At 39.0% G+C, this 124,797-nt stretch overlaps 2 protein-coding genes across 4 annotated transcripts; one reads left to right on the top strand and one right to left on the bottom strand.

Annotated features, from left to right (window-relative positions):
* The first annotated feature begins 51,114 nt into the window (after nt 1–51,114).
* On the top strand, nt 51,115–96,897 carry EEPD1 (endonuclease/exonuclease/phosphatase family domain containing 1). Its single transcript, XM_007435819.4, has 8 exons — nt 51,115–51,571; nt 52,588–53,608; nt 76,400–76,451; nt 84,787–84,897; nt 85,617–85,751; nt 86,133–86,265; nt 95,097–95,291; nt 96,412–96,897. Exons 2-8 carry the CDS (start codon nt 52,758–52,760, stop codon nt 96,609–96,611), a joined length of 1,677 nt encoding a protein of 558 aa, XP_007435881.1. The 5' UTR covers nt 51,115–51,571; nt 52,588–52,757; the 3' UTR covers nt 96,612–96,897.
* Nucleotides 96,898–97,260: 363 nt separating this feature from the next.
* MATCAP2 (microtubule associated tyrosine carboxypeptidase 2) lies at nt 97,261–114,360 on the bottom strand. Of its 3 annotated transcripts, none has more exons than XM_088149978.1 (7): nt 113,799–114,360; nt 109,541–110,217; nt 107,601–107,744; nt 106,994–107,126; nt 105,042–105,347; nt 104,093–104,190; nt 97,261–101,764 (listed from the first exon to the last, which is right to left on the bottom strand). In XM_088149978.1, the coding sequence occupies exons 1-7, from the start codon at nt 113,821–113,823 to the stop codon at nt 101,756–101,758; spliced, it is 1,392 nt and encodes a 463-aa protein (XP_088006104.1). In that variant the 5' UTR covers nt 113,824–114,360; the 3' UTR covers nt 97,261–101,755. The 3 variants fall into 3 exon arrangements, with proteins under 3 accessions (XP_088006104.1, XP_088006103.1, XP_088006106.1); XM_088149977.1 differs by having other exon boundaries at nt 97,261–102,712; XM_088149980.1 differs by lacking the exon at nt 97,261–101,764 and adding an exon at nt 102,719–103,383.
* Nucleotides 114,361–124,797: the final 10,437 nt, after the last annotated feature.

Consider the following 124,797-nt stretch of genomic DNA (forward strand, 5'->3'; position numbering starts at 1 on the left):
AACTGTGTATGTGCGTGGGTTTTTTAAGCTAATATAGTTCCCCAGTCTTTTTAAATACTACTGATCCCAAAATAAGTGGACTTCAGTTTTGAAGTGTTTTGTGATAATAAATCTAGCAAACCGAAATAGGAATTGATTCCTCGTATCACACCAGTTTTTAATCCTTTAGAAGAAATGGACAGTAAAAAAGTAGTGATAAATGAATGGAAAAAGAGCAGATTAAGAATCAAATTATGTCCAGCTTTTTCAGCTTCTAAAGATAAGTTCTGGATAGATTTCAAAATTAGTTTCAGAAAAAAGAAAATTGTCCTGAAAAATTGAGAGTCTAATATTGATGCATATGCTAGGGGCAAAAGTGAACATCTTATGTATTTTTAAAGAAAATACTTTTAGACACAATGAACTATTATACCAAACATCTACAGATAAACTATAGCCACTGTATTTTTGGCACTTCTACAAATCTTCTCCCATTGCCCCTTTGGGAGGGCAATTTATTCTAAAAGATATTGAAATGAGTTATAAATGAAAGAGTATCCATTTTAATTATTATCCCTTTTTCCCCCAAAACTTGAAGTTGACAGAAGATTGCCTCATTCTATTTTGGTTGCAACCATTTTCCTATTTTTAAATTAAGAATTATGTTTCCATGGTTCACATCCCATATAGCGCAGGAGTATAACTGTCAACTTGAGGGCTGGACCTGGATTGGTATGGAATGCTGAGGACTATACTCCAAATGCAGGCAGGGCCAAAGCCTCTTTTAGGAAGGGGGGCTTTAGACATTTTAAGAGTGAAATGGGCACCTTAAGCATCATCAAAGCTTAAGACATCCATTTTGAACCTAAAACAACAGCAACAAAAACCAAAAAGGGGCCAATTCTGAAAGGTTGCTGGCAGGCAGAAAAGGAATACTTGTGAATTATGTGTAGCCCCTGGACATATTTTCTGCAACCCTTTCACATAACCTTTACAAAGTGATTTTAAGCATCTGCCCCTCTACTTTTGGGTTGTGGTTCATGAAGAGATACATTTTCAACACTGAATAATCTTAAGAACTGTCTTCTAACAGCTCCTAGCAATTGTACATTGTCAGTCACCATAGTCACTACAATGTCATGTGCCGCATACTTCAGTAGCAAAAAAGTAGTTATGGTAATTCTTCTTCTCCCACTAAATAAGTGCCTTGTCCTCTTAGCTGCAGGTCTGGCAGAGATCAGGGACCCTTTTGTGAAGTTACAAGTTCATTTCCTAGGTACAGCATGCAGCCTCTCTTGTGCACCATGAAATTATAAGATTGTCACCCTTTGAACAGAGGGTGGCAGCATTCTATGTAGCTTTGCAATTGCCTTATCTTGAAAATAAGTCCGTTATCTTTTCAAAACTTATTTTCTGCTAAGGAAAAACCACCTCTTCTTTTAAAGGCTTATACGAATATCCGAGCTGTGCTTGCTTAGCTGTGTTCTAGATTTTCCAAAACAATAAATGGAACATTTTTATAATTTAGTTTCATTTAAATTCTCTTCCTTAGCACTGCTTGGGAAATAAATCTGTTAGTAAAGAATTCGTGGCTCCTTGAAGAACAATAGACCATTTCAAAAAAGCAGCACTGTAGTCTTTAAATGTACTTAGAATTTGGCTGCCCATATTAGTTATTCATGGACCTGCAGGCTAACTTTCAGCCAAAGGCTGCTGAAGTGATCTTGCTTTTAAAAAAAAAACACTCCTATTTCAAGCTATCATACAGTGAAATTTACCAAGGGTCCATTAGTATGGTCTTGGGAAAAATATTTGAGGAAAGAGGATGCTGGGAAAGTGGCATCATTTTAGGAAGGCCCCTGAAATTATATTAGCTCCATCCCTTTTGACATTTTGGAAGTCCCCTAAGACCTGTTTATGTCACCAGGCCTGGGGCTCCCAGGGAACCGGAGACATGCTTAGCTGGTTCCATTGCTGAGGTGGCTATTCCTATTCTGTCTTTGCCTAGGGTTTCTATATTTTGTTTTTATATCATTTATCTTCTATTATTGATTCTTACATTTTTATACTGATTGTTTTATATGTGTGTTGTTTTATTGGGTTGTTGTACACTGCCCAGAGTCGCTTTTTGTGAGATGGGCAGCCATAAAAATTTGATAAATAAATACATGCCCCCTTGGGATTCCCCAGATATGCCATGCACTCACTCCCTGGTTGGTTATCTCCCACTCCCACTATTTGCCACCAGAAACAGTTTCATACTGAGGTATATGTGTTAATGAGACTGCTACTTTACAATAGTGCTTTGTCCATATTTAATCATTTATAACAGTGTGGTGACCAATCAAATTGTACAAGCAAATTCACAGACAACATGTACGACAGATTAGGTAGGAGACCCACATCTGCAGGAGAAATATGTAGTGATAATTACTGACACCTGAAGTGGAAAAAGGAAGCACTGAATAATGAACACGGCATTTGATTCATTTAGGGCAGTGTTGTCCAAACTTGGCCACTTTAAGATGAGTGGACTTCAACTCCCAGAATTCCCCAGCCACCCATGCTGGCTGGGGAATTCTGGGAGTTGAAGTCCACTCATCTTAAAGTGGCCAAGTTTGGACAACACTGATTTAGGGAATAAAGGTGGCACAGGCAGTCAGGCTATCCAATACTGTCAACAACAATAACTAGTATAACTTTAAGAGAAAGTATATGAATTAATGAATAACAGGGTTCCTGGAAAAGGACTTGGAAACTGGAATAAAGACTTGGTAATTATGATTGGCTGGAAGAAGGAGACTAATTGGAGAAGTTTTTTAAAAAATCAAAAGATAAACAAGTCATGAAAGAAGTCGCTCTGCCAAAGAAGCAGCACTGAACATGATACAGCAAAGCGTAAGATTCAGCATCCTTTGGCAAACCAGGGTATTCAGAGCACCATTCCCTGTGATTAGAAAATAACCCTGTCAACCGCTTACTAAAAAAAAATGAAATTATATATCAATCAATCAATCAATCTCCCTGTTTATTCACTTCTTATATGAAGAAGTGAAGGCAAAATAACAATTTTATTATACTCTCCCTTTTTTACACGTTTTCAATGCCAAATTGCTCATGAAACTTTCAACAGTTCCCAATTTGATTCAGGAGTGAGCCAAAGCAGATGCAAGTCCCACCCTGATAGGAACGTTCTCCAGCTGATTCAGCCACATTTTTTAGAGCTACAGTGAGCCACCAAGAACTGTCTTCAATTCAGTTAACACACTGACCAACAAAAGAACTGCTAAAAATGGGCAAGATAGAGATTACTTTCATCTGAAGGCAATATTAAGAAACTAGAGACTGTGAAAACATAATTATGCAAGAATGTGTACACAGATTCTTAAGGAATGCTGCTGATAGAAATAGCTTGAAAAAACTCCTTGCAGTGTGTAAATCAGTCCTATTTCAGGAAGGATAAAGAAGCTGGAAATAGCTCCCTTCCCATTTAATTTTAGAAACATCCATGGTCTTACGGATAAACCTGTCCACTACTTTTCCTGTTGACAGCTATTAAGAATGTTAAGATGTAAGTCCAAGGCAATGTGTAGCTGTTTGCCCTAATTATTTCAGCCTTTGCGAATTGTTAGAATTTCAAAAATTTCTTCTACAGATAGGTTAGGAAAACAGTCTAATTCTATTTACATAAACTTTGCACAAGACAATCTTTTGTTTAAAGACATCCTCTCTTTGAAGGGCTGTCCAGTCTAAATCTGTTATAGAGAACTGATATAAAGAAGACTTGAAATTGACCATAAAGCCCCAGGCACAAGATTCATCAAGAATACTAGTAACTTCTTTCCCATTCTGGCTAGATGCGCTTCTATTTAAATTGGAATATCCTGTTCTCCATATATAGTGACTCTGCCCATTTTGTATTTTCTACCTTTCCATTAGCTGTGTATTTCTGCCAGTCTTCACGGGTATATCTATGTGGAATGTGTTACAGTGGCCAATATAGAAGGTCACCTGGTAACACAGCCCTTTTCCTATCCTCAGAAAGAAGAATAGAGATACCTCATTGGTCCAAGCCAATAATAAGCACTCCTGGCTACACTTACTAGTTGAACATTCAGGAACACCCCTAGATTTCACACTTCTTCCTCCAATGGGAACCCATAGTGAACCCATTGGGAATCAGCAGAGCCATTACTCTTGAAGTATCAAGGCTATGTACCACCAACCCTTTCATCTTTACTGATAAAAAAGCACTCCTGCTGCTTGATAGAAGCCTCTAAATAAATCCTAGTATACAACCCTAAAATTACTACTGTTCGCATGAGGAGGTTCTAGACTAAAGCAATTTGTGAAAATGTCATTATAGGTTGCGGGGAGTGTCTGAAAATGTACTCTCCTATTGAAACAGCACAAACTTCTTGTCTAGATCTAAACAGCTGAATCTCTAGATCCTAGTGATAGCATTTTGGAGACAATCAACTCAGGACTCTGTTGATCCCTAGAATACTAGCATATCTTTGGGAAGTATGATGTGCAAAGGCCTTTTGATTGATTATTTGATTGATTGATTGATTGATTGATTGATTGATTGATTATGTGCCATCAAATTGGTGTCACCTCTTGGTGACCACATGCACAGATTTTCTCCATAACAATCTTTTTCTAAGCTGGTCCTTCAGGTCTTCCAACCGTATACCCATTGCCACTGTAACTGAGTCCATCCATCTTGCTGCTGGTCTTTCTTTTCTTCTCTTTCTTTCCACATTTCCCAGCATCAGAGCCTTTCTGAGAGAGCTAGGCTTTCACATAATGTGTCCAAAGTGTGATAATCTGAGCCTAGTCATTTGTGCCTTGAGTGAATTCTGGGTTGATATGTTCGATGATCCATTTGTTTGTTTTCCTGGCTGTCCATGATATTCTCAGAAGTCTTCTCTAGTACCAAAGTTCAAAAGTGTTAATACTCTTTCTATTCTGCCTCTTCAAAATCCAATTTTCACTTCCATAGAATGTCACAGAGAATACCATTGCTTGCACTATTCTGATATTTGTAAGCATACACACATCATGAGAACTCAATATCTTTTCCAAGGCTTTCATGGTTGCTCTACCAAATGCTAGTTTGCAGCATATTTCTTGACTGTTTGTTCTTTACTGTTAGTTGTTGATCATAAAAGGCAGAAGCTATCCATCACTTCAATATCTTCATTGTTAGTTCTAAGGCTGGTTCTTGTACCTGTTGTCATTAATTTAGTCTTCTTTATATTTAATTTTAGTCTCATTTTTTTCACTGTGCTCCTTGACTTTTATTGCTAGAGCTTGTAGATCCTTTGCAGTTTTAGCTATCAGAGTAGTATCATCAGCATTGGGCAGGAGAATATACAGCCTTGTCTCATTCCTTTGCCAACATGTTTCATCATGTGCCTTCCTGACCTGTATATAGGTTTTGCATGAAGACAGTGAGATGTTCTGAGATTTCCATATTTCTAAGCACATTCCACAGTTTGCTATGATCAACATAATTGAAGGCCTTTCTTTAATCAATAAAGCACATACTGACTATTTTTTGGTATTCTTTGGCTTTCTCAGTTATCCAGTATGCATCCAACTACAGTTTCCCCCTTAATATTTTCTGGCATTCCGGTCTCCAATCACAAGCAGTACATCTTGTTTGCATGTTCTGTCAATCTCAACTTGAACTTGATCATAAAACTCATCAACCTTCTCTTCTATATTAGTGGTTGGAGCATAAACTTGAATAAACGTCATATTAAAGGGTTGTCCTCAAAATATAATTTTATATTATTCAGTCATTGATTGCATTGTAGCCAAGTACTGTTCTTGCTATAGCCTTCCTAACTATGAAACAACACCATTTCTTTGTTTTTCATAGTTCTTCCGACTGAAAGAGTCCAGTCCCAGTCCATCTCAATTTACTGAGGCCTAAGATGTCAAAGTATAATCATTTCTAAAGACAAAGGCCTTAGGGGGACGCGGTGGCGCAGCGGCTTAATGACGCTGAAAGTTGCCGGCCAGAAATGGTCGACGCTTCAGTGGTTCGAGTCCAGCCTTCGCGTTAAACAGGGTGAGCTCCTGTTTCCTCCCCAGTTCCTGTCAACCCAACAGGTCGAAAACTCACGTGAGTAGATAAATGGGGACTCTCACTCCGGTAGGAGGAAAAATGCTGGCGGCGCCTTGCAAAAAGGAGTTGGGAGCAGTTGCCGGTAAGCGCGAAAAACCGCGCTTGCCCGAAAAGGGCGCGAAGCAACGGAAACCCTGCCTCCTGCGCTCGCCAGCTGGGCTCTGCTCTAGGAAGGAGGCTCTGGCAAACCACTTCCGAAAAACAATTGCCTTGAAAACTGCAAGGACTCGTCCAAGCAGTCACTGCAGGGTCAGCAATGACTGAGCGCAGACCAAAAAAAAAAAAAGACAAAGGCCTTAGAGCTCCCTAATTCCTTTAATCCGCCCCCTACTCCACAGTATGCTGACAGCTCTTTTAAAAGGTATTTTTGCTACACTCCCAAATTAATTTTCTAGTGGCTATGGTAGATTCTCTCCTTTGATTTGTTATTCAGTAGTGAACTACTGAATCAAACAATGCCTCTATTGATGCACGGTACATTGATTTAGCTCCACCTGGAGTCCACAGTGATCTTGTGCAGAACTAGCCTGAGAGTTTCAATATTAGAGAACCACTGGCATTAAATTGTGCTAAATGCTGTCTCCATGGGGAAGTTACAGAGAAAGTGTTATCACGATAACATTTTATAAAATGTTTCTCAACTAACCTTTCCAGGGATCCTCTTTGTTTTTGGTGGGGTTTTAGTTTTTTGGCATCTCATGTTACAAGCAAACCAGCCAGACAACACTGTTGTTTTGTAACCCCTTTTGGCAACTAAGAGGAAGCTTTTGTACAGCTTAAACTTTGTGCTCATTTAGCAATTTGTGGCCACTCGTCCAAAGCGGTCAGTGTAAAGATCCATAGCAGAACAGTCCCTTGAGTCTTTCTTTCAGTGTTTCACTCAGGCATTGGATGGCTACTTATGATGTCAGATGGCCTCAGTTGTATACTCTTTGTTGTGCAAGTCAATGAACCCCACAATTATGGCACCTTTTCTCTACATCTTGGCAGCTCTCTTAACAGCATTTCCTGCATTTTCAGTGATGCATTACCCTTTGTCCTGTAGATGTACCCACTAGAAAAACAAATTCAGCTATCTTGCAAAACTGTTTGTGAAATATCCAAAATGTACAATTTCTTATATTCAAGGAATAAGGATTATACATAATTTTACTGCAGGTGTCAATTATGATCGCAATTCCACCCTCATATTTGTATCAGTCCTAATTAGGAAGGATAACCACTATTTTTAGATTTACTTTTTTTCCCATTTCCTATTGTATTACAACAGGATGTAGTCTGATGTAGCAATTTAGCATCAACTACACTGAACTCAATAGTCTGGTCAGTATCTGAGTGAGAAAGCACTATATATAATTTTATTAAAAGTTTTAAAAACAAAGGTAAAAACTAATATAAACTAATGTAGAGTAAGGAAGAAAAAAGAAATCAAAGAGAGAGCTAAAAGTGCAAGAAAGAAAGAAAAAGAAAAATAGATTGAAAGAAAAAAGATACAAAGAAGTGGCTTCCGATCTTCTTTACAGCAGTTATAAGTACAATTATAAGTTTACCTCTTATTCTAAAGTTACATTATGACTCTCTTCTTTCTATTTAGATTATAGTCTCTCTATATAATCTATCCTTTCTAATCATCAAAACCATAAATCAGAAGTTTATTTTGCTCTGTTGTACACAAAAAGTCCATGACGGGTTTCCAGACAGCAATAAACGTAGATATTCTCTTTTCCCTAAATCTGTGCTTTTGACTTGCTGTCATGTGGTCCCCAGTCTGCAGTCAAAAGCCCTCTACAAACAATCAACCCAGACTTCTGACAAGAGCAATGCTGTATCAGGAGACCCACAGAGAAAGGATGGAATGCCAAAAGGAGAGAAAATGGGTGACGCCACTCACTTTTGGCTCTGGCCCACCCACTATTTGCTTAAGTCACCTTTAAATTCAGCTATCGATAGACACATAGAAATAAACCATATTCACACACCATTCAAAAGAGACAACAAAAAGCTAAGAAGGAAACAAAAAGACCAGAACACATCCACTCCAACAACCAACACCCAGATAAGCAGGGGTTAACACCAGGCAATAATCAAGCAGAAAAGAATGTCTTAATCAAGGAGCTACCAAGAAGAAAACCACACTCCCACCAACACTGGCAGAGCAAACTACTGTATATAAATAGGGAGCAAACCCCACACTCACTAGCACAGATGATGTTACCCAGTTGGGTAATGAAATGTCTGCAAGCAAACAACCAAGCTCAGAGAGCACCAAGGGCACCACAGTTCAACCCTGAGCTACAGATATTCTCTTCCATTGTCACCTTTAAATTAAACAAGGCTTAGGGCCTGAGTATCTCTGGGGCTACCTACTCCAAGTGGAAGCTACCCATCTGGTGAGATCAGGAGAGAAAGCATATTGAGGGTCTCTCTACCTTGAAAATCTGGATCTTCTGAAGGGCCTTTGGAGATGAGATAGAGGATTGAACTACCCTGTGTGGGTGTGTGGGCGAGTGGAAGCAGCCATGTGTTGGTGCCTTCTGTGCCTTGTTGCACTGTTTTCCACCTTACTGAAACATGACTGTATGATACTCAGAATCTCATTATTGGAGAGGCACAAACCCTGAATAGTAATAGTAGAAATGTAATAGTGCAGTAGTAGTAGTAATAGTAATAATAATAATACATCCCACCCCCCAAAGTTTACTCCAAAAGAATGTGATCTCCAAATGTGGTTTGTATTCATTTTTATTTATTCATTCGATTTATATTGCTACTCATCTCACCAAAACAACTTTGGGTGGCTAACATCAGATAAAAAACACAATAAAAATATACAATAAAATATTTTAATAAAACCTATAATAGCAGTTGGGGACAAACCCAATCAACAATAAAATAACAATATCTCATGAATTCCCACCTACCTACTGATCCCCCCTTTTTGTTGTTGTTGTTCATATCTATAAATAATGGGAGCAAAATCAAAAGAAAGATCAAGCATCTTGATCTAATTTTCACTATTTCATGAAATATCTAATAGCAATCAGAAGACATTGGTGAAACTAAGTCACAGAACCTGTTTAGTATTAGATTGAAGGTATCAGCTGTACATGTTGTATGTACTTCCATCCAGGCAGAGAAATACACCTGCCGGGATACATTCATTCCAATCTCAATTGCAGGGCTTCTGAGATTTAACTAGCATAAAATTTATCTCTGGCTAAAAAGCTAGAGCCTGTGTTTAGATCAGACCTCCTCAAATAACTGGCAGGAAATCTAACAGGGCCAGATTGTGTGCGTGTGCGTGTGTGCGTGTGTGCGTGTGTGAAATGCACAGACATGCATTTCATCTTCACTATTTTTAATTCTCCCAGATTGCTTGGGGACTGTGCCTGGTAATCAGGAAGAAATTATGAATTTTCCATATTTCCCTTGTGGTACCATGGCCTTAACAAAACTATGGCAGTACATATGAAAGGTCATTCCTAATAAAAGTCTCAGTGATGTTACTGTCCATGCACATTCATCTTTCTTTGATGACGATTTGCTTTGAAATTCTGCAAAACTTGTTAGACCAGGTATGAATGTTGGACAAAAAAAAAGTATGTGCATATATCACTGAGACTAACAAACAACTCATTTCTCTGAAATACCATGGTCTGTTTTCAGCTTATGCCTTGATCTTTCACCCAGCAAAGGAGACTAACACTCTTTCCAATTGTGGTAGTTGTATGGTAGTTGTTACGGCCCACACCTTCCCTAGACAAGGAGCCTTGCAAATTTAAAAACTTTAAATATTGCATATTTCACATTCCATTCCCTGGATATGTGCTAAGCATGAACTGATTCTCCTGCAGCCTAATAAATCAAGTGTCCTTGCTTCTTGAGCTGTAACCAGATCAGGGATTAATAGTTTAGAAGAGAAACTTAAGACTTGAAAACAGTCCAGATGATTCCTAAATACTCAAGTGGGATGTGATTTTGTTCAGCGTAGCCAACCATACTATAATTGTAGCACCATCATTCCAGTATTCTAGACCTAGGAATTTGAGATCACAATATAGTAGAAATGAACCTATAAAAGGTTTTCTGGGTCAAGGAGACACATCATCAAATTTCTGTTGAGTTACAATAACTTTCCTACTTTCTTACATAAATATATGAGAATTAGAAGCCTATTCATGTATGACAATAGATGCATGTTTCAGGTTCTTGCAGAATTGATATTGAAGTAATCAGCTGCAGTGACTTCTCCTGCTGAATTTAGTATGACCTTGCTTGTGATCAATGCTCACTAACCACTCTTTTTTCCAGAGGCAAGCTTTAATATTTGCATGACAATTGGCTATAGAAATGGATGGCCTGCTAGGTCCACCTGGTCCTCACCACTCAGTTTTTGGCCCTGGAGGGCCCCCCAAACCATACCATTTCCCCACCCACTTACATTTGGGAAGGATTTCAAAAGATGAAATGGATACCTTTAGCCCCTGCAGCTTCAAGCATAATTGTTCCCTCTTAAAACTCCCACCCCCTCCAAGACCAGCCCCTACAATGACACCATAATATCATCACTCATGCTTTCTGTAGTGCTCCAGGTAAGGTGCAGAGGTAAAACATGACCACTAAGCCAAGCTGGAAAAAAATTGCCTGCTCAGATTGTATGGAATTGGATGACTTCACAGTTCAGCAGGAAAGATGAATAAAAGCAAAGCATCCCTTCTCTACAAGGGCCAGAACGTTACAAAAAAATGAACCCTTTTTGAGAATATGGTACCTCTAACAGAGGAGGGAGGTAACAAGATAAAAGCTTGCCATTGTAGCAGGCAGAATGGAACCTCCCATAGGATAACACCTCTATACTGCTGAGACCCTCTTGAGCAAAGATGAATAAATTATTGTGCTAAATAAGTTATAGTGGAAGAAATAATAACTTACAATACCTTAAAGTGACATAATACATTGGGATCTCCCACTGCAAAGATCACCCTGCTTCTTGTTCTTTATGGGAACTGTAGAACTTTGGGGCTCTTACTTAATCATCCCAGAACTCTGTAGCAGGTAGAATTTCAGATCTTTTTTTTTTTTAATGTTAGCTAAAAACAGATCTACTCTCAGCAGGGGAAAAAACGATACTAGACACTGTGGAATTCTTCACTGCCAGTGCTTTACCAGTACTAGAAGGGTTGGATGTTCAACACTGGAGAGGAAAAAGGAGGCATTCCAGAGAGATATGAGGAATGCGCCTTCTGATTCTTAGGAACACCCCCAGGTAGAGCCAGATCTACACTGGCTCTGAAGCTTGTGGAGGGTAACTCATTCTCACAGAAACCAATGGGAAGAATTTCATTAGAATGACAAAAGGCATTTTACACTTGCTAACTGTGTTTCCACCTCTGGCTTTTGGACAAAAGGAGCAAGTGACATGAGATTTTCCTGCCAATGTGAGTGCTTGGAGGACCTGCTGCTTTTTCTCCATATCAACAGCCTAACATCCATTGGCTGAAATAACCTTCATAGTTGACCCTGAATGTTCTTTGAGTGCCCCAAATCTATGTTCTCTGTTAGCTGCTATATAAGGAAACTCAGCTTTAATTTCACACCCAAGGCAGTTCTTTCTCAGTCCCACAACCTTACCAAATGGTTTTGACTGAAAGTTATATCCCTGCTTTGACTCAATTGGACTCTGCCTCAAAAAGCATAAAACAATCACAGTTCTTGTTTGAGAAATCATGATCCTATTTCATGAGATCCAATAACCTGTCCAGGAAAGAGACAACAGCAGCTAGGCCTCCCCTTCATCTCTTAGTAGAAATTCCAGTCTCCTGAATTCACTGAAATCCACACTGTTTGATGCCTGAGCTATACAACCAGCCATACAATATTGATTTAGCATGTCTTGTCACATGAGATGTGTGTGAACACTCGTAAACACCTGCATTTTTGCCACTCAAGTTCCTTCCCTGTTTCTCTTTGTGATTTTCCTGCAAGCTTTGTGAAAGAAATATTCTGAAGTCATGTCATATAATCAAACTATTGTTGTATGAAAGAATTCTCATCCTTACAATACAGTGCTTATCCAGAAAGCTATGTGAGCTGTTTTTCCGTTTATTTACTCAAAACATTTTCAACTTGTTCTTCACAGTGGGTTACATATCAATAAAAAACAAGCCAGCGTCTGCCCTTGGGTTCACAGTCCAGAAGAGAAGACACTAATAGAAAGAGGGATGGGAAGGAAGAAAAAGGCTGAATGTTTGCCCCCAGTAAACATGAGGTGATGATACTGGGGAAGGTTGCTGGACGTTAGTTTCAGAAAAGTATGTTATTTCAAGATACCAGATATGATATGGTTCTGACTTATGCTTTATCTTAAGTGTTTAAATTGATGGGCCAAAGGATGCTGTCCTGGCAAATTTTGTGCCCAGTGATTTCTGCCTAGCTTATATGGAAGACAAAAGCACAATCTGGAGCAAAAGTTTAGAAAGAATATCAGAGAGAATTCTGAGAAAATGAATCAGCACGTTTTTAGAGAAAATAAACATTTAAGTCATGAGAAATATATGAGAAGCATACTAGGGAAAAATAAGAGATTTGGTGATGGCCACTAGCTTAGATGATTTTCAGTTTGTTCTTTTTAACTGTAAATCATTCTTCCACAATCTGGTGGCCTCCAAATGGGCTTGGGCCACAACTCCCTGTCAGTTGCAGATTGATGGTACAGAATTTAGTAGAAGTATTAAATGTGATGACTGAGTTGAAGCTCCATGTTCGGAGGCACTATGTCACTGGATAATAGTGGCAGAGAAGTAGAAACAGGGAAGAGCTCCTGGTTTTACACCCTGATTCTGAACTTTCCACAAACATCTGGGTGGTCATTTTGGGCAACTGCATGGTGGATGAGATAGATGATTGACCTGTACCAGCAGGTTCCTTCAATAAAAGTGTGGGGAGGTGGGGGAGAGAGAGGAGGCACTGTTCCTTGAACAGATGTTCTTGACATCCTTTACTGGCAGCATGGACAGCATTACAGCAGCATTCTAAGTATTGCCAGGCAGTTGGTTCCAGTCATGATTTTAGTTCTCCACAATGTTCTGCAATAGCAATACTTTGGGGTTGTTTTTCTGGAAATTATGAAGAGTACTGAGTTGCTAGGTGCCTGGAGTAGACATTACAGGTAGTCCTTCCTTACCAACTGTTTCATTTAGCGACTGTTCAAAGTTACAATGGTGTAAAAAACCAGCTTTATGACCAATCCTCACATCTATGACCATTGTGATCACCATTCACATGCTTCCCAGCCAGCTTGCGACATCAGAGTTCATGGAGAATGTGGAAGTAAAACTGTAAGTCATGGACACATGATGTTTCATTTAACGACCAAATGGGAAGTGATGTCATAAGCCCATCGTGGTAATGTGATTTTCTGCTTAGTGACCATGGTACTTAGTGACAGAGTTGCTGGTCCCAGTTGTGGTTGCTGAGTGAGGACTACCTGTAATTCACACTAGGGCATGGGCTGATCACTGCTTCTCCCAAGCAACAGCCTGGGATGTGCAGAATCTGTGTGTGCATGAGAGACAGAAACAGCTATTTAGATAGATGCTATAGTGCCAAATCCTTGCAGTACATTACCTCCTCCTGGCACACACTTCTGGTTTCATGTCTATGCCACAATTTCTTAGAAATGCAGCTTAAAATTTAGTGTGATGGGAAAAGGTACAGAAAATGGAATGTAAGACCTCAATTCCCACTCTGAGAAGAAAACAGAGATTTCAAAGATCAGAAGAGGAAGGATCCTATTAATTAATAAAAGTGCATACTGTTCAGTCCCCAAAAGATTACATACTGTGCAGTAACTAAAAGACTATGTACAACATATAATCAAATTACACTTAGAAGAAAAGAAAATTACATTACATTTAGAAGAAAAGAAAATGAATATAAAGGAACTAGAATTAAGAGAGGAGGAAATTACCAACTAGGCTGCAAATGAAGACAACAAAATATCTGTTTTAAATCGTCAATTAAATGTAAAACAATCCATTCTTATTTTGGGTCTTCCTTTTTTTAATGATTGCAGCAAACAGCTTGCAGTTCAGTTGGCTGGAAAATCACATGGGTGGGATTCCAAAGCCACCTGGCTTGTTTGCAGAAATCTCAGCTCCATAGCTGTACAAAACCCTAGATTTCTTTTTCCTCTTTGGAAAAACTACATATATCAGGTTGAAGTGTCTGCTTCATTTCAGAACCCGCGGGGGACTGCAGGAAATGATACCACAGTCATGTCAAGGATCAGTGTCAAAGAAGATTGTTCTATCAAGCTTCAGTGGGTCAAGTGAATGGTGAGAAAGAGGCTACTGCTTCTGCCTGAATTATATGAGAGCTTCCTTATGCAATTGAGTGGAGAGGGCACCAGTATGTTTACATTTCATTCCTCCATTGCCTTTGCAAGGCTGAAGACAAAGTCCATTTGTTGTATCTCATACCAGAGGACACAAAGACTTTTTGTGCTTATGGTCATTACCCATAAACTGCATAACAGTGTAGGTCAAATCCATATTTTCCCACAGTCTACCTCTGCTGTTGGTCTGATCTGACTAACTGGAACATACACAATTCAGGCAGGACTCAAATTCCTCTTCCACCCCCTACCCCCCACACACAACAATTCCTTCATCATTGCAGTGAAAAAACTCATTCCATCCTAAGCTTCCCAGAATGTTGTTTCTGGAAGCTTTGTGATACATGATATTTAAATTTTCCCAAGAACTCTCAAAACCCTTCCTTAGAATTTAGCTCCAGTGTTGTCCAACTGAATAAAATGAATGGTCTGAAACCTAACATGCCAAATTCCAAAGACAGAAATGCTATCATGCTAGTACAGTTACCTATAGAATAAATCCATAAATATCCAACAGTTAGATCTTTTATTGATCACAAGATTTCCTATGATCAAAGCCTTTCTCAACCTTCTGAATCATTGGGGGTAGTAGGACATGTAGTCCAACATATTGGGAGGCCATCAAGTCCCAGAAAGATGTCTTATGTTCTCTGGATAGCCAAAACCTACAAATTTTGACATCAATTAATAACATTCATAGCCTTCAATCATGCCGTACAATATGAATGCTACAGATAGCAGTTCTAGTTTCATATTGTCCCAGATTTAGGATCTAATATAAAAAAATATATTTTTCTGATATATCTAGAAGAACGTTTTATCACATGCTAATGGTGTACAATTTTTTTTAACCTGTGAATGGGAGTTGACTTTTGAGTGACATGCTGATGGTTGCATTCCAAAAAGGAGAAAGTTGGGACAAAAATTAAAATGGATCCTGAATTAAAATTCAATTGGATTAATGATACATTTATTCTCAAATATTTAATAATGAGGCCTACACAAACTGGGCACTCTCCACTTTGGTACTTTGCTGAAAGCACTGGAGACAATTGTATCTGCCACAGGGTCAAAGCAAAGTGTTGGATGTGACACAATGTAGTTTGCAAACTTTAAAAGCCAGAGATAATCTGTCTTAACTGGCAGGTTCACTTCAAGGCAAATAGTTTCTGTATATGCATAGGAAACCACTGAAGGGGCCAAAGCAAAGTGGCACGACAGCTGCAAGCTGGTAAGCATCAGTGCCAAGTCTTTGCAGATTTGATTCACTGGGGTTATTCAGTCAAATAATTTTGAATTGAATCAGCCACTGAACCTTTCCATGGCTCTATTAAAAATGTCTCTTTTGAACACACTGAAAATTACAATTCAGTGGCAACTTTTAGAACTTCCTGGTACTGCGTCCATGGCTTTTGGAGGCTATATGTGACCAGCAGATCTTAGGATGTGCTCCCCTGCATATGGAGGTCTAGTCTTGTCCCTTCTTTTCCTCCCTGTCCATCATTTCTTGCATGTTATGTTTTGGGAAAGATGGAGGACAATGGTTGGTGTTTCCAGGAAATCTAAGAGCTCTTCAAGATATAAAGGAACTCCTTAGCCTTTGGTCTAATATAGCAAGACAAACCTGACATTGAGGATGAAAACAAGTGTCCATCTACTTCAGCATCTTATTTTGACAGGCAATGCTTTCCAGGATCTCAGGGACAGACATTTTCTTGCACCTGATTTACCTGATCCTTTAAATTGGAGATGATCATAAATTCAAGCCAGAATAATCTGCATGCATCTGCTCTACAGGGTATATAGCTCCTTCCCCATCTATCAACTGATTTGTCATTGTAATTAAGACCAGCTAGTTTTGAAAGGGACAGCTTCAGATCACGTGTGCAAACAAATCAAAATGCACAAAAAAGCTGTGATATAATATCTAGAGTGATTGACTTCTATATTCTAATGTAGAACAATATTTGGGATTCACCATCCTTGCTGAAGTAATAATATCTTGGTTTTATTTTCATATACTTATCTGTTTCATTCTCTTTTCATAACAGGAAAACTGATCTAAATTGATTTTTGATTCATGGGCTAACATTCAACCAAGATGGATAAGCCTCAAGCATTCTTTTCTATTCACATTATTTTTCCTCTTAGAGGAAAGACCATTTTCTCAAATTCAACGCCATATAGTTCCATGAAAGGAAATAGTGAAACGTAGCCTTGATTAGCCTCTCCCCCACCACCCCACCTTGTCCCAGAGACATCTCTTTACCTTCTGTAGCAGATTGCCCTACTAATCCTGTGAATATAGCTCCTTCTGCTCCAGAAGTCTTAAAATATGGGAAAGTTAAGGATGATAATCAACAAGACAACAACTTAAAGCATGGATTGGCAACCAGGGGTGCTAACATTAGCCTTAAACTTCCTTCTTGTGGCTTTCCAAGCCACCCTTTGGTCACTGACAGCTAAAAACAAAACCACAAAACCACATCCTGACATTTTGAAGAGTGCAATCCACAAAAACTAACGTAAGCCCTAAAAAGGACATTTAAAAAACAAAGATTCTCAAATTTTTCCCCAAACCCCTTTCTCATCTACATGTGTGATGTAAAGCTACCACTTGTGGCCTCCAGCTTTCAAATATGTTGTGACATAAAGCCTCTCTACCAAGAGCTTTGGTAATACCATTGACAAGAGGAGGAACCGGCATTAACGTCTTAGGAAGAGCAGGTAGGTAATTTCTCAACAAACCTGGCACAAGTAGAGCAAACAGCCTTCCTGATGCTTCTACTTTGCATCTTTCTCATACCTTCTGAATCTGTGAACAACAATTACAGATCTGCAATCAGAACATCAAAATTTAGAAAATCTCAATTACACATCAAACACTAGAGTCTGTGGGATTCTACAGAATGATGAAATTGTAAGTTTATTTATTAATTCCCTGAATTAATACTTTATGTCCTATTCTGAAGTCATTGACAGGGATTTTGAATATGTACACAGAACATTTTGTTCAAAACCACACTTTCACAACAACCAAGAACCATTATTATTAAGTTAACTTAATATTCTGGAAAAGAACAAATTATGAAAGCATTGAATACTTTGGAAGTGCTGGAATTTAAAGTCATTCAAGCACCACTTTTCCAAAACCTCTTTCCAGATGTTCTCAGTAAAAGAAAAGAATTTGCCCTGAGTTAAGAAAGGCATGGATTGCTTACACATGGTATTATCCGTTCCAACAGCTTATGCTTCATGGAGGAAAAATGCTGCAGAAGAGCAATGTGAAGCATTAGGCCTTTTTTTCCTGATACTTGACACTTCTAAGCTTCTTCACAGTTCTGAACAAACTCTGTATACTACAAAACATACACCCTACAGGCCACTCTACTCCAAAGCCAGGGAAACAGGCAAGTTTTTAAAGAATTCTGGAGCACCATTAGTGTGGGAGCCACGTGGATCTCTAGGGGTGATGCTATTCCAAAGGGCAGACACCATGACTGAGACAGAGTAATCTGGCTTAGAGGAAGAAAACAAAAGGGAGTTCAATGTGCTGTTGTTTGCAATAGTTGCTTTCCCATCTCAAGCCAATATGGTTAATGTTTCCTCCCCCCCCCCACCCCCAAGTCTTACAGTCATCCCATCTACGTAAAAAACACTCATGAATTCTTACTTCTGTTTAGGTTTCTGTGCATTATTTATTAATTTTTCAAATCTGCCACTTTTAATAGCTGGCTTAATGGCTCTTTGCCAAATTGCTTTCTATTAATAATAGTATCCCAGTTCAGACAATATGGTCTATGGAGAATTTAACATGGGAAGAGCGGTGAGCAGCCCACCACCCCCATTCTGTGTTGTCAGCAGAGGAATTCACATATATCTGGGAACTGCTGGGGAAACCCTTCTACCTTGGCTGGAAAAACAATGAAAAGATACATTGCTGGGCAGCTGGGCAGCGTAGATAAGCCCTTAATCAAATTTATCTGAAAACCTTATCTGACTCTCTAACTGGCCTTCTTTTACCAGGCTAATAACCAAGCAAGAAAACAGTGATTAATTAAAAGTCTTAAGGATGCAAAATTATCAGACACATATATATTTACCAATCAATACTATAAACATTTTAAAGATGTTTTAACTTCATATTTGAAAATGCTATTTAACAATAATTTCTTAGGGAGTGATCTCTTGGGGATTTGGTAATTAGATCTGATAGATTTGGTAAATCTAAAACTGGGGATGAGCAACAGTCTTCAGAATATTACAGAATAATAGCATTATTAAATCTGAATTTTAAGGTGTTCATAGCAGTTCTTGTTCAAAACTGTATTAACAATGAATAATTACTCAACAATTGACCATTTGGACTTCATGCTGGATTAGCAGATGGTCGATTCAATCAAACAAGCACTTGATATTGTTAATTACTGTAATAGCAATGTTATCTAAAATTTCTCTTTCTAGATGCGTACAAAATAGAGATAGCCTGGAATGGTGTTATGATTTGAAAATACTTTGAGGGTGGGGTTCGTGTATTTGAGGTACTTTGTGAAATGGATATTTCAGTTTTGGAAGACCTCTGTGAAAGGTGCCAAATATTCTAGAGGATAGTCAGAAATCTAAAGCAGTTGCTTTGCAAAGAAGCACAAGGCAGGGATGGTCCAACTTGTCTCTCCTCTTTGCAAAATGGCAGCTGCAAAACTCTCTTGCCAAGAACATCCAAAATCACAAGCTGTTTATATTAACTGCACTGAACTTAAGCTTAATCTCTATGCAAATTTATTTTAACTTTGCACCCTATAAAAGCTATGCCTGAACTTCACAACTCATTTTATTTCATAAATAAAAGTAAGCCAGGTATATTCTGCTTAAGCAAGTTTACAGTGGGAATTTCATGAAGATCCAGGACTGCAAATGAAATCTTCCTCAAATCTGGAATATTAATAACAAAAGAGCTAGTATGATTAGTGCTCAGAAATTGTAACACACTTGTTCAAACAAAATAATAAAATGAGATCTAAGCAAATGAAGAAATTAAATGTATCACTTCTAGACTGTATAACCGCAATAAAAAATATGATCCTTCCTCACTTTCTTTACTTATTACAGTCTATTATCCCTTGAAATGATAAACTCAAATCCACATATTTCCCAAGCTTACATATAGCAGCATGTTACTAAATATAATGCACATATTCAAGAGAAATCCCACCTACTTTAACAAAGAAACTGCCACCCCTACAACATTACTCTTAAATTCTGCAAAATTTGGACAAACATTTTATGAGGTATCCCCCCCACTCCCACACACAAACTTTTCCCATTGTAGGATCATCCAACATTTAATTACCAGCAAAATATAATATTATGAAACTTAAAAGAAGGATCATTAAATAAAAATTGAAATAAAATCATTACACTATATACATTTTGATTTCATGTAAATCCGTATTAATCCATGAGGAACCTTCTCAGATCTTTTGTCTCTTCAGAACTATCTAAACAAGTGACCAAAAATCAATGTAAGGACTTACATTCTATTGGAAAATCTTCAGGATATCCTGAAATATTTTATTGAAACAGAAAGAACTTTCCTAGATCTAAAGGAAGCAGGTCCTTGTCTGAAGATTTTAAAAACTCTCCAAAGAGCTGGAGAACTCAGGAAATATCAGGAGTTCCAGGCTGATTGAACCTAGTTCATTAGAATTATTTTTCTGAGAACCTTTACAAAAAGGGTGTGGGAAAGCCTTAAAAATGGAGTTGGCTACTAAGAAAAGTCTCTCACTCAGATGTATCGCTATATGATACTGCACTTGATTTGTTTCTGTGCACAGCAATCTACCATTAATGATATATGGAGGATATTTTAGAGTGGCAGGTATAACCTAATTGTTAAATAAAGACACCCTTGACTATATGGATATAACCCTCCAATTTTCTTCACAGCTGTAGGGAAATAGTTCACTATTGAGCTCTTGGGGAAGGTTTTCAACTTCTCAACCTAGCATACATCCCTGGGATTCCCTGGTGATCTCAGGTCAAACAGTGACCAGGCTCTGCTCTGCCTTAAACAAGGTTGCCACATGATGCCATATGGCTGGTTCATAATTAAGTAAAATATAATCCAATGGTTATTCCTTTGATTAAACAAAGTGATCTATTGGGACCCTGGAAGTGTGCCTTCTCTGTAGCAGCAACTGCCCTCTGGAATGAGGTTCCCCCTGAGATTTGAACAATCTCCACCCTTCTGGTGCTTTGACGATCCCTCAAGACCTGGCTGTTTGCCCAGGACTTTGGTGAGGATGATTGAAGCCCCCTTTTCTTTGTTCTTGACTGGTTTTGTCATTTCTTTTTTTGGGGGGGAGGGTTCTTTCCTTGTTTTTAAATACTTTAACAATTTGTAAATGGCTCAGAATTGCTGGGAGTCAGGCAGCATATACATTTAATAAATAATAATAACAGTTATTATTATTACATATAAATATTGTGGCCATGTAAATTTATATTAGGAAAAATAAACTGGTTTACTGATAATCCAGCAGTGTTAGACTGAGAAAATTGGGAAGTTTAGACTATATGGAGATTTTTTTTTTTTAAGTGCTTCAGTGATCCATCTGGTTGAACTCTAGCCTCACCAGGACTACAAATCTTATCACACCAGCTCTATCAATGGAAGCTGTAATCTAATACCTCTGGAGAGTTTTGAGGGTATACCCTGATTCAAATCAAGTATGCAGAACAGGCACACATATTCCCAAGTCTTGATACTTAAAATATTTCATTACAAGAAAAAAGAAAAAGAAACTCAAGATGAGAGCCTTATGGAAATAAAACTCGTGTTTTGTGAGAATGCTAAGCCTCGGGCTTCTCTTCTCTTACCATATGACAGAGGAACCGGATACCCCAATCCTTGTCTATACTAGTTCAGCTTCTCTATCCTTGTCCTTGATAAGAAGCTATGCCACACTGAAACTTGAAATGAAAGTGAGGTTTTTAGATATTGGAACAGGGGAAGGCATATAAAAGTATCTTGAGTAGACATAGTAAGTGGAAAACATTGTAAATCACTTCCTCTCCCTAGCCCCCATCCTGGCACACCCACTCTCCCATTCTCTGTGTTTCCTGATACGTGATGAGAAAACATAAAACAAAACAAAGTCCTTGCGCGATTGATGAGAATGTATTTAGAGGAGGCTGATTAGATTTATGGTAAGTCCAACTTTGTGCTAATGCCATGCACCGTTACAAATAATTATGATGGATAGAAATGTAAGTGCATCCTGTTTACACACAGAGATAAAATGCTTTTGAACTCATATGCACATTTTATCTTTCTCTGTGGAGAAAGCAAAGGCTTTGCAGCACCAACAGGCAAATGGTTATTTATTTGTTGAAGCTTTAGGATTCTCCCAAATTCTGGGAAAAATGTGTCAGAATGCTGAATAAATCTACCATTTTATGTCCCAGGCACCATAGGATTATCCAGCGTTGCCTTCTCTTCCCAGCCTTGGAAAGCCTAAAAGGGCCACTTAGGGCCACAGATTCTCTATCCCTGTGCTCCATGGCTACAGACTTACACTGTACAATGCTATGGTGAAGAAGGGCAAAAGCATAAGAAGCTAGTTAAATACATTTTTAGGCTAACTTACATTACTCAGGTTGTTTTGATTCTTCAGTTCCAGGGAATATCTGTTACCCTTTTATAGTCAGGATCTTAAACCTACCTGGCATTTCTTAACATCATTGATGTGTGTGAAAAATATGCTTGAGACAATGCTACAAAGGCTTTAGAGATTTAGGATCTAGACGCTCTAGTTTCTTGATAGCCGAGAAATAAGTCTTCCTTTGGATTAAGATAGAAAGCTTCATGTGATTAGTTTTTAAACCTGCAAGAAGGCCATGTTCTCAATTGAGGTGCAGTAGTAGCATTCTCTGTATTTGTATCTATATCTATATCTTTCTATCAGCTATAAATATTTCAGAAGCAGAAGAACTATTTGCAGACTGCTAAGTATAATTTCCTCCATTGTTCTGAGCCAAGGAAGGGGTGATGGATATGCTTCAAAAGTTATAGAGTCCTAGGAATAAGTTTAGGGGGTAGATAAATTCAAATCCTTAGGTACGTGATCCAGTTCCCAAGCATCTGAATTTTTCATACTAAGCAACAACAACAAAAATCTGTCAAGGTTTCCTTGGGAGGGGTAGGGAAAGGGAGTAAGCAAATATTACTGAATCACACTATTGTGATAACAAAACTTGATTTCAGTGCTAAATCAATCCAATGCTAAAAATCCAAGATGGCGCAAAAGGATGAATTCATTTATTTCATTTCATACATGTCCTGAGCCAAAGTGACAATGTCATTCACCCTTGGCACCAAACAGAAGGGACCAACAGAAAGATCATTCCCCTGTCCTATATCAGAGGTGGAGCTCTGGAAATACTGGGTTTGAATCCCAGTTCCCCAAAGACCTACTTTTTAACTATTTTTCCTTTGCTGTAGGATAAGAATTGCTTGCATGAGGCCTAGACAGATGACTTTTGGAAAAGGGAATTAGCTTATGTGCTCTAGAGACCATAAAGCCAACAATAACTACAACCATAGATCCAATTGAGATCTGTTGATGCAGGATGGATTATAAATATTTTACTTATTTAATTACTTAATTGATTTGGCTCATTATATGATGGCATTGGTTCTTACCATGGCTATTATGCAGTCATTCCATTTAGTGTTTTACTATTGCAGAAGGCATGAAGCTTCACTGAGTGTTGCCTTAGAGAAATCTATTTCTTGAGCAGGATGAGCAGGATTGCAGGGCTGTATTGTGAACTGGATTGCATTTTCTGAACAATTCTATTCAGACAGTTGGAATATAACTTGCAATTACTGGTTCTGTAAACAGCCCATTTTTCTAACACTTGTCCTCAACATACTGTATTCTTCTGAGATGACACCACTTCTCTGTTGGCTGATAAACATTTCCATGGAACTCAAAATTAGGGTGGTGTGGAGTTCCAAAGTGGTGCTTCATTTTGATGAAGCTCCATGTGAAGGCTTCAGGGCTACTTTGGTGTCCCCTCTCCTCATTTCTATCAATGTCAGCCCTCCCAGGTAAACCAGACAGGAAATGCGACCAAATGAGCTACTTCTACTTTATTGATAGGCTACATTAACAGAATCTTTCAAGTCTGAAAGTATGAATCTCCTGCTGTCCCCATTTACCACCTGATCAGTTAGGGCGGGTCCTTTCTAAGTTTCTTTCTGTGCCTTTCACTCAGTTGGGGGCTCCTGCCCCTTTTATCAGATCGTTCCCTAGGCAGCATCTCTTTCCTCCACCCCCATCTTCCAAGGTCATTCTCACATAAAGCAAAATGGTTGCTTTGCTTTGCTTTGCCTCACTTTTGAAGCCTCTTCCAGTAGTTCCTATAACAAAAAGACCCTTCCAGCCAAATACTGGAAGCGCCAGAAGAGGCTTCTGTGCCTGTCCAATGCATATGTAGAAGTCTCTTCTGGCTATTGGAATGATTGGTCAATTCACCTTGCATTGGCCTATTTGAATTTTTTTATTCTCTCCAAGGTACATTCAGCTTCTGCTTCCTAAAGCCAGAACATAGCACAATCCTCTACAGAATTACAGCACGAGAGCTAAATTAGATTAACCACACAATCTGGGTGGCTTACGCAGGCCCCTCTTTCCACTATGTCCTTATCAAGACAGGGCCATAAGCATTCCTCCTTCATTTAAAAAAGTTTTCATTCACAACCTCCCCCCCACCATAAAATTGATTGATTGATTATGTGCCATCAAGACTCCTAGTGACCACATAGATAGATAAAATAGGCTTGTGGAAATAAAGGCAGTATCATGTTTCTAGTAGGAACAATTATATTTTCACTTACCAACAAATAAATACGTGGGAAAGATATAGGCTCAAAGTCATTTATGTGAAGCTTTAGGAGCGTGAAATGTCATTTATTCTCCTGGAGAGCCATGTAAATAAGGTGGTGGGTGATAGCTGTTTGTGTTTGCGTTAATATGCATTCTTGAGTTGGGCAGCCTTAGAAATCTACATTCTAAATGAATAGATATGTTTCATAAGACTCTGATGTACTGGGTAAGATTTTCCCAGCCTGTTACTTTCCAGATGAGATGACAGTGCTTATTAAGCACGGTTTGTTGTATAAACCAGTATTGCTGGAAATCACACATTGTGCTACACCATAAAGCCATAGTTAACAGGTCATAAGAGTAAACCAAGCAAAGATAGTTTTGGCTTAGCATGTTGTGTAAAAGCAGCTTACAATTTAGAATTCTCACCTAGCACAATAGCAGCCATCCTTATGGCCATGTTCTTGTACTTCTGTTAGATATAGAAAGGACTGAAGAATATTATCTATCCTCTTTTTTTGTTTAAGCCTCTTCAGTTTGCAGAGTGGGCAAAATGATATTAATTCTATGGATATCTCTAGCTGACCAATAATGTTGATTTCTTCTGAATGCTGTTTTCATTATCTCTTCTTTGACTCTGCTTGTACTGGTCTATGACTGTAATAAATTGAAATTGAAATTATCTCTTCTTTGTGTTGCCCAATGATCATAAATCAAGTTTTTTATCTATCTATATACTTTCTAACACATACCATACCTGGAGACAGGGCTAATTCAAAACATCCCTTGTATGGTTTATGCATTATAGGCATTTTTAATGTCATACATACATACATACATACATACATACATACATACATACATTTGTGGGACCTCCTCTAAATGCCATCTAGCCATTTTCAAAGGTGCCCAAAGGCATATTAGCTCCACAGTTCATATCAGCCTTCTCCAACCAGCATATCCTACAAACACGTAAACTTCCAGAAGTCTTAGTCAACTCCACATCTCTCTGTCTCTCTCTTTTTCTCTCCATGTGTGTGTGCGTGTATGTGTATATATAGTGGTCTGATATCTTTAGGAAATCTCTGCTAGGTGGAATCTTAGCAGGCTGAGTTAGTTGCATTATACTGACAGGACTTACATCTGCAGAAAGATTTGGTAACTTTATCAGTAGGATCCTCATCTATGCATACACAGGCAGCACATATGTTGACCCTTGTCCAACTGGAGATCCTTTGATAGCTGATTTTAATTTTAGCAGTTGGAGGTATAGTAATTCAAGAATTCCCAGCAGTGCTGGATTCATGGCCTGTGGAATGCACTGCCCTTAGAGATTGATGTATTGCCAGGCTTAATTGCAACAACATGTTTGTAAAAGCAGAATTAAAAAGTCTATTAGGGGGGGGGGGGAATTGCCAAGTTAAAAGAGGAAAATTACTCACCAAGGATCTAATTTTACCAGATTCTCTGTGTCAGCCTTATGAAACATTATCCCTGCTGGCCTGGTCTTTCCGTATTTTATTGCAGATATCTATGCAAAAGTAATTAATAAACAGAGAATATTCTTAGTTATTGTGACCCAATAAACACTTCTCGCTTATACTGTTTCCCATCTTGTTTTATTATTAGCCAATGTTAATAGCCATTTCCTCCATGCAATTCCTTTCCCCTGTCCCATAAATTCTAATCTATTTATATTTAACACAAAGGCGGGAGATGGAAAATATTTGGAGAAGCGCACATACCTTCACGCCACTATGGCTCCCCCTCTCACTTGTAGGAATTAGGTGGCATGTAGGCTGTCTATTTTTGGACCATCAAAAAAGAAAACAAAAGAAGACATAAATTTGACTAAGATATGCTTGAGAGAATTTATATGCATAGATGCAAATTTAAAATAATATTAATAAAAATGCAGCATACCTCACCAGATTGGGGAAAACCATTAAGTGAGCAGCCTGCCTGTGCCAATTGCTATCCACCTGCAAACTGATAAGCAACTTCAAGATCCCTCTTACTGATTGTTAGGATTCTTTATCTTTCAACCAGGATTGGTCGGCCCTTTAAGTAGCAAATTGTCCTCTGTAAAATAGGTTACACCAGGCCACTTTAAGTGTGCCACCAAGTCTTTAAACCCCATTGCTCACTGGTGCAAGAAAGGAGTTTCCGCACTGCATTTATGTGATCTAAATGTTGGAAGATCCACCTCTGTGTGCATTATCTCATTGCCCCTTCTCAACCGATTGATCACTAGAGGCAATAAATGTAGTCAAAAATAGCACAGAGATTCTCCTCTTTGAGGCTTTTACATTACCTAGCATGCTTCCAATTGGTTAGACCAGTGTTTTTCAACCTTGGTGACTGTAAGACATGTGGACTTCAACTCCCAGAATTCCCCATGCTGGCTGGGGAATTCTGGGAGTTGAAGTCCGCATGTCTTAAAATTGCCAAGGCTGAGAAACACTGGGTTAGACTGATATTCTCAGGGCTTTCATTACTTCCAGTTCCTGCCTCTTGAATCCACAACCCCCTGCTTTCATTCTTTTTCTTGAACTACAGCAAGATCAGGTGTCTAGGTTTGCTGTCTAAATGTAATTTCCTAATAAAATATTTTGCTTCTATTTAAAAGGTAAACACCGTCTCTAGAAATCCTTCTGGGACTGCTCTATTATTGTTATTTATCCCTGCATGCATAGTCTGCTGCATAAAGCTCTTCCTACTCTAAAATCCTGGGATGCAAAAGTTGCAACAAAGTTGCTTTACTGACCTTTTGATAGCTCAGCAGCCCAGAGGTTGATCTTCCAGCTGACAAAACTGAAAATAGGACATATGTGAGAAGACCAAAGATGTCATCTGATGAGTATAGGATGGACCATGTGACATACTTCAAATATAGTTTTTCATGCCACAGGGAGATGCAGCACCCTTATGTCTTAATTAATTAATTAAAAGACTTATATAGCTGTCCATCTTATGCACCAAAACCGTGGGTGGCTTACAAACAGCAACAAAAACAGAAAAATAATATAAAACTATCACAAAAACTCCCATGTCCCAATTTCTGTTTTTGTTTTTACTATTTACCATTTTTTCTTTTTTTTTCCTTTGTACTTTTTCTTCCTTCTTTTACATTTTTCTTGGTTTGTATTAGCTTTTTATCTTTATAGCTGTAAACTTTAATAAAATTATTATAAAACAAGAAAAACCAAAAACTCCTAGTGCCCCAAAAATGACACTCCTCCACATATCAACATTCACCTTCACTGGGCTCCAGCCTCACTCTACCCCAATGTTTGCAGGAAAAGCTAGCTCTTCCAGGCCTTCCAGAAGGCTGTTAGGGTAGGTACCTGCCAGATCTTGGCAAGAACAGATGTTCTAAAGGGCAGGGGTCACTATCGAGAAGGTGCGCTGCTTCAGTCCCGCTAGATGGCAACAAGTAAGGGAAGGGACCTCGAGCACACCTACACTGTCTGATCTGTTGCAATGGACAAATTGCAGGAGAGACAGTCCAATAGATAACCTGGCCCTGTGCCATTCAGGGCTTTAAAGGTAATAACCAGCACCTTGAATTATACCTGGAAGGAACTAGAAACTCACGCACCAGCAGGGTAACACTGGCAAACTGGGGGCACCCAAAGCTGTGTGAGCCACTGCATTCTGGACCAACTGTAATTTCTGAGTGGCCCCACGTAGACCACATTGCAGTTATCCAGCTGGGAAGTAACCACGGCATGAGTGACTGTGAGCAAGGCCTCCCAGTCTACGATGGTTACAACTGGTGCACAAGATAAATTTGTGTGAAGTCTCCTCTAGCCATGGCTGCAGGAGCTGTGAGTCCAGGCAACACCTTACACCAGGGTGTGCAGAGGAGGAATACAGCAGCCGCAAGCATTTGCAGGGCAGGTCCAAGAAGATCAAACTGATAAAAGTGGCACTGTGCTGTTGCAATGCAAGCTCTGTCGTTTTGTATCTGTGTTGTGACATTGCATACATCTACAAAAGGGGCCAAGCTGCACTGCAATAGCATGATAATGTTTTCATCATTTTGAGGACTACTTCTTATGGTAGCCAGGGATGCCCATGGGGGGAGGTCAAGAAAGGTAAGATGGTGCTTGTGACCATGTAGTTGAAATGCTGCCCTTTTGTACATGTGTTGATGTCACATATACATACAAAAGGGGCAGATTTTGATTGTAATATCACAACTACCATCTTGCATTTTTTGATTCCCCCCCTTGCCCCCCAGAATAGCAGCTTTCCAGTTTGTTTTTCAAAGCAGCCAAACATGTTATAGTTGTGATAAAACTATTTAGGCTAAGATGGCTGGTGTGGGTCTTCCGGGCTGTGTGGCCGTGTTCTGGAAGTTTTGTTTCCTAATGTTTCGCCAGCACCCGTGACCGGCATCTTCAGAGTGCAGGAGGCAGACAGATGGATGGTGTCGCCATGGGAAGCCCCCTGAGCCCAGTCGTAGCAAATTTCTACATGGAACATTTCGAAAAACAGGCTTTAGAAATCGCACCCGTTACCCCAACAGTCTGGTTCCGATTCGTGGATGACACCTTCACAATTTGGAGTCAGAATGAAGAAGACCTAGAGAAGTTCCTGAACCACCTAAACAGCGTCCACCCCAATATACAATTCACTATGGAAAAAGAAGTGGATGGCCAACTTCCATTTCTAGACACGTTGGTCATACGCAAACCAGACCTCAAATTAGGACACAAAGTCTACAAAAAACCCACCCACACAGACCGGTACCTACACAAAAACTCCAACCACCACCCATGTCAGAAAAGAGGCATTATCAAAACCCTCATGGATCGTGCCAATCGGATCTGCGAAACCCAATTCCTAAACTCTGAACTTAACCACCTTAATTGGGTCCTACAAGCGAATGGCTACTCCAAAAATGAAATAAAAAGAGCCATCAAACCAAGAAAACAACATGCGACTGAAGAAGAAAAACAGCCACCCACCAACAAAGTATTTCTGCCCTACATCCAGGGGGTCACAGACCGCATGGGAAAACTGATGGAAAAACACAATTTCCAAACAATCTTCAGACCCACCAGAAAAGTACAAGAAGCGCTAAAATCAGCAAAAGACAAAAGGGATCCCCTCACCGCCGCAGGAGTATACCACATACCATGCAGTTGCGGGCAAGTATACATCGGGACCACAAAACGCAGCATCCATACCAGGATAAAAGAACACGAAAGACACTGCAGACTACAGCAACCAGAAAAATCTGCAGTAGCTGAACATGCTCTCAAGCACACTGGACACAAAATCCTATTTGAAAACACAGAGATATTGGACAACACCAACAGCCCCTATACCAGGCTATACCGGGAAGCCATTGAAATTCACAAACACCAGCACAGTTTCAATAAAAAAGAGGAGAGTCTAAAAATCAACAAAACCTGGCTACCAATCCTGAAAAATACAGCCTGCAAAAGGTCAACAAACTCAGCTCAACCACCAGGATGTGTGAACAGTTCACACAATGAACATGCTAATCACACCCAGCAGCCCCTCGTTAACAATTCAATAGAAGAAAAAACCCTGCCTAATCCCCAGGAAGATATACACAGATTCTGACACCAAAACAAGCAGCCACTCAGTAACCCAACCCCCCCACCTCCCCAATCCCCCCCTCAGATCTCTATAAATACCCACAAAAGGGTCACATCACCCTGGGCACAGAGAGAACTGCTCCTGTCTCTGCTCCTGCACTCTGAAGATGCCGGTCACAGGTGCTGGCGAAACGTTAGGAAACAAAACTTCCAGAACACGGCCACACAGCCCGGAAGACCCACACCAGCCATCGTATGCAGGCTGTGAAAGCCTTCGACAATATTTAGGCTAAGGTGCTTATATAGCTTTTAAATGAAATCCAACTAAGATATGCACCAATTGTATGTTATATGAGACCATTCAATCCAACTTTTGATGATGGCCCATTGTATACCAATGCTGCTCTCCCTGTCAAGGTGGGCTTAATCAAGATAAAGTTTGTTATCTTAAAATTACTTTTTCACCTATAATGGTTGATCTTGCTATGCTTAGTTGATAATTATTGGTCTCATGGACAAGGGCAGCTAAGGGTAAATTATTATCTTTTATTAACCTAAAATTATGAGCTGACCGAGTACTGAAATATGCTGATTTAGGGAATCAGCTGAATAATATTAAACCAGCTAGAACTCTGAATAACCTACTGTACTAAATACGCACAGCTGTTATGCTAATACATCTTAATATTTTACCCTCAGCAGATCTCAAGATCAGATTTAAGAAGACTCTTTATACCAATGGTTATGCTCTTTTGGTAATGGAAGAGTCAGCTCATTGGCCTATGTTTATTATAATGTGCTTTCTTTAGAAACACTCAGCACAGTCTAATAATGCTTATCCTCTAAGCTTATTTACACCATCTTTTGTCAACCATGACTATAACATAACATTTATTGTAGTCAAATCCTCTGTAAGGCCAAGCAGAATTCACTATCAATTAATATCTAACTGAGAGGGACTTTTTGCCTTCTATTTCTCTTTCCTCCATACTGTTTTGCTTGCATTCTATGTTTGTTTGTACCAGGGGTTTATCAATTCAAACAGCTAAGCTGATTTGACACCTATCTCCTTTTCCTTTATTTGTTGTGCTGGTATCTCTCTATCTATAACCTAGCAGTTGCAATGCTGGTCATTGATTATAATAATACAGATTTGGTATCAATTTATTCATTCATTAAAATAATTTTTCAAGGTGGCCTAAAAGAATTGGATAGATGCCATTTAAAGCATGATGTTAACATCAAAATTATTCTTAAAACAGCAGGGTTAAAAACAGCAAACTAGTAAACAAATGAATATTTTTCACAGCCACTTGAAGGAAATCTCTAGAGGTAAGGAATTCTGAGAACTACTAAGATTTTGGGGGATGCTTTGTGATAGTTGACAAAAACATCTTCTGCTATTATACAAAAATATTGCAACTGCTTAGGTAGCTGGTACCTGCCAATTATAGATGATAGAGTTATTTAGTTATCCAGTGTCATTCTTGACCTCTTAATACATCTGCTTCCAAGCTCTGTTTCTATATATTCCTAACGATGTGTCTTTCATAGAATTGTTGAACCATATTATCTATGGCCTGTCATTCAAAGTATGCCCACGCACTTACACCCAAGTAAGTTCTATTATGCTCAAGAAAGTGCCTAGGATTGGCCTATCATCTCTGTGTGACTAAATAGATCACTGTTTAACCCATAGAGACCCACACATTCGCAAAAGAAGAAGAAAAGTCCTGAGACCAAGAGGTGGTACAATATATATGATGTGCTTCTTTAATATGTTTATATCTTGCCCTTCAACAAGACTTTCAGAGTGGCTTAAAAAATCATAACTAACACAACATAATCAAACAAAAATGATCAACTGCAAAACAACAGTGCATCAGTTAAATAAATTCCACAAGCAATTAACAACGTTTAGGCGCTGGAATTAAAAACAGCAGCAACAACATGCCTTTTAAGCAGGGAGCATTAAAAATATTGTGGTACCGCAAAATTGTCTTGCTTGCTGAAGAAAATCAAGCAAGTGAAAAAGCAGGAACAAAGCCAGCACTGTTCCATCCACCTGACATAATTTCCACAAAGATGCGCCAAGAACAGAATAGAGAGTCTGCCAGAATTACTGCCATGAAAACAAATTGTGACAATGTTTGCTTGATTTCCCACTCCCAGTACTGTAATACCTTCACCAAAGACATGATACATACTTCCAATTAATATACATAGTTTTATTAGTATTTAGCCAAGGAGGTGAAGGGCTAATAGAGGTTGCCTACAGATCATCGCTCCTTCCCCCAAAATATATTAATGCCATTCATGCTTACACACATGCTGGGCAAATCTCTGCTTCAGTTTCTTAGTTTGGTATCTTCTAGATAATTACAGTATTGTCCAGTTCAACCCATGAATGTGCTTCTAGAGATGGAAGAAGTGTGGAGCACAATTTTCCAGGCAGATGGGCAACTTTTGGTGGCCAGCGGCTTCTGTGAATATTTGAGAGGACAATAAAGGTCGCATGGGTGGGGCAATGATGCAAAGTGGGCAGGACTGAGTCACCCACATGGGACAGGGTTTTCTGCTTTTTTCCATTGCTTTGTTGGAGGGAGTTTTGCTTATTTTCTTTGAGGTATGTTTCTGAAACGATATTAAGCCAATTTCATTGCTTGCATTACAGCTTTCCTGTGTTTCATATCATGAAATACTGAGAAACCATTTTGCTGATTTTTCTCAATTGTGGCTGGAGGGGACCCAGTAGCTACAAAAAGGGGCTCCTACAGTTCTGCAAATATCAGAGGAAAGTGATGGAAAAGGGGTTGTCCAGCAGCCACAACCGATAGAGCAACTAATATTATAGAGCTAGAAGGACAAATAATTCAGCCTAATCCAAGGCAACCACCTACGTCAGCGTTGATAAAATGGCTATGGGTCATTTGGGCTTCATAATCACCGAAGATGGAGTCTGACTACTAAAGTTAAATTAAAATGGTGAAATTCTTCCCACTATGGCACTGATTTGTTTTCAGATAGCTACGAGCTGAAAAAGGCAGGTCAACTCTAACACTACATGTGAACTCTTTAAGAAACAGAAACTCTACCCATGTAGCACAGGGACTTCCCAGGTCTCTCTCTCTCCCTCTCATACATGCTCTGCAATCATGTCTTTTCCTCTTCAGAACCTCTCATAATACCTACATTACATAACACCATATCATGCCTGCAGCCATGAATGCTCCTCCACGTATTGAGAGATTTGAAAGTTCATAATAGCCATTTTGAAGTTCCATACTTCCCTGTTGTGGGCTTTCTTTTCAATTGTTCTTTTAAAGAAGGCTGAGAGTTTAGAACATATTAAATCCCTCTTATTATTTTAAAGAAAAAGGCAAGACTCTTCTGGTTTAACAGGAGCAACAGTGTAGAGGAGAGAGTGCTTGACCATTTCCTCAATTTAAATAACTAAATCTGCTTTTTAGACCATCCCTTACTATTTGGCCAACACTGGCAAGAACTGCTGGAAGATGTAGGTCAGCAACTTTGGAAGGCCACAGGTTGTCTACTGCTGCTTGAGACCCACAGCAGAAAGGAGACAGGATTGACTCAAAATATTTTTCAGCCAGCTCTAAAGGACAAGATATGCTTCCTTTCCTTTTTTGGGTAAGAGGCAGCCAACTGAATTTTACTTAATTATAGTTACAGAATAACAGTAGGGCAATTAGAATATCAGGATAGCATGCGAGACTCTCTCCTTGAGCGGCAAGCAGCTTTTGGGGAGGTTCTTGATTTTTATTTTGAGGAGATTATTTAATGTGAAGAAATGGTGCATGGAAGTGTGTCTCTAAAAGCTATCCCTAGGTACCACTGCTTTGATTAAAAACAGTGTCTGCATCCTGGAGTTGCATGTATGTGTGTGATCTGTGTGTGTGTGTAAGTATAGTTTAATTATGGGCATTTCGTCTGTTGCAATTCAATTGAATTCAGTGGAATCTACTTCCCATTAAATGTTCATTTTTATTTTTATTTCTGTTTATGTGTGTGTGCCTTCAAGTCACTGTTGACTCCTGGACTAGCCCCTGCAGTTTTCTTTGCAAGATTTTGGAAGTGGTTTGCCCTTGCTTGCTTCCTAGGGCTGAGAGAGAGTGACTGACCCAAGGTTACCCAGATGGCTTTGTGCCTAAGGCAGGACTAGAACTCACAGTCTCCCAGTTTCTAGCCTGGTGCCTTAACCACTACACCAAACTGGCTCCTGTTCATATTATTAGGCTGCAAGAACACAAATATTTAATGAGAAAGTTAGTTATAATCTGAGGTACGCAGTATGCCTCAGTTTCTTTGGTTGCCCCAGTTGTGTCCCTTTCTTAAACATATTGGTGGGTAAATCCCCCTGAAATTATATAGAACTTGCTTCCATAATGATTACTTTGCTAATTGATTAACTTAATGTCTCTACTAACTCCAGATTAAAGCAAATTGATTATGCATTGTCTGTTCATAGCTCAATACACCAAAGTTAAAATACAGTTCTGTTTAAGAGCTACCACATTAAATGTTGAAACCTAATTGTAGTTTATTCTTACCTGAAAAAGTTACCTGTGTCCTTGATGTATAGATGGCACATGACTGTTGGATCAAGAATATACTGGGCAGGTATAATTTGTTTTTTTCACTCACAGGGATAAAATGAATGTTCCTTGTAGTTACTCATGTGAATACAATCCCTGCTGTGGTTATATAAAAGATAAACAGATATTATATAATCTTGAAAATCACTGTTGGGTAAGTTTAAAGCTTTCAACCTCCTATTCTTTGGGAAAATGACACAAACCCAATTAATGACTCAACATTATTTATGCAATACTTTGAAGCTGGTTTAGCATAGCAGTTAAGCTTACATACAGTAAGCAATAAATCTCACGTCAGCCATGAATGTGCTGATGGTACCCTTGACTTATTATTTTTAGTTTTGGATTTCATTCAAATATGGATACCTGACTAGGAAAGCAAAGGCTTGACTTATGTTGCATTCAAACAGTGCTAGTGAATCAGCATCAGTGCATTTATTTTATCTATTTCTATGCCCCATTCCTATATTAAAACCTCTCAAAGAGGCATGCAGGAAACATAATTTAAATAAAGGGAAAAAATTAAAATATAAGTGTGTGTAATTACAATTTATGCAAAACTTAAATAAAAATATATGCAGATGGCATGTATATAGGTATATATTTAATATTCATACACTAATACTAGTAAATTTAAAGCTAGATGTAATCAGTACATAGTATAATGCCCTGTATCTCTTTTTTTCTCTCTCTCTCAACCAAATGACAGTTGAACCAATTTCATGACACACTATGATTAGTGAAGGGTTTTGCAGCTGTTCAGCAAACATGAAAGGAAAAGTGGTAGGTTATGTTCACTCACTGCAGTGCTCCTTCAATATGGAGGCTTGCAACAGCCATGTACCCTCGTATCAATGTAATGGCGGCTGTAGCTGGATTCCTTTTCATGTGAAGGAGCCCTACAGATTTACACTTGTATGAATACAGGCCTCTTGCACGATTATGCTGAATGTTAGGATCAGTAAAAGAGGAATAATTAGAGAAATGGCAAAGGGGCAAGGCCAGGAGGCATTGAAACTTTGAGTGGAAGGGGTTAGGTGAATCTGTCCCTATGTCTGGGAAAAACGATTGTCCTGATGTACAGCTTTCCAATGACTGGTTAGCCATGGGGAAAAATAGTGTCACATGGGAATTTAGCTCCAAGGAGCCAATCCTTGTTTTCTCATATCGTCGGGTGAAGAGCTTGCATCTCACCAATATAGAGGGGTGGCTGCCAGTTTCCAGAGAGGTAGCCTAATCTTCTGCAACGAGCAATGCAAGACATCTATATTAGTTTTCTTTATTAACATTGAGCCATTCCCTTCATATCCACTCAAACTCATTCACACAACATACATACTTTCTCTTCATCAGGTTGACCAGGCTATGGTCAGGGCATTGGGAAAGAAGCCAGTAAGCCAGAGGACTTGGTTCTGGACAAGTAGTCTTCTACTTCAAGTCTCTTTCTTTGGGTGCTTCTCATTCTTTTATTCTTTGGGTGCTTCTCCATACTTCCTCACAACATGGAGGTGCAGCTTGCAGGGCCTTTTAGCAGCAGCTTCTTCTCCTCCAGACATCCTTCCAACCCAGTGCCCTGCCAAGGCAATCCTTTAGACTCCCTGGAGTCTTTGACTCCATCTCTCTGCTTCTCCTAGGTAGCCACAGGTTTCAAGCCAGGTAACCAGCCACCCCCAAATGCTGAACATTTCATTATTATTCGTTCCTTACTTTTGCCCTTTCTTTGCCAAATCAGAAAGAGCTTGAGAAACAATGGTATCATTTATAATTAGGACCAGTTTAAACCTGCCAGGCACTGAGCAGTTGAAATCAGTGTGTGCTGCCACCTTTATACTCCTAAATGGCTGCCACAAAATTTGCTGTACTTTATTTGAAAATGTGAGATTTTGTTCACAAATGTGATGCAGAATTGGCAGGCGAGGTGTTTAATGACTATCAGGGAAAACTGGTATAATTTTTAGCAGCCAATTAACACTTTTCAAGCAAACTGGGCAGCAACAAACTTAAACAGTTGGGAAGTACAAACTGAGTTGGAATAAATCCAAGTGAACAAGTAATCTTCCTTCCTTCCTTCCTTCCTTCCTTCCTTCCTTCCTTCCTTCCTTCCTTCCTTCCTTCCTTCCTTCCTTCCTTCCTTCCTTCCTTCCTTCCTTCCCTTCCTCCCCCTAGACTTCTTGATTTCCCCTTTTGTGCTTCAACAATCCTGTAAGCAAGGCCATATATATATTATCACTATAACGAAGCATGCAAAAAACATAACGTTCATACCATGAACAGGCACACTCGTGCCTATTTGCTGCATTTAGTTTTGTCATGTGATGCTTTCAAAAATGTGGGATCCATGGAGACACAAAATGTGTAAATCTGTAGTGCTTCCCACAACAGCTATAGAAGTCACAAAACAATTTGCTGCCACAGTTATACTGAATGGGAACAGAAGGCATCCATTCCTTTTATGTCATGTATATCCAGTTCCTTTTGCCAAAAGGACTGAATGCAACTTGCATGTCGTTGTTGGGCAGGCATCCAACAAGACAGCTCACAAGGCCAGGCATTGCTGAGTTTTCAGCAATAAAGCATCGTCGCTTTGGACCATTTATTGGGCTCTAGTAGCTCACTTGCATTTCACATGCCAGTTTCTTCACAAGGTGTTCTAAAAGTCAGATGATTTGGAAGGTTTGCCTAGGGGAGCAAAACTTGAACATCTGGATAGACACATCACTGATCTTCATTAGCAGCTGAGTTCACAAGTCTAATGATCCAGGTGGTTATTGCAGAGAGCCTTACCCTTTCTTAGTGTATTTTTCTTCGAGCCTCATAAAAATAAAAGCAATAGATGATAGATGCTCTGTCCTTTAGGAACAATGGATTTGGGCACACAGCCAAGGAAAGTGATCAGAATAAGCTGATTGTGCCAATTATAAAGCACAATCCTTGGCTCTGTGTGTCTAGGTATATATACCGTATTTTTCTGTCAATAAGACGCCCCCATGTACAAGACGACCCCCACTTTTCCAGCCCAAAATTAAGAAATCAATATTTTAAAGATAGTGCAGAACACATTTTTATTTAGTAATTAGTTAACATTTACTGATACACTCGGTGGGAGGAGGTCCAAACCATCTCTCTGCAGCTCTATTTCCATGCTCTTTTGCATAACTGATTACATTCAAGCACGAGTGAAACTGCCGATAGCTTGTCTCTGCAAACAGCCTTCCTCTAATTGGTTTGTTCAGCATCAGCTGACATCAGTTACATCAGGCTCGTGATTGGAGGAAGTCTGTTTGGGAGACAAGCTATTTCACTCGTGATTGGAGGCTAGCAATAGGAGGAAGCCTCTCTGCAGAAACAAAGTATGGGCAGTTTTGCAACTGCGTGGTTTTCTCCTCGGCTGACTTCCTTGAATAAGACGCCCTTCAATTTTTAGCATAAGGATTTTAGAAAAAAGTATCGTCTTATAGTTGGAAAAATACGGGGTTTCTTTCTTTCTTTCTTTCTTTCTTTCTTTCTTTCTTTCTTTCTTTCTTTCTTTCTTTCTTTCTTTCTTTTTTTTGTTGGTGCCTTCTAGTCAGAGTTTGACTCCTGGCAACTACCTGGACGAGTCCCTGCCATTTTCTTGGCAAGATTTTGGAAGAGGTTTGCCCTTGCCTCCTTCCTAGGGCAGAGAGAGAGGGGACTGGCTCAAGCTCACCAGTTGGGTTTGTGGCTAAGGCGGGACTAGAACTGCCGGTCTCTCGGTTTCTAGCCTGGTGCCTTAACCACTACACCAAACTGGCTGTCACAAGTTTCGTACCTATTACATAACTCTACTTAGGAAAGAAAGAGAGGATTTCCCTGTCCAAATAATTGTCCACCACTTGTGGCCATTCTCTCCCTTCTGCTGATAAGAAAAGAGGCCTCTGAAAACAAAGGAAGGGCACAAAAAACAAAAGGGCCTTTGCTTCTAGAGCAACTATCCTTTTTTTGGTGATACCTAAACAGGGCTTCTCTCTCTCTCTTCCCCCCTCCCTCCCTCCCTCCCTCCCTCTCTCTCTCTCTCTCTCTCTCTCTCTCTCTCGTCATCTAGTTTTGCCCACAACCGCCCCCACACTGCCTTTCTCTTTCCTTCCCAGTGCAATATTCCTTCCTCTCACCCCATCTCCATCCTATTTTTTCTTTTTCTTCTCTGATGGAAGGAGAGAGGGAAACATGTCTATACCTGAGTTTTTCTGTGTGCGTGAGAGAGAAAATAGTTGATATATAAAGACAGGGGATCAGTTCTGTATATGGGGCACCTTATTTTACAGGCAGCTTGTTTTAATCAGGAATTATTCATTCAGGTTTTTCCACTGTCTGGTTGCTTTATTTGGAGTGTGGCTTCTGTAGGCACATATATGCACACACTAGTGTAACAAATGGACCCATTTATTAGGGTGTGAGAAATTTCCAGGACTGGATTCAGCTGGGGTTGGTAGAGCTAAGTTAACAAGATAAGGAAGCTGGACATAACACTGTACAGGACTTTTGTCTGTGATTTTATACACCTTGTAAAGAAAGTCTTTATACGTATTCCCTCCAGAAGAGAACAGGCAGGAATATATATGTGTGAATGTATGAATGCATGCATGTATGCCGGCCTATTCACCTTTTGGAGGGAACTGACTTAAATTCAGGGTTGTCTTCCTTTTAGGAAAGAAGGGATATCAAAAAGAGGTACTGTAGACCAATCAGACGATCTCATAACTCTGTTGAATAAAACAGCACTGATCCAAATTGAACATGTGTTGGGACTATGTGATAAAGGTAGCAAACTGATCCACCATATCCATCATGAGTGCACAATATTATTTGGAATGAGGGCTACATGTAGGTATTATGGAAATTGAAAATGTATGTCATCAAAACGAAAGTAGGGGAGTCTACAGTAAAATCCATCATTGAAATCCCTTTCAAACAATGCTCTTAACAATTTGGGCAACATTTTGCAACACATCTCAGACTTTTTTTAAAAAATCCTCCATCAAGTTCAGTTTTTTTTTCTTCCTGCAAAACACTCAGTAGCTGAAGAGATTTCAGGGAAATCAATAAAGCCGATCACATCTGTAAGGTTACACTTGTGAATTAGGACCTCACCCAAGAAAACACTTGTGGTCTAATCAATTTTTTTTACATTCTCTAGCTTTATATGTCATCATATTAATTATTTAACACTTTCCCACTTGAAGTTGATATGGATTTATGTGGATATTTTCCATTTAGCTAAAATTAGCTGCTGGCCAGTGTAACAAGACTTACTCATCTCATCCACTTCATGCGTCTGATGAGAATGGTGGTAGCCCGTGGATAGTTTTATCACAATGCATTTGTCTGTAATGTTGACACGTGACACTTGTTTGTTTGTTTTCTGTGGCATGCTTAAATAATTACTCTTGGAACTAACTACTTATTTATCAAATAAATGGCAAGCAGTAATAATTATCATTAAATAGATACAGCCATTCTCTTTTCCTGCTCCAGTAATGCAGTGGTCCAGAAGTGAAACCAACTAAACATCATGGTGTAAGTGTTTCTGTTCAGGGCTCTTGCTAGCCAACTAGACTCATTTGTAGGAAATTCCATTCTATCCCTTTTCTCTGTAGTTTTCTGATCTCCCTCCCTTCCCTTCAAATACAGACGGAAGGGCGATGGCCACTAAGTATGTCCAATCATCTTGGGCTGTTTTGATTCTAGCCACTTCATTATTTTTTCAACAGACGCTGGGGAAAGAAGAACCTCCTTGGAAAACTCTAGGTGTAGGAGTGAGCATGTTCTGTTTGTGTTTGTTTTAAAACAAGAATCTGAGCCCTCCTCCTCCTTTTTCAAAAGTAAACCATGTGGGTGGGTTAGAGGAAAATCCACCTGTTCCTGCTACATGGATGATGTACATGGAGATGGGGAGCTGGCTGAAAAACAGTGGCTTACCCCTACTGAGTTAATGGCAGAAATCTAGGCAAGCAAGCTCTCAGTGACTGATTCATCTAGAAACTGATGCATGTCAGTGGCTTTTCTTTTCAGCTAACTGTGCTCAGGGCTGGAGCTGGAGTCACTCCCTGCATCAGTTATTTCGTAGGGAAATACAAGGATTGCTCTGAAGAGAAAATGGGAATGGGGAAAGCAATGTAAACTGCCCTGGGTTCTGCGGGGGAGTGGGAACATATGATATATACAGGAAGATAGGATATAAATGTAGGACATCAGCTCCATGGGTTGTTCCTGGGTTATCTCCAGCCAAAAGCTTTTAGGGTCATCGTTTAAATCAGTGACAATTTGGAAATGTATTCGGATTTGCAATTTGAAATTGGATGAGTTAAATCATCTCTGATTCCAGTGAACATGTTACTAGTAGCTTCTTTCAAAACACCCCCCTGCCCATATTTGGCAAAGGTGGCATTTTCCTTTCTTACCCTTTTTTTACTTAGGAGTGGCCAAACTGGAAGAGATCCCGTTTATATCCGTCGTCCAAGTCTTCAGAGTTAAAGGAACCAGTTGTTTACTAATATGTCTTTTTGGCTGCAGCTGAACAGGACTCCCTTCTGTGAGAAGCTGAAAATGGTGTGAAAAGCTAAAGATAATGTTCTTGCCAGATTTGCCTGCTCCGCAGCTGTTTCTAGGCAGAAAGATGTTTGTGATGCTGCTTGCAAACATGATCTCAAAGCATATATTCCTATCCTACCTTAACCTGTTAATTTTCATTACTTTATCTTATTTTTGTAACCAGATATGGCATAAAGCTTATACAAATTTAAAAAAATACATCTTGAGAAGCCTGACAGGCACTCACATTAGCATCATTTCAGTGCCAGATGAAGATCTGTCTATTTTCCCAGTCTTTTTAGCTGTATTTTCGTTTATAGCGTTTTAGATTTCGAATGACTACCTTTACTGCTGCAAAGATATGGTGTTTTTATTTTGCATTTATTTGATCTTACTGTATATGTTTTTATTCAAATTGTATTTTTTAGTGTTTTTCATTGTAAATTGCCCAGAGAGCTATGGAGAGTGGGCAGTTTAAAAATGTTAATAAATAAAATAGTAAAATGAAATAAAAATTGACTACTACTAGACTGAAAAGCTATGATAGGACTTTGTACATTTGTACAATTCAGCTAAGACTTGCTGGTTAAAGAATTATGGTTGTACCACATATGAGGGGTGGCTGAAAGAATAATATTGAGAAATTAGAAATGTGACACTATGCCAGATATTAAAGATTGGTAATGTGTAACTTATTCATCTTGGAAAAGGCAATATTTTCTATTAATCAAAGGATGAAACAGTGTATTTCTCTTAAGCATAGGTTTTATGATATTTTACAGTAATATTTTGCATTTTATTACAGTATATATATATATACTATACACATACATACATACATACTGTACATCAGTGCCTATGTATAGCTTTAATACATAAGGTAGATTATTTCTTCTTCTTCTTCTCCTTCTCCTTCTCCTTCTCCTTCTCCTTCTCCTTCTCCTTCTCCTCCTCCTCCTCCTCTTTCTTCTCTTTTTACTTTTTGGATTGTTTAATTTTGTTAGTGTATATTTTGGTATCCTGCTTTTAAAATAAAAAATATTTTTTTTAAAAAAAGACTTCCTGCTCAATAATATCTTAGAGGTTTCAAATTCAGCCATTTTTTCCCCTAGGTGAAGGTCTCAATACAGCATACAAGTTGCCATCGGGATAGTTTCCCTGTCATGTTGGCTTTTCAACTTTGCCAGGAACGTCCATGGGGGAGGAGTAAAAAAAACAAAAAACAAGATGGCAGCCATACCTGTGCATTCCAGCCCCCATCCCGATTTCATATGTGTTGTGGCCACCATCTTGACTTGTTCTCCCACAGACACCCCAGAACTTTGCTACATTTTTCTTTTCAATTACAGTCTATCTGTTTCACCATAGATTTCAAATAGATCTTCTTGATCAGAAATAAAATCCTGGATATGATTGATTTCCATGAAAAAGTCAGGGAATGAAGTTTTTACAACTACTTCTCTATTTATTCACTCCATTTCCCCAGTGAGTGCACATACAGAATATTAGGAAGAACAAAAGTATTCAAGATCTTAATATAAAAATATAACATCATGTAATTATTCTGTCTGCAGAAGATATTTTCATTTTCTTAAAAACAAAATAGAGATGAAGCTCAGTTGCAACTGGAATTAAATATATTCTGTGCATTTGTAGGGTTAGAAGTTAACTGAAAATCATAATCTGCTATATTAATTAACATTGTGGTAAAGAATCTCAGAAACAATTTTAAGCTATTACTGGATTTTATATCAGTCAATTTGAATATACATACATACACACACACACACACACACACACACACTGTATATATTTACACAGAATTGACAGCAATTAAAGAAGCGTAATTAGCATTATCTTCTATACAAGATTAATGTAAGGCATGGCAATGTTTCTCATTATTATTGCTTGGTAGAATAGCTGTGTTTAAAAAAAATATTCTTCCTAAAATTCTATTTTTTAAAAAAATTATTTATACATAGACTTATCCCCGCCCATCTCCCCGCAACGGGGGACTCTGGGCAGTTTACATCAAGTTAAAACAATAAATACATGATTAAAATTTATAAAAAGACAAGCACATCTACACAGATGGAAAGAAGAGGAAAAAGAATCCAAGAGGCTGATGGAAGCCACACTAGGCCTCTAGGGGGCTAGCCAACCCCATTTCTGACAACCTCCCTCCCCGCCCCAGGCCAGATGGCAGAGCCAGGTCTTCAAATCCCTCCGAAAGGCCTGGAGTGAGGGGGCCTGTCTCACCTCCGGGGGCAAGATGTTCCAAAGGGCAGGGGCTACAGCAGAGAAGGCCCGCCTTCTGGACCCCGCTAGTCGGAGTTCTTTTGCCGAGGGGATCCGGAGCATGCCCTCTCTGTGAGATTGGGTGGGACAGGTTGAAATCGTGGGGGCGAGGCAGTCCCTCAGGTAGCCTGGCCCCATGCCATGTAGGGCTTTAAAGGTGATAACCAACACCTTGAATTGGACCCGGAAGCAAACTGGTACCCAATGCAGCTCACGGAACAAAGGTGTTATATGAGTCCTTCTTCGGACCCCAAATATAGCTCGTGTAGCTGCATTCTGGACCAGCTGAAGCTTCCGGATACTCTTCAAGGGTAGCCCCATGTAGAGTGCATTGCAGTAGTCTGTCTGGGAGAAAACAAGGGCATGAATGACCGTTCAAAGAGCATCCTGATCCAGGAAGGGGTGTAACTGGTGCACAACCCGAAGCTGTGCAAAAGCCCTCCTGGCCGCAGGTGCCACCTGCTCTTTGAGCAGGAGCCGTGAGTCCAGGAGGACCTCCAAATTACGCACTGGGTCTGTCTGGGGCAGTGCTACCCCATCTAGCACCAACGATGACAACGTCCCTGATACAGAGGAGTCATTAACCCACAGCCACTCTGTCTTACCAGGGTTCAGCTGGAGCTTGTTGTTCCCCAACCAGACCCTCACAGCCTCCAGGCACCGTGAGAGGGCAGTCACAGCATCACTTACCTCACCAGGGATGGAGATATATAACTGAGTATCATCAGCATACTGATGATACCTCATCCCATGATGACGGATGATCTCACCCAGTGATTTCATGTAGATGTTGAAAAGGAGTGGAGAGAGAACCGAACCCTGCGGGACCCCACAGAGGAGGGGCCAAGGATGGGACCTCTCATTCCCTATCACCACCGACTGGGACCGCCCCCGAAGAAAGGAGGTGAACCAGCACAGAACTGTGCTGCCCACCCCCAAATCCCAATAGGATACCGTGGTCAACGGTATCGAAAGGCGCTGAGAGATCAAGGAGAGCAAGGATGGTCACACTTCCACTATCCCGCTCCCGCCAGAGATCATCCATAAGTGCAACGAATGCCATTTCCGTTCCATAGCCGGGCCTGAAACCTGACTGATAAGGGTCCAGATAATCCGTTTCCTCCAGGACCCTTTGGAGCTGTGATGCCACCACTTTCTCAACCACCTTCCCCAAGAAGGGGAGGTGGGAGACTGGACGAAAATTGTCCAGTACAGTAGGATCCAGGGAGGGCTTCTTGAGGAGGGGGTGCACCAATGCCTTTTTAAAGGGTGCTGGAAACACTCCCTCCTGCAAGGATGTAGTAACTATCGCCTGGATCCAACCACATGTCACCTCCCGAGCTGCTTTCACCAGCCAGGAGGGGCATGGGTCCAGATGACAAGTGATGGCCCTCACAGTCTGGAGGATCCTGTCCACTTCCTTAGGAACAACAGAATCAAACCTTTCCCAGATAACTGGGCAAGAACGATTCCCTGGTATCTCCCCAGACCCTGCGCCATGCTCGGAGGCCAACTTGGAATGAATCCGCACGATTTTATCCTGCAGGTGCTCTGAAAATTCCTCCATGCAGCCCTGCAAATGAATCTCCAGCTCCCTCCTACCGAGGAGGGATCTAGTGATCCCAAACAGGGCTGCCAGGCGGCACTCTGCGGACGCGATAAGGGTGGAGAAGTATTGGTGCTTCGCCGCTCTTATCGCCACAATGTAGGCCTTAACAGCGGCTCTAACATGTGTTCGGTCGGATTCGGTCCATGTCTTCCTCCAGCGGCGCTCTAGACGTCTCTTAACCCTCTTCAGCACCCTCAACTCCTCCGTAAACCACGGGGAGTGTCGGGGCCGATGTGGCAAGAGAGGTCGCATAGGCATGATCCTATCCAAGGCCCCAGCTGCCTCCCTATTCCGAGCAGCAGCCAGGGCCTCCGCTGGACCGTGCAGCAGGTCCACGGGAATGCTCCCCAGCTTCCTCTGGAACCCTGACGGGTCCATCAGGCGCCGGGGGCGGACCAATCGCATGGGTCTTGCCTCCCTGCGGAGGAGGGTGGCATAGGAGAAACTCAGGGTCACCAAGGTGTGGGGTTTCAAACAAAGCAGAATTTCATTGTCTACTACTCATTTTCATATGAAGAAAAGGGTTTTTCTTCATTTAGATGTAACAAATGAGAAACCTAGGATTTGGGCAAACCACACATAAACAAAAATAATGATAGGTATTTAGGTATCCCAGACTTGAAACAGTTTTTGACACCTCTTTCAAATAAAAAAACTAACTCATATCATTAGGAATTTAAATATTGTTCAGCACTGGTCTCTGTATTTGTCAGAGTAAAATCATTCTTCATATTAATATAGTGGTATATTTTTATAAATTTACTTTAAGACTTTGGAAAAATAATAATTATTTTTTGGTTCCTGACTTTTCTCTTCTCCCATTCTTCTGTCTTCTCTTTTTAAGTATCAGACAAATTTGTTTAGCATAGGGAATCCGGAGATCCATGATGTTATAGCATTTGAGAATTATTGATGAAAACCCTCTTGCTGCTGAATTTTTATTACAAAATAATAGATCACAAATTTCAACTTGGTTTCAAATGAGTTTTTCCTTTGCAAAGTCTACATCTCATCACTTAAAACCATGGGTTTTAATATGGTGTTTAGATATACACCATTTTGATGTATATCTACTTAATTTAACAGCAAGGAAGTATTGTTAATTTAAACCAAACTCTTACATTAAGCATGGTAGTTTAACTTGAAAATCTTTAAAAATTCTGGAATACTTTTTTTTCAGATTGGAACTTGATGAATCCTAATGGAACTCTTTATGGCATAGAATTTCTGCTCCATCTGTTTCAGCAAATCATCAAGAGATTACTATAAAAATGATTAATAGAAGTAACTTCATTCAACACTAAAATTACATCACATAAATTTTAATCTTTCTAGACCATAACACTGTAAACAAATTGGTATTATTATTGTTGTTGTTATATTTTTATCCCACCTTTTTTATATTAACAAAGCAGTGAACATATCTAATACTCCGGTCTCTTATTTTCCCCACAACAACCACCTTGTGAGGTAGGTTGGTCTGAGAGAGAGTGACTGGCCCAAAGTCACCCAGACGGCTTTCATGCCTAAGGGAGGCCAATCTCCTGGTTTCTAGGGCAGCACCTTAACCGCTACACAGTTTGTAAGGCTTTTTGTCAATGTTTTTAAAAGAAATTGCAAAAATCACTCAACTATCTTTCACAATTAATCCTGTGGTCAGTAAATTATCCATAGTTCACAAAGCAGATAAACTGATGCAACAGGTGAATGCTCATGCTGTTAAACTGGCAGGTTTGTTTCTGCAAAACATGGAAAACTGAAATACAGCTTTCCCTGAATCAGTTATATGTATATGCTCACATATTCCCATGCATACGTATACCAAGTTTTATTCTCTTTTGGGGAGGGATCCCTGGTTCAATTTTCCTTTTTACTATCAGTTTTAAATATGTGTCTCATTGTGTTTCTTCAGTAACACAAAATCCATATCCAAATGAAATTCTTCCTTGATTGTAGTTCAGACTGGGTAGTAAGGAAACAATAACAAATAAGTAAATGACATAAAAAATGCAAGATGTTTGCATTCTCCAAAATGTTGCATAAATAAGTGATGTATTTGAAAAGCTGTATATGGAAGACTAGAGTCAATCTTGCTAAAGCACTAGTTTCAGCTCTCATAATTATGGTACAACATAGCAAGTACAATTAAGACACTGATACTTACAATTATATAGCATAAGTTGCAACAGAGATTTCTAAAATCCTGTTCAGTTCCTTGCAAATTACCTTCACATTTTGCCTTTACTGAAATGTTACAACCTACTTAAAGCCGGCTAAACTGGACCCAGGTTCCAAGAACAGTCCCAGTGATTCCACAAAACGAAACATCCAGCCGTATTATATTGTTATCGGAGTTGGCACTTCAGCAGGTAAACTAATGCTATCAGTGTTTTCAAGATCAAAAGACCAGTGGAATTTTTCATAAATCCACTGTAAGCAAGTTATGTGTTTTCTTGAAGTGGCTCATTATTTAGTCTTCAATTCACAAAACATAGCTCAGTCTTAGAGGAAGAGACTGCAACAGAAGGAAGCAAAAATACAGGGGTGGGGGGTGGAATAGAGAATAGATGAACATGGGAAACAGGAAAAGGAAAAGTTTGAGATGCATGTTAAACATTCCAAGCTGGCTTTCAGTTGCACATCGAGGTTAAAGGTGGATCTCAGATCTTCGAAAAACTGATGCCATTTTCTTTGAACATTTTCCTACAAAACATTTAAAGTATATTTGAACCTTTCTCTCACAAACAGACAAAGAGTTCATAAGAAGGGGGGGGGATTATACAGAGGATGTAAGCGGTTTCAGGTGAATGTGGCTATGACTGTCTTCAGGATATGAGGCTTCTTAGGAATATTATCAGTTTGGAACTGGAACAGTCCCTATTAGGTGTCACTCCTTTAACTCCTATGATGAAATGTTTCTTTACCTTTTCATAAGAGAAACGTTGGTATCTATGAAAGCCAGATTGGTATCAGAAAAGAATAACCAGACTTTCTGCCAGTTTTGCAATCCAGGCAAGCTGGCTGTGATCTGTCAAGTGCCATTATGAATCTTCCATTGTTTGAAAGGAACTTGACCTAGGTTCCAAAAAGAAAGTCTTTGCCAGTAATAATTAATCATCTGTTGTTCCTCTTGTCATTATGGCTCTCTGTTTACATTTAGATGAGTTTGCTGAACTTTTTTTTAGGTTAAAATCTCACATGAGACAATAGTTCATGCTTAGCTTTTCTAAGTAAATAGGAACATGCCCATCTTCTTCCTCATTAAACATGATAAAACTTTAGGCAATGTCCAATGTCCAATGTCTAAATAACATATCTGCTACTTGCCTAATGCAATGGATTCTGCTAATTCTGATCTGTGTTTCTTATGCATACTTTCTCCAAACAGTAGAGATAAGAAACAGGGTGGAGTACACCATAAAGTTAGCAAGAAAATCAATGACTTCAACCTGACTGTGAAATGTAAAGTCTCCTCATGGAAATCCACAATGAACTAAATCAGCTTTCCCCAATTTGGTGCCCTACAGATGTGTTGGAGGTCAACCTTCAAAATCGCCCAGCCACCATTCATGGCAATGGGCTGGTGCATTCTGGGAGCTGAAGTCCAATATTAGTGGAGGTGAGTGTTATACAGTATCATTTGCACATATTTTCCAGGAAGATTGCTACAAGGCCAGCTGGTCAAATTAAGGAACAAAACAGATAGAGGTTTAAGGAGTTGTAGTGTAGTGCCTAATTATGTCAAAGCAATGTGGTCCCATGTAGGTACTGTGTCCATATGGCAGTGTTTTCCCAAGCTTGTAGACTAATTCTATAGCATGCAATCAGGAGCATGGGATAGATCAAGCTGTTTCTCTATCCAGTACATCCCCAAACCCATAAAATGCTAGCTAATCAATGTTCACGATCCAGATGTGGGCAAATTATTTGACTCCAAATGCTCTGTGCTGTGCTGTGCACACATGTACATACACGTTCTATCAGTCAGTTATTCCTTCTTCCCCCAACAGTGTAGGGGAACAGATTTAAAATCTTTCCTCTGTACACACTCATATCTTCTCTCAGAACCAAACAACTGAGCAATGATGAGAAGGATGTCATTTAAATAGGATAGAAAACACACAAATATTATTGCAATGTGCTGAAACATGCTGTACCCAATTCACTGTTTAGCTGGCACGTGGGGAAGGTCTCTTTTGGCACCTTCCTCCTCACTGTAATTCTGCTTCATGGCCTTTTGTTTGGTTGAGCTGCACCAGAGACAACTTAATGGTGGCAGCTGGGCCATGAGAAAAGCTCTGTGGGCTGCATGTGGCTCACGGGCTGCAGATTATTTAAGTGTATTTCCACCCATGCTGACATCCCATCTTCGTAGACCTGCATCTGTATCAGAAATACAGACAGTCCAATCCTTTAAGTTCAATATAGCCAAACAGCAATCATGAGAAGCCTTCAGCCTGGGCTCTGGTGACAATCATGAAATAAACATGAGGAAAAATATGAATTTTGAGAATGTTCACAGACTGCTGCAGCAGCTTGAAGAAAGGGACATCAGTTTTAAAAAGTACAGTATGGGCCACCTTGAACAAGATGACTTGACCTTTGATGTGGGGGATCTCTTGTTCCACCCTTAAGAACAATATCTTGGTGGGCTACTGAATATGACATGCTTGCTGAGAGCTGTGATACCGGTACTGATCAGGCAGTTTGGCTTTATCTCTGAAGCTGTTGTTGTTTTATCTGTTTTAACTAGGACAGCCTTCTCTACCTTGGGGCTCTACAGATGTGTTGAAATTAACATCCCATAATTTCTTGGCCAGAAGACCATCTTGACTGAGAATGGTCTTTATCTGTACCATGCTACATTGTTATTGCTTTTTGTCTTATATTTTTAATGTATTTTTACATTTCCCAAACAATGGAAATGATTAGACAGTTTTAAAATGGAATATAATGGAATTAAGCAATTAATTAGATAAATTACAGCACATTGTACCAAGGGTATGTCTGTAGCCAGAATGAAAAGGAGGGTAAATTGTGGCAACTTTTATCACTGTAGAAAACTAAAGCATTAATTTACTGGGGTAGGCTTTCACAGCCGTTATCTGTTGGGCAACATTGGGTTTCAGGTTTTAGTGACCTTGGTTTACACAACAGATTTCTTGATATTTCGCCAGCAATCATGGCTGGCATGTTCAGAAGTAAGATAGTCTGCTATGCAGACTTCAGGCAAATGAGGAGAGACTGACTGGGCTCCTGTCTTTATGCTCAGGTGTCCTGACTTCTGACTGGTCTTTAGCCAAGCCGAGAGACCAACCCCCACCAACCTGCACCAATCAGAAACTCTCCTTTTCTGATTGAGCACATAACCCTAGAGCGCATAGCTCTATCCTGCCTCTCCACATATTATAATATAATAATTTACATTTTGTGCCATCCAAAGAAGGTTTCACTATGTACCGAACACTGGTATTAAAGCCACCATTGGCTTTAGTACCAGTGTTCGGTTCATAGTGAAATCTTCCCTGGGTAGCTTGAATAACACTGCAGTGGTTTTTATGTACTTGGTGGTGCGAAGAGAAAAAAAGAAACACATTGCTACTTCTGGGACAAAGAGATGAAGGAAGTGCAACAATTCACCCAGGCCTTTGTGAGTGAGAATGAGTGAGAGTGAGACCCCTGCTTCTCAGCACTTGCCATCTTTTATCCTTATCTGTTATTGATTTTACTGCAATTGGTGTTGTTCGATTGTCGTGAGCCCCCAGAGTCGTTGAGAGTCAGCCGGCATGCAAGTTTAATAAATTATTATTTCGTATTTCATGTATATTTGATACCACTGCACTCTCTCAATGGCAAAACAAGCTGCTAACAGTCGCTAAAGAAGGGCCGCCTGCTTTCAGAAGGCCACCCAATTTTTCCCAGGGTGTCACAAGTGAAAAGTGAGAACACCTGATCGCCCCCCCCCAAAGCTTTCCCTGACGGACCGCCCCGTGATAGACTCCTCCGGAAGCACCCGGAATCTTTCTGCAGTGTCAGCAGCCTATTACGGAGCAGTGGCGGGCCATTTGTTTAGCCGGGGAGATCTGTTTCTGGACTCTTTTTTACCAGCTGCACTTTTGGGAATTACCAGCATTGCATGACTAAACACCTAAGAACTCTTCAAGCCCAAGAAGCTCCAGTCATCTGCCAAATGCCAAAGGCTCTTTGGACTCCAGCGCCAGGAACATCAGCCCGCAGCCTACTTGGGGAGCACGTGATGTCCTCCTGTTTCTATCTCTGTCTGACCTGTCGAGGTCCCCCTCTCCCGATAGCCGTCGTCCCTGCAATTCGAGGCTCCGCCAGGCAAAGTCAGCAGCGCGCGTCTCCCTCCTCCATCCGCGAGCGCATGGAAATGCACGCATACCTAGCATACAGGGCCAGTTAATGTGCAACAGTCACGCCGTGTGTAGAGGCCAGAGGGATGAGGTACTCTTGAGGGACAGTCACTCAGATGCAGCCTGGACTCACAAGGCCAAAGGTTTGTGTGTGTATGCAGGGACGGGGGGGGGGCGGTTAAGCGGGAAGGGGGCAACGGAGGCTCCAAAGTTCGGCCTAACGCCATTCTCCCCCTTTGCAGCTGGGCTTTGGCGGATCGGCAGCCGGCCAGCCCAGCGGCAACAGTCCGGGCAACCCCAGCCGAGAGCTCAGGCCCCGCCTCCGCTGTGCAGAGAGGCGGTCCGGCCATTGCCGCCCGCGCCGCCGCTGAGCTCCACAACTCGCGTGCATAACAAGTCAGGCTCGCCGGCGAGGGAAACCGAGGCTGCCGTCGCTGCTGGTCCGGCAGGCTGGTTCTCGGGGCACTGCCCTTGCCCGCAGGCAGGGGGCGGCCTCGAGCTCTCAAAGGGCGGTCGCGGAGAAGCTCATTGCCGGGGCGAGAGCTGGAGCAAGGCAGGAGCACCCGCCGACCGCGGCGGGGGGAAAGAGGGCTGCGAAAGCCCCGCGGCGGGCGGAGTGTTGGGTCGCTGCTTCTTCTCCCCGCCTTCCCGGCTTTGCAAAAGACGGCGAGGTTGGGAAATCCGCTGGCGGAGGTCGGAAAGGAAGAGTCCCACGTGGGGGGACGAGCTGCTAGAAAAGGAACCGCGTTGCCCTCCCGGAGCTCGGATGCTCCCCGGTGAGATGCAACGGTAGGAAGAGCTTTTTGCCTGGGACCGCAGCGCTGCAGCTGCTCTGAAGAGACTCGGTCGACTGGAGGCTGCGGGCTCCTCCTTCAGATGTGGGACGCTTCGCCACCCCGGCCGAAACGAGGGGGACGAGAAAGGCTTTCTTCCCTTCAAGGGGAGAAGGGGGGGGGAAAGGAGGGAGGCTTGTTGACCCGCGGTTTTGGGGGCTGGCCTTTCATCATGCGAGCGTGCCCGTGCGTGTGTTTACCGTATTTTTAACTTTCCCCACCGCTTGACTGCTGAAGCGCTTCGGAAGCCAGCGATTACTCCAGCCCTTCGCAACTGTGATTTTAAGCCGAGTGTTTACTGTCTCTCCCTCCCGTGATGTTGCCAGGGTTTTCTGAGAAGTGCTGTGCTGTTTGCCCTCTTTCTTCGGAACTTGTCTGCAGAGCTGTCATTTCAACCTGAGTACCAAGCCGTCTCTGCCTGGGAAGCTGCTCGTCCCCTTTGAGCTGGAAAACAAGCCACTTTGACTTGGGTTCATTGCAAAATAGACAAGAAGCGATGGGGGGTAACCTTGGCTGCCACCGGTCAATTCCCAGAGACCCCTCAGATCTCTGCCACAGCCGTAAATTTAGCGCAGCGTGCAATTTCAGCAACATCCTTGTGAACCAGGAGAGGCTGAACATTAACACAGCCACAGAGGAGGAACTCATGACTCTTCCTGGGGTCACCAGGATGGTAGCCCAAAACATTGTGGAATATCGTGAGTACATTGGTGGCTTCAAGAAAGTTGAAGACTTGGCCTTGGTGAGTGGTGTTGGAGCTGCCAAGCTGGAGCAGGTGAAGTTTGAGATCTGCGTGAGCAGCAAAGGAAATTCTGCACAGCACTCGCCGAGCTCTTTAAGGAAAGACCAGAATCTGGACCATCTTTCGGCTACGAAAATCAACATTAACACTGCCACACCTGCTCAGCTCATGAGCATCCGTGGTATCACAGAAAAAATTGCCAATAGCATTGTAGAATACCGCAGAGAGCATGGCCCCTTCAAAAGTATTGAGGACTTGGTCAAGATGGACTGTATCAACTCTTCATTCTTGGACAAAATCCGGCATCAGATCTTTGCAGAGCGGTCAAGACCCCCTTCCACTAATACCAATGGTGGCCTCAATTTCACTGTCAAGCCACACCCAAGCCCCACGTCCCTGAGCCTCCAGAGTGAGGATTTGGATTTTCCTCCTGGAGGGCCAACTCAGATGATCTCCACACGGCCCACAGTGGAAATGTTTGGTGGGGTACGGGATGGGAGACCTGTGCTGAGGGTGGCCACTTGGAATCTGCAAAGCTGCTCCATTGAAAAAGCCAACAATCCTGGTGTGCGAGAGGTTGTGTGCATGACTCTGTTGGAGAACAGGTATGACACAAGGCCCACAAATTCTGATTATTTGTCTGTTTCTCTTCTACTGCTGCTTCCTTAGATCCTGCACGTCCATCCTAACAGTAAAGGAGTGCCTAGCATTTCATTGGTATTAGTGTGTAATTCTTCATTGTGATGATCTGTGGTTTACTTATGGATTTACTGAGTCATTATTTTCTTGGGGTGATGCTTTTAGGGCTTACACTAGTTTTTATTGTTTCTTATTACAAAATGGCAGGAAATCATACTGTCAGTTTTCAACAGCTATGATCCAGTATGGCTCTGGGGTTCAGGGTCCATGTGAAGCCTGGAGCTCAGGCAGCCTACTCTTGGGTTGAGCAAACAAAATATAAGGGAGGAGAGGAACTCCATTATTCCCTTTTAACCTATAAAGCCACATATAAATGTTTCAAGCTTAAAAGAGCCTTTATAACGTCATATCAACACCTCTGAACAGTTGCTTCAGGACATTTTGTCTGCATTAACATATTATTCTAAACAGTAAATATGTTTGTTTTGGCTTACTGTGTAAAGCCAGAGTGTTAACCCAGTCAAGTTATAATGCAGCCTAGTCTTTCAACCTGTTGGTATAATCTGCACACTTGTGGAAATACAAGATTTTATTCAAAGAATTGCTCACATGGGCCTATATTCCATTAGCGAAATATGTAGAAAAAGAGGAATATTTCTTTGGGCATATTACTGTAGTGGCTTTTGACAGTTTTAATTGCCCCTGGCATAAGTTCCATAGTTATTGCAGGAAGAAGGTAGTTTAATGTGATATTTAGCAGTTAAATTAAGTCAGACTATTGTACTTGAAATTATGTTTTCCTGCCTCTGCTTTGTATTTTTAATGGCTCTGTCCAAGTTTATCTTTCTTGATGTTTTAACTTATATTTGTTTTTGTTCTGCCGATTGCAATTTGAAACAGAGTGTGGCAAACCTTAACATCTCACTTACTTATCTATTTATTGATTTTTAATTGGTAATCAGAAAGTGGCATATCCTGATGGCTTCATAGATACATTAATATAATTGATCTGGGCAACAGTAGGGAAGTGGGTTTTGTTTTTGTTTTTTTGGTCTTCCCAATCTATTTACAACCCTGGTATTTCCTCATAGCTCCTATCAAATATTTATTAAATCTGATTTGGTTTAACTTCTTGAGATCAACAAAGGTTGACTCAGCATGATTTTATCCTAATAGCATACAATAACAAAAAGTGGGAATGCCAATTTAGAGAGTACTGTAGTGTCCCTGGCAGGCCAATTCCCTGTATTATTTTTCTCTCAATCATGTTTTGAGAGCAAGGTGGCATGGTTGGGACAAAAGCACCTAAGGAGGTGGGAAGAGGTTTAAATTCTACCCCACCTTAGCTCTTAAAATGGATTATGGCTTTTAGTGTGACTGAAGCACTATCCTGAAGTCAATTTGAATCTGAGTTTTTAGAGGATGTGGACATAAAAAATGTATTGTGGAGTGCAAAGTGTATAGGCTCCTTCATCCTGATAAATCTAAGGACAGACTTAATATGATAGCTACCATACAGAAGCCTCTACAAAGAATGACTCATTTAGGTATTTATGAATTTTGGATATAGATAAAAAACTTTGTGCACTAGCATTTTTGTTTGTATAGTAGCATTCCATAGCCAGGTGACTTTGCTGGTGTAAAACTACACTTGTATTTGACTTGTAATGCCAGCATATTCAGGTGGCTGTGGTACAGGTAGGGATCTTCTGATGTGCGTATGTATTCATGTTTATATCAGGCTGCATCTACACAAATAGAATTTAAATCCAACTAGCAGTATTCTAGTTCACATGTATTAGGATAAAAATTCAGTTTGGAATGGTCAATATTACTACCACTTTTTGTTACGTTAAAATACCATGCCCAAGAATAATGGGAAACAAGTCGAACAAGCATTGCTATGATTATGAACAATACTAAAATAATGCCGTATGTCTTACTGTTTGAAAAATGTTTCTCCAATAAAAGTCAGATTCAATGCTGTAAAAACCCAAGCTTGTTGTAGCTTGTTGCTGTCCCAGTTTCCAGCCTGGAAAAAAATATGCACAAAGAGTTTTACAGAAGAGTATGGGTAGCAGTGTTTTTAGATGGACCAATCGTTTGCCATGTTATTATATATAAAGTATACCTGCTGTGTTTTTATCTGCACTGCAACATGAAGTTGACAAATAGTTATTGTTCACATGTCTGCAGTGCAGAGATTGAACTGCTTTTAGTGTACCATATTGCAGCATGTTTTGTTTTTTTCACAAACTCAAGTATGATGGAGCAATGAGAAGTGTCTCTGGGTTGGGTCTGGAGGAAATAATGAGCAATTCTTGCTTTTGAGCTGAAGCCTTTCCTGCAGTTCACTTCTTTTGCGACATCATCCAACATGTAAGCAAAAAATGTGCATTTGTGCAGGAAGCAAACCTAGCTTTGGGAAATTTCATAGAAGCAAAAGAAACCATGGTTGTCCCACTGTTGCTGAACTATCTTAGGAGCAAGTTCATTTATTTTTGCGTTTGTATACTTTGTATTCCACTCTGTCCACTCTGAACAACTAAACTCAAATTTTAAAAACCGTAACATTAACAATAATGGCAATAACATTCAAAAACTTTGTAATAATAATACTTGTGCATTACATTCAATCATCAAATGCTATCGTAACGACAGGTTTAGTTGCTCTATGAAATGATAGTGTTGGGGCTTTCCTGAATCTCTGGGGCAGGATATTTCATACAGATGGGGCAGCTGTGGAAAAAGCCTTCTTCTAGGCCCACCCCGTTTAACCTGATGAGGAGAGGGAACTAGGAGCATCATAGGTTGATTGGACATGGTGGACAGACTGTCTCTGGATCTAAGCTGTATAAAGTGTTATAGGTAATAATGTGCACTTTGAATTATATCTGGAAACAACTAGTAACCAGTGAAGCACTTGCAGTATCATTTTATGCTACTAAAGGACTTCTCACCTGTCACTTTTTGCACCATTTAAAGTTTCTGAGTAGTCTTCATGGTCAGCTCCAAGTGGAGTGTATTGCAGTAGTGGTCCCATTTCAAAGTAATAAAGGCATGGGTGTTTGTTACTAGACCCACCACAGATGGCTCACCCACCTATAGTGGGTAAAGACCCTCCTTAATAAGTAATCAGAGTAATTAGGGTTGATTACTGGGTCTTCTCCTGTCCATAGTATCCTGATGTACAGACATTTCATCAGACTCACTTTTTTTCCATCTTGGGAGCAAGTGATCAAAGAGTTCCACCTGTTTTAACATTGTCAAACAGCAGTAAAAGACTTAGAACTGTGGGCAATAAAAAATCCCAATCCTCTTGTTGAGATAAACTTCAGATGATAATTGTGTTTAGAAATTTGGTTCAGATCCTTGAGTGCACTCCAGAAAGGCTTCCCTTCTTGACTGACCATATCAGTGAAGTTCAAAGATGAACTTCTAAATGACTCAGCATGGCCGATCACACCTGTGATTTTTTTCGAGCACTTGTCAGACACATAGGATTTGATTTCCTTAGTCCCAATCTTAAGCATTCTTGCAAATCCTGTTGAAAATAATTGTTGCATTTAATCCATGATATATTTAGATTTCTGTCTGTCTCTCTGTTTCTTCTGTAACAGCTGATACTTATTGCTAGTGCAAATTGGCTCATTATTTTGAAATTTTATCATGGGTTTTCCATACTATTTAAAACCTAATCTCATATCCGTAAGGCCAATGCAGCTTGGCTTAAAAATCAAAAGTAGGAGCTAAGGTTGTCAGTTAGTAAATGTTGAATTTTGAACCAGCTATATTAATTTCTTTCCCATTTATGCATGCTAAATAACTGACTATTTGGAGTTTTGCAGTATTTTGTAGATTTTATAAAACCTGAGTTTCACATAGCCCTCTGTGGTACTTTGCCCCAGTATCTCATAGTGGAAGAATTGTTTACACTGAAGTGCTAACATATTTCTGTTATTAGGTATATTGTTATTATTGTTGTGTTTGATACTTTGAAAAACATTTTTCAAAAATTTCCATTAGATCTTGAATCTGTGTACTTGAGATGTACCAATGTGAGCAAGAGGAAGTTAGATGGCCCAGTTCTTTTCTGGAAGACAGTCTTCTAAAGGGGTATCTTATAATATTCAGGAAATGGTGCCAATCCTTGTTTAAAGTTGTTCTCTTTTTCTATAAAGTGGTTTAATTGCTTGATTATGTACCATCAAGTCAGTGTCAACTCTTAGTGACCACATAGATTTTCTCCATGAAGATCTGTCCCTAGCCTGGTCTTTCAGGTCTTCCAATGGTGCATCCATAGCCACTGTAACTGTCCACCTTGATGTTGGTCGTCCTCTTCTTCCCTTTCCTTCTACCTTTCCCAGCATTAGTGCCTTCTCCAGAGAGCTAGGTCTTTGCATAATAAAATGGTAACATTGTTTTAAAAAAAGACTAAAAAGCAAAGTCCCACTATGTCTCTCATTATCCTTCAAGGAAATGTTTCCAGCAAAGCCAGAGAGCCAGCTGCATCTGAAGATAGGAGGAAACTTAATAGTTTGCTCTTACATTCCAAACTTCCCTTTGCAAACATGATGTCTAGAAATATGGATTTTTTTTCCATGGTAAATGTCAGAAGTCTAATATTTTGAGCCCATAGAAAGCAGCATAGAGAATTCCTTTTCTCCCACTTCTTCAGTGGTGCTGGAATGGAATAGAAGCCATAGAACTGTTGTAATTTTGCTGCTATGCCACAATTATAAATGTTTCAAAGCTTCAACAAACATTTAGTCTTTTGGCTGATTTATTTTTACATGCTTAAACCCTTCTTGGTTTGGCAGAGCAATAAGGTGTGTCTGTTTTGTTCCTTATCTTTTCCTTTATCTCTGTGTATATTTTCCTGTACCTATTCTAATAATACACTGGAGTACATCCAAGACAAACCCCACTGTAATAAAAGAGCAGGAAAAAACACAGACTTAATGACTTGAGTATTCACAAAGATGGTGAGCAGAAAAAGTATGCCAGAAACGATTCTTATTTTCAGAATCACCTAACATTAAAACTAGTAAGTAGAACCCCTTCCAGTTCTAAAAGACATACTCCAAATATATTCTGCTAATGGTAAATTTGAAAGAGAGGGAAATTGTATTTTAATCTTAGGTTTGTAAAGGTTTTGTATGACTTTACAAGATGCCTCTTCGTCAAAATATTTGAAAACTGGGCAAGGACTGCTGGGGAATATTTTCTGTTCACAAGCTAGTACAGTCAGTATCTTTTATCTAGGATAAACGGGTTTTTTTTGTTAGGTTTGAAATTTGGGGGTGATCACAAGGACTAGAGACTCAATTATTTAGTATGTAGTGGTGGACATTATCAGGGTGCATTCCATGCAAATGCTATTCATCCATGCTTGGGTAGTGATTAAGCTATTGATATGCTTACAGGCATACAACAAACATGATGCAACCATATGCTTGCCTGAATGACTTTAATTTAATAGGGCTTGTGTTATTACATTGTGTTGCACATGTTACAGAAGTCATGTGCTTGTGAATTAGCAAGAAAGGTTGCCCTTTTGTTTTTTTACAATACTCACCCCCTTTTCTTTCTTCCTAAAACAATTTGAATGTCTTCTTGGTTGATGGGAGAGCTCATAAACAAACAGTGCCTTTTGTTGTTGTCAAGGCAGTGTTGCTTTTTTATAAGATACCAGATTGGATTTTTAAAAAGCAACCACCAAAAATAGCGGCAGAAAATAGTGCAAATGAGAATGAAAGTGAGAGTATATGTGTATGTGTGTGTGAGAGAGAGAGGGTGGGATTGAGAGAGAAAGAGAGAGAGAGATCATTTATAGAGTATCCATGGTGCGTGGCATGCTTATAACTGACCTATTCTAATACGGCTCTCAGAAGATTCTGAAATATCTCAATCCTTACTCTCCTGAATTTGACAGGATTCAGATCAAAGGTGGAAAAATCCAACTGGTACAGCAAACAGGATTCTCTTCCTCTCCTGCATGCTGTCTGTTCTTACTTCCAGCTTCCTTCCTTAATTTGAGCCAGGGCTTCCCATGGCACATCTCCAGAACCTATTTCAGTGCTAGTGCTTAGTCTTGGGAAATATATAATAGTGGGCAGGATAAATGTGCCGGTAAGGAGATGAAGATACCGATATGGAGGAAATGTCTAATTATGAAATATGGCACCATTCAGGATCCTTGATCATGCAGAGAGTCCTACTTATATTCAGGCAAGCATGGTTGAACATCCCTTTGGACATTGTTTCTCAACCTGCTTCTCAAAATGTTGTCAACTCAGCGTTTCAGTTCAATGACTGAATGTGAAAGGCCCCATGTCTGTTAGGTAATCTAAGATAAGATACTTATGCTTAATGCCTGAATCAATCTAGAAGTCATATTAAAGATACTGTCCTTTAACTGCAGTGTGTCAGTAATCATTGCTAGAACTGAGGTGAGTGCAAGAGTGCAGTGAGAAGTCAGTACCAACGTAAAATGTAGCATCAACAAATGTAATTATTGAAAATTGTTTTTGTTCTCTACTGCACAAATATGTCTGCATGTGAACCATAGCAAGGGATAGACTGGGACCATGGTCTTTGCATTTTCAGAGATAGCTTCCTGAAAAATAGGGATAATCTAATACCAACAACACTTAACAGAGACTCTGCGTTAGCCCATGAATTTCATCTTGGAGTTAATTTTAATCTTCATGGCTTAAAACATCTAACCTGTTTTGGAGATGATCTTATTTCTGCCTTATCCCATTTTCCCCTCTAACAACTTGCTTATTGAAAAGTTCTGGAGAACTGGTAAGCTTCTACATCTTAGTCTGAATTTGCATTAATACTGAGAAAACTCTGGAACAGATTAAGCCATTGATGTATGAGCATTTAAAAAAGAATGCATTGCTTGACAACAGCCTGCAAATATTTATCCAGAATAAATCATGCCAAACCAACCTGATCTCTTTTTTTGATGCTGTGATCAGTTTAGTTGGCCACTAGAATGCAGAGGACAGAGTACAGTACCTTGATTTCAGCAAAGCACACAATAAAGTCTCCTATAATATTCTCATATAGAAAATGTCAAAATGTCAGCTGGACTTGCTACCATTAGATGGATACAGAGTTGCTTGAATAATCATACCAAACAAGCATACATCAGTAATATGGTATCAAGCTGGAACAAAGTCTTGAGTAACATACCAGAGAGCCCAATTTTAGGTCTTGTGCTCTTTAGCATATTTATAAATGACTCAGGTGAGGGGTTTACAGTTTACTGATGACACAACATTGACAGGATTGACAGGATCACCATATAGGACAAAATGGTCAGGATTCAGGAGGGTGTCAACAAGCTGGAACAATAGACAGCAAACATAGACAGATACAAAGTTCTATGTTTTGATGGGAAAAATCAATAGAATGTTGGTACAGGAGATAAGGGAAGACCATGCTGGGCAGCAGTGCACGTGGAAAAGGATCGGGTTATTTTGGTGGATCACAAGCTAAGCATGAGCAAAAAGTGTGAGGCAACTACAAAAAGGCAAATGCAGTCCTAGGCTACATCAACTGAAGTATAGCATCACAATCGAGATAAGTCATTGTTTCTATTCTGCCTTGGTCAGAGCATATCTAGAATATTGCATTGAGTTCTGCAATATTTTAGAAAGACACTGACAGACTGGAGTAAGGCCAGAGGAGAGCAACTTAGCTGAAAAAGACTTAAAAGGAAAAAAATTAGAGGGAACACTTAGAAGCATTGTGTATTTTTAGCCTAAAGAAGAGAAGACAATGGGAGACAAGATGATTGTCTTCAAATATCTGAAGGACTGTCATGAAGAAGATGGGGCAGAATTGTTCAGAGGTGTTCCAGAAGAAAGTCATGAAAGAATGAGTTTAAATTATAAGAAAGAAGTTAGGATTGGATAGCAGGAAAATTATCCTAATGGCAAAAACTGATCAACAATGGAATAGGCTGTCTCAGGAGATGATGGACTTTACTTAACTGGAAATGTTTCAACAGAGTTTGGATGGCTATCTGTTGGGAATAAGGTAGTATTAGATTCCTGCAGTGGGTGGGTGTTTTAGTATGTTGGACTAGATGATCTGTAATGTTCCTTCCATTCCTTCTATACTATGATTAATAGTTTTCATCTAGCTATGGATTTTGAATTTATTTCAATGGATCAATGTGGCAATTATTTTTAATGATGTTTTCCAGGAAATTTGGGGGGAGAGAGGAAGGGGACTAGTCCAGAAAAGGCCTTATTCTGGAGTACTAGCCCTGTATCACCTATATGCATCTATGCTAATATTTTCCTACAAACTTTATGTTAATACTAGGTGTTTTTATGGAATCATCCACAAAGATAGTGCTTGATAAAGTACCACAAAGAGATTCCTGCCCCAAGAATCTTGCAGTGAGAAAATTGGTAATAAAGAAGACATAAGAGCAAAGGGGGAGTGGTAGCAAGATTAGCATTCTTCCTTTGCTGCAATTGGGAAATGAAAGTTAGAGTATTGCAATCCTGTCTATTCAAAAGTTGATCATATTTCGTTCTATGAGATTGTCAAATTCCAAGTAGGCAGATTTCCCAGCCCACTTCTGATCTCCTCTGAAGCTGCTCCAAAAAAGACATCTCATTGTAATATAAGGTAGTCTTACTTGTTGATACTGAAAGCATGGGGAATGGATGATTTATGAGTAGCCCTTAGATTAAAAAATAATCTGTCAATCTTGCCACAGAAGTTACTTAAAGCTCTAGGTGTTTCTGTCAGTTGCACTATTTATGTAAATGAATTGAAATTTATAGCATTAAAGGAGAAAAATATAAATCTATTAAATCTGCAAGTGACGACTTTGAAATATTGCCATTTAAAATCTTCAGATTCTGTATGTGGTTTAATTCTCTTTCCTCACATGCCTGTGGTTTCAGAATAGAGCATACATATGCTGTTTTGTTCTCTCTATGCCTCTGCTTGGTTTTTTCCAGGCATTTCCCACAGTAATTCCTGGTCAGTGACCTCAGCAGGGTCAGGTTGATGTACAAGCTTAATGTGTTTGCTTAGTTGTTTGTCATCATGCATACAGAAATTGCTGATTTAGAACAAAAATTTAAAAACCTATTAATCAAGGTTTGCCCTCCCTCTATTGTTATGGCTACTGAATGCTTTTTTTTTTTTTAAACAGATAAATAAGGCCACGCTTATATGTAGGAGACTTGATCATCTGGTGCCTCCCAGGTACAGTGGGATGACAGCTCTCAGATTTCCTAGGTTGTAAGTTAGCCATACTGGCTAGGAATTCTAGCAGTTGTAGTCCTTGAGGGTCTGGAGAGCTTCAGGTTGGGGAAGGCTGCTCAAGATAAAAGATTACCCACTTTGAACCCTGAAAAAAGGCCAGTTTACCCTATACATTTGTACAAGTTTGATTTCTGTCTCTCTCTTTAATTGCAACAAAACCACAAGCAGCTGTACATTAGCAGCAAGACTTACTTATAGCTGACAGAGACGGACAGTAACTACCTGAATTATAAACAGGGAAGCTGAAACAACTGCATACCAGCCTGCCAATTGCAGTATCATAAAGCTGTGGTAGAGTGTGAAAATGTATGCCGGGGACATACAGAAGGATGCTGCCTTAGGAGATGACCAAGCATTTTCATAAGCAGCATGTCGGTAGCTATGGAATCATCCAGGCAGCTTTACCAGAGAGCTGAAAGTAATTGAGAAAAGCAGTATTTAACATGCTTGGCTTCTTGCTATTCAGATGAGCACAAGGCATCTAACCTGTTTTGCTAGATGGCTCCACATGCCATTGCCATGATCAAACTACATCAGCGTGCTTTGTCAGCAACAATGTAGGAAACCTATGTCAGCTTCCTCCCTGTTTCAGGGGCTTTACTTCTTTTTCTCTGGGTTCCAGGGCTGCTATCATCACACAGCATGTTCTCAGAACTGGCAGTTGCTGTTTTAATATCCCACAGTATAACCAGCCTCATATTGGCATTGTGTTAACAAAAATGTAGTGACTTCATTATATTAGTCAAAGGATCACTGTCATTGTTGGCTAAGTATTAGAAGAATGGCTCAACAAAAGATAAAATGTCTAATTCTCTGAAGCTGCTCTTCCCTGGTTTACTTAACCATAGTTTGCTATTATTTCCAGAGAAGACAGGTGATGGTTACCATTAATTTTAATTTGCCTTGATACCATGGTAATCACAACAATGTTTTCAAGCCATGCATATATCCAATACTAGTCTAGCTTAGCAGGGAAATCTGGAGGAGGAGGGGCATATGATTGATGGCATCATAGCATCACACAAATTATGCAAATTATATTTTATAAATCATGATTCCTATGATGTAATCATGGCTTCTAGCAATGCCTCTATGACAGTAGCTGAAGTTATGCTTTGCATACATAAGATTCAAGTATTTCCCAAGCACATTTGGGAAAGATCTGTATTTGAGAACTACGAGAACCAAGTTTGAGTAGATTTGTAAAAACCTAGGTGGACTAATGGTTTCAGTATAAGGCAGTTTCATTTACTTACAAGATGAGAAAATAGCAAATAATTGACTGCAATTTGGCTAGCTTCTGAATTCATAATACAGATGCTTATCCCAATGCACATTTCTGATGTACAAATTGGTCCATTTTTAGCATTTACAAATCAATTCTATTTTTAAAAGCTATCTGTTACACAGAAATGTATTCCTGGCTTTCAGACAGCATAGAATATCTTGGTTTTGGCTGCAAAGCAAAGAACTCATGTAGCATTTGAAGACTAGAGTAGCAACAAACTGAAATAGTTCAGAGATTATGGTTGAACTTTGGATCCATCCACTCAATTATAACTTAGTTTACTTGCTTGTTTATAACACAGAATCAGAAGTATAAATCTTGAGGCAATATTTATGACTGAATATTGCTACAGTAAAGTATTGTTTGCAAACCAAGTATTAAGAAAATCCTGTTTCTTAAAACTCCCTCTGCTTGCAGATAGGTCTTTTTTCCAAGTTTCATAATATTTTCTGCTGAAAATGAAACTATTTTTGTGATGAGTCTCAAGCACGATAAGTGTACAGATATTTGAAAATAATTAAGGCAATTACAGGAAAAATTAAATTCACTTTAATAAAACCAGTTCTAATGTATAGTCACATGCTAAGTTGGATGGTTTGACATTATTTCCATAACAAAGAGACATTCGGTAGCAACAGCTTTTCATTTTATCTCCGTTCTGTGTTGTGCATGGTGTCCCACTATTGTCTTTAGAAAAGGGATTGTTTTTAGGAGTTGTCACCAGATTTCTTGACTGTGTTGGACTGATTGACAATTATAGAGGGTTCTTCCATGTCTTTGTGGTTAATTCCAAATAATACCATCATATAAAGAGAAAGGAGGAAATGGGAATTGGCTGGGTTCCCACATTACACTCTGCCAAGATCTTTTAAATCATAGTTTGTTGAATAAGCCATAGTATGGCTTATTTCACTAATGGCTTATTTTGGCTTATTTCACTTCATTTCACTAAGCCAAACCCAGACCAAACTGTATTCTAGCTTTACCACTTTCTGTGAATTTAACCAAAAGCTCCATCCATACCTCATCTTACCATCTGCCTCCCTTTCTCTCAAGGCTTACAAAACCCCCCCCGGCAACAATGATTCTAGGTCTGTAATTACATATTTATGCCTGGTTCAGCCTGATTCCAAGTCATCCATGCAGTGTGAAATAATGCAGCAAAATAGTGGCACAAGCTGTACTTTATCCTCAGTGATTGATTGATTGATTGATTGTGTCCCCACTAAGTCAGTGGGGAATCTTAGTGACAACATATATTTTCTTTCCATGATGTTCCTAACTTGGTCCTTCAGGTCTACCAGTGGTACAACCATTGGCACTTAACTGAGTCCAAATGCAAATTTGGCTCTTGCCCGATTCCCCCATTCCAAAGAGGCTCAATTCACAGAGAGACTTGATTTGCCTCTGCTAAGGGAACAGGCTTATCCTCTTCTTTTCACCACCCATCTGGATATATTTTATTACATGGGATATTAACTTTGCTATGCTTCTGGTTGATATAATACCTCCTGCACAGGGAACAAAAATAAAGAATGGCATGCTCCACACCCCTCTTTTCAATTTCCCCTTCCCTCCCCAGGTCTAATTGTGCAGCTACCACCATATTCCCCATGTTCCCACTCCCCCCCCCCAAAATCAAGGTAAAATCAAAAGAAAGGAGCAGGAAGTGGAGAGCCCAGTAAAGTAAGTGTAAATGTCTCCAGGGACACCATAGCATCTTTAGATGTTACTTTATGGAAGGATGATCCAAATCTAGGAACATTGAGATTGTTCTCAACCCTTTTTTCTGCCTCAGCCTTGCTTCTTTTCTGCCAATTTACCTAAGGTGGTTTGATAGATATGATAAAGTGGTCTCAATGGAACTCCTGTAGTAGTTTTTGTATGATTTCTGATAATGTATAAATATTAGATGGATTTTTAATAGCTTGCGATATCTCTAGGCATTTCACTGGAGCCTTTACTCTTTTCCCCTCTAGTATCATCTATCTTTATCTAATGGTGCAATGCATGCTAATAAAATTTGCATGAATGTGGCCTCATAGATAGTTTTCAAAAACATTTTCTTGTAACAACAATGGCTGGTTATTAATTTTCCCCCAAACACTTAGACTATGATAGAACAGAAGCAGTAAATATCAGAATTCAGACATACCAGCCTTTCTGCTTTCATACTTTGGGCACTGCAGGAACACTGATATAAATAATGAGATACAGATGAGATCGCTTGTAGCTGCTTACTTTGAATAGTTACCTTCAGTAGAAAATAAATGCCGTAAGGAACCAGAGAAAGAAAGAGAACTGGTCTTTTTCATTCTCTCTGGGATTCTTAACTGTATTTGTCACAATTAAATTTCATGTTTGATGGAGAAAGTATGCTATATCAGCCTTGAGCATAAATCCAAAGTTAATAGCCCAGAGTACCTGCCTGTCAAAATATATACATTTTGCTAACTTTGTATATGAATATCCTCTGCCTAATTTCCAGCTTGCAAAATCTTCTTGATTTAATAACCTAGCAGGCTTGCAGGGTGTGACATAACCACTATATTTACACTATAATTCACTAATGCTAAATACATGACTCATTAATGAAAAAGAGTCAATGGTTTGACAAGATTTATTTATTTATATTTCAAAATTGTCACCACCCATCTCACTGTGGAGTGACTCTGGGCGGTTATTGGCTATATACAAGCCCCATCTCCAAATTTCATTCAGAAACTTTGGATGTTGGAAGAATTGGCTGCATCCATGACTAAAAACTCTAAAAATGTGATGCTGTTATGTTGTTGTTATTCTCCTTTCTTAGTATGCATTTCCAGACTTAGAAATCCTGGTCTAAATGCTACAGGAGATTTCTAATCAGTGAAGAGAACACGTTCCTTTTTTTAAAAAATATTTCCCGGTCACTTAAAATCTAAAACCAGCTCTTCCTGTTAAGATTTTGACACCAACAGGGTGTAACTTCATCCACCATCACCAAGCCCACACTTTTAAACATCACATGTCTCTTAAATTGCAGCAAGGAAATTAGTGCTATGCACTATTTTTTCCTGGTGATTTAAGTTTCCACAAGGTTTTTTTTTCCCCCCTGGTGCCTTTGAGTCAGTCCTGACTCTTGATGATTGCCCGGACTAGTCCCTGAAATTTTCTTGGCAACATTTTCAGAAGTAGTTTGCCATTGCCTGCTTCTCAGGGCTGAGAGAGTGACTGGCTCAAGGTCACACAGCTGGCTTTGTACCTAAGATGGGACTAGAACTCACAGTCTCTTGGTTTCTAGCCTGGTGCCTTAACCACTACACCAAACTTGCTCTCTCTTTACAAAATATCTTTATTTATTTAATTTTTATAAAAGAAATTCTATTTGATTTCAGAATGTCTGCCATCACTAAACCCTAACTAGGTAACTGAAATTGAGGCATAAATTAGACCATTAGCAAAGAGACATTTCAGAAAATTATATGAGTTTTATATTTTATCAAATAGAATTTCTCTTTTATCAAATAAAATTTTATCAAATAGAATCAGAGCTGCACCAATTTCTAAAACAGAGAGAAGTGTGGGCAAAAAATGGAAATACTTAATTTTTTAAACCAGCTGGACAACGTATTCCTAGGATATTTTACAACTCACATCTGAGGCTGTCCTTCCTGGTAAGTTGAAATATTGTGTATACCCACCCTTACACTGGCAAAAACCTCTGTAATCATGAAGTTGGTAGCCCTCACTGGCAATCCCTCTTCTACTTCTGTTGCCTCTGTTCCCAGGCTGAGCCATCTTAGTCCATAAAAGATGAGTTTTTACACTGAATTAAAATTGGTTGGGAGGTATTTCTTGCTGTCAAAAGGCATTTGAATCAGTTAAATGTTACCATGAATCAATTCATTTAGTAACTGAAGATATTTTTCTACTGAAGAATTCTAATCTGGGCAGTTTTTATTCTTTGCAAATTTCAAACGAAACAAACATGTTGCTGTTTTTCTACACTGAATGCTAGTAACCTCTGAGACGTCTGCTTGGCTTTTTGCCCGTGGTGAGTTACTTGAGTTCAGAAGGCTCACTCTCATTAAAGTTCATTCTGGTTGTAAGACATTCCTCAGAAAGTGCACCATAAACCATTAGCAGGTCAAAAGAGAAAGAAAAAAAAGACCCATTTGTCAACTTGAGCACTAATATTTGTTTGTTTTCAAGACTGCAGTGTTTCTCTGGCCTGTTAATCAATTTTAAATTAACCGGAAATCTCAATTCAGATTCAGAAATTGTGACTTTACAATAAGTGATTTCTGTCAAGAGGGTGGATTCATCTACAAATAAGATTTTACCCTTGAAAATGAGGGATGCTGCGGCATCAAATGATGGGAAACGAGGCTTTGATAGGAGAACCCATGGTTTTGTTTCACAAAGATTTAAGATCTGACATGATAAATGAGATAAAGACAGTGAAATTAAGGTCCATAAATAACCATGAGCAGTTCTATAATGTATGAAAACAATCTGAATATACATGTGGTTAGTATATAAACATGCTCTTAGTCATTGTTATCACATGTTAGCACATGATTTTCATGGGAGACTGATAATTGTTCATGCAAAGCAGGAACTCAGTCATATTAGCATATGACAAGCTGGTAGTAAGAATATTTTGCTGCCTTACTGGCTGTTACATGTGTGCATCATTTTCCCAACCTGCCGTCTAATTGACATATCATGCACAATAATGTATTACTACATTAACAGCCTCAAGGAATAAAGCTTTCTTGGATTTCAGTACTTCCAACTTCAAGTGTCAGAGACAAGTGTTACATATTTGAATGTTGCTCTCCTTGCTTTTTACAGAAGACCCTCTGTCCACCAAGCATGTTGACATTCCATGTTTTCTGAGATGCTGACTGGTTTGGGAGCAAAATGTTCACTTGACCCTCTGTCTGGATCCCATGTCAATTTCCCCACTGCTTTTGTCCATTAAAGGTAGTGACCCAACAAGTGTGGCCATTGTTTTATTTTTACTGATAAGTTTCATTGCCTAGAATTAAAAAAAAAAAAGCTTGAATCCTCTGATCATTTGAAATTCTGGATCATAATTTGGATGAGGCTCCTGCATGTTATGCCCAGGGAACAATTGCATTTCCACAAGTCTTTGGATAATGTATGTATTATTTTCTACATTTGGAATGATTTTTATTTTACATTACATGTGGCTGGCAGGGAACATCAAAACTTCAACCTCTCACCTCTTTGCAATGAAATAGTAAAATTCATAATGAAATAGGAAAAGAGGATAAGTTCAGTGCTATGGGATAGTATTTGTAGTGTAAAGTACTGTAGCACCTGGTTAAATGAAGCTGGGATGGACCTTAGAAGTAGATGGGATGCTATCTTGTCTTCAGACTACTATGGGAAACCCCCTCTGTATCTCAGACTACATCAGACAGTTATTGTTTTTAGTTGCTAGGATGTTCTTCTACAGTTGTTTGTTTCTGATTTCTTTAAGGGAATAGAAACTTGCTGAATTGTCAGGGTTATTGGGTATCAAATGATTCAGTCTGACTTCAGTCTGATTCTGTTGCACTTCAGCCCTCACATAATGGATTAATTATTTTAATTTTATTGGTACAGAAAACATCTAACAGTACAGGATCAAGTACCACATGCCTCCAGTACTCATTGTGATAGTTTATCTGATCAAGATAGTTGGAAATAGTCACAAGAAGGTTTTTCTTTTCTTTATTACAGTGATAAATGCTGCAGTTAAAATAAAGGGTTGAATGATTCATGAATGACACAATTGAGAACACTGATACCACATCAGACCATTATAATGTTATATATGTCCAGCTTTCAGGGCTTCTCCAAAGATTTGACATAGTGGCAAAGCTGGGTTATCTCTGTTGGAGATTTCTGTGCTCGAGGGGAATGCATCTCTCTAGAATTTCCTGGGAAGAAGGAAATGAATATGGGCTATTTGTTTTCAGTCTGTAATGTTGATGCATTCCAAGTGTGTGACTGAAATTTAAAACCTCAGGGTCGTCCTTTATAATAGACAAGTTGGGATTTGGCCTGGTATCAATCTAACTTTGATCCGCTAGCATTAAAGTAGAAGTGGCTTTTCAAATGTGAACATGCCAGTCTCATCTTTGTAAGAAAGGATACATGTTCTGATCCTGCTTAGACATGGCCAGCCTGGATGACTTTTGAGCCTGTCATTCATTCTCAGCTCTAGATTTGGAAGCCAAAAAAATTCCCAGAGGAAGGGAATGTCATCTGAACATGCAGTCACTGACTTGAAGGCAACCACAACAAAAGACTTTGGAGGAAAGTTTAGATGTTTCTTTGAATTAGAATTAAAGCCATTTCTTGCATCTTCAGCTCAAAAGCACTTGAAGTTTGGTCTTTAGTGTGGTAGCAAGACTGGTACACTATGTAGTAGAAAGAGCAAAGCCTGGGTAAAGCTCTCACTTCTGTCAAATCTATGGTTTGATATGTAATACAGTACTATTCGCTTCTTCATGAAAGGAAAGGAGCAACAGCTGATGGCCAAAGCAAGCTACCCCATACTATGCCAGCCGTACCAACTTTGTGTGGGTTGGTTGGTCTTTGCTATTTTGAACTTTCTCATGAAATGACTAAAGTGATTCAAATGATTTAAGAAAGTCTCTGGCTTGGGGAACTGACTTAGAGGAAATGCCTTTCAGCCTGGTTCTCTGTTCAACCACAAACTCTGTTGCATAGTGAGGAAGAGTCTAGTTCATTGTATACTTTGGGGGAGGGATTATCTCCTGTTTTCTGGTGCTGTTCCTACCATGACAACATCAAGCAAGCATGCAAGCTTTCTGCCATTTTCTCTTTTTGTTGGATGAGCTTATACAGGGTTCAAGCCTTTGGAGAGGTAAAGAGAAATATGATGTATGAAGGACTTACTTTGTTTTTCATCACATTCTGTGTTTATATACACCAAGCACTTCACTCCCTATAGACCCATTTGTAAGTAGCAGTTGGCTGGAGGTCTAGAATGCGTTGACCCTAATTCCTTGACTGCAAATTTGTTATTGTGCCATTTTATTGTTGTGTCTTACAGGGAAACAATTTCACTGAAGAAATTCTGTAGTGTGTGAAGCAACTCTGGTATGTGCTGCCTGGTATCTTGAGCTTTCAGCACAAAGAATGATCCAGTTGGTAGTGACCTAGAAAAACCATTGTTGAATGCCTCATTTGCAAGTGGGTCAGAGTTGGCTAGGGAGCATGTAACTGCAAAGAATTAACAGGCAATGTAAATTTTCTCACTGAAAAATCTAAGTAGATTTAGCTGAGATGCTCTGCAAAAGCAGAGATTCAGGCAGCTTTAAATTATATCTGATTGTCTTCAGGGTTTAAAACTGTTTGGCAAGCAAACAAAATTAAACTGCACAGATGATGAAACCCATAACCAATCTTTGCTTATTCCTGCATTCTTCCTGCAATCCCTTGATTTCATCTTTAGCCATATATTGTGTGATGGGATGTTACTGGCCATTGCTTTAAAAAAAATTGCATGTCCCTACTGTATCCGAAACCATGCCTTTTAATTCAGGACTACCCAGTCCTTTCATTGGAGCAGTGCATTATATGGCAGAAAGGTACTTCAGAAACATCTTAGTATGACCCATGAAAAAAATAGAAAAACAAAAGAAAGGAGCTAAGCAGAATATCTTACTTATTTGCTAAATAATCATGTTCTGTGCTTGGAAATTATAAGCCAAGTATCACTTTTATGACTTTTAGATCTGTAGTTTAAATGTTAGTCTTTCTTCTAGTAGATAGGGATTTAAAAATGAATTAAACACAAATGATTCATCCAAACCAAATTTAAAAAGGAGACAGATAGAGACTGCTTTTTTCAATCTGCTCAATGTAGAAAAAACTTAAAGAAATAGTAAGTCCTGCAGCATGTCCTGAAGTTTTTTTTTTTTAAATTTTAATGACACTGGATTTTCCATAATTACAAAACAATGTTAAGCACTGTGAGCTAGGATTAATGCCCTCATGATGTAATGTAAGAACAAACAAATGTGGATTGGATTAGTTACAAACCCAGAACTTTATTTTTATAGAAGGATGTACTATAAATAAAACAAGGCATTTCAGGCTGCCTGCCTGAGAATTAGTTTGCAAATCAGGAGCTTGCCTCAGGAATGTACAGCTCTCCTTCTACTAAACTATGATTAAAGCCAATTATGGAATGGAAGGAAGAAATGGAGGAGTGAGAAGGTAGAACCTTGTCTTCCTGAACTAGTTCCTAATTGGCAGGCCACCATTACATTTTGATTACACACCTAAACTCGTGTTGCAGCAATCCTAAATTTGCTTACTGTACTAGGAAAAAAAAAACCTATTCAGTTCAGAGAAGCTGCAAGCGATTATGCATATTGACTGGATTGATGCATTGTACAATGCCCTACTGTGTTTTCTTTGTTTGGGGCTTGGTAATTTGTGTGAATTCAGCCACGGAGGTTTATAAATTGTGGTTTATTGCTTAGAATTTTGTATGAACCCAGCCAATATTGGTTTATTTAACAAACACCAAGTAAAACACACCAGGCTGGACATGAGGGATAAATAAACCCAAGTATCTACTATCTTGGTAGCATACTTAAGGCTAGTCCTGTTACTCCATTCTAGGAGGAGGAAATTCTTGGAAGTGGTGTAGCATTAATTAGGTATAACAGTCTTTTTCCAATCTGATACCTCCTGATGTGTTGGACTGAAGCTTCATTATTTTTTCAGTTCTTATTGATTGCTTGAATCAGTATTAACTGCTCCTTTCTTCTAGGTCTGAGGAAGAACTAATCAGTACAAAATAGAAAAGTAGTACTTTATTATTTCTTTAATACAACCTACAAAATAAGGGGGGGAAAAACCTAAACATTTTTTGAAAATACATTTACCTGCAGGGTGGGAGGAGTAAAAGATTATTTGTGGCCCAATTGGGCAGTCAGTCATGGATTGAATAAATTATCTAGCACTATATGTCATAATATATTCCATATGATACGTGCAGTACCAGGCTTAAAAACTCTTCTGAAGTTGTGAAAAACATGTGAACAGGGTTTTTTTTGTTGTTGTTGCTAGACTGAAATATGTCTGACACTTTCTGATAAGGATGAGATACAGAGTTTGCCTTCTCAGTAAAAGTAATCAAAAGGGCCAGATGTTGTAGTTGTTCCTGTATATTTACTCAAACAAAGCCTTGAGTTTCTTATGCTCTTGTGCTAAACTTTAAACTGTTTTCATTTCTCCATCACCTGTTGAAACAAAACTCAAGGGCATACTGATTCTCTTTTCTATCCATCATCCATATTACTAGTAACGTTTCTTCATTAGTTGATGGACCAGTATGATCATCTATGCTTCTAATCCAGATGATGAAATATCCAGTGGTGTACTAGAACCAACTTGGACAAGCTCGCAAGAGCCAACTGTTAAATTTTCTGGAATTTTGTGAGCTGGTTGACAGCAGAGGTGAGCCTCGATGCCTAGTGTGCCAATCAGTTCTGTGGCTAGCAGCACAGCAGAAGCAGGGGAGCCAGCTGAACTGGTTCTTAAATGTTCATCAGCTCACCACTGGATATATTGTTGATGCCATCAAACCCACAACATTTGGAATTTTATCCTAAGCCTATTATGGACACTCATTTTTATAAGAGATTGAAATTATTCATTAAATTGTCCTTCTTTATTCCTTCAATATTATATCTACATTTTCAGTTTCTGTATTTGCCTTTATACCAATCACAGAACCCTTCCAAAATATAACCATGAGTCCACACTCAGTATATCCTGAGAACCACTTTCCCTAAAGGCATATTGGCTCCCCAGCTTAGCATATTATTATTTAAAGCTGGGGTCCACCAAGTCTTCTAGATTGAGAACACTAATAGCCTTTTGAGTGGTGTACTATAAGTCATGTAATAATAAATGGGGTGTAGACAGAAATTAAATCTTGCTTGCTTCCATTCTAGTGTAATTTGTACATAATATTCAACTATGTTAATGTCCAATTATGTATTTAATCCTTTTCCCTTCTGTTACATTAAAAATTACAATTTCATATAACTTTTTTTTTTTTTCCTGTTCTCTGAAAGTTGAATTCAGAGCTTTTAGGGGGCTCCTTGCAGAAGATCCCCCAGGTCACATACATCTCGGCTAAGCTATGGGTTTCTTTAATCATGGTTGATTGAGTAAACCATAACTGGTTGGGTTCACACAGATGGGAATCAACGGCCAAATAAACCATGTATAGTATAGTGGAAGGTTGAAGTTCATATACTATGAAGTGTGCAAACCACTGGGGTACATTTGCTTTCCTGGATTTGATTGAATTCTTTTCCCTGGAAGTGTCTTTTCTCAGGCCAGAGCCTATATATCTGCTTTCAGCTGAGAACCTTCGGGGTGGAGTTGGAGGAAGGGTAATTGTTAAATATCTGATTAAATGGATGGTGTAGGAGGTTTTTGTTGTCTACAAAGTTTTGCAGTTGTTTTTTTTTAAATATCAGGATGAAACAGACAACGATAATGTGCTGGGAAGATTCAGGATCATATCTACATACAGTCTCCTTGATAGAATGTAGCAGAATAACATGAAAAGTTTGAATGCACCCATCTTTTTGTGACTTACTTTCAAACTTAGTTCATATTGAGTTAAGTGACAACAGTCTGCTCCAGCTTTTCGGTCCAGGGGGCCATGTGCTTATTGAGTTTACTTGGGTTTGCTCTGACCTATTGGAATAAAGATTAGGCTTCTTTGAATCAGAGTTTGGTGGATAATACGGTGACAGAATTTCTGCTCTCGGTGACCTTTCTTAGGAAGGTGCTTTGCCTTTTTAGTGGATAATCATGGTCTATGCCTACCTATATCATTTGACAAAACTTTCTTTTGAAAGGCAACCTTTGAAGTCCTTGAAGAGGTCTAATATATTGAATAGCCAGCTATAACTACCTCCTATTTTTAGAACAGTGCACCATAAGTCCTGTAAAAAGCATTGAGGATGTCCAGTCGATTCTGCTGTCTGCACCAGATACTGGTGCCAGGTTGCCATCTCTATTTAGCTAAATTAATCTCTCTTTCATTTTGCAGTGCTATAAATCTTTGCTTGGTGATTATGCTACTTTATGAACCTCATGTTTTCTGTTGATCAGCACAGGAATCTTACTAAAGATAAAGCAGCTAGCTATTCAAAATCAACGTCAAATAAATCTTATTCCTGTTCCTTTCATCTCTTTCTGCTACTTTTACAATATCTCTCAGCGTATGCTGTGATTAAATGCTGATAAAATTAACTTGTTTTTTTATTGGACAATACAGTAAATTTCTTTAATTATATAGAATAATCAGATAAATTCTACTTTCTCTTGGTTTCTTTGGATTTAGAACATTCCTAATGATGTTTTTGTGAATTATTTGTGAATTATTAAAATATGTGGAGATTAAAAATATGTTAAATTTCTTTTTCTTTTAAAAATGATCAGTTTGATAGATTAGCAATATATAAGTAAAGTTTGCTGCAACACAAAATACCTATCTGAAAGCAATATAGTTATGATGTTCCCAACAAATAATGGGTTATTATTTGTCACTACCATTTCCTGCTTCTAAGCTTCTCAAAAGCATGTGATTGACCATGTGAACAACTGAATGGCTACTTGGCAAGTTCAGGGTAGAATTCTTCTAATTTTAGCATTCAGGGAACTCCATTTCAGATATAAAACAACAGTTTTCCTAAATGGGCCATGATAAATGGGGATTATGGGAATTGAAAGCAACACATCTGGAGATGAGATCACCCAAAAGCTGAGTAATGTGCATCTCATGCAATTGGCTCTTACATTCCGAATTTAATGTCAGCAGTTGGTATAGTCAGACAAAAACAAAAATGGATAAAAGGTGCATCTTCTTCAAACAGACAATGCAATATCTTCCATATCCCCTGAAGTAACACAACCCTTTTGCAGTAAATTCCCCTGCAAGACAGGGCCAAGATAAGGAAGCATTTCTTGTTCAGATATAGGTGTACTGCAGCTAAAGCTCATGCAAGTGGTGATAAAATGATGTTTTCATGCTTTCACAGCTACATTTGTGGGACTCAATTGTTACATTTTCTGCCTTTTGTCCCCCTTTCCTTTCTAGTATCAAGCTTTTGGCTGTGCAGGAGTTGATTGACAGAGATGCACTGGAGAAGGTACATTTTAATCTTTCTATAGAGCAACACAAATCTGTTAAAGCCTCTTTCTTCTGTTAGTAGTATTTTCTATTTACTGTTACTCATGCCATATAAGCATATACTTATACTTCATATTACATAATGTCACTTGGAACCAGATGAAATGTGCCATCGTATACTCAAAGACTATTTTCTTTGTTGTATTCACAATCTAATTAGATGGGGATTTGAAGCTAGGGCTACACTTGGCCATTCAGTGGCATATTTGGAACGCCCCCCCCAAACTGAGTTGAACCAGAATAAAAATGAAATGGAATTTCATTTTAATTACATATACATTTTAATAGAATTAAATATAGTTAATATAATTACTCTCCATTCTTCATTTTATAATTTCTTTTTAATGATAAAATAAAAACCACAATTTGGTAATAACTTTTGGAGGCTTCTGAGGGCTATCAGTTATGTTAAATATTGTCTATCAGTATATACAGTACAATAAACCCACATCCAAGGAATCCTGAGATGAATGTCAAAGCAGTTTGAAATAGGACCCAAGATGTGGTACATAGGAAACACTTCAGATGGAGGCTTAAGGGATAGAAGGAGAATTGCTCTTTTTTTCTCTATTGAGAAAAAAAATCTTCAGCATGCCTAAATTAACTTTTTGGATCCTTCTAATTTCCTTCGTACCCTTAATTTGGCACAGTACAAAAATAGATTTTTCTCACAGCTCCTTGATTTCTGTTGGTTTTTGATACCTTGTGAAAAGCAAGTACATTAAGCCAGATCAGAGGGTTCTGCAAGCAAGTCTTGCAAGGCCTTCTTAGGGCAGGGTAGAAGAGTTCCTTTTCAAGACTGGTCCCTGACCTCCAGGAGGCCAATTCACTCCCTGCTTCCATTTCCTGTTGTTATTGTTTTCCTTTTTCCAGCTGATGTGGTTATTGAACATGCTCGGTCCTCACTAAGCTTTTCTTGGGAATGGTCTGAATGTTAGCTTAAAAAGGAAAAAGAAAATATACTTCTTCAAGCATCTTAAAGTCCTGTAATATTTAAACAATAGCTCATACTGTAGTATACTTCTCCTTTGTATCATTGTGGCCCCATTTTGGCTCCATTTCTGTTGATACTCACCATCTGAATTCACTAACAGAGTAATGTAGAAATGCATAAAGTGACAATGTCTGCAATGTTTTGAAAATGCTGCTTTTCATACCACTCACTTTCCTTCCCTCCCCCCTGCCTCCCCAACCTGGTCTTTACCTTAAAACTTTACAAAGTGAAATGTCTTCATTTTGTTGCTTTGCTATTGCAGTATAGATTTTCTTCCATATCTGGCACTGAATGGACAGACTGAGTTGAATGTTTAAAATCTTGAGAGCAAACGCACTGGCAGTGGTTCCTTCCAAGTCCAGTCAGCTTCAGAATACACTTCAGCTAGATCAGCATTACATCATGATTAAACCTATTATTATCTTTGTTAATTCAACATTACTTTCATCGCACAGTAGACTGCTCATGAGGTGACTGTTAAGCAGAAGAGAGTGCTTCTGCATTGCCAAATAGAGCTCCTGCTTTCGGTTGGCTTAACTGCAGAGGTGGTGGCAGTAAATCTATGAATGAAAATTTTTAATCAGATGCCTTTCTACATATGTTCTGTGCAGTATGCGTGACAGGTATTATTAACATCCATAATATGGCTATAACCTATGCATATACAAATAAAAAAGAGAAAAGGAAACTGGTACATAATCTCTGGCTTTATTGTCATAGTAACTAGGCCTCTTTGGACTTTTCACTTTAGCATTTCTCCATAAAGAAAGGAAGGTTAGTGACAGCCCTAAATATTCAGCTCCACTTCAGGTTTCAGTGCATTTGTTTTAACAGAGTGATAATTTGCTTCCTCAGAATTAAACATGCATGGTATTCAAGGCAGGCTGGGACTGTCTGCTCCCATGCAATATTTAGACTTAGGTAATAGGTCTTGACCACTCATGAGATTAGTGGTTATTATTAAATACTTAGGAGAGAGATGGAAACCTGTGGCCCTGGAACTGTTTTTCCCTCTCAGTCATCAAAATCTCTTCTTTTCACAGCTGCTGAAAACTACTAGTGTGGTTCCCTGCTGTTTTGAGGTGGGAAAGATACATCACTAGTAGTATAAATCTACTCAAATAATAAACTCATTATCATTTAATGATAGACCCCCACACACACGCACAAAACACCTTCCTCTCAAACCCCAGGAAAAGAAGTCTTTTGGTTTTGCATGCTTGACACCACCACTATACTCTCAGCCTCCCAAGAAATGCTGATCATGGCTTCCAGCCACCGAATAGTTACCCCTTCTGCTCTAGACAACTGCTGTGATCTGTCCCAGAGTTGGTCCTAATGTCTTTCAGTTGAAAGGCATTTTTTTCACAGCCATGTTCCCTTCTGAAGCTTTTTAATTTCATGCCTCTTGACGTGGGCCTCTTGTCGTGGCCAAACGCGGGGCTAGAGTTTAGACAACTTTGGTTAGGGTTACACAGGTCCTAAAAAGAGCGGGCCCATAGACTGGAATGCACTGTACTTGTGAAGTGGTGGCAATGGCAGAGTGTGATTGCACAGCTATATCTGATGTGCTTGCTAGACTGTTCCTGAATTGAGTAGATCTGGCAAAAAGTATTAATATTGTAGTTATGTAGAGATTTCTGCAGTTTGCTCTAAATAGTGCCCAGGGTGTCCAGGGGCATCTGTTGCTGCAAAATGCAGAATTAAACTAAGTGTGTGATATTAGGACCATGTCATGCCCATCTTGAAAGAACCTAGTATTTAGTATTTTTACTAGTGACTAATTGTTTTCTGAGTACAATTTAAGATCTTAATTCTAACCTCTAAAGCCATAAGTGGAATAGGGTCTGATTATCTAAGGATAAATATGTATAGAATTGCAAATTTAATTTGGTGGTCTTTGCCATTCTCTTGAACAGTGAAATCGTTGTTTAATCCCCTATCAGGAATATGGTTACTCATATTATCTGTCCTCACCCCTTCCATTTTATAAGGAAGAGACAATTGATGCTAAATTTATATTGCCTAACTGATTCATCTATTGACAACTCTGTTGTTTAACATTCAGATGAAATCCTGATTTGGATATCTTGGAATAGCCCTAGAATCGCTTCCTAATTCATATTTGAGAAAGAGAGGAAATCCAGGTTGTTTGTCATTCTGTTTCTTTCCTTGCTTCATAAGAAATTTTAAAACCCACAGGACATGATGAAACTTCAGAGTTTGCAAACATTGCAAATCTCACATCATGTTTGGTCTTGCGTAATTCATTTGGCTTGCTTATTTTGTTTAGCTAAGATTAATTGTTAAACGATCCAAAACTTACTGCATTAGTACTCACTGTCTTCACTTTAAGCAATTTGCTAGCTTATCAAAGTTGAAGCAAATTGAAGTTAATTAAACCAAGCTGACCTGATAAAGCTGTATCCTTACAAAGTCTTTCAGTTGCCCACTTTTAATTTAGTGCTTGAATTTAAACCTTGTGACAACAAGTTCCTATCAACTATAAATTACACTATAAATTATAAACTTGTGACTGTTGTTTTGGGAAATGTTTAACAAATTGCTGGAGGATTTAGTTAATGTTTCTACTGTTTAAGCTTTTAATAGCATTGTAGGCAAACTAGCACTGCCTGTGGCACAAGGGGATATCCCAAGTGTGAAGAAGGATGATAGACCAACCCTGTAAAGGAGGCTGCATGGGTCCTGCTCCTTCTTTCTTGAAATCTACAGCTACTCCTTGGGTTACAGCCATTCATTCAGTGACTGTTCAAAGTTATGATGGCACTGAATAAATGGCACTTACGATGGGTCCTTGTAGTTCTGGCCATTGCAGCAAACCCTTGGTCACGTGATTGCGATCTGAGTGCTCAATGCCTGGCTCATGACTATGACATTGCAGTGAGCCACGGTCACATGATCACAATTTTTGATGTTCCCTGCCAGCTTCCCACAAGCAAAGTCAATGGAAAAGGTGGCAGGAAGTTGGAAGTCTTCTCTTAACGACCCATGAGGTCTCGCTTAACAATAGCAATTGGGACTGCTGTTGCTAAGCAATGGGGTCACATGACATCATGCTTTATGACCACATCACTTAGTGATGGCAATTCCAGTCTCAATTACCATCATAAGCTGAGGACTACCTGTATTATTATTCTGCTTTCCAGTTGTAATTGTAGATAACTGTAGATAGCAGCAAACTCCAGAAGCTATCTCTTAAATAGTTCCAACTCACCTTCATGGATGTTACTACACATGGTTCATATAGCCTTCCCCCATAGATGAAGAAATCCTCTCATGAACATTATCCTTGGAAGGACCCCAGGATCCTGGACTCCATTCCTGCTTTTTTCTTTTTCTCCCTCCCCTGCCCAGAACTTTGTCTATCTCTTTTCTTCTTAGACTGAAGCATCTTAGATTTCTCTAGTTCCTTTAACTTTTAAGAGTTATTTATTTATAAATTTATTATTTTATCATCCACCTTTCCTCTAAATAGCTTAGGGAAGCTTATTGGGTATGGTGCGGTCACCTTTCTTTTTATCATCACAGCAACAACCCTGCAAGTCCATGTGCTGCAAACCTTTACTGACTTCACTGCCATCCTTGTTTCCTCACAGGCCCTTTGGAAGAAGACAAATTACTTTATTTTTAAAACAAAATTTATGGCATTAGATGCCAGGGCCTTCTAAGCTGGGGGAAGCCCTGGAACCTCATCATTTGCTCCAGTGTAGAGGATCTCACTGCCAGGGAAATTGCAGACCATCATCTGCTAGCCCAGTGTTTCTCAACCTTGGCAATTCTTAAGATGCATGGACTTTAATTCCCAGAATTTCCCAGCCAGCATGGTGTTAGCTGCTTATTTAAAACAGCATAATGGAGGGTTCTCTCTGGTTCTGTCCAATAAATGGAAGTGTTTAGCAATCTGGAGCAATCAAGTTATCTTTCCTCCTCTCTCTTTTATTTGAACAGATTAGTCTCCTTAAGAAAACAATAGCTTATTCAGATCAAAAACTTACCAGAATAAACTGCAGGTGCTCTGTATAGGAATGAAAGACTATTAATTTTTTTTTTAAAAAAAGCTCTGTTAAACACTTCTGTTTCTATTTTGGTTTGCTGTTACAGGCACCTGCACCATTCAGATAAGTATGTTCCTTGTGCCAATTTATAGCTGAGCTCCCTTATCTCAAAGATGTCTCTTTTGCTCTTTTGTTATAAAAACACTTCAGTAGTAGAGATAGGATACTGAATCAAAATTACACTGGATGTAAGTCCAAGGATAGTTTGATTCCTGAAAATACTGGTTCTACGTGCTACAGTGTTCATAAGTTGCCAACATGTTCTTTATATTACTTTCCAGAGTGGTGCGTATATGTGTGAATTTTGAGAAATGGGATTCCCTTAACGTAAATATGGTTTTATGTCATAAACATGGAAAGATAGGTGTAAAATAAGAGGGATTAAAGGCTATCAAATGTAACCCTCCTTAAAAACCATGCATTAATAAATTATAATAATACAATGTGTTGTTATATATTAATAAACTGTAATAATAATAATACTACATTGCTAAAGTTTCTTCTCTGAACAGCCCAGAGGAGGGATTTCCTAACTCTTCCCTTTGCAGCCATCTGGTCCTCACAAAATGGGCTTCTGGTGGTTGGGAGTGAACTTTGGAATGGTGTATGGCATAGCACTGTTGTGGGAAGGACTGGAGACAGAGGAGAAAGGGAAGAGTAGGAACTGCTTCCACCTCCTGACTTGAGTCCATAGGCAGTTTAGTAGGATCCAGACATAAAGACTAACAATTGATACATATGATTGAGCATAAACCTCATCTTGGTGACCAAGCTGAATAAAATATGGTTTGGTTCCACTGCTAGAAAGACATTCAGAAAAATAATACTAGAAGTACACATTAGGGCAATCTTTACCAGTCTGGTATATTCCAGATGCCTTAGACCCACCTTGCATAATGGGAGTGATGGGCATTAAAGTCAAAAACACATCAGGAGTCTTTGGGAAAGGCTTTATATATAGCATTGTCTACACTTGGTGGACTGAGAATCCCCTTTTAAGACAACTCTGCTCAAGATTTTTCCTGCTATGAGCTAACTGCCAACCCTTTAAAAGGCTCAAATAAAGTATATGTCAGAATGAACGTATGTGGAATGTATGGAAGACAACTCTACTTGAGATGGCGTAGGCTCTCTCAGTTGTTCTTTCTAACTGTTGGGGCTGGTTCAGAATTCACTATGTTGCTTCAAGAAATAGGACTCTTTTTTGAAGACCCGGTAGTATTGGTTTTGGATGGCCTTTTGCTTCCTTCTTGGAATTTATTTCTTTTGATATTTAAAAACCTTCTAGAAGTGATAACCTTGCTTTCTTTCTTCCACTCCCCTTTTACTTTAACATATTTCTTCTTTTCTTTTCTTTTCTTTTTTTAAAAAAGCCTTCATTTTTATTTTATATATTCTGAATTTATATTTTTGTCTTTAGAATTATTTGTGTATGCATGGAAAGGTTTTCAGTGTTTGGAAATGAAAAATTGTTAAAAAGCTACAACAAAAGAAAGATAATTCTACGGATGTATGTGTAGCCGTATGGCAACCAAAGAGAGAAAGCTGGGCGGTATCTAGCCAAATTTAAGCATTGTTTTTGACATACGATTAATTTAGATGAGAAAACCTTTGACTCACTTATCTTTGGTTGAATCATGTTTTTCCATTATTAAAGTCAAGCTTAACTCCTTGTAAGTTGATGGACACATTCATTAAGTTTTCTTTGTAACAGTATGGAAGTGATTTGCCATTGCGTTCATTCAGGATATTTTTTGACTTCCAGCGTAGCCCACAGCCCTAGGATTCTGTGGTGATATGTCCTGCAACTACTAATCAGGGCCAATCCTACTTGGGTTTCCAGCCCAAAGTGGACCGGTATTGCCACCTGTGGAAAGTTTATACAAGTCTTTTATGATTTGAGATAATTCTTTGTCTGTACCAACCATATTGAAAGTATGCACATTCTGAATTTCACACATGAGGAAAAAAGAAAATAGTGTTGAACAATGAAATCTAACATCTTCCTTTTACACACACACACACACACACACACATACACACACACAAAATGTAAAGGAGCATGCTTCTACCTCATATGGGTGAAAAGGTAGGCTGGACATAGGTTATGGAAGAATTGTTCAATTTCATTGCCAGTACTCAAGGAGCCAAGGTTAGGGTCCTTACAAAATTCATTTCTACGCTTCATAACTACTAAAAGCAGAATGAATGATCTAAAAGAGGCAAGCAGATGAGTCTGGGAAGTAAAACACATACATGCAACAATAATGAAAGAAGGCATGTCAAGCCACTTTCATTTTGTTGCCAAGAAAACAACATGAATGAGTTTGTGTAGTTCTTAGGAGTTGAGCTAGACTTGAGAGAGACTTTACTTTTTAAGTGAAAAATCTTCATTGCTCATACAAGTTGGAACAGACAATGTTTTCTTTGTGCAGATGTTTGTACAGATGTTTAAAAGTATTTTCAACTTGCTACTTGCCACACTGTCATATCTTAAAGGAAATCAACCCTGATTGCTCATTGGAAGGATTGATAATGAAGCTCAAGCTCAGATACTTTGGTCACCTAATGCGAAGAGAGGACTCTTTGGAAAAGACCCTGATGCTGGGAAAGATTGAGGGCAAAAGGAGAAGAGGACGGCAGAGGATGAGTTGGTTAGATAGCATCACTGAAGCAATGAGCATGAAACTGAGCAAACTCAGGGAGGCAGTGAAGGGCAGGAAGGCCTGGCTCAATATGGTTCATGGGGTCACAAAGAGTCAGACACGACTTAACGACTGAACAACAACAACACACTGTCATATAGCAGCCTTCCCTTTTCTTCCAGGAAACCAATCTTTGTATCTTGTTCTGGACCTCCTGAATAGAAGGGGAACTGCCCAAAGCCTTTCTGCTGCCTTAATTAACTGATGCACTGTTTTTGGCCCAAGGCTGGTGCTTTCACATTAACTATTTATGTGTACAGATTTGAAAATGACTGGCCTGCTTGGCCATCAAAGTATCTGGCCCTAAATATTCTTTTAATTTAATTGTTTTCATAACCTGCTTTTCTTGGGTGTGCAAAAAATAACATTTGAGTAATAATATTAACAAAATGCAGTTCTTCAAATATATTTCACTGAGGAAAGGTGGTTGTTCCTTTACTTCTGCCTATGAAATTTAAGAGTGACCTAGAAATGCTCCAGTATGATAAATTCTCTCTCTTCCCACCCAACCTCTTGCAGTTTTGCATGGAGTTAAACCAGCCGACTCTGCCAAACATCCGCAGATGGAAGGGTCCTCGAGGATATTGGAAGGGAGTCGTTTCAGAGAAGCTCTCAGGGCATCTCGAGAAGGTAGTCTGGTGCAAGTCAAGAATTATGGACTTTTTATTAAGTTTTGCTTTTATCTAGCCAAGGAAATTATTATAGCTTTTTGAACTACTGGAAAACCTTCTGTAGTTTTTGTTTGAGCTAAGGACAGAATTTTTCTTGACACTTTCAGGTGACTTTTCATAACTGTTTTTCCTGTGGACTGTAATTGATTTCAGAAAGTTTTTTGTCAGGCTGCAGAGATTTTTAAAATTCCATTTTAGCTATAAAATGTCTATATTGGTGTATTTAATTATGGATCTTGAAATCTTAATCCAGTGACTCATGGTAGTGTGTATACTGAATTCACAAAAGACTGATAAAGTAAATGAGAATCACAGAAATTCCATTTTGTGATTTAAAAAATCATTTTTTTAATGATTAACCAATACCTTCTTAATCAAAACAAGACTCCTGTCTTTAGCTCTTTTTTCAGTAGCCCTCATCAAGTGTATACTTGTATTTATATTATGATTGTTATTTACTTTACAGTATTTATATGCCATACCAACCAACAGATTCTGGATAGCATACAAACAAAATAATACCGTAACTAACCCCCTAGCCTATATAAAACATCAACTTTGGTTGGATCCAAATTTAATGATGCTTAGACTTGGCTGATTGGAATCAATAGGACTTAAGGTAGCCATTTTTAATGATGAGTTGTTTCGCTTAGCAATTTTTTCTCTTTTGGCCTTCAGTGCATAGAATATTCTGGCTTCCTGTGGGACACAACTGCGGGGATAGAGCTGAAAGATGCTACCTCCTCTGAAGGCACACACACAAATGGCAATGGGAGACAGGTCCATCCTCACCCTTACATTGCACATTTCAAGGTAAGGGTGCTTAAACAGCTTGCCTTTCCCAGCTAGAAGAATTCAAGAAAGGGTTGGAAATTAAATAGCACAGGCATGATTTGCATTTTAATTATTTTTTTAACTTTCACTGAGGAATTAAAAGTAGTAGCATTGTCTCCTGGGTTTATAGTCTGGTGTTAGATATATCCTAATAAAAGTTGATAGTAATATATTTCCCAAAGATACAAACCAAATCAGAGGTCTGTTTGTGATTGTTAATAAGAATGTGTCTCTTTGCAAATGAGAAATGATGGTATTGATGAGAACAATGGTGAGCAATCAGGAGAGATTTTTCATTTATGATGTATTGTATGAAGAGACCCTTGAAAATCACTTAATGCTGCCTATGCTTGTCCCTAGGTTGGAGTGAATGATTTAATACTGGTTAACTTGCATTTAGTACCATTACCGGCCACTGGAGAAAATTCTGTGAAGAATCACAATAGTCACAAATTAGCAGTCTTTGCACATACTGTACAGGAAACACTGAAAGGTAAGGCCAGCTGATAAAAATGTTAAATAATGCTGAAGGGGATCCATCACTCATTTGTTATTTATCAGCCGTCCCTAACATGGTACCCTCCAGATGTGTTGGATTTCAATTAGAAAGTATGGACCTAGAAGCCCAAATCATCTGTAGGGCTCTGGGTTTTATACAGTTTTGAATAAAGAAAAATTGCTCTGTGCTGACCATATACTTGGCATCCTCTGTCAGAAACACAGATGTTGGTATTTTGACATGCTGAACACAAGTGTTGCCTAATTAATCCAAAACAATTACTCACATGTGTTTTAGTCAGTAAATTTCTGTAAATTTTCAAATGATAAAAATGCTCCTTCTTTTTAAAAGTCACCTTTTCTTTAGCTAATGCATACATTTACCCAGCAGGCATCATTTTAGAAGAGGCATTCCATTTTCTTTTCTACTCAAGAACAAATGCCTCTTCTAAGCTGGCACTTACCAACTGCATTCTTTTCAAGTAATAATGTCTGTGTGATTTAGCAGGAGCACCTCTGTCATTAATCAAAAATTAATGTATATAGTCAGTCATTGCATTGCTTAGATATTGGAGGAATAAGGGATTAGGTTTACAGCACCCATAGATTTTAATATGGATTTAGAAAATAAGAGGCCATATGTTCAGAAAGACTCTATTTATATACGTATCTGGAGACCTATTTAGGCTCAAGATCTATCTGTAAAAATGTGTTGGGGCAGAGGGAAGTAAACTGCAAAAGAGGACTAGAATCTCTGCAGGGCAGGCACCACAACTGTCAATTATGAAAGGCACATTCTTCTTAATTTTAAAGCTAGTTTGAGAAAAGCTTTGGGATGTGCATTTAACAAATTAGTGCTTGCTCTAAAACCAGTATGTCAGGTTGTTGGGTTGTAGTGGAAGTTTCCCTCTAAATGTGCTGCCAGAACACACTCTAGTACTGCATGGTTAGGATCATAATGCAGTCAATCACAATACAAAATAGAATTTTTTTTGGTAAATAAATGCACATCTAGTCCCATCTGAGAACTAAGTAAATGTTGGTCATCATTAATTTCTATGAAGTTATTTCAGTCATGCATATTTAATTATAGGAAGGTAAGGTGTTCCCAGATGCTCCGAGAGGAATGAGATAGAAAAGCTGTTGGCTAGCATGCAGGGGATGAAGACAGTTCCACTCTTCAGTAATTCAGGAGAACGAATCCAGGCTGCAAAGATCCCACAAGATCCAGTGAATGTGGGTAGGGTGTGGAAATGAAGAAATAGTGAGAGGGCTGCTGTGCAGCCTATTCAGAAAATGAAACCCACTTAGAATAGATTAAGCAATGGATATATATTTTAAAATATAAGTGCTGTGCACCATATGAAAATGTTTTAGGACCACTGAAGTGCCATAGACTACAACAAACTTGATTATGGTCAAATGGCAGAATACTGTAGACTCTAAGAATTAACTTGTTTTTTCGATAATGCATTGGCTAGAAATTTGACAGTGTCTGTGTGGATGTTACTAGCTTGATCCTTAAGTTCATTTTTAATCTTTAGCCATTATTCTCTCCCTTGGGAACTACATTCAGAGAAATTACAAAGAAGCCCCAGTGGTTTCACCATGGTTAGTATAGGTTACGGGGCTCTCTTGGGGTCAGGAGAACCTAGCATTTTGTTTACAACTAAACAAAAGCTAAAAATACAGCATGACTTTGTTCAATTCATCAAGGTCAGTTGCTGAAAGCTTTCTCCAGTTTCAGAAGAGGGCATGTAACATGTAACACTAGGCCAACCAACATCAAGAAGGTGCTTAAAAAATGGATTACTGGCATTGATTATGAATGTAAAAAATGTTATGTCAGATTAGTTGTGCATAACTGACCAAAAAACCCCCCACATATGGATAGATGCTGCTTTCAAAAGTCACAACCAATGGTTATTTTCAGGATTGTGTATCACTTTTTGGCGTGCATTGGTTTGCTTTTGCAACCATGTCAGGTGTTGCAGTGCTGTACTGTGCATCTATGGCAGTGTCACGTGATTGCCTCCTTTGTAAGGTGCATACACAGTCAGTCATTCAATTCTGTAAGTCATCCAAACAACATTTGCCTGTAATTCATTCATGCTGTTTGAAAATGATACCAAAATCCAAGGCCCCATTGGAGCAGATTTCCCATTGGTTTTTGCACCTTGTCCTTCATCCATTAAAGATTGCTGCTCTATGTTTTGTAACCTTCCTCCTTACTGTCATTTTGTTGCATACATTCCTTCCCCAGTTTGAGGGCTATGTTTGGATGGGTTCATGGGTATTGAAATCCAATAAATTTGGAGGGTACTGGCTTGGGAAGGTGGTTGTAGAATGAGCCCAGATTGGTTCCTTATTTTCCTGAAAATAACCTTGGGAGAAACCATGAGGCAGAGTGGTTGGATGTGCACATAGATGTGGAGTCAGCTGGGTGCAGCTTCTGAATCAACCACACAAGCCAATTGAAAGGAGTGGATGCTGGAGGCAGAACAAATAAAAATTGCACGATAAACTGGATGCAAAACTTTAAAGAAACAGTCACAATGCAACAATGGGAAGAATTATGGAACGAATCTGTAAAATTTACTCCAAGTTATAACTTAAGAGAAAACTGGTATAAATGTTTTATAGGTAGTGTACAATTTGTCAGTAATTGCCAAGTAGACGAATCATACATTAATAAATACTGGAAATGCCAAGAGACAGAAGGAGCATTTTACCACATGTGGACATGTAGAAATACTCAGAAGTGCTAGAAAGAAATACACAGTACTGCTCAGAAATGGTTAGAAATCAAATTTGAAATGAAACCACAATTTCTTTACTAGGCATAATTCCAAAAATATATCAGCAAAAAAAATCACAATTTACTAAGATGGCAACAAAGAGAAATTGCACACAACATTGGAAAAGAAATGTTACTGAAGATATCAGACTGGGAACTTAAACTTGGAGAATATGCAGTAATGGCAAAAGTAACAGCATATATTCACAACAGAAGTCTAACTAAATTTTAGTCAGGCTTCCATACCATGCTCCCTATTACACATAAGGCATATACGTATCCAGGTTTTTAAGGGGAAAAAAAACTGAGTAAAGAATTGAAATCAGAGATACACACAAATTTTCAAACGTCTATACAGATAGTCCTTGCTTAATGACTGCCCTGTATAGTGACCGTTCAAAGTTACGATGCTGCTGAAAAAGTAATTTTAGACCGGTCCTTGCACTTAAATGTCGCAGTGTCACCACGGTCACATGGTCAAGATTCAGGCACTTCACCACCAGCAGGTGTTTATAACCATTGCAGCATCCTGTGGTCATGTGATCGCCATTTGTGTGCTTCACAGTTGGATACTGACAAATGGAGTGAATGGAGAAGCCAGCAGTAAAACTGCAAGTTGCGGTCACGTGATGTCTCGCTTAATGACTGTGGGTGATTTGCTTAATGACCACAGCAGAAGTGAGGTCATAAGTCCATCACAGTCACATGATGTCTTGCTTAATGACCGTGTCTCTTAGTGATGGAATTGCTGGTCCCAATTGTGGTCATTAACAGAGGGCTACTTGCAAATATTGTACATTAGTCAAAGTATGATAAAGGGGAAGTTAGAAATGAATACTTATCTATAATGTTTTTAGTAGGTTTTTTTTCTTTTTTTCTTTTTGTATTTTTAAACAACAGTGGAGATTTTGGCACTTAGATATTTAAATTCTTACTTACATTGTTAAAACAATTTAATGTATTTAAATGTAATTTAATGTTTTCCACGGTTAATTTCTAATCAAAGATACACTGAGCACTAACTGTACAAACTGTACAAAAATCAATGAGAAAAATCCAGAATAGCTTCATACTACCTTTCTCTGAAAGCATCCCAAGATTTATAATCCAACATGCCCATAATCTTCTCCAATTTCTTTATTTTATTGGTCAGCATCCTTGACGCTTTCCTGCTACGTCCATGAGCCTACCTTGCTTCCTGCAATTCTTTCAGCCTCTCTTTCTCAGCTGTCTCCTTCTTATATTTTTTTACACATTATTTGGGTGATTTAATTGCCACCCTCTTCTTAGTTCCTCCTGTGCCTTCCTAGATAAAGTTTACATTTATTATTTAGATAGCTGAGGCACATCACATAGATATGTATCACACTGAGAACCATTCTACAGCCAGCAGTGATGAAAGGACATCACCAAGTTAGCCACATTAGATTTAAGAACCAGTATAACTTCCTCAGAAAGTAGCCATATTCCATCCAGCGAAGCCCAGTCAGTCTCTTGGAAAGGTCAGCTATTTCCTTTCCTCATTCTTTATAGGGAGCAATGTATGCTGTTATCCACAGGGCTTGATATGGTATCGTGGAATGCAGTATTCATCCTGTCATGAGCTCAGGGCCTAAGTAAACCATACTATTACCGGGATCCTATTTCCCCAGTTGTAGAAAACTAGAAGAGCACTAAGCCTCCAATGCTGCAAACCTTAGTCTTGAAGTTATGGATACAGCTGTATGGGAAGTAGGACAAAGCATGACCTTGAAAAAGGCAGAGCCTTGGGGCTGCATGCTTGCATCTGCATATATCTCATGCCCTGTTCTGGTCTTAACTGTAGCTGTGCAAGGACCCCAAAAAATGAAGTAATGGGTACATCTGGACTGTAGAGGTACAGTGTGCACTTAATGTTTCTCCAACACTTCTCAACCTCTATGTGGCTCTGTGTTTGTCTTCTCATCTTTATGGTGTTACAGAGTTTTAAAATAGTTTGGCTTTCTCAGCTACTGCCCCAGTTTTTGTTAGCCAGTTACCCAGATTTTAATTTCTCGTCCCTTTCACTGGTCTTATATGGTCATTTGTCATGCGCAGAACAGCTTTTGGATCAGTTTTGACTTTGCAGCCAAAGATGGAGAAGCTCTATACAGACAGCAAAAACAAGACCAGGAGCTGACTGTGGCTCAGATCATGAGCTTCTTACTGCAAAATTTAGGCTTAAATTGAAGAATGTAGGGAAAACCACTAGACCACTCAGGTATGACTTAGATCATATTCCTTGTGAGTACACAGTGAAGGTGATGAATAGATTTAGAGGATTAGATTTGGTAGACAGAGTGCCTGAAGAACTATGGACGGAGGTCCGTAACATTGTACAGGAGGCAGCAACTAAAACCATCCCAAAGAAAAAGAAATGCAAGAAAGCAAAATGGCTGTCTGATGAGGCTTTACAAATAGCTGTGGAAAGAAGGAATGCGAAAAGCAAGGGTGAAAGGGAAAGATATAAGCAACTGAATGCAGATTTCCAGAGAATAGCAAGGAGAGATAAGAAAGCCTTCTTAAATGAACAATGCAAAGAAATTGAGGAAAACAATAGAATGGGGAAGACTAGAGATCTCTTCAAGAAAATTGGAGATATGAAAGGAACGTTTAGTGCAAAGATGGGCATGATAAAGGACAAAAAAGGCAGGGACCTAACAGAAGCAGAAGAGATTAAGAAGAGGTGGCAAGAATACACAGAAGAACTATACAAGAAAGATCTTAATGTCCCTGATGTCCACGCTGGTGTGATCGCTGACCTTGAGCCAGACATCCTAGAGAGTGAAGTCAAGTGGGCCTTAGGAAGCATTGCTAACAACAAAGCTAGTGGAGATGACAGTATTCCAGCTGAGTTATTTAAAATACTAAAAGACGATGGTGTTAAAGTGCTGCACTCAATATGCCAGCAAGTTTGGAAAACGCAACAGTGGCCACGGGATTGGAAAAGGTCAGTTTACGTTCCAATTCCAAAGAAGGGCAATGCCAAAGAATGCTCAAACTATCGCACAATTGCACTCATTTCACATGCTAGCAAGGTTATGCTCAAAATCCTACAAGCTAGGCTTCAGCAATACATGAACCGAGAACTACCGGATGTACAAGCTGGGTTTCGAAGAGGCAGAGGAACTAGAGATCAAATCGCCAACATTCGCTGGATCATGGAGAAAGCACGAGAGTTCCAGAAAAATATCTACTTCTGCTTCATTGACTATGCAAAAGCCTTTGATTGTGTGGATCACAACAAACTGTGGCAAATTCTTAAAGAGATGGGAGTACCAGACCACCTTACCTGTCTCCTGAGAAATCTGTATGCAGGCCAAGAAGCAACAGTTAGAACCAGTCACGGAACAACCGATTGGTTCAAAATAGGGAAAGGTGTACGACAAGGCTGTATACTGTCACCCTGCTTATTTAACCTATATGCAGAGTACATCATGAGAAATGCCAGGCTGGAAGAATCACAAGCCGGAATTAAGATTGCAGGGAGAATCATCAACAACCTCAGATATGCAGACGATACCACCCTAATGGCAGAAAGTGAAGAAGAACTAAAGAGCCTCTTGATGAGGGTGAAAGAGGAGAGTGCGAAAGCTGGTTTGAAACTCAACATTAAAAAAACTAAGATCATGGCATCTGGACCCATCAATTCCTGGCAAATAGAAGGGGTAGAAATGGAAGCAGTAACAGACTTCATTTATTTGGGCTCCAAGATCACCGCAGATGGAGACTGCAGCCATGAAATTAAAAGACGCTTGCTCCTTGGGAGGAAAGCTATGGCAAGCCTAGATAGCATATTAAAAAGCAGAGACGTCACCTTGCCGACAAAGATCCGCATAGTCAAAGCTATGGTTTTTCCAGTAGTAATGTATGGCTGTGAGAGCTGGACCATAAAGAAGGCGGAGCGCCGAAGAATTGATGCCTTTGAACTGTGGTGCTGGAGAAGACTCTTGAGAGTCCCCTGGACTGCTAGGAGGTCAAACCAGTCAATCTTAAAGGAAATCAACCATGATTGCTCATTGGAAGGATCGATAATGAAGCTCAAGCTCAGATACTTTGGTCACCTAATGCGAAGAGAGGACTCTTTGGAAAAGACCCTGATGCTGGGAAAGATTGAAGGCAAAAGGAGAAGAGGACGGCAGAGGATGAGATGGTTAGATAGCATCACTGAAGCAATGAGCATGAAACTGAGCAAACTCAGGGAGGCAGTGAAGGACCGGAAGGCCTGGCGCAGTATGGTTCATGGGGTCACGGAGAGTCGGACACGACTTAACGACTAAACAACAACAAAAAACCTTCTTGTTCTTTATAGTAAAATTATTTCTGTGGAAGAAATCACAAATTGCATGTAATGATCACACACACATGTATAGTTTGGATTTTCTACACAGAAGTAATGTGTTTGGTGGAGGAGATTTGTAATGATTGAAGCTGCCTGATGTTAGATAGCAACTCTCCTTGATGTAGTTAGTACCAGATCCACTAAATTACAGGTTTATTGTTAAATGTGAGCTCCCTCTTCTGGTTACATACCTGTAATTGCAGCAGAACATGGACTGCATCAATAGATATTTTTTTGAAATGCTTAATAAATATAAGCTAAAATAGTTAATAATTTGTAGAATATTGCTAGCTGATTTTGTATGAGTGACTTTGTTTTTCATAATTCAAAATAATTATATTTTACATGTTAATTATGGATGCTTATTAACCTTAACTCTTGTTTTTAATCAGTAGAACACTATTGATCATATCAATCAATCTATAGATTATATTTATTTAAATAGAATAAATTGATGATCTTTTATCAGATGACCAGTACTATCAATTCTGAGACCAAGTGAAAGTAGTTGACCAAAAAGAAGGGATGACAATCTAAAGGATAGGTACCATTTTTAAAATCCAAACAAACCAAGAGTTGTGGCAAAATACTTCCATAGGAGGAATGGAGCTGTATACAGAAGTTAGTAAAGAGTAATAAGAACAATCATTGGATATCTTAAAAGGAAACAGGAAAAGTGAGTCAACAGTATTGCAAACATTTACCTACTTACCTACAAGTAAATCCCTTTGAACTCTAAATGGGATTTTTCTGTACAGCTGCAAAGATTTACGCTGTTCAGGATAATAAGAGTATATTAATGTATGAATAATAACAGGAGGATTTAGGATAAAATTGTCTGCAGTTTTATTCCTGCACAGTATTTCCCTCACTCCGTTTGAACAGAGAAGCTTAGCATATTAGCAGCTCAGCTTGTATTATAGTACATTCGTTTATAGTAGATTAATGTTAAAGGTATCCCACCTTGGCTGGAAAAAAAGAGTTTTCAGTATTTCTTTGCTGCCATCTTGTGGTCCTCTGGATTTTCACAGCCAGATACTATATGATGGTTTTTTTTATATATAACTTAATGTACAGTACATGATATATATATATCTTTATTTTCCTAATGTTAGCTCTTTAATCTTGGGAACCCTGCCAAATTCATGATTTTCCTTCCTAGAATCCAAATGAAAAAGAAACAGATAATTAACTAGATAACATTAAATCAAGAGATAATGGATAAGAAGAGGAAAAACAAACCTATTCATTTTAGTAAGAGAGTTAACCCCAATGATGTCATTTTAGGTGAGCAAAGAGACATGCATGATACATTGTCAGCAGCACTGCTGTGTTTGCCTAATGATTATTTATTTAGCATTATTGTGTACTAGGTACCATCTACAGTTTTATAAGCAAATAAAGTGGGGATAGGTTATAGTACCAACAGTTTGAAATGAGAAAGGACTTGGGATAAGGTTAGAATCAAGATATGAAAATGGACTTGATGGAAGAGATGGGGGTATCATGTCACATAGAAGCTCACAGAAGGGATCTTCTCAGTGGGCAGCAGGAGTTGTTTTGAGAAGCTGGGGATCCTCAGGTTGAGCTGAAGGAAGATATAGCCTCTAGATATCAATTCTGACATTCTTCCACTAATCCTTCATGACTATACTGTTCCCAACCTTAGGTGAAAAAGATGTGATTATTTTGGGTGACTTTAGCCAGTCCCCAGATAATAGCGACCACGACTTGTTACGAAAGGAAAAGTTCCACCCTCTGGTTCCTGCAAGTACATTTACAAACATCAGCACAAAGAATCCTCAAGGTTCCAAGTCCCTGGACAACATCTGGATCAGTCGTGGCTTGAAAAAGATTTTCACTGGTAAGATTCCATTTTGGGAGGAGATGAATATTGAGAACACTGCATTTCAATTATTGTACATCTTATTAAGACAGTGACTACTTCAAATATAAGCATAGCAATGATTATTTTGCAGTATGTCTGTTGCTGGCACCCTCTATTCACCTTCTACAATATAACCAAATACTTTGCTGGCTGGGGAGGTTGGGAGTTGTTTCTAACACTCATGAAGGGTACCAACTTGGTAAAGGCTGCTATATATGGGTGCTTTACATCAGAGTGGCCAACGTTTTGACGACTAGGGGCTGTATTTAACATTTATGGGAAAATCAGGGGCTGCAGTAGGTGAGGCAATGCTGCAAGTGGAGAGATCATCTATTCCTTTGGTTTGGAGGCTGCGGGTTGAATGTATTTGCTTTATGTTATTTACATTCAACTTATTAAAAGGTTTACACAACAGATTTGCGGTATATCTTACCACAGGGTAGCAGGAAATTGTGCTGGTTCTTGGCAGTTGTGATCAGAAAGAGCAGAGGGGGATAATGGGTTTGGGGGCCTTCTCTGCCCTTCTGGAGACTAAGCTGCCCCACCTCTGCTTTGCAGGGTAGCCAAGTTGAATGTGTTTGTTTCCAAATGTGTGACATAAATTTGTTGCAGTAAATATATGAAGATACATACTCCTTCAACTCTATTTTGGGTATACAGCTGACCACAAGGCATGTCTGCCAGATAATGTTCAGTGTGCAGTGTTCCTTATTATGTTACAGGTCAAGTTTCTTCAGTAATTTTTTTCACTCCTGTGTAAACTAGAAGTTAATTTTTAATAACCTAGAAATATACTAATTATTCAGGAGAAGGATTCAGTAACTATGTATAAGCTCCCACATTTAATTTCATTTTCTGTTCTTTGTGCTATGATTTTCTTTTAAAAACTTGAATTAAACACCAGCCTCCCCTGCAAATAGGTCTGCATTCACTTAGTTCCTTGGTGCTGTAATGTTTGATGCACTGTCCCCAACAAAATGCACACCAGTTAACCTTTAAAAGTGAGATCCTTTCCTCCATGTCATTGTTGGGGTTTCTTTTGTCTTCCCAAATATTGATACTCACCTTTTTCCCCTGCACAATTTTGTTTCCACAGGTCATTGGGCAGTTGTAAGAGAAGGTCTTACAAACCCCTGGATCCCTGATAACTGGTCATGGGGTGGCGTAGCATCAAGTCACTGTCCAGTTTTAGCTGAATTTTACACTGAGAGGGACTGGAATAGAAAGGATCTAACTCGAAATGGAAGTGGAGTGATGGTGGAATGCACTGACTTGAATTCTAAACATGAGCGGTGATGAAAGACTTTGCAAGCTTCTTTTTCCTTTCCCAGAAAAGATGGTTAGAAGATTCCTTCGCTCAAGGCCTGACAGTGAACAAGAACGGCTGTGTATTTTCCTCAATTAAAAATGAATAAGCTTCTGCTTTTAACATCTCCCTTTCCCATTCCCACTTTTGTCCCCTTGGTGGGTGTTTTAGGATATCCCATTGCCACTGAGTGGATTGTGACTTATGGAGACACGGAGGGGGCTTCTGTGGCTGGATATCTGGATAACTGCAAATAAAATGCACTTTTTAATATTGTTTGTTCACAATCTCCCTCTTTCTACTTCTAATAAAATGCTACAATTGAAGATAATAGTTCATGAAAGAGCAGACTCAACAACTAATTTTTAATGCATTGTCACATGCTTGAGGTACTTCAGCAATGGAAACTAATCCCTGAGTGCTGTTACATATAACACCCACCTTATATTTTACTACAGCTAGTAGTCTTGACATTGGGATATAATGAGTTATGAGTTGAATCATTTGAAAAAAGAAAACACCAAAGTCTATTGAAAAGGTGATAACTCTGTCAGCCTTACCTGGTGCCTTCTAGATTGCTTAATTTTAAAAAATAATTTAAAAAATAATTAATAATTAAAACTCCCTAAATTTCAGCTAGCATGACCATTAGCAATTATTCCTAAAATTTATCAAATGAAATCTAAACAGTGCTTAGCCAGTTTTGTACATAAGGATGCCTGATTACACTTTCTTCTTTGAATGGAACTGTAAGAATAAGGAATCAATAAACTTCTTTAGTCAGGGTTGAATATATTGATATCAATTGGATAAACTTGTCATGATTGGATTTACTTGTCATGATTAATTTCAAAATACCTATTTAAGCCTGGACTTAACCCTGTAGATTTTACTTTTCAGAGGCTTATGCCATATATAATGTTTTGTGTATCATTAAACTGATTAGAACAATAAATTTTTAAAGAAATTTATAGGAGCATACTCATGAGAACTGCAGAATTCTTTCCACTGAATAGTAAGGTTAAAATACCCAATATGGATGGGGTCCAGTGTATCTTAAAGAGGACCTTCACTCCTATGAACTCCTAGGGTTTCCTAGGGTGTAGAAGCTCTGGATCATTTTTTCTTGTGCAGCATATTCCACTAATGGGAATTAATTTCAAAGTCTTCTCTGTCATGACCTCAGTGCTCTACAATAGGTCCAACCCTCAAAAAACAAAAAAACTCTGTGTGATAGCTTGAACAAATTAAATTACGTGAACGAGACAAGGAGGTTGAAATCAGTTATCAGGAAGTTACCTTGAAATGACCCCACTGTTAATTTTTAAGTTATTATCCTCTATAAAGAAAAATAATCTATTGCTTCTTTCATCAGATTGTGAACCCTTAGCCTGGAAGGAAAACTTTCCATGACTAACAAAGGGTGGGGAGAGAAATGATAAACAATCTTTTAAGTTTGTTTCATGTTTACTCCACTTTTATCAGGAAATGCATTATCTAGCAGATAACCATAAAGCAGTAGCTAAACACTGACTCAACTAGCTTTCAAAAGGACATTATCAAGACAATTAAGACTAAACTGGCTTAAATCTATAATGTTCAGCTTAACTATTTGGAATTTATGGACATCATCTGCTTTTGTAAACAAATCTAGTTGGAAGAAAGTCATGATTGAATGAACTCACACCTCCCTCATTTATATTATGTGTGGATTTTTTTTTACTAATGAACACAATGCAGTTTCATGAACTAGCCCACATTTCCCGTTTTTGAGATGAATCTGCCACCATCCATTTGCTCTTAAAAAAAATAATTCAGTAATGCTACTGCAAACACTAAGCTGAACTGTTACAAGACCTTTACTGCAGCTCCCTTTGGGAATATAATATCTGTTTAGCATTAACTGGGTATCAATCCAGGAAAGGATTACCTGAGTGTGCTACTGTTTCTCAAAATTGAATGGCAGGGATGTATTCCAAACAGGAAACTGATGCCTGTTCTGTAAAAAATTGGCCATAAGCCTCGGTTTGCCCTGCAAATATACTAAATCATCCTGTGTCTCTTCTCGTTTGTATTCACATTTGTTTCTCCTACATCCAGTTTTCTGTATTTGAGAAGTTGTAATATTACATTTGTGACAATATTTGCAGGTAACTAGTCAATTGTCTATCACAGTATCTTTTATAGACCCAAAAAACTTTGGAGCCTTTGGTACTCTCTGAGCTTGGTTGTTTGCTTGCAGACTTTTCATTACCCAACTAGGTAACATCATCAGTGTGTTACCTAGTTGGGTAATGAAACATCTGCAAGGAAACAACCAAGCTCAGAGTACCATGGACTTCACAGTACAACCCTGAGCTACAGATAATCTCTTTTATTGGACTCAAATAACTACTCATTCAGAAGTCAAGCAAAATGTGATGGTATTGATATAGAGTGAAAAAAATGAGAGATCAGTGAGTAAAAAGGGTGTGGATAATTGTCAGGATGCCATTTCAGTAAAGAAGAATGAATAATACAGCAAAGTTCAAGGCTACAGTATGAAAAAAAATTGTTTGGATTTGAGTCTGAAGCTTGACTTCACAAAAATTTCTCCAAAGGAGGGGATTTTTGAGCTCGAGATCTGAATTGGGCTGCTGTTCTACCCAAATCTATTTAAAGGGTTCTCGGCGACAAACATAAAGTGTTGGAGAATATCGCAGTCCAGTTTCTTACTACTGCCTTTGATGAACTTGGGCTCAGGAGGGAATAATTAGAGTTATACTCAGGATTCTGTTGATTCAACCTCTGCCTTTCTTGGAAGTATCTCCAGGTTCTGTACAGGAAAAACCATTATCTTAATCAGTTATTTTTTGCTGGAATTTGTACTACCTGTACATGTATATGTTGTAATCCAAAATATCTGAAGGAAAACAGATAGGGGAGGATTGCTTTGTTAAAATACCGCCCAGCAGTCAAATACAGTTAGTTTACTTGTTCCCGAGACTTATTTACATGTCTCAAGCATCAGGATAAGAGTAATGGAGTAACATCTTAAAAACATACTATTAGTCAAACATATGGATTATGTTTGAATCATTATATATGAAACATATAACGTTTCATAATCACTGATCTAGTAATATAAGGCTACTCCTTACACTTAGATAAAGGGGCAGAATTGTATTTGTTCAAATAAATTTATCTAGCAATAACTTCTTTTAAGTGATACATAACCATAATGAGACAGTCTGGTGAGAGCCATTCTTATCCTTTATTTTACCACTTCATTACAACAGCTAAAGAACAAGTTTGGCACAATTTTAAAAATCCAGAAAAACTTTACAAATCTACCATTACAAATCCAAAACATTTTATATAAAGAGAGAGAGAAAAAAACAAGTATTAAAAGCAATTGATGGGGTGGTCTTTCTGATGGAGAAATGAGCTGACTATCAAATTACTGTACTACGTATTCTAAACTAGAATAACAGTTAAATTGCACCAGATTTTTTTTTAAAGACCCACTGTGGATAGAAAATGACTTTGCATGTTCATATATCATTCATATATCACAATTTTTGCACATTCCTGTGAGAACGATATCTGGCAGGGCAGAATGACAAATCCATTACTAATGATAACATGAATGTGGTAATGTAATATGTAAAATTAGACCATACGTGAAGTCTATAACCTGAATGTTTAAATCCACACTTCAAGCGTGTAGGAAAATACTGCTTTCAATATCTAACAATTAGATGTAAGGTAGGACATGGAATTACCAGGCTGGCCAATAAAATTATCACTGCTGCTAAATCCTTCTGCTTGAGAAAAGTGAGTATAGATAAACATTATTTTTGTTAAAGCACCAAATTCTATGAACGTTAATGTGAATCCATTGTTTCCATAGCTACATCCTAAGACTGGATTTAGATTTTACCTGAGAGATATGTAAAATATCAGGCCAGTATTGTCTCCCCCCTTCCCCCTGTCTGTTTCTTGACAAGAACTATGGGGCAATTCCACCAAAACCTATTCCTTCCACTCCCGGGCTCAGTCATCTTTCTCTATGGAGACCTGCTACCATATTTTCCCAAATACTCTGAATTATTTTTTTCCTAGGCCTATATTTATGGCACTCCAATTGCAATAGGTTGAAGGGGATAGGATTGGGACAGGTAAGGAACAAAGGCAGGAACATACTGACCCTTAACTGTATTAACATGTTGTACTAAGACAATCTGAATGATAGCATGCAGTTACAATAGGTCTGTAATGTAAGGCACAGTTGCAATGCATTGCCTGTGCTACAAAAAAAGTAAATACTGAAGAAGCACATACAGTGCTTATTTAGACTTTATTTGGATTATTTCTGTGCAGTTTAGGCTGCTGTTAAAGTATTATGATGAACCATCAGTTTAACTGAGTTTGGTCTAAACAGCCAACATCAGAGATCTCCAAAATCAACAGGAGTCTCTTCATTGAATTCACTCACAGCAGAAATGGATCCAGTTTATATAACATAAACAATACAGTAATAACAATTGAAGCTATGGTATGCGTATTCTTGGCCTCTGTTTGTAAATCTGTACTTTGACTATCATTGTATTGCAGAATACTGTTTTTCCAATTCTACTGTGATGGATTATTAATTTTTTCCTGTCTTCTTGCTCAATGAGGTTTTCATTCAAAATACGCCATTTGGCATCAAATTAAATAATACCAAGAATTGTGGAAGGATTTGGAAAATCCACTCTAAAATGTGTATGGAGCTCTGCATCCCACCACATTGTGCTAGCATCAACATCTTAAAAAGAGAAAAAAAATTCTGGTGGGCTAGCATGAACCTTTCAGATAGGCTTCAGTGTCTCTGCAGCCATGTATAAACAAGTGGGAGTCCTTTGTTGAGGTATGCAAACCCATTTGCACCCAACAAAATATCTGACAGCACCATATTGTGGAGAGTTGTTATACCTACATCAGTAACACACAGAGAGAAAGTTGTTTACATATCACAATCTTTCACTGCAGCTCTGCAATAGATGTAAAAAAATAGAATTCCAAGTTTTATTTCTTTCCAGTTTCCTTTTGTAATTCTATTTATGCGTGATCAAAAATAAAATAAAGAGGAAAAGAATGTCATTTCCTTAAATTAGATTTCCTGAAATATGAAAATATGAAGACAAGTCAGTGGAATGCACTTATGAAATTATCTAATGAACATGAGGGGAGATCAATTTCCTTCCCTGCCCTTTCACATAACTTCCATTACTGAATTACAATGAGACAAACTGACATTAAATGGATTACACACTGTAAATGCCCTGTTTAGTTTCTATCAAGAGTATAATCTTCACACCACATAATTCTGGAAAAATCCACAAGACTACCGACTATATTTATAGTCATATGAGATGTAGCCAGGTTTCCAGTAGCTTGCAAGCATTCAGTAGTATCCCTGCAGTTCCAATAGTAACAGCAGAGATTGGAAGTGTGGTGATAGCAAACCACACTGTAGGGCATTGATCCCTTTGATATAGTAAAAGTCAGTGGGCTAAAGAAATCAAAGCAGCTAAGCCCCAAAATATTAAATATTATGCTCTAGAGAGACAATTCAAAAGCCAGCACAATCTGAAAAGCTACTATAGACAAATCTACACAATAATTTCTTAAAAGATATGTCTATGTTCCAGCTATAATTTAATCTGGTCAGTTTACATATTTTTTCATATACTTCAAAAGGGCAGAGTGGATTTTTTTTCTTTCTTTGGAAGGCAATGAACTCCAGAATTGTAGCCAGAGTTTTTCAGTCTTAAAAAACAGAGAAGCAGGTCCAAAAATATGGGTTTTGCCAGACATCAAAAATAAGTTTAGTTAATCCACTTCTGTGAGTTAGGTCACTCTACATTTCAGCTCTGATATACGTAAAACATAAAGATGGGCTGGCTTAGGGCATAAGAGCTTGGAGTTCAGTGTCGGATATCTCATTGACTTCCATAATCTTTTCTAGATGTTCCATGTACCGAGAATAGTCTTGCAAAAAATGTGGCACCCTCATGTTTTCAGTCATTCCTAAATCCTTCAGGCGATCCACATCCTCATATGAAACCTAGATATCAGGGGGGAAAAATAATTCCAGGCTAACCTCATTTCAAAGCATCTAATTTCTCTAAACATGCTTTTACCTTTAGCTGTAGCTTCAGCATGAAACCAAAATTGGAAGCAAACCTCCTTAACAAAAATAAAGTGCAATACAGAAGAAACCAATAGGTGGCAGCACCTGGCCAACCTTGTTTGATCTTGGAAGCTAAGTGGCACTGGACCTCATTAGTACTTAAAAGGGAGACTACCATAGAACAGCAGAGGTGTAAGTAGACTAGAAAGTTGAAAACTATCCCCAAAGAAGGCAGTAGTGAATCACTTCTATAATACTGTCAAAAAAGTGCATATATATGTCCAGGAAGTCACTGGGAAAGAAGTTCAACTCAAAGGAGACTTTATTTTAATCCCAATTTAAGATGGTCACAATGGAATGGAATGCTGTCCTCTTTCAGGGGAAACTAAAACTATCCAAGATTTTTTTCAGTAGACATAAAAGTCATTTCAGGAGGTTACAAAACATTGCTATGCCAGTATTATGAAAAGCAAATTTACCCACATCACAGCTATTTGTGGAGCAGGTAAAATCAAGACTCCAGAAGCAGGCACTTTATAAAGACAACTTCCTCTTCTTCCAAAAATCAAAGTCCTTGGACCAGCAGACTTCTTCTGGACTTAGACCTTGGAGGAAGAGAAGGATATTTCTCTCTATTCTTTTTTGTCTCAGTAGTATTTACAAGTTGTCCCTTCTAGCTCCTCAAACAATTCTAGCCTAAGGAAGGATTTAAGAAGGAAATAGAAGGTATCCCATTTTGTATTCTCCTGAAATAAAGCAGGATGGTTTCATATAAAGTAATTTTATCTTTTCAGTGATTTTAGGGACTATAACCATGGAGTAATCCAGGGATATCACAAACAGCTGGAAAAGGTTCAGGACACCTGACAGTATTAACACAAACATCACTATTAACTTAAACCAAGAAGGCACTTCTCAGAAGAACAATAGAAACGAGTATTATCTGTAAAAGCTTTACTAAAAAGCCTGGGAGCTGCATAAAAGCAAGAAGAGTGCGTGGGCATGAAATTAGTAAATGTACTAACTGAATATTTGCCATTTGTCTACAGGGGTATTTAAACCTTAAACTTCTTCAGTTGACAGACATAATGAGTCATTAGACTTCTTCAGTTGAGCCATGAACAATTTCAACATCTCCCAATTCCTGAAACCAAAATATCATCTATAATATTTTCAACATGTTCACTAATCTCCTAACTATTCGATACCTGTTGCTGCCATTTGCATGTCAGTTGCCTCCAGTCTTATATAGTATATTTGTACTGGAAACAGACCCATTTAGGTTGATGTTTTCTCATCCAGTCATTTACTCACCTTTCCTAGGGCTGTCAATAAGTAGAAATCAATAGAGTGTCGGTATCTCAGAATTCGTAGGATGCCATCCAAGTAGACCTGATCTTTACTAAAGCACCCTAAAAGAATCAGAAATCATGGTGGAGGCTCTAACTTTTAAAAATGCAGAATGTTTACTACTTTATGGCAATATAAAAAAAAGATCATTTATCTTTGAATTTATAATTGTAGAAGAAAAATAAAATAAGAATGTCACACTTACTTACTTGGGAATAAATCCCTTTGAAGTAGCTGGATTTATAGCTACAATACAAAGGATTGTGCTGTAAGATTGCAACCCCAAACATACTTACCCAAGATTAAGTCTGATTGAACTTAGTGACTAAACATGTATAGAATCCAGATGCATATTAAAAGATTAATATTTAAATCCATACCCTACCTAAGAGATTTAGTTATAACCCAAGTAAACCATACAAAAGGAACTAAGATTAAAATTTAACTCCTAAAACCTGCTGCTGTAAGATGAATCAACCATTACAGTATGATAAGGAATAAGAGTTTGCAGTAGGAGATCTTGTGATTATTCACTTACATAGAGGTTTACAACTAGGATGCTAATACTCTGAAATCCAAGCATTTCATCATAAATGAGATTTATCAATGAGGGGAGAATTCCCTTTACTGACATCTGGGACAACATTACAATCATACTGTAGAAAAAAGTCATCTATGACTGTGAAAATCAAAAATTTCCACAGAATTCTCTTCACATGGTCATTGGAAAACTTTATTCTGAATAACTGCAACTACATCTTGTACTGCCTTGTCCCCCAGAAAGATGCCTTCTCTTCTGACTTTTATTGGCAAAGGATGCTTTCTGTATTAAGAGGAATATTTCTCTCTTGCTGGCATACCCCTTAAGTCTGCTTCAAAGAAAACCTGTAAGTGGAAGACAAAGAAAGCTTACCTGGTTTTGAAGTATCGGTCCAGCCCCTCTTGGCTCGAACACAATAATCCCACCTAGTACTGGGGTCCATGACAAATCTCCCAATGTCCTGAAAGAGCTCTGTGAAGGACATTTGGCTGGCTTGGTAGACGGTGTAATACAGAAGGGCAGCCCGCCACAGGAAAGGATCTTTTCGAAACAAAACACTGTGAATACTGGCCAGGCCTTCCTCGGTGGGGTTGATGGGCTTTAACCCATGCTTTCGGCGCCCGCTCCAGTTGTTCCATAATTGGCTGTTGTTGTTAATGCCCCTAAGATAATGAGTTCCTGTAAGAATGTACCAACATACATATAGGCAATGTCAGAATGATTACTACAAACCAGGGCAGAAGTGAATCACACTCTCTGCCTTTCTCTTGGTTATCTGTCACTCTTAGCCCATTTTTCTGGCCACAAGAATAACTTCCTACTTTCTGGTGCAGTTGTTCCCTTCTTTGAAAGGAGACTACCATTACCTGTTTTGAGAGGGGAGCTTGTCTCCTTCCTGAGCAAAACAGAAAATCTTTAAGGCTTTTACTTCAGATTTGGGATTACAATGAACAACTAGATGGTCAAAGATACCATAATATTGACTTAAAAAGGTAAGGCAAACATGATTTTATAGAACAAAGCAAACAGACTTAACAAAAGGAAAAAAGAATCTTAATACCACTGCCTTCATATGTACTCTTCACTGAAATTATTACAGATGGTCCTTGATTAACAACCCCTCGTTTAGCAACGTTCAAACTTGCAATGGTGCTGAATGAGTGGTGCTTACAACCAGTCCTCAGAGTTCCAGCCCCCACAGTGTCCCCATGGTCATGTGATCACAATCCAGGTGCTTGGCGCCTGGCTCATGATTATGATGTCGCAGCATCCCAGTCATATGGTTTCCATTTGCGACCTTCTTTCCCAGCTTCTGTCAAGCAAAGTCAATGGGGAAGCTGGGAGGAGTTTGCAAATGGCAACCATGTGACATCCTCGCTTAACAACCTGCAGTGATTCACTTAACAACAGCAACTGAGACTGCTGGAATTGCCATTGCTAAGCGGCGCAACCAACTGGCATAATAAACTAAGGATTACCCATACTATGCTTCACTGGTGGATTAAAAATCTCTCTAATCCAGAGCTGTGCATGTGTCAAGAGTTATTCATTCACAAGAAGCACTTCATACTTTGTGTGAATGCAGCACCTTTCTGTTCACCACTAAAATAAGCCTGATTATTTTCAGGCTTCTGTGTGAGCCTGAAAAAAAAGTTCTGCTACTGTTACTTAAGGAATCCACCCATTAAAATTTAGGCAACTCTTAAAGCAGTGCTATCTTCTTTAAAGGGGCAGGCAGAAACCTGAAAAAGCTCAGGCTATTTTAGTGATGAACAGAGAAGTGCTGCACTCAGATGAGGTCCAAAACAATTCTTCAGAATCCTTTTTACATGAATTCTACTTTGTCTCCTGCTCCATCAACTATAGGCTATTGCAACTGCACAGCTGCTTTTGCTTCCTGCCAAGGAGACAGAATTCTTCAATGGCCATCAGCCACTAAAGAAACTTTTGAGGATAGTAAGCAGCTATAGAATTTTGACTCTGGGCCAAATGCACCAAGCAGTTTGCCTCTGAAATGCCAGCTTATTTTAGCAAGAATAGTGGGCTGTTATATTTAGTGGGTTACAACCAGTATTTAAAAACGGTATTGACACTTTGCAAAAGCTGGTTGCCAGTCCATGTTTGCAGAAGCAATCCAAATGGTGGGATACATGAAGTAGCATACAGTATTTGTGTTTGCATATGCACAGATATACAGACAAGCGAGGACATGTGCTTAATTTTCCCTATGTCTGCTAATTCCCTCTGCAGTCCTCCTTAGCCATTTTCTCATAGCTGGAGCACTTTGGGTTGGGGAAAATTCAAGCACGAGAATTATTGTGTACCTATTTCATGCCTGAGCATCCCTTCTAGCCAATGTTCCCTTGCAGTGGAAATATTGATGGTAAGAGTTGGACGGCCATTCACCACAGTCATCGAGGCCCGAGAAAGCAAGTCTTCCGAAAGGTGAACCACAATCTGAGGAAGAAAGACAAACAAACCATAGAAGATAAAAGTATCCCGGTTGTTCTCATATTTTTCATTTAATATAGTACGTACTCCTTTTCCATAAAAATTATTCCTATGTCATTCACTTTTGGTGGTAGGTAATAGTTCAATTTTTCTTTTGTTTGGCAATTTATATTGGGTATTTCCTTCAAAAACTCAAGGCAGCCTACATAGCGTTTTCTCCTCCATTTCTTTCTTTCATCCAATCCCTATGAAACACAGGAATTGATCTACAGTGGATGCATTCACACAGCATTTCATTTGTTTATTCTAAAAAATAATTGGTAGCACCAGATCATGTGGTTATCACTCTTTAGAGCCAGCTGGTCACCTGCTAGTAATGCATGTATGTCACCTGATAGGCTAGAATGAGACTAGAATTAGGAATGCTGGTTATAAACTCTGATTCTCTACTTCAAAGGAATGTTTCAAAGGTGACCCAACCTCGCCGAGGCAGCCTTCTTTCGCCATATACTTTCGGACATGATTCCAGATGCGACTCCTGGGCAGCAGGCTTCCTCCAGTAGACTGCTCAAAATTTTCATAGCTTCCATATTTTTGCAAAGTGAGTTCCATAATTCTGATGGCCTGCGACAAAAGTATAGCAGACATAAATGTTAAATAAGCTAGATGTTCTAATGGGAGGTCAAGGTGACTATGTTTGCTCTTGGCCTGGGAATTACTTGTGTCACAAAAGCAGGTTGCCTATATAAAGGCTTCTTCTGTGATGAACAGAACAGACACTTTTAAGTTCTACCTTAAGAGTAAATCTATGATTTTTTTTTTCTTGTCTTAACAAGACAAAGAGCAGTCCTCTCTTACTAAAGGGAATGCAGCTGTCTTTGTGTGGTATGACAAATGACATACTGTATATCAGAAGTTCCGTATTCACATTATATACCAGCACTGTGAGGAGTTTCTCTCACACCTACAAATGTTGACATGCAAACCTATGAAATGTTTGGTACTAAAAGAAAAATACATTTCCTGCTCTGAAGGAAGTGCCATTTCATTTTGTAACAAATGACCTCCATAATTCAGAATGGTAATTCTCCAGTTTCCAAAGCAAACTCCTAGAATATTGATATCCATTTATAATGCTCATTACATACATATATGATTTCTATTGAACAATCATTTCATTTAAGCAGACTGTTCCCTTTAATATTTTATCTTATCTTCTGATCTAATCCTGCATTGTGTACCTTGTTTCTTCAGAGGGATCAAAGGACAAGAGGGTACCATGAGGTAGAAAACAAGAAAAAATAGATTTTCTAAATGATCAGTATTGGTAACCTAATATATTTTGCTTTCTAATGAAATTAAGTTGTAACATTAAACTAGATTTCAAAGGCATAAATGTTTGTTTAAACCTGACCTATTCCAACCATGTATCTAGGGTTGGAAGGCTTGATTATAAAGCAAAAGTGATGCATATAAAGAAGGAGCTAAACTGTCGAAGGTGCTGGCGAAACATTAGGAAACAAAACTTCAAGAACACGGCCACACAGCCCGGAAGACCCACACCAGCCATCGAGGAGCTAAACTCTTCCCCACTTTAACACACTGCTAAGCCCCTTGGTTTGCCTTTCCAAGATGAGAATTATTTTCCTTTCAAAATCCAAGAGGTGAAAAAAGGGTCAAAGGCTAGGTAATCTACTCAGTGCATTAAATCTAGAGTTTTATCATCCCCAAGAGATGGTCGATTAGGCCCTGCTTGTGAAGGCACAAAAAAAAGTAGGGGAAACTATTTTTTTCATTTTAAAATGGATTAAAAAATGGATAAGCTCTTTCTCGCTCTTGCTCAGGTTTTTTGTTAACTTTCCTGTACAGATCTCAGCCTTCTGTAACTTGATATAGCTGACATATTTTGTCATATCTTTATTCAGGGGTATACTGAGGACGTGCCAAAAAAGTCAAGATGGTGGCCATGATGGTGTGATTGTGTAATGCATGTGTGCGCTGCACTGCTGACCCCACCTCAGCCCTGTACCTGAGTCTGAGACATCTTCACTTTCTCCCATAGATGCCTAAGCAAAAGGTATGGGTGTCTGCGAGGTTACATCAAACATCATGACATAAATTATTAATTATTCTATTCGCATAATGATGCACATGTTATTGTTCTGATGTCACCATTGCTTGTTACAGAGGCCACTGTCAGCAGAGGCCCTGCTTAAGACTTCCACTTTCTAAAATGGAAAGGAAGGCCACAAGAGTTCTCTCTGTTGTGGCATCCTGCTTTTCAAATGTTCTTCCCTAGTCAGATCATCCCCTTTTTAGGCTAACAGACCTAACCAAAGAGTAGGAGGTAAGGGGAAAGCAGAAAAATTGAATAAGAAAGAATGATGCATGAGAAATAGGTATAGCAAAAGTATCTTTACCTGCTTAAGGAATAAGTTGGATGCTTGGCTGTGCTTTTCAAGTACACTGGGTAGGGCAGAACTTGCATATTCAAACTGTGGGTTACAGGTAAAATCTGATTTGAAGAACTTTATCTTCTCCTTCTCCACATTGGAAGGCTTGATGGCAGTGAGGATACAGAACTTTCGACCAGCGGCATCTCCTTCTTTTAAGCAGCTTTTAGATGCTTGCAATGGTTTGGGCTTTCCTAGGCTGAAGGAAAAATGCCTTTTTGATTTGTTCTTGGACGGAGTTGACAATCCAATGCTGCTGCCTGTCACTGAAATACTGTGGGCTAACTTAATCCCATTATGGAGCGAGCTGGAGATAAAGAAGGAGGGCTGCCTTTTGAAACAGTACCACCCATTTGGGGGGATGAGCAGCGGTGACTTAACCTTGTGGCGTTCACTGCTGCGTAAGCCATGAGTGGGTTTGATGGACTTCCGAAGTCTTCTGTGGTGGGCTGATGAATGTTTTTGGTGTTTTTTTTCCTCTTTGCTCTGCAGCAAAACATTGTAGCTGCTCGTCCCTGTGGTGAAGTTATCCTTAAGGATGCAGGACTTAATGCTTCTGGTTTCATTCTTACAAAGGAATTTCTGTTCTTCAGGCTTCAGGATGGACTTCTTGGAGAGCTCTTGCTCTGGCCAGTGAAGCTTTTCTAAATTAAAAAAATAGAAAACCTAATTCAATCCATAAAGGCTTTTCTAGATTTTAACATGTAATGTGAATGCAGGCATAGAAATAATACAAAAGGGTTTTTAATACTAAAATGTACACATCTCTAAGAAATTTGGGCTATGGCACTTCCACGTACAATTATTAAAGTTAGTGCAGCAAAACAGTACACCAGCCTCAATTTGCTTCTTGTAAAATTTGCCTACTATCTTTTAAAAATACAGAACTGGAAGCCTTTTGGATTTTCCTCATTATGTTAACACACTTAATTTGTCATAAACATTCCTGTGTAAGAGCATGAATCTGTGAAACAGGAAAATTGCCCTACTTTACTATAAGAACAACCAAAACACATTTACTGTGAAATAAATCCCAGTAAATCCACTGCTGCTTACTAAGTAAGTATGCTTAGAATCACAAATAAATACTTACTTGGAAGAGAGATCCATGAAACACAATGGAACTTCTTATAAAATTAGATGAAGAATTAGTGCAATGGGTGGCTAATTTACACAATCTCTTGCATTCCCCTTCTTGATGCATCTACACTGATATTTTCCAATCTCTAGGCCACACCATCTTGTTCTTCCATATTTGTTAACATAAAGCTGTAGCACTTCAGCTGTCTCTTTTCCTGCAGCTTTACATATTTATTTCATCTGTACCCTGTTCTTTCCTATTGGACAGCTGATCAATTGCCAATTATGCCTCTCTTTTTGTGGAGTTGATTCATGGATAAATTATCTCTGCAAATTTTTAAAATTCTATAATCATGTTTATAAAGGGTTTCAGTAGAGTCTCTCCATCTTCCTTTAACCTTACATGACTCTGTTAAATCTTTTCCATGACTACTCTTAAGTATTCCTGCCTCAGCAGTAATTGTCCTGTTTTTCTCTGATATTCTTAAAAATAACTCATTTTCTTGTTATAGTTCTCTATTAGTTGACATTCTTGATTGAGATCTTTCCTTGTCCTTTCTTGATGGATGTTGGAAAACAGTATTTTGTCTCCATACATCTTTGTTGCCCAAGGTTTTCATCTTTCTTTGGCTATCGACAGGTTCTTCTGAAAGCCACTTGGAGCTTTTTCTCTTTCAAATTCGGGAAATGTTTTTGGCTTTGGTTTTCTTAATGTCTTCTTGCTCTTTCCACAGCTCTTCAGGTTCTCTTCTACATATATTAAATACATTTAATTTGTTCCTTATATTGATCTTACATTCTGACAATGTCCTGTAGGTCAAATCATACCAACATACTTGCTGCCTTCAATTTTCTAAGTTTAATGCATATACTTAACACCAATAATCTATGGTCTACTCCACAATCTGCAGCTGGAAGGGACCAGCTGGGTGCACTTTTCCATATTCTGCTTCTTAATGTGTAGTCTATTTGATTCAGATGTTGTCCATCCAGTGATAACCAAGTACTGAGTCTATGATTATGTTACCTGAAGTAGGTATTAGCAATGAACAAAAAAGTTTCTTTACCAAAGTTTATTAACCTACCCCCTGCATTATTGTGTTTACTCAATCACAATAATTCCAAGTTCCTCCATTTTTCGAACTTTTGCATTCCAATCACCCATTAGTTGTACTACATCCATACTAGATGTTGCATTTAGCATCTCATTCAATTTAACTTACCATACCATTCCTCAGCATTCTACCACTGCATCCACAGTAAGTGAATATCTAACATCGATGCTCCCTAAATATCCATTAATTCTAATAGAAATGATTGACAGAGTTACAGCCAGCCACACACTTAATTATGTCTTTTTTAGTATCATTGCAACTCCATTCCCTTTTACAGTCTTATGCCCTGAATAATATATCATTTAATCACCTCAGTTAAAGTAGTGTATTTCAGTCCAAGCATATGCACTAATTTCCTAAAAGCATACAATTTATACTTCATTTCAACTTTGACAATTTCCTGCTTTACTTGGTTCGTGATTACCACCTGATGTGGTAGAAAAACTGGGTAGATTCAGTGATCCTGAGAACACACTGATGGGAATATGAACTCTTGGTAAGATCACTTTCCTGGTGAGACCAAAAGGGAAGGAATGAAGCTAAGAGCAGTTCATAATAAGAGTGAGGACAATCTACAGGCCAGTCCATCTAGAACTGTAAAAATATAATCTGAAAGAAGGCAATGTACAGTATTGTGTTTTGTAGCCAAGAAATATGTTTGGACAGATGGGTACCAGATGATGAGATCCCTCTCCTCAGGAGGCCTTCTTGTCATTACCAAGCCTTCTTCTACTTATTAGAGATGACAATGTGGCCAGACCAAAGCCACAAGGAAGTCTGTTCCATGATAGTGCTAGTCTTCCTTGTTTTACAAGGACATGTTCAACTGGAACATTTGCAATATTACAGAACTTAAGATATGTAAGTTCTGTAATATTATACATATATACATACATATATACATAGAGAGAGAGAGAGGTGTACACACACGCACACACAATGTTTACAAGTTCTTGCAATACATGCAACCTGTTCAAAGAGGCTTCTTAAAGGCAGAGTAATTTAGTACAGGAATGAACCAAAAACCCGATGAAACTTCATCTCCTGAAATCCTATCCTGCTCAGAGAAAGTTATTCTACCTTCTATACACAAGAGAAAATGAAGCAATCTGGCAGCAAAGGAAACATCTTCCTCTGGACACAGAAGGGGGTGGATCTGGCTTAGAGTTACAAGAGCTGCGTTGCAAACATCCAGAAGAGCATTAGATGACAGCAAACAGATACACAGTACTCCAACTCTTTGATGGTATCTAGTAGTCTAGATGTTTGCAGCTCAGAACTGGTAGTCCTAACATGGTTGCAAACAAAGACAGTCTCTTTCCTCTTACAGCATGGCTATTCATTTACCTGTTTGTCAGTGCGTATGAAGGAAAAGAAATGATCTATCCACACCTCTTTCTCCATGGAAGATCCCACAGTCTTCCTGTCTATGCACAGAGAAAAGGGTTCCCTCTTTTTTCTGTACAGACAGATCAATGTTTGTTTATACAGATTTACATGAGTGTTTGTGTGAGAGAGAGGATAAGACAACCTATGTCTCAGACCACCTTATTATTATCTCTGTGATAATAGTATCTCTGTGCAAAAAATCACACTAATCTTGAAAATAATAAAGCAATTTCTCTAAAACACATTTTACCCTGCTATGTGAGAAAACAATTCCCAGCTCAGAAAAAATGATGTGCTTTTTAATCACTACCATGCAGACTTGATATGTTTTCAATTAAACCAAGCCCCACATTACTCTGCCCATCAACAGAGCCCATTGCTCTCTGATGGATTTAAATTCATCCCAGAAATGACACATTACCACACTGAACTTAAAGCCTATTTGGAGTGGACCCATTTGAAATCAATGGGACAAGTGAGCCAGGATTAATTTGAGCCTTATTTCAATAGGTTTTCTCGGACTGCAGTAATTGATGCTGGATCCAACACACACACACACACCCAGTCCCGCCCTGTTTCATCACAAATCCTACTGTAAGGATCTGATGAGGAAACAAAGACCGTGCGGCACTATTACTCACCAGTGACACGAATAGATTCAAGCATCCTTCGGCCCGTGAGGTGTGGGTTGCAGAGGGGTCTCGCCTCCCCACTCTTTCCCACGGCACGGTCCTAAAATCTCAGGGGCAGTTCCAATGGGGGCAGCTGGCAGGCGCGACCAAGGGGAACTAGGGAGAGGCGTTCCCGGGCTTCTGTCAAGGCTGAAATCCTGGAACAAGGCGCCGAGCGGCAACAGCAATTCGAAAGGGCGCCTCTGCTACTTTCCCTAGCTCCAGGCAGCGACCAGATGGACTCCCTTTAGCTCCTTGCGGCCGCTTCTTATAAGGGGGCACTGGAATCATCAGTAGCTGCTGGCTGGGCTAGTTGCTAGGACACCCACATTTTCCGCAAATCACAGAACAGCCCCGTAGGGCAAGGACACCACGAAAGTTTGCAGATGCGCAGTGCGCCCCATAGTTCAGGATCAATTCGGAGACCACATTTCCCAGGATACAATGCGCCGAGGGACACATGTGAGTATGTTGGGAATTAGAGTCGCCGTAAATGGAACGTGGTTGGATCCGCGGAGCAAGCAACGACTCTACTGGTTATGGTCGCCTAAACGTGCTTATTCGCCTGAACGTTGATTAGTCTTCCCCTAGCGAATGTCTTCCAGATTCGTTTGACTTAATCTCCCATAAATTGGGGATGATGGGACCGGAGTCGAAGTCCATTGCAAACGGAACGCAACTGGCTGGAAACTCCTTCGATCAGTGGACAGGAAGGATATTGTCCGGCTGGGAAAGGTGCAGCCGGAAGCCCGGGACGTATGCTCTTTAGTAGCTGATTGGTCAGTTCATCTGTTTTAGGAAGCTAGCATGTTACACTTGTTATGGAACACTTCCATGGTTCCGTACCCATAATTACGTCAACTGGTTCTAAGCTTAACACTGGGGAGAAGAACAGACGCTAAGAGATACGTTATAATGCTATTAAAATCTCTGAAATTTATTTTTGTCTACAGGCTTTTTCAAAAAGACTTCGTTTTTAAAGCAAGCTTTTAGTTCATATGCTTAGTTTGTTTATAAAGCATCTTTTCCCAGCCTGATAAGATCTAGATGCGTGGAACCCAAACATCCCAGCCTATCTAGAGGACACCAGGTTGGGGAAGGCTAAATATGTGAACTTGGAGTGGTGATGTCGTGGATATAAGGTAGTACTGGGGAATCTGTAGTCCAGCAACACTTGGAAAACTAGAGTTCCAGTCAGCTCAAGCACTGGATGAAGTGGGTAGAGCTGAAAGGAGCTGTGATCCCCTTGCATGAGAATCTGGCCCTTAGATTAGCTATTATTTTTATCTGTTTGATTTATATCCTGTCTGTTCTCCAGGGGCTCAATGTGGCTTCATACTCCACTTTATTAGCAACTTGTGAGGTTGCATGGGCTGAGTGACGGATTGGCTGAACTTACCCAGTAAGCAAATGCTGCATCCTTCTATCAAACACATTTTCAGGTCTAAAGTGGTAAACTCTGAAGAATACAGCAGCATCACAGAATTCAGCTAACCTGCCTCTTCCTTGGGAGCTGCAGTGTGAATGATTCAGAAGGGTGCCTTACAAACCCTTTACTTCAGCTTGGCTGCTTCAAGAACCTCCTCATGTCATCTGCTCACACAGACCTTTCTGGTGCCCACAACTCTACTAAAAGCTACAGAATGATTCTCCCTTAAGCTTCTTCATGAAATGAAGATTCTATATTCAGAGCACCCTTCGCTTTAAATTGTGTGCATTTGATTCATTTACAAAAGACTCCTGGTATATCTTCTTTTTTAAACCCTGCCTACCAAGTGGCAGCACTTGGATGGGTTCAGAAGCTAAGCAGAGTTGCTTGAACCTGCTTGGTACTTGAATGGGAGTCCCCCATAGAATAGCAGGGCTATAGGCTAGACTAGAAAGTAAAATAAAATCCTGCAAGACAGTGGCAAACTATTTCCATATTGCTACCAAGAAAACTACACAGATATGACCATGAGCTCCCCAGGAATGAAACTTGACTTGCGGGACACTTTTACCTGAAGTTAATTCAGTGAGATCCATGAGTCCTCTGAACCAGTTTTTTTAATATGCAGTGGCAAACTTGCTCATACATAATGATGGCCTCAGACTATATTCTTTTGCAGACTTGTTCTTGGATGAATCAATGGTGTTGTGTCATCAGTCAATCATAGATACTTTTTTTTTCTGGAAGCAGCTTTGTACTTTGGAAATCTCCAAGGTGTGAATAAAACTCCTGAAGAGAATGAAAGGACTAGATATTATTGTCTGATGACTTCAAATTTCTTCATTGGGATATAAATATTCATAGAAGTTTGAATCAGGTAGTACACTTTATATTTAGCACGGTTTTTATATATTTTAAATAGAATTTTTATTGTCTCTATAGTCATGTATTAATGTAATCAGAATAAATAACACAATCTCTGGCTTTGACTGGATGCTGAATATAGATCCAGATTGTTGTAAAGAATGTAATTAATGGGACAGGAGAGGAAGTAGATTCATTCATTTGCAGAACTGATTTTTCCACCCATCAATCAGTCAAATATAAACGTCCACATATCACAGTGAATTACCACAGTCTGTTAGGTGGCAGAGTTTTGTTCCAGGAAGGTTCAAAATTTTTACTGACCTGGAGATGAACAGATGGCACACTGACCAATGAAGCTTAAAATAGTATTGCTTAAACATGTAGAATCAAAGAAGACCTGAAGTATAGAATTAGATTATTTACACATATAAAAGATGGTCATGACAAAATCTCACAGGGCTTGGCAGTTCTATAGGCTGGTTTACCTGCTATTGCTTCCTTTTAGCTTTAGTTCTTTCCATGATGGTGTGGTTGCAATATTGTATAGCTCCCATGATCAAGAAAATGGCTGAAGCTCTTTCCATGGAAGTAACTGTTTTGACACTTGGTTGTGTTAACTAATCCTAATATAGTCCAGATAAACTTCAGTTTATGGATACTGCCACCAAAGTAGCATAGCAGAATAGGCTTGTTGCAATTGCCAGCTACAGTTAGAATAGCTACTTGGGCACTAATTCCAAATTTATAACAAGGTTTTTCTACAAGGTTGCAGTGACCCTGATAGAGAAAAGGACATTTTGGACTAAAAGTTAAGGACATAATATGTATATGTGAATACTTACATCCTCTTCCACAGAATAAATTATGTTCAGGGAGGAATGACAACTGCAGACCCTAATAGCAACTGTGATGCTTTCATTAGCTTCATGGACCAACCACCATTTCCCACAGTGCTACATTATGTTGGGAGCAGTACAGAAAATTAAAATGGAACCAATGTGTTCAGACTTAAAAAAACAAAAACTACTCACTGGTAAGCCCTCTTAAGGCCCTGCCAACTGCCTCAGAATGTACCATGGTACATTTAGCAAAATTTGAGCAAAAACGTTGGAGAGACAAGTTCAACGTAGATAATACAACATGCATGGGAATTTTGAAGTGTCCTGCTCTCATGATCTCCCTTAGCCTTAAAAACTTCCTCCACATAAACCTTGACTTATTAAGACTTATATTTAAACAAATGTTTTTCATCTAGTCCCCCCCCCCCCCGCCCTCGGCCACTCTTTCTTCCCCTGGCATTTTCAATCATTTGTTGTTGTTGTTGTTCAGTCATTAAGTTGTGTTCGACTCTTCGTGACAATCATCTTGGTTACTATGTCAGGGGTACTGTTCAATCTTCAAAGTAAACATACTTAGAACTGTGGCTTTACAGTGTTGCATTATTCATGTGATGTCATTAGGCAGACATGTTCTCAAGCCAGGTTCAAGTTCACCTTTAGCCATTGGAACTGAATGGGTGTCTTTGGGCTAGTCACTTTCTCTCAGCCCAACCTAACCTCACTGGGTTGTCATGGGAGGAATTTGGATGAAGGAGTGCTACATACAGTGGGGCAAAAAAGTATTTAGTCAGCCACCAATTGTGAAAGTTCTCCCACTTAAAAAGATGAGAGAGGCCTGTAATTTTCATCATAGGTATACCTCAACTATGAGAGACAAAATGGGGAAAAAAATCCAGAAAATCACATTGTCTGATTTTTAAAGAATTTATTTGCAAATCATGGTGGAAAATAAGTATTTGGTCACCTACAAACAAGCAAGATGTCTGGCTCTCACAGACCTGTAACTACTTCTTTAAGAGACTCCTCTGTCCTCCACTTGTTACCTGTAGTAATGGCACCTGTCTGACCTTGTTATCAGTATAAAAGACACCTGTCCACAACCTCAAGCAGTCACACTCCAAACTCCACTATGGCCAAGACCAAAGAGCTGTTGAAGGACACCAGAAACAAAATTGTAGACCTGCACCAGGCTGGGAAGACTGAATCTGCAATAGGCAAGCAGCTTGGTGTGAAGAAATCAACTGTGGGAGCAATAATTAGAAAATGGAAGACATACAAGACCACTGATAATCTCCCTTGATCTGGGGCTCCACGCAAGATCTCACCCCATGGGGTCAAAATGATCACAAGAACAGTGAGCAAAAATCCCAGAACCACATGGGGGGACCTAGTGAATGACCTGCAGAGAGCTGGGACCAAAGTAACAAAGGCTACCATCAGTAACACACTATGCCACCAGGGACTCAAATCCTGCAGTGCCAGATGTGTCCCCCTGCTTAAGCCAGTACATGTCTGGGCCTGTCTGAAGTTTGCTAGAGAGCATTTGGATGATCCAGAAGAGGATTGGGAGAATGTCATATGGTCAGATGAAACCAAAGTAGAACGTTTTGGTCTAAACTCAACTCGTTGTGTTTGGAGGAGAGAGAATGCTGAGTTGCATCCAAAGAACACCATATCTACTGTGAAGCATGGGGGTGGAAACATCATGCTTTGGGGCTGTTTTTCTGCAAAGGGACCAGGACGACTGATCCGTGTAAAGGAAAGAATGAATGGGGCCATGTATTGTGAGATTTTGAGTGAACACCTCCTTCCGTCAGCAAGGGCATTGAAGATGAAACGTGGCTGGGTCTTTCAGCATGACAATGATCCCAAACACACCGCCTGGGCAACGAAGGAGTGGCTTCGTAAGAAGCATTTCAAGGTCCTGGAGTGGCCTAGCCAGTCTCCAGATCTCAACCCCATGGAAAACCTTTGGAGGGAGTTGAAAGTCCGTGTTGCCCAGCGACAGCCCCAAAACATCACTGCTCTAGAGGAGATCTGCATGGAGGAATGGGCCAAAATACCAGCAACAGTGTGTGAAAACCTTGTGAAGACTTACAGAAAACGTTTGACCTCTGTCATTGCCAACAAAGGATATATAACAAAGTACTGAGATGAACTTTTGATATTGACCAAATACTTATTTTCCACCATGATTTGCAAATAAATTCTTTAAAAATCAGACAATGTGATTTTCTGGATTTTTTCCCCCATTTTGTCTCTCATAGTTGAGGTATACCTATGATGAAAATTACAGGCCTCTCTCATCTTTTTAAGTGGGAGAACTTGCACAATTGGTGGCTGACTACATACTTTTTTGCCCCACTGTATGCTGCCTTGAACTCCTGGAGGAAAAGATTAGAAATCTAACGTTTACCCTGGTACCTGATACCCATATCAAGGTTGGTGTCCTTTGCTTTTAATTTTGTTGTCTAACTTGCTTCCAGCTAGGCTGGGCTGCTTGGGGTCCCCAAATTCCTTTTTTGCAACTTCCTGAAATCCCTCTGACTGTGAATACAATTACTGAAAATCAGCAGCATATATTTCACATAATCTTGATGAGGGAAACAATATAATGTCTAGAATAGGTGTTGCAGAGTTTTGGTTTTTTTTAGCAATCTAATTCCCCAAATTTAAAAATTCCAAGCCACACCCCAATGCCCATAGTGGCCTTGTCCACTTCATGTCATTATGCTTCTTTAGAGCAGCTTCCCCTTTCCAAAGAAGATGGTAAGTGGTGCTCACAGCCACCAAAAGATTGCCTAAAAACCCATTTGCTGTGAAACCCAGAAAAAAAAAAGGTTTATTATGGGTTATTATGGGTAAAATGTACAAGATTTGGTTCTGTATGTGTCATTCTGCCAAGTCTTTCTGCATCCAATGGGCACTGATATGTTATAGGTTAATTAGAGGAAAATTGATGCCCATGTAGAATTTAGAGGATTTTGGAAGGTGCTACAAGTGCAGGAACAACTTTAAAAATTCATTTTTATATGTTGTAGCTGCAAAGATTGCTAACAATAACGTGGTGGTGGAGCCTGTTCGGTGTCTCTCCCACCACATTGACAGCCTGTTGTCAGAAGTGCATCTGAATGTAACATAGTATTATAAGCAGTTTCATACTTTTGCCTCCTATTGTATACCAGTGTTTTTCAACCTTGGCAACTTTAAGTTGTCTGGACTTCAACTCCCAGAATTGGCATGCTGATTTTGCCTGTCTGTAACCAATCTGAAAATGAAGCTGTTCCTATACCCTTGTTCTGGAACTCAAAATTACAACTGTGTTCTTAATTCCGTTTTTAATACTGATTGTGGTCTTCCAGCCCATCCTTCTTACCTATCAGTAGTGAAGACAGACACTGGGAATCAAGAAGAAAATATATAGTTGGCAAGTACAGTGAGAACAGGAAGGAGGTAAGATGGAAGAGTAGCAGAAAAATACATCAAAATGGTTTCAGGCAAATAAGCGGAGAGAATATGAGGTACAGAGATAGCATCAAGAATGCAAATGGTCCAAAAAGACTAACTTTGATGGAGGCTTTGAAGTTTAGTAAAGTAGGTTGGGAGTTCTAGGGACAGATAGCACCCCTTGGATACATGAGCCACAGATTATGCATCTTTTCTGTAGCACTTTTCCCAGTGCTATTTAGTAAACGTTTTATCCAATCTCTGTCTTCCTCTGTTACAACTACTGGGGACAATATACTGGGCCACATCACGTGCAGAGGGACAGGTATAGTAACCATATGTTCTGTCCCCTTCAACTTGTGTGCGAGAGAGAAAGAACACAATCAAGATCTAATTACTGACCAAATACAGGTTTGAGATCATTATTTTTCACTTTAGAAGAAAATACCTGTTCCTTGGAGGGCAGTGCATCAATTTTGTTACTCCGTGTATGCCTGTGTACACATGCAAATTCATGTATGAACAGAGGTGTGGTAACACAATTTTTATTTTCCTGGCATTCAATCAGTGATATTGAATAGTTATGACAAATAAATTTATTTGGAGTTATACTGACATATGTAGGTATATTTATAGTGGCATATAAAGACGTAGTTTAGAAATCATAGTTTTGTAATCTGGTATGTTGATTTAGAATTCTTACTATTTTTCTGATAGCAAAACACAAGCAAAAGTAAAAACTGTACAACATTACAAAATTGCTTGTATTATATCTAAAACCGCTTGGCCACATATTAATAACTGTAAATGTTTTTTTTAATACATTTAAATGTAATTCTTATTATCTTTCCTCAGTTAATAAAGAGTGAGATCCAGGGTTTGGCTTCTGTATTTCTGAAGGCTAACATTGTTTGAAAACTACAGTTTGGAAAGTCATCATTCTTATTCAACAGTTGAGAGTGTTATGAACCTTATAAGGAAATGTTATTTTATGTTGTGCCTTACTGTAAGAAAACTGTTATATCCATTCAACTACAGTATATCTTTTAAATTTAAACACATTAATAAATAGCCATCTCCAAACTTGTATCTATAAAACCAGGTTTCCAATTCTTTAACATGTACGGCTGAATTGCTCACTATGAAGTAATACTAAGCAACAGATTGAACCCCCACACTTTTGAAAATTTTAGTTGAGTGACACACATGACTAGGGACACAAATATTGTTTCTTTTAGACTACCAACCTATGAACATCATCTTGTAAGACCTATTGAAGTAAATAGGACTTCTGAATGTAGAGGACTACATTATTAAACTTTTATAGCAGGAGCACTTTATGAGAACAAGCTTGATAAAGTGGCATGCTAGTGGCTACATTTCAAAAAGTAGGTGAGGTCAAGACAAAAAAATGGAGATCTAGGACAAAAACGGTATTTGATTACATTCAAAATAGTTAGCATAATCACTCCTTGTGTATGTAATAAATGTCCCCTTCAGCAACATTAAAAATTACAATTACCCTAACTTTTACAAGGGCTCTAAGCCAAAACTTTCAAGGCTGCATGCAACCCTGGATTAAGTTGTGAATTCTCTGCTCTTTAAAAATGCTTTTAGCCTGGTTTTAATGCATTTCTGTCTGGGAAAAGAGGCTTTCACTGCAAACACTTAAAAAAAAAAAACTACCATTTTTTGTTCTGTCTAGATTCAAATTCAGGTATCAATTTAGGGCAGACATTTTCTCTCTTCAAACAAGATTACCAGAGGATATCTAGAAGTAAATATGACTTACCTGAGCACAATGAAACTATTTCATTAAATGAAAATAACAACCTCTCATATAAATACAGTATTTCCTTGTTTGTATGAAGCCCAGGACAGCAGGAATAACATTCTATTCCTCCCTGCTCCTCTCTCCATCCAAGTTCAATAACGAAGAATGTTTTTCAGTCTATTATTTTGAACACACAAGTTCCTTTGCTCTTTTCTTTTTATACTGCGTATACTGAAATATTAAACCACAACGTGGAAAGTCACTGTTGGGAACAGCCTCAGGGTCCTCATTATAGCAGTTAGCTGTGAGGTTGCTGATAAGCCCTCCTAACTGAAACTCATTAACTAAGTTTCCAGCCATGTAACTGACACTGTCTGCTTTTCTAGAACGTTATGCTAGAGCTTCTATGATGTCATAGTGTGACATCATCCTACTAAATTTAAATCTTCACTTGAGTAACAATAATATGCTTTCACTAAATCCATGCTAAAACACGGGATTGTGTTTGGCAAATGTTTGGCAAGTTTGTGTTAAAGTAACACAGTGAGAATTGACATATGCTAAGAAAACATCTCCTTTCTTTTGGAATTCTAAAGATGGCCAATGAAAACTCAGATTAAATTAAACTATGGGGTGTGAAGCATTTTATTCAAAGATGCATCAAAAGTAAAAAAAAGGAAGAACTGTGGTAAATTAGGTGGAGTCTGCCCTTCAATTTCACTAATCAGTTTGATATAATTGTAAACTGGTTCTAATCTCAAATTGAGGTTCTGTGCTTTTTACATAATTGTGTTTCCAGTCTTTCATGGAAATGCTAGGAAAGAAAAAGCTGTTTGACAGTTGCAACATGCTACCTTTGAAGATAGCTTGGAAGCTAAAGCTGGTGCAGAATGTTGTTGTTATATTAATACAGGCAACCTACTTCTGCAGAAATTCACCTATTCTGAGGTTACTGCAATGGTTACCAGGTGGCTTCCTGGGCTAATTCAAAGTGCTGGTTACCACCTACAAAACCTTATATGGCAAAACACAGAGCCATATTGGGGACCAGCTTGTTAACTGTGATTATGCCCATCCAAACTGAATATTGAGTGGGCCTGCTAAGAATCCATCCCTCACATCACATATGAGGTGTGTGGGCTAAAAGGCAGGCCTTTTTGAGTTTGTTCTGCAGAGCCTTTGGCTCACAGCACAATTGTTGATGTCCATCTGAATGCAGTACTCTTGATTATTTATTGTCATTGTTTCTTTATCAGGTCAAGTATGTTTTTTTCCTTGTTGTGTACCAACACTTTTTAATTGGGATGGTCAATATGATAGGTCAAAATAAGCATGATGGCAAATTATAAACCTCATAAAAAAAAAAAACAGAAATTGATGGTGCATGTGCGTGATTACAGAGGTCACACTTATTGATACTATTGCATAGTGGATGAACAAAGCACATCCACTACTGTATCCTTTTTTTTTGTTGATGGGGTAACCTGCCCATCTTAGGAAGATATTATTCAGCACAAGCACTATTTTACTAATATATAGAAAAGATCCCACCAGTAGTAGTAAAGGAGATACTGCTCTAATTATTTAATGTACTCCAGTATATTTTTTACTGGATCATTTAAAAAATATTTTGTTTTAGAACATCTTCATTCTGGGACATGCTACAGTACATGCAATGTAAAATTATATGTACATTTATATAAAAATTAAATATGCTAACTTCAGATCCCTAAATGATTCCAGTACCCTGAAGAGGCAAGGTCAAATGGAACCATTTAGATCTTGAATAAACTTGAAGCATTTGCTACAGAACTGGAAAATAAATGGCTGGATAAATGTTACCGAACTGGAAGATAAATGATTAATGTGTGGGACCTATTCTGGCCACATTCTTTGGATGTATGCATTTATATAAATCATTCATACTTTGAATAAAGAGAAAAATCAGATTAATAATGCTAGCTAAGTAATTTATTGCTTTCAGTAAATATGAATGTATGGCTGAACAACAAAGGATAAAAGGAACATTTAAAACATTAGGAAAATGAAAGTATTTTCTGTCAATCTTGCTTTTCATCCAAGGAATAAAAAAACCCAAAGAACTGGGAAAACTAGCAGTGATTTTCAAATTAAATAGCACAGGGAAAACAAACAGATCTCTTACCTGGTGTGCTGTTGAAAATACGAAATGTATATTCCTTTCTCTTCAAGACAACATAATTAAACGAGCCTAGACAATGGCAGTATTTACACAGTATTTTACCCCTGGCTTTACTAAATAACTACAATTACACGTGGTTCATCCAATACTCCATCTAATATTTCACATAATAATAAACGATGATTTACAAACCACACCAAGCCAGAACTCGTTAGTTTGGTCTAGGCTGTGTTATGTTAATCATAAAGCGTAGTTCCCCAAAATCCATGGGCCGGCATATTTGAACACAGCCACAGCGTCTTGGTTCATACATTTTGCTACGCCCTAAACTATCATAGTATATAACGCCTAGGTTCAACACTGCGCTCAGTCAAAGCATGCAAAACACATTGTCATTGAGCACGAAGTATAAAACCGACGAAGATCTCCAATGTTGGAATGCCACCATTCTC

This window comes from Python bivittatus, unplaced genomic scaffold (assembly GCF_059951505.1).
Source record: "Python bivittatus isolate LINGU-HERP-01145 unplaced genomic scaffold, Pbiv_v1 ctg000610_np1212, whole genome shotgun sequence".
Classification (NCBI taxonomy): domain Eukaryota; kingdom Metazoa; phylum Chordata; class Lepidosauria; order Squamata; family Pythonidae; genus Python; species Python bivittatus.

Excerpts from the sequence above, each read along its gene's own strand:
- EEPD1 (XM_007435819.4), top strand. The coding sequence starts at position 52,758 with ATGGGGGGTAACCTTGGCTGCCACCGGTCAATTCCCAGAGACCCCTCA. Across the intron at positions 85,752-86,132 it reads CTTACATTGCACATTTCAAG|GTTGGAGTGAATGATTTAAT; the intron begins GTAAGGGTGCTT and ends GCTTGTCCCTAG. Across the intron at positions 95,292-96,411 it reads CTTGAAAAAGATTTTCACTG|GTCATTGGGCAGTTGTAAGA; the intron begins GTAAGATTCCAT and ends TTGTTTCCACAG.
- MATCAP2 (XM_088149977.1), bottom strand. The coding sequence starts at position 113,823 with ATGCTTGAATCTATTCGTGTCACTG. Across the intron at positions 107,127-107,600 it reads AAGAAGGCTGCCTCGGCGAG|ATTGTGGTTCACCTTTCGGA; the intron begins GTTGGGTCACCT and ends TTTCTTCCTCAG. Across the intron at positions 102,713-104,092 it reads TATTGACAGCCCTAGGAAAG|GTTTCATATGAGGATGTGGA; the intron begins GTGAGTAAATGA and ends CCTGATATCTAG.